This window comes from Miniopterus schreibersii (assembly GCF_964146895.1).
Source record: "Miniopterus schreibersii genome assembly, chromosome: 10".
Taxonomy (NCBI): domain Eukaryota; kingdom Metazoa; phylum Chordata; class Mammalia; order Chiroptera; family Miniopteridae; genus Miniopterus; species Miniopterus schreibersii.
This window is the reverse complement of record NC_138110.1, coordinates 48,795,933-48,908,379: the sequence shown is the minus strand read 5'-3', so window position 1 is coordinate 48,908,379 and position 112,447 is coordinate 48,795,933. Positions and strand designations below refer to the sequence as shown.

Here is a 112,447-nt window from a genome sequence, read left to right as displayed (position 1 = left end):
GAAGGGAATCAGTTGGGTGGTTCCCACTAGGGGTCTCCTGCTGCATCTGAAGGGCCGCTGGGATTGCTCATCAGGAGGCTGGCCCAGGCTGGCTTTCCCTGAGGGCTCGCTTTCACAGGGAGCCCAGTGGGCAGTGGACCTGAGTAGCCTGGGGTCCTAGGTACCTGGGGTTGACTTGCAGTGCCTGCCTGCACTTTATTCCTTACTAGTTTTCAGATTTTATTTATTTGGTTTATCCAAGGGTTAAAATCCAAAAACACCAGAGTTTTAAAAATTGAGGTGATAGTCACATAACAAAATTAATCACTTTAAAGTGTACAATGCAATGGCATTTAGTACATTGACAATGTTGAAAACACCAAAGAGTTTTACAGTGAAAGTCTCTTTCCCACCCCATCTCTCTCTAGTTCCTGTGTATCCCTCAGAGATAAGTTCATATATATATATATATATATATATATATATATATATATGTATATGTATATGTATATATATATATACATACACACACACACATATATATGTGTATATATATGTGTATATATATATATATATTTTTCTTTACATTTTATACTACATGCATTACTCTGGTCCTTGCTTTTTTGGTAGTGGCAACAATTAGCAAAATAACAATATTTTATTCTTATCTGGTGCCTATTCTGTGCCAGACACTATTCTAAGACCTTCACATGTATTATCTCATTTAATCCTCAGATGCATCTCATGAGGTGGGTACTGTTATTGTTTTTGGTGTACAGATGAGGAAACTGAGGCACAGAGGGGCTAAGTAACTTACTTAAGAACACACAAGCTAGTGAGTGGTATAGCCAGGGTTTCAACTTACCGTATTCAAACCTGTGAGATCCTCATTCTTTTAAAATATATTTTTATTGATTTCAGAGAGAGGAAGGGAGAGGGAGAGAGATAGAAACATCATTGATCGGCTGCCTCTTGCACGCCCCCCTGCTGGGGATCGAGCCCCAAACCCAAGCATCTGCCCTGGAATCAAACCTCAATCCCCTGAATCCTAGGTCAATGCTCAACCCCTTAGCCACAATGGCCGGACAGATCCTCATTCTTTTAAACAGCTTGTTCAATTTTTTAAAAAAATTAAACTGTTTATTTTGGAACACTGTGAGATTAACACGCTGTTGTTAGAAATAATACAGAGAGATCCCATGTGCCCTGTTCCCCCAGTGATAACCTCCTGCAGACTGTATAGCACAGCATCACAACCAGGATCCACTCATCTTATTCAATTCAATGTTTAAAATTGTTTTAATTGGTTGCAAACATTTGAAAGTCAGGAGATTCCACAAAAACTGTTAGATTTTTGGCTTCTCTTGAGCCATCAGATGAAGAAGCCTCCTCCAGAAGCAAAGCTCATTTGGTCAGAGAGTGGAGTGTGGGGTGGGGAAGGGAAAGCCACCAGCCAAGGGTGTTGTACTGGGGGTGGGAAGGGAGGCAACTCAGCCCAGTCCTGCTGGGAGACTGGAGACAGTGCAGAAAACTCCCCAGATTCATTACCCACCCACTTACACACCCTGAGGATTGCCAAGGGAGCTGGGAATCTACCTGGTAATCTCCCTCTCCCCTTTTCGCTAGTTGAAGGCTGCTCCCAGGGCAGCTGAGGAAGGGCTATGGCTTCTCTAGCCCTTCCAACCCACCTCTGAGCTGGCTGAACAAGCCCTAAGTCACCAGATGCAGCCCTCTAGCAGAGAGATGCAGGTGCTGGCTGCTGGCAGTCAAGCTGTGGGCTGTGCATGCCACGAGGGGTGGGGTGGGGCAGTGTCTGAAACAAGAACTGCTGCTTCTAGGAACAGCAACAATGCCTGGCACAGCAAGGTGCTCAGTCAAGAGGGAACGGATGAATGCTGGAAAGCAAACAAGCTAGTGTTTCTGCTTGCTGGCCCTTCCAAGCAGCCTCTCTGCTGGTGAGGACCCCAACAACAGCAAACTCACTGTGCCAGCCAGAGCAGGAGCAGTGGAGAAAAGGGCTACAGCCAGACTTCTGAGTTCTCAGGGTTTAAATCCTAGCTCCACCCATGACTAGCTGTGTGGCCTTGGGCAAGTCCTAGCACCTCTCCAGACCTCAGTTTCCACATCCATAAAACGGGACAGTGAAACCCACAGGCCATGAGAGTGAGAAGTGAACTGGCTCACAGGGTGTGCTCAGAAGAGCTGTTCTCACCTTTTCAGTGCAGGCTGTGTGCCCGGTGCTTACATAACCGTTTGTGACCCCTGCAGCCTGAGTGGTTAATTACCACCCACTTGCGTAGATTGGGACAAGTCCCAAGGCCACAGGGCTGGTCAGGAGCTGAGCTGGGTTCACACTAAGATGTGCTGCTTCCCTGGACCACCAGGATTCGACTGCAGTCACTTCCTGCTGCTTGAGTGAGACGGGCCTCAGTTTCCCATCCATAGTACAGGGCTAAGGAGGAGCACTTTCTCCCAGAGTTATTAATGGGATTGGGGAGGAGGGCCATTTCCAGGCAGGCCTTTCACACGGAGCTTTGAGAATGGGTGACACAGCCTGCACTGGAATGGAAGCCGAGGCGGGTACCCCTGATGGTGGGTGTGCTCCTGCCAGGTTTGTCATCCCCTCCCCCTCCCCCCCACACAGGTTGCAGGGAGAAGGGGTGTTAGGGGCACTGCCTGCTTTCTACACAGATCCCTCATTCTGAGCCAGGTTCATTATCATATGGCTTCCCATCATCAAGACACAAACCTCAACATCGCCTCTCTGGTGTGACTCCCATTGGAGCCCCACCAGCCCCCGAAGTCATATCCTAAAATCATAACCCACTCAAGCTCCACTAACACTACAGATGAACCCCCACCTAGCCGTCTCCCCTATACAAAGCCTGCCTCTTCCTAGAACACTGCCACTCCCCCCTCGAGTCAGCCTAGGGGACAGTGACTCTATGACCTACCTACATATGGCTCCTGCAGGCCCTGGGCCCAATGAGGGGTTGGAGGAGGTGGCGCTGGGGCGGAGGTTCCCTCCCAGCTGGACCTTGATTGCCCAATCTCTCCCTGGCCTCTCCACAGAGCCAGGCGGCCTCCACCTCAGTCTCAGCCAGACATGTCTAGCCTCCAGGAGCTGTGCTCTGGCCTGCCCCTGCGGCCCCTCCCAGAGAACCAGGGACGTTGGGCTGGGGTGCCCCATGCCCCAGTCAGGACCCCTGGCCTCAGCCCTGCAGAGGAGAAGGTAAGAAGTTGAGCCCCATCTCTGCTCGGACCCTTTGCCCTCTGGATGCTTCTGGGAGGGTATCCTTTTCTTACTCTCTCTGTAGAAGCTGAGGCCTGGGCTCTGCAGGAGCTCCCAGTGAGGGTGACAGTGGGGTGGGGGACCAGATTCCATAACACCCCATATCCCTCATTCTCTACCCAATGACCACCCTTGGGCACGGGATTATGCTCCCCATTTACAAGGACCCTGAGGCTCACAGTCACCCAGCCAGTAAGCGGTGGTGCTGTGGCTGCCTCCAGTCCAGGGAGGACTGGGGCCCGTGTGAAGTGCCCCAAACGCACAGCACCTGAATATGTGCCTTCCTGACCCAGACATGCACATACCTTTCAAGTTCTACTCTGCAGTGGGTCAGCTCTTGTTTTTGTTTATGGGGGGACACCCTCCCCCCAAATCTTCAGATGAGTTTTCAGCTTCCTGGCTAGAACCCTAGTGAGGGCACGCAGTAGTGGGGGGATGATTGGGGGGTAGTGTGAGAGCTAGCTGGGAGGCCAGGCACCCCTACTGGATCTCCCACAGTCCCTCCACCCAGCACCTCAGGCAAGTCACTGAGTGTCTAGGAACCCGCTTGTCTCCTCTGTAAGTCGGAGATGAAAATGATCACACCACAGGGTAGCAGAGGAGACCAGACAAAGTAAAGTACACCGGTTGTTATATCTATAGTTTTCTTCTATGTTTTCTTTACTCAAAATTACTCAAAGAATTTTAGGAACAGTGAGGGGCAAGTAGAAAATATTAAACACAAAGATTAAGAGAGGAATCCCACCGCCCCACCTTGGATAAAGACTGCTATCCTTGGGGGTCTGCTCCCTACACTTTCTGCCAAGTACCTCCCACAAAGGGGGAAACTGGGTGCTGGGGGTGCTGGGGACTGGGCGCTGTGTGCCTGGCTGGGAAGAGCAGGTGTTAGGGAAGGGTGGGGGTGGGGAGCTCTGCCCCATCCCCACCCCACCCCCATTTGTCATACTGTGGCCCAGCTCAGCTGTGTCAAAGCAAAGGGTCATGTTTTTCTCCCACTCTGTCACCTCCCTGCTGGCTGTCAATGCCTTCACCTTTGACCAAGAGGGCCGGAAGGGCTCCACCACCTGCACATCTCAGGTGACACCCTATGGTTATATGCTGGTCATCAGCCGCCATGCTCTCTTTTGTTGAGAGGAGAGCACCTGGGAGCTAAGGAACAGGGGCTACCTCAGCTTTGCCAGTGTTTGCTGTCGTTTGTTTGAAGGTCCAGAAGCCCTTGGAGTAGGGAGACTGACTGGTCTGGGGAATTCGAGCTGTTGAAGAGGCTGAATTTCCTGTCTGGGTGCCAGGGTTAGCCAGCCTTCAGCTGGTGCCTGTGAAGGAATAAGAAATATGTGTGTATTTATCTCTGCCCTCCCCTCAGCTAATATATGGTTTTAGATCCCAGTTTCTGACACAGAGCTCCTAAATCAGTTGGAATTTCCTAGGTGATAGGAGCTGGGAGCGTCTTTTGTTCTAAGGAGGCCACTCTAGGTGTACATATAAGGTGGTGTAGGCCCTTAAAAATATAAGTGGAAGCATTATATACGTGTTAGGGTTTTGGGGGTTTTTTTGAGATTGTTTGTTATTGGTTATTTAAAGTCCCCATTCTTTGAACTGTTTCATAATATTTCATTTGGAACTCAAATGTGTTCACTCTTTGCTCGTCTTTAAGCAGAACTCTCTGTTTAAATACAGAGTATGCTCTGAGTATAACATTCTAGCCACTGTATTCTCAGCATGAGCACAGGACAATTTCTACAGTACAGAGGAAAATTTAGTCATATACTGTGACCAGTTCCTTTATTTGAAATGTCTTCAGCATCTTCCCATTTGTAATTTTTCTTACTGACCTTTCCCCCCAGTTCTTCCCTACCTGAAGGGGCTCTTCTGGGAATCAGATACCAGTTCTGAAGACCTCACACACGTATCTGAGTTCCCATCACTGATACACTATCTTGAGCTTCTTGAGTGTGGGGCTCTGTTTGGCTCATTTCTGGATTTGCAGTGACAGAAGTTGTTTATTGAGTGCGTGGACAAGAGTATATGCTAAGTACCCAAACCAACATCCTACAAGAGTTCAGCAGGCAGGAGAAATACAGTAGGGCCTCTTGGAGGAGGTGGTCTTGGCAACATAGGCAAGGATAGACTGGAAAATCTGAGGAGGCCATTTGGAGACAAAGGGAGGCAGTGAATGAAGATGCAGAGACTGGCCTTATTAGAGTATTTAGGGGTAGAGGAGGCCCCATGTAAGCCTGAACTGGATGCAAAGCTTAGAGATCCAAGCCCAACCTGATTAGAGAGGACCCTGAATGCCAAGAATAGCGCTGTTTTTCTCAGATGGGGAGTAATGGGGAGCCCATGAAGGTTTCTAAGTGGGGAAATGATCTGCTGCTTAGCAATACTCTTCCAGAGAGTATAGAGGTTTCTATAAAGTTCCTAGAAGGGGTAAGGTGGGCTGGAGGAAACTATTGGCCACATGGAGGGCCATGAGTATGAGAAATGATCATTTTGATAGCTGGGACTCACATGGTGCATATGTGTGCCAGACACTGTCCTATCGTGTCAGTTCAGCCTTATAAGGTGTATTTCGCAGAGAGGGATCAGAAGCTCAGAAAGGTGATTCATGCATATGCTGTGTAGCAGACGCTCTGGTGCAGCCTGAGGCTTGGAGAGGAGCCCAGGCCTGTTACAGGACCTTGGACAACTCATACAACCTTTCTGAACAGCATTTTTTCATCTTAATGCAGAGAACTGCACCCCATCAGAAACTTGGAGTGTTGAATCCAGGCCAGCAAACAGAGCTGCTGGTTTTTAAAATTCTTCACTCAAGAAATAATGATCACATGCTTCTTATGGAACTCTAGACATAAGGGATAAAGTTATTGAACAAAAATGGAATAGAAGACAACTTTCCTAAACTAAGTACAAACATGAAATTGCAAATAAAAAGACAAAGATTATCCTTGAAAGAAAAAAAAAAATTGATATAGAATAGTTGACACGAAGACATGTCTAAGCTAAATTATGGACTAATGAAAATTCAATGGTGATACGATGGAAATCTTATACAAGAGAAAAATAGGCAAATAACTTCTGTGCTGCATTTAGGATTCGGGAAATTGCCAGAATCCTCTTTATGTTCACGGCACACATGCATGAAGACTTCATTTTAGAACAGATGGAATTTCGTACAGTCTTTAAATACATTTCATGGAATGGCTGTGTCATTTCTATTGACTGACACAATTTAAAAGTCGTTAATTTTGACAGGAGCCTTTGTTGTGTTTCTGGGTTACGTGATGATCTGAAAATGTTGCAAAAGCATCTGACACAGTCAAACTGGGCCTTCTTTACCCAGCGTCTGGGCACATATCAAGTTCAGCCCCAGTAAGGAAGCCTGCATCTCTGTGAGGACGGTCAGGACGGTGGCTTCAGAGTGCAGCTGCCACCTCTCAGCAGGTTGTGAGATCAGTTAAGGGGTCGCAATCAGTATTGATTAGAAGCTAGAATAGGATAGAACATTGTAGGACCCTGGTAGTAAGGTTAAGTCTTGCGTGGAGTCTGTGTGCATGGTGTGTGTGTGTGTGTGTGTGTGTACTTTTGAGCCACTGTCCTGACTTCTCACAGCGTAACTTAGCCACACCTGCTCCTGACCTTTGTGTCCAAGGAGTGTACATACATCCCCTTTGTGTCTGCTGCTTTCACTTATCCCGGCTGCTCCATGTTCCTGTGGATCGTTCATCCTTCTTGCTGTCTGGTTGTGGTTCCCAAAGTGGGGTCCCCAGACCGGCAGCAGCAGCATCTGGGCATTTGTCAGAAATGCAAACAGAGACGTTGGAGGTGGGCCCAGCACTCTGAGTAACTCGGGCCTGCTGGCCTAGAGAGACTCCTGTGGGGGGCGCATTCTTAGTCACTGTTCTTAAGATCTGATCAAGGTGTTTTTTTCCAAGAAAGAAGGGAATATATGGTTTTATTCCATGTGAAAATTAAATGAGGGGATGCTCTGCAAACCCATTCAAGATTCCAAAACTCCCAAAACTGGCATTTTCTCCCTCGCCTGCTCTTGCCCTCGGCTCCCTCCCTCTCCTTTTCACCCTCTCACCCCACCTGCCCCTAATGCTCCAGGGCAGCCTGTGATTCACTCCCCAGGGCGCACTGGACGTGCTGTCCTTCCTTTCCTAAGCCTCTGCCCTTGGCCTCCAGGGCATCTGTGCTCCTGGCTGGGTTCCCAGCTCCCGGTCTTCCTGGCTGGTACTTCTGCCCCTGCTCAAATGCTGGTGTCCTCAGGGCCCAGTTCTAGGCCTTTGTTTCTTCGTCTGTCACCTCTGCCTTCCAGGATCAAAGCCGCCTGTCTTCTCCAAGTCCATACCACCTCTCCCCTCAGTAGACATGCGCTGAATGAATGTGTAAATAAATTTACCACATCCAGCTCCTCAGCTCCCCTCACCCCCAAAGTGGTTTGTTCTCCATGGTCATTGGATGAATAAATGGCCTCAATGTCCAGGTTGTCACCCTAGTGACCTTCCCCACTTTGCCTGCGTCCACCCTCATCCTCCAGTGTGGGTGTTACAGGGAAGAGAGCTATGAAATGGATCTGCCAAGGACTCTGGCCCTCTTCGAGCTCAGCAAGACAGATTACAAACAAGGAAGGAAACAACCAAATCACACTGTCTGACAGTGAAAAGCTCCAGAAGGCTAAGAGTCTAGAAGGTGATGTCAGGCAGGCCTCTGAGGAGGTGGCATCTGGGCTGAAACCAGAATGAAGGGAGGGGCCCTCCAAGAGAAGGCAGAGTGGCAAAGGGGGGGTAGAAGGAGGGTAAGTGCAAAGGCCCTGAGGCAGGACCAAGAACATCAGGGATATTCCTGATGGAGAAGAGTGACAGGTTTGGTGGGAGCATGGGAGTTTGGGCTGCTTTCCCTAGTTGGATAAGGAGCCCTTAGAAGGTCTCTCCTGTCTCTGGCTTTAGGCTCTGTCCTGGGCCTCCCTGGATCTGGCAGGATCTCAGTCTCAGAGCTGCAGGTGTAGCCTGAGGCTACTTGCCAAGCTGCACTGGTGGAGAGTGTTTCTCTGCACTTGTACGAGGGGCCTGTGGGCTCCTGGCAGGTCTATTCTCACCCCCCTTGGTTCTGCATCTTCCGCTGCAGCCACAAGCCTCAGGGCAGGTCCCTGTCTGGTCCTTGCATGGAATTAAGCAGCCTGGTCTCATGAGCAAGACTCTTCTTGGGAAGGCTTCATGTAGGAGGTGACATTATAAATAGGCCAAGGGTGACAACTAGGCAGTCTCTGGGTAGGACCATAGTTTTCTGAGTGGAGCAGGGGCAAATCCAAGTGGGGAATGATGGTTCATCGTGGAAGCCTCGACATTCTTGGCCTGGAGCCCCTGCCCCTGCTGCTCTCACCACTCTCCTCTCCCAGCTGGCCCTGAGGAATGCCCTGCGCTACTTCCCCCTGGACGTCCAGAAGCTGCTGGCCCCTGAGTTTGCCCAGGAGCTGCGACTGTATGGGCACATCTATATGTACCGGTTCTGCCCCCGCATTGAAATGAAGTGAGTACTGTCGGGTGAAAGGGAAGGACCTAGGAGGGATCATGCTGGAGGTCAGGAGCCCCAGCGTCAGTAGGGAAGGGGAAATTGAGGCTGTCCACACTAGGTGGCCCAGGGATGTGGTGTGCTGAGTTGATGCACTTTGCACACAGAGAGGGGGTGGCAGTTTTGTCATCTGTGGGGTCTGCAGCCTAGAGGTGGCTGAAGCCCCCAAGACTGGCCAGAAGATGGGTCCTTTTGGTCCACTGTCCTGGGCAGTCAGTCCTGTGCAATTCTGGAGCCAAGCTATATACAAAATTCCCTTTTAAACCCCATGTTTTGTGGTCTTGCCAGAGGGCAAGGAGAGGCTTAGAAGGTGGCTCTGCCAGTGTCTTCAGATGGCTCAGGCTTCCCATCAGGGCTCTCAAGCTGAATTGTCCATGGCACAGGAGGCATTGTGAAACTACGGGGGGCTGGGCCTCACCCCGCATTGCACAGCCAGCAGTTCTGGGGTGAGGCGGGAGGATCTGCCTATCACAGTTCCCTGCCCAGGTATCACACTGAGCATTCTTGCTCTTGGATATACCAAAAGTCTAGACTTGTCTGGGACCACCCCAGGGAATGGCATGAACCCCATAAAGCAGGAAGCACATCTCTTCATTCCTGTTGTGGCCTGCTGCCTGGCACCTGCTCTAGAATGGGTGGCCAGGAGCACAGGTGGTGTGAAGGAAAGAAGGAAAGAATCAACTGTGCCCAGAGTAGAGGCTTCTGGAAAGCAGACATCAGCTTTGCTTCAAAGTTAGCGTTCTCCCAGTTGGAGCCTGCAGAGAAGGGAGGAAGGGTGGCCCAGGGTGGGATGGGGGCCAAATTCCCCATACCTGGCAGAGTGGGGCGTGCAAAGCACGAGGTGAGCACCAGAGCCGGTTGGCCTTGGTTCCTGCTGGGCGCTCCCAGGCAACTTCTGCAGCAGGACGTGGGGTCTCACTGTCCACACCTGGTGCCCTCCCACGGCCACGCCTAGCAGCTGGACTCCCCTTGCAGGGCCTACCCTCTGCAGCAGTACCCCTGCCGGACGAAAGCTGCAGCAGCTGTCATGCACATGATCATGAACAACCTGGACCCCGCCGTGGCCCAGGTAACGCCAGGGCAACCGGAGCAGGGGCGGCACTGTCCCAGGGAACTGTAACGTGAGACACGTGTGTAACGCATCGAAGCTTTTTATCTAGAAATAGTGAGAGATTTCCAGGAAGTTGTAAAAATAGTGCAGAGAGGACCACGTACCCTTCTCCCTGAGGCCCCCGCCCCCAGTGGCTCATTCTGTAACTAGAGCACAGCACCAACACTAGGACACCAACGTTGGTATAGTAGAAATGTGTAACTTTAAGGTTTGTGACAGCCACATGAAAAAGTAAAAAGAAACAGATTTAATACTATATTTTGTTTATCCTGATATACCTGAAATATTATCATTTTACATGTACTCAGCAAAAAAAATTATTGAGATATTTGACATTTTTTTCCTATTAAGTCTTTGAAATCAGGAGTGTGTTTTACACTGACTAGAGCATGTCAGACAAGCCACGATTCAAGTGCTCTCTAGCCACCTGTGGATGGGACAGCGCAGGTCTGGCCACGTGTGCCTGTCATGGGCCTCCTGGATCACCAGTCTGTGCATCATATCCCATATTTGAGAAAGGATAGCCTTCGCAGGGTGAATCTCGAAGTATTATACTTGAGGGTGATATGGTCCCAGAATTTGACCACCCTGCCTAGTGGTGAGAGCTTCCTCAGCACTGGCCCTGGCCCCAAAACTGGATCACAGGTGGACTCCTGACATTGACCCCAGGATAAGTTCCCAAAGTGACTCCAGACCCAGCTCTGTTCCTCACCCCAAGCTGTTACCCCAGCCACAGGTGGACAGATGTTCCTGCAGAGGCTGCTATCCCTGGGCTTTACCCCTTTGGCTTCTCCCCTTGCCCCCACCACTCCTTCTTAATGGGCCATCGACCTCCTTGCCCCCTAGAGCCCAGTGCAGGGTGGGGGCCCTCCCTTCCCAGGTCTCCACCTCAGATGACACCATGTCTTCTCCAGTTTCCCCAGGAGCTCGTGACCTACGGAGGAAACGGACAAGTGTTCAGCAACTGGGCTCAGGTATGCTGGACTATGAGGCCTGGCCCCTATGCCCAGGCTGCCCCCCAACCATTCCTCTGGCTTAGAAGGAAGTTACAAACCCAGGGCTCAGGACTCAGGTCTTCACCTGTCTGCTGCCTGAGATCACAGCACTGGAGACACTTGGGGATATTGAAGGTCCTAAGGGTAGGAGTGGCGTTATTGGAGGCACCAGGAGCCACTAGAGTGTAACAGAGGCCTGGAAGGCTGGGGCACTTGGCAGACTGCTGAGGCCTGGGGAGCTATCAGAGGCTGGATGGTGGCTTGGGGTCCACTGTGGGACCTCCACTTACAGAGCCCTCCATGCTGTGCTCTCTCCTGCAGTTCTGGCTGACGATGTCCTACTTGTCACAGATGACAGAGGAGCAGACCCTGGTCATGTACAGTGGGCACCCACTGGGCCTCTTCCCAAGCAGCCCTGGAGCCCCAAGGCTGGTTATCACCAATGGGATGGTGGGTCCCGGGACAGCCGGGCATGGTGCCAGCCTGGGAGCAGCAGAGAGGGCCAGGAGTCTCTGATACCCGCTTAGCTATCGCTTCCAAGGGAGCTGCGCTGCCCCTAGCCCTGGCCTCCCACCCCTCTTTTCCAGGTCATTCCCAACTACTCTTCCAGAGAGGAGTATGAGAAGCTCTTTGCCATAGGGGTTACAATGTAAGTCTCTAGTTCAGTTTATATCATATCACTCCAGTAAATATCATATATTTCCACTTTTATTATAAAGCAGTGTAGCAATATTAAATACAATTTTGAGAAATACAGTCACAGCACTGTAGCAATTTCATATTTACATATTTCCAGTAATTTTTATGAATATGCCTACAGTTTTTATATACTTATAAGCAAGTGAACATACAATTTGAATCCTGCTTTTTTTCCAACATTTTATTATGAAAGATTTCAACTATACAGAAAATTGGAAGAATTAACTGTAAACACAAAAAATTCTGTGACTAATGTACTACTAAACTCACTTTATCCTGTGTCTGTCTGTCTGTCCCTCCATCCATCTGTCCAATTGGGTTTTGATGCATTTCATAGTAAGCTGGAATTCAATATTTGTTTGTATTTTTTTTTCTTTTGAAGTGAAATTTACACGTCATGAAATACGCACATCTTACATATATCGTTCGATGAGTTTTAACAAATGCATGCATCTGAGCAGCTCAAGACCCACCAAGATGCAGAATACTACCATTTCATTTGTTAGAAACTTTTCCCTCAGGCGTTATAAAAGGAGCTACAGTGTAAAGGAAATCCCTCTGCTGCCCTGGACTTCCCAGTTTACAGTGTCCCCTGTGTCCTTTAAAACATTTCCTATACTGTGGCTACAAATTTAGATAATTAGACCATTATGACACCTCCACACTTGCCTTCTCCCTTTGACAATATAGTTCTTTCTCTTCTGTGCAGCGTTCCATTGTGTGCATGTGCTGCAGTTCATTTCTTTTTCCTCCTGTTGATGGGCATTTCAGCTATTTCTGGGTTTGGCCACTGCAAACCAAGTTGCTATGAACAATAGTGTGCATGTCTTTTCATGGGCATAAGCATGGAAAGTGGAAGTGCTGGGTCATGTTCAACTTTGGTCAAATGGCTAAGTAGTCCCCAGTGTGATTTTACCAATAATATTGCAGTTTATAAAAGGTCTGAGAGGCCAGAGGGGAGCAGAAATGGGGGACCGTAACGTTTTCTAAAATGTTTTCTTTCGTATTTTTAAGGAGAATGTACTAATGCATTTTGAAGTAATTAAAAAATAAATGTTAGGTGTTCTCCCTCACGCTATGCCTCCGCCTCCCCCTGCCCCTCCTCTTCCTCCCAGGCTCTTTACCATTACCTTTCTCACTCCCAAGCTCCAAGGGCCCTTGCTTTGCCTCTATAACTTGTTTCCATTTCTTCTACTTTCCTAAGCCCATTACTTCTGATACCTCTGTGATTTTTTAAATAAATGTTCTCCTATAAAAAACAACAACAAAAAAATCCTTGGCTGGTGTTGCTCAGTGGTTAAAGCATTGGCCTGAGCACTGAAGGGTCGCAGGTTTGATTCCTAGTCAAGGGCACGTACCTGGGTTGCAGGTGACCCCTGGCCCTTGTCTGGGGTCCGTGCAGGTGACAATCAATCAATGTGTCTCTCACATTGATGTTTCTCTCTCTCTCTCTCCCCTTCCCTCCCTTCCACTCTCTCTTAAAAAATCAATGAAAAAAATATCCTTGGGTGAGATAAACAAAAATAAAAAAAAATAATAAATAAATAAATAGAAATAAATTTTAAACCATCAAAAGTGGGTGGCTGGCGCTGGGCTCATTCCCCTGCTTGCCTTTTCTGTGGTCAGGTATGGCCAGATGACAGCAGGCAGTTATTGCTACATCGGTCCCCAGGGAATCGTTCACGGCACAGTGGTGAGAGACGGGGTCATGCCTGGTATCGGGGGATGGGAGGTGCACACGCTGGGAGTGGACAGTGAGCTTCGGACTCCTCTCCCTGCAGCTCACTGTACTGAATGCTGGGCGTCGGTACCTGGGCGTCGAGGACCTGGCTGGGAAAGTCTTCGTCACCTCTGGATTGGGCGGAATGAGTGGCGCTCAGGCCAAAGCCGCAGTCATCGTGGGGTGCATTGGTGTGATAGCAGAGGTGAGCACGCCAGGAATGCTGAGGCCCCGTCCTTGCCCCCCCTTCCCTTCTCATTGCAGAGCCACTCACACTCACACCCCTCTTTTCTCTCACCCCCTCCACAAACCTCCAAGAGTGAGTTCCCAGGGCAGTACACACCTCCTGCCTTCAAAGAGCCCATCATTTTCCATGGCCGGTGCCTGTTGATGCTGTCCCATGAATCTGACCTGTGGGCACCGCTTCCCTTACCCCACTGAATCCTAGAATATAGTGGGGAGTTAATAAATGCTTGTGAATAAATGAACATGGACTCCCCCAACTCAGACAGGTCACAGTCAGGTGGGGGAAGCAGACGAGTTGCCATCAGTAGAGGGGAGTGCCACCGCTTTTTCTCAGTGGCTGTCACAGCTTTCTTTGGTAGTGCCATGGACAGGAAGGCAAGCAGGAAGAGGAGGTGAGTGGTGATATGTACCAGTGTGATCTGCACTTAGTTGATACTAAACCTGTGACATACGTAGCCCATTTGGCTGCAGTACCAGAAAACCGAGCTACAGCAGCTCACATAAATAGGGTTTTATTTTTCTCATGTAACCAACAGTGTTGGCATTGGCTCAGCAGCTCAGGGCCAATATCTCTAGATTCTCTTAGGCTTTTGTTGTGGGTACAAAATGATTGCCACAGCCACAGCCATGCCTTCTATATTCAAGGCAGGAAGAAGGGAGAAGGGGAAGTACCAGCTATGGCTGACTCTATTTTAGCAAAAAAGATGTCTCCAAACTCTGGTCAGTGTTGGATCAAATGGATGTTTTATCTGCAAGGAAGTTGGAGACAGTGGAAAGGATATTTGTGATTAGTTTGGACATGGCTCATCTCCCAGGGCTCAGCACAGTGTCACCCTAAACATGATCTAAGTTCTGTTGATAAAGAGGACAGGAAGGAGAATGAATATTGGAAAGCATCTCATAGTGTTTGCCCTGAGACTGTTATAAAAATGGGTGATCTACATGGAAGGATAACACCTACCTAGAGAAGGGTGACACACCCTAGGATGATTTGTGACTAGGTGGCTTTGTGTTTCATGGTCACAGGTGGATAAAGCAGCCCTTATGAAACGCCACCAGCAAGGTTGGCTGATGGAAGTGACCGACAGCTTGGACCAGTGCATTGGAAGACTCAGGTACAACTCCTGACAAGTGAGCATTAAAAGTGGGAAGGGGCCCAGAGGCTGGGTTGGTCCGCCTGACATCTGGCCACAGGTGGCCACCACACCAAGTGACCACTCAGAGGCGGTATAGTGGGGTCTTCTAAATTCTGTTTCTCACTGGTCGTTATTGCTGGTGTGTAGGAAACCCCTGGGTTTGCGTACTTTGGTGGCCTGACAGCTGGTTCTAACAGATTTTCAATCATCCTCTTGCTTTTCTCCAATAGTCAGCCACAGTTTTGCAAAGAACGTGTCTGTTTCTCACTGTTGTGACCTCAGTGCTTAGCCCAGAGCCTGGCACATAGTAGATGCTCATTGAACTTATTGGGGCAACATGAACCTTTGAAAGATGGAGCTTTCCCCTCAGTGTGACTCCATCAGATGCAATATTCAATCTCCCTCCCCATTTATGCTGTGATTGCCTATGTGGAGCCGGATGGGGGGGGGCAGCATTTCTTAGTGGAAATGGGGGAGAAGACTACCTTGGGTCTGCTGATCAGATGCCATTTTGAAAGCATCCTCTCAACTGATTTACTTTGTGGAACTGAGCTTGTATGGGGAAGATGCATCTGTGCTGTGGCTCTCCACCCTGGCTATACTGTTCTCATCAAATGGAGCTTGAATGAAAATGTTCAAGTACACACAGAATTTGAGAAATATTCCCAAGATGGGATACTGTTTGGCATATATCTTTCTAAAATATTAGTTTGACCACATTGCACCCCTGTGTAAAACTCTCAGATAACTAACTCTCCATTAATTATACGAAAAATTCCAAACTCCTACTGTACCACTGAAGGCTCTTGCCTGATTTGGCTCCTATCCCTGTTAATGCTGGTTAGCATCTTGAACACACACACACACACACACACACACACACACACACTTGGAGACTTACACACACGCTCACACACACTTCCAACCACTCTGATACTCTTGTCGTCTCTAAACATTCTGCCACTCTGGTATTCTGCCTTCTCCCTCTTGTCACTCACACAAAGTTTGGGCCAGCTTAAATCCTTAATTCCTACTGCCACACACACAATAATTTCACATCAGTTTAACAAACTGCCTTAAGCAGTCTGTTTGGTCACATTTCTGCTCCCTGAGCTGCAGAAGACACAGATGGGAATGGAGTGATGGGGCTCATGGTGCCCATTCTGGCCCTTAGGCTGAGGTGCAGTCCTCCTTCTCCAGTGTCCCTTACTGCTCTGGGGCCATGTGCCCTTTTCCTGCTTTGTGATCCTTGTGCACCTGGGAGAGAGGAGCATGTCTGGCTTCCGCTGGCATCTCTCTGCCAAGCAAGGCCTTCAGGTGATCTGCATCTTTGAATGGGTGCCCCACTGCCCCACTGCCCCACTTATTGTTGCTTTTTGATACCTCTCATATCTGTGAGAGCTTTTATGTATTCAAATCTTCTGTTCCCCAAAATATACTTTCATTTTTTTTGTACTTTTTTTTTTTCCAAGTAATGTTTGGAATCAACTTTACTGACTTTTATTATCTGACGATCACCCTGAATGAATTCTAGAAAGGTCTTTATTAGAGTTCTAACAGCGATGGCCCTAATTCTAAGTATTGCCTCAGGAAGGGCTATCACTATTATCACCTCAGTTCTCCTCTGTGGGGTTCTCAAGTCTGCTGTTTCCCTTATGGTCTGGGTCCTCAAAGTACACACCTCATAGGTTCCTGTGTCTCAGGCCCTACTCTTGCACATAATACTTTTGGTGGCCTCTTGAGTCTTCTGCATTCTAGCCATCTAGGTGGCCACTGTGTGTTGGTGGGGTGGACAGCTTTGGGCAGATGTGATAGGTCCATCTGCTCTGTTCTTGTGCCCTCTAGGGAAGCAAGGAAAAAAAAGGAGGTGCTCAGCCTTGGTTACCATGGCAATGTGGTGGATCTTTGGTAAGTGCAGGCATGGGAGTCAGCAGCCTTGGGGACCCCAGGTGAACCTCTCCCTTCAACCAAGGTCCTAACAGTGACCAGGTACTCCCGGAACACAAAGCTTCAAGTGCTGGTTTGAGGCTCTGCTTGCAGCACTTAAGACCTGGATCGTGGCCTGAGCTCACAGCGGCCTTTCTGCGGTGTTCTTTGGGGGTAGAGGGGTTAGGGCAGATGTAGGATTAGCCTCAGTCCCTGACTGCTAGATGTGTGGGCTGGAAAACGTGCTATAGTTTCCTCCTGGCTGAGCCCTAAACTCAGGTCCCAGATGCTGCCTGCCCCTGACCTGGGCAGGTGCTTCTCTACACTGACTATCCGACATCTTCTCTAGGGAGCGCCTGGTCCACGAATTGGACAAGACAGGGGAGCTCTTGGTGGACCTGGGGTCAGACCAGACATCCTGCCACAACCCATTCAATGGTGGCTATTATCCTGTGCAGCTTGGTTTTGCAGAGGCCCAGAGCCTCATGGCTTCTGATCCTGGAAAATTCAAGGGCCTGGTCCAGGAAAGGTGATGCAGATCTCAGGGCTGCTCAGGGTGTGGGGCAGGGGCTGCACACTAGAAGGAGCTTTTGGACTGAGCAGCTGTGGCCTCTGCCTGGTTCTCCAGTGGCCAGCTGTATGGCCTTGGGTAAGACCCTTAACCTCTCTGAGCCTCTGTCTCCTCTTCTGTCAGATTCAGTGGAAGTCAGCAGAGCTGGCTGAGCTTCATGGGGTGAAGCTGGGGGGTGACAGTGATGGGACAGAGATGGCCCATTTTCAGAGTCTCACTGGTAGGCAGAACTGACAGCTGACTATTGGCCTGTTGCAGCTTGAGGAGGCAAGTCTCAGCCATCAACAGGCTGGCCAAGGAGAACTTCTTCTTTTGGGACTATGGCAATGCCTTCCTCTTGGAGGCCCAGAGAGCAGGTGAGAGAAGGGAGGCTTGGTGAGGGGGCCCCATTCTTCCTGGGCTGGTAGTGGGCACACTCCCTTCCCTCCAGCCAGGGGTGACCTCGTGGGCACTGGGGGAGGCAGGGGCCATGGCAAGCAGTTTTCACTGTGCCCCTGCCCTGCCTTCTGGAAGCTGATCCTGCCAGCTGCCCTTGCCCTGCCTTCTGGAAGCTGATCCTGCCAGCTTCACCTCTCTGGCTTCAGTTTCTCCATTTGCCTTAAAAATATAAAGCAGTATAAAGAGAGTGAGTACAATGCTTTGGTATGAGCTCCAGTGCAAAAAACTGCAGCTTAATTTTTTCATAAAGGAAACTCCTTTCTGTAAAACAGGTGATTCATTCATGAATTGTAAAGTTCAGAAGGTACAAAAGATATACAGTTGACGGTCTCCCTCCCAGCCCATCTTTGGCACCAGCTCTCCCCCCAACCCTGGAGTCTTCAGGCTCTGGGGTGCCCGCCTGGACATGCGCGATGCAGACATGGGGCTCCAGATGGTACTGCACTTGCTCTTTTTTTACCTGAAAAGAGACCTGGCAATGCTTCGCTATCAGGACAGAGCCTCTGCAGTCTTTCCCTGGGCTCTGTTTACATTGTCATCTGCATGGTGGTGTATGTCCTCACCTTGGGGTGGGCCTGCCAGCCCTTGGCGCCTCCAGGTGACTCTGTGAGGATGCTCTGTCCATAGGAGCTGATGTGGAGAAGAAAGGTGGCGAAAAGACCGAGTTCCGCTACCCCTCCTATGTCCAGCACATTATGGGGTAAGTGATGAGGCCTCTGCCAGTGTCTGGGTCCTGGACGTTCAGGTCAGAAAAGCCTCTCCTCTGACCACAGCTGAGGCCCCAGAGTGGCTACCACACCGGGTCATGGGTTGCCATCACAGAATGCAGGTGAAGAGAAACTGAAACCGTCAGAGACCTTGCACAGGGCCCCAGTGAGAGGACAAGCATGCTGCAGGGGCCTGGAGCCGAGGTCACTTCCTGGTAAAGCCCCCAACCTTCAGTACCCACCACCCCAGATGCTCTGTGTCCCATGGCCATGGCCAGGGGCCTAAGAGGGTGCTGATGGCTTGATCCATGGAGGGCAAGGCCTGCTGTCCTCTGAAGCCCCTGTGCCTACCTGGCTGTGCAGGGCAGGTCCGGGGGAGCCAGTGGCCCAGGACAAGTAGGGAGGAGTGGGAGGTACCCGGAGGGAGCCCGGCTGAGGGTGGAGGCTTAGAGGCCAAGGCCAGGGGCAACACAGGGACAGGAGAGGGAAGGCCACAGGATGTTTTTGGAAGATTCCTGGCCCTCAGTGTAGCACAATGGGAACAGGGAGGGAGGGAGGCAAGAAGACAGGCATCTCCTTCTCAGGTTCCCTGTGGGTGGGGGCATCTGGGGACTCTCTGGGGAGGGAAGCAGTAGTGTAGCCCATGAGGGGCTGGGTGAGTGGGAACCCAGGGAGGGCCCAGGCTGCTGCCTCTCTGGGGGTGGAGTTCACGCTGGAAGGTCAGATCACCTAAGGCAAATTTGGCCAACTCCCCACATTTACTATTTCTCCTGTTTAGCTTTCCTTGACTGATTGTCAGGTTGTCTATAACAGCAATTTAAGAAATTTCTGCTTGTCTGTGTCCCAGCTCCCTGCTCCTGCAGCTAGAGATGGCGCAGCTCTGAGAGGGCAGACAGAGAGCTGGGGGGGGGGAGAGCACTGAGGGACAAGCCGACTGAGGGTAGGGAAGAGGGTGGAGGAGGGAAAGTAGGAGAGGGAAAGGAAGGGGGCCTCAGGGAGAGGGGTGAAAGGAGAGGGGGGGCCAGAAGGGGGTTCTGAGGGGAATGCAGGTGGAGGAGAGAGGGGGCTGAGGGGAGGGGCTAAGGGGAGGAAGATGGAGTTGGAGGGAGAGGAACCAAGGAGGAGGGAGAAGGAAAGGGGGGGGGGGCTAAAGGGAAAGAGGTAGAGGAGGAGGGGGACTGAGGGGAAAGGGGACTAAAGAATAGAGGGGGGCTGGAGGAGGCAGGGCCTCTGAAACTTCCCCTCCAGTTAGTGATGTAGAGGCTTCCAGTGACAATTCTGGACATTGAAGCCGCTCCCCCACTTTACTACACATGCCCACACACAATGCCCCCAACACCGCCCCCACTCACACACAGCTCTGGAACACACGCCACTCTCCCCTCCCTGGATCCTGGTGCTCCTGGCCCGCCAGTGGGTGCAGCCCGCTTGGGAAGGCGAATTGGCATTTTGTCCCCGCAGGGATATATTCTCCCAGGGATTCGGGCCTTTCCGCTGGGTCTGCACATCAGGGGACCCCCAGGACCTGGCAGTCACAGATCAGCTGGCCACGTCTGTGCTGGAGGAGGCCATTGCTGGCGGAGGTAAGGCTGGAGATGCTGGAGGGTGGGTGGCTCCCCAAGTCCCCCACAGTAAGCCTGCCTGCCTGGCAGTGCAGGGCAGCCCTTCCCCCAACCCCCTCTCCTCATTCCCCGCCTGGCCCTTGTGGGCAGAGGGGCACAGGCTTCCAGTTTGTGCCTATTGGTCAGTGCCTCTGATTCTCTGTAGCCACCTCTGGGCCCCTCTGAGCCTCTGGCCTCCCACAGCTACCAGGCCCACTCTGCTTACTTCCAGTCAGAGTGTCCCATGGAGCTGTGGATTTTCTGCTACAGAGCTTTGGTTCGGCCTTTTCACGTGGAGTGGGGAGGTTGTTTCACCACAGTCCCTTCTTGTGCTTATTGAAGGAATGAATGTATCAGACAGTGGGCTGCACACTTCTGTGCATTAATTTGCATGACTACCAGCATTGCTGCTTCCGAAAATCAGACCGCCCAGTGTGGTGCTGAGGAGGGAGTCTCTCTGACTCAGCTTCTGGGCTCCAGCGATGGGTGAAGAACACGTGCCTGTGCCCAGCAGCCTGTGAGAGGGAGGGTCAGGGCTCCTGGCGCCTGTCACACCCTCCCCTTCTCTCCTTGCAGTGAACCCAGCTGTGAAGCTGCAATATATGGACAACATTCGCTGGATTCGGGAGGCTGCCAAGCACCGGCTGGTGAGGGCTTGACCTGGTGGCGGACCATGGGACTGCCCACCTGGCCAGTAGATGAGCTATCCGAGAGGGTGCCAACACACCCCGTGAGACTGCTTAGGTGGCAAACCCACTAGAGCCAGCAGCTACCTCACCGAGGGGGCTGCTGGACAGAGAAGCTAGAGGACTTTCAAATGGTGGCCTGGGACAGTGACCAGGGTCAGTCAAGTCGCTCTTTTCCCAGTTACTCAAATAGTTCTCTTGAGAGGTGGCCCCTACAGGGCCCAAGAGGTGGGTCTCCTGGCTCAGCCTTTCTGAGCCTCCTGTTTCATCTGTACAGTGGACTACACCTGGCTGTGGTAGTGTGCTTGGGGTGGGCTCTCCTTGGCAGTCAGTGCATGGGGCACTGATCGGTGAGGCACTGATAGGGCTATGGTTGCCTTGGCCTCATTTCTGTGACTGTGACTATGCTCAGGTGAGTGTGAAAACGAATGTGATGTGGGGTGGGGACTGCAGAACCGTTTTTACCATTCCCAAACTAAAACTCTGTGCCCATTGAAGAACAGCTCCCCATTCCTTTCTCCCCAGAGGTGCTGCATCCTGGCGGTTGAGTGTGTAGATGCTCCACCATGCCATCTACCAGCTGAATGACCACGGGCAGGTTGCTCAGCCTCCCTGGGCCCCAGTTTCTTCATCTGTAAAATAGAGCCTACAATGAGGATAATAGCATTTTCCTCATAAAACTCACAAATGAATGCCTGTGTAAAGTCCTGGAGTTGTGTCAAGCACAATAAAAAAGTGCATTAGATAGTGTTAATATTATTACTGGGAGGACTTGAGCAGAGTAATGCTCATAATAGGTGACATCCCTGGAGATGGGTGATTCAGAGTCTCAGAGGCAGAATGCAGGTGGACAAGCCAGAGGGTGGTATGGTTGCTTGGTGGGCTAGATGTGAGCTTGCCTCAGGCCCACAGACTTTAGGGCTATCACGTACCTTGGGCGTCCTCCAGAACCTTCCTGGAGGCGACCATCTGGCTGCTGGTGGGACATATCACCCAAGTGTTTCCCATGTACCACCAGGTCACTGAGGTGCCTGCTTTCACCTTTCTTTCTGCAGGTGGTGGGCTCCCAGGCAAGGATCCTGTACTCAGACCAAAAAGGCCGTGTGGCCATTGCTGTGGCCTTTAACCAAGCCATCGCCCGGGGGAAGATAAAGGTGACATTTCCTGTGCTGCTGGTGGGGGCCTCCCTTTGGCTCTTTCCTGTCAGCGCCAGCACTGCCCCAGGGCCCTGTGTATGTGTATGTGTCAGTTAAGGGTCGGATAGCTGGGCTCAGGGAGTGATGATCTGTCCTCAAACCCAGGCTCTGACACTGGTCCCTATGTGACTTTGAGCAAGTCATGTGCCCTCTCCTGAGGCTGTTTCGCTCCTCTTGAAGGAGAATCATATTAACCTCAAAGCATAGGAGTAAGGATTCAATGAATTGTTGACTTATCTTTTTCAAACCATGACAAACCTCCCCTTTTCCTCTGAGTCAGCCCGACTCCCCTTGGAGGACATGGAGCCCTGGGCACACTGTTCAGAGGGACCTCTCATCCCTCTGTTTTTAGGCTTACTTGCAGAGTTCTTGTGACAGCCCTCTGTTTAGAAGCACCAGGAATATTAATGATCAGACATGAAAAGGAAATCGAAATAGATGAAAGTGAAGGCTGTCCCTGTGGATGGTTCTGGGTGGCACTGGCAGCAAAATCAACATCCTGGCCTTTCTCAGGGAGCACCACCTGAGCGCACCACTGTTGGGCGCTTCCTGAAAGCCCACGGTGCTCAAGGTGCTCATGGGATGGCTGGCAGAGTCACACCCAGGCTGGGGTCAGAGGTCAGCACTGAGAGCTGGGTGTTTTAATCCTTCCTTCCTTCCTTCCTTCCTTCCTTCCTTCCTTCCTTCCTTCCTTCCTTCCTTCCTTCCTTCCTTCCTTCCTTCCTTCCTGTCTACTGATTGACAGCTTCCTCTGTGCCAGGTGTATTCTAAGCACTGGGGGCAATGTGGCAAAGAAGTTAATAAACAGAGTCCCCACCTTAACCTCTTTACTATTGAAGAGAATCTAACAATATACAACTAAAGGTATAAATTCAAGGAGAATTTTAGATGGCGACAAACTCTGAAGAAAATAAGGTGAGGTGACAAAGTGGGTGTGATTGGGTGGGGTGAGCGGTGACTCTAGGTGGGGTGGTCAAGACAGGCCTTTCTGAGTTGCTGGTGTAGAACTGAGGCCTGAATATCCAGAGGGTATACCTGGGTGGTCCCAGGACACAGGTGGAGAGGTAGAAGCAAATTTGGCCTGTTCAAGGAAAGGCATGGAGGTGTCCTTGATTCATAGCAGTGGGGAGTTACCCTTTTGGCAGGCTACCTCCTATTGCATGAGGAGTTTGTGAACGTACGTGCCCACTGGGGAGGGCTGGGAAAACTGACACCCAGTGGTGTCACAGACTCAGGGGCCAGTCTGCCTGAAGGGAGAGCCCGGATTCTAGTATGCTATGTGTGGCTTTAAATCCCAGCCTGCCCACTTACAATCTTTGTGATGTTGGGCAAGTTTCTTATCCTCTCTGGGCCTTAGTTTTCCTCTCTTTAAAATGGGCATGATAACAGTCGTGCCTATCTGGATAGGGTTGTTGAGAAGACTTAGTGATATATTATGCAGGGCCTTCTGGGCATATAGTAAGTGCCAGAATAAGCAGAATCCATTAGTAGCTACCCGAAGACATCAAAAACATCTGTGCTTCCTCTTGCTAAATGTCTGTTTTCCAGGGGGCGGTATTTGAATATGGCCTGATTCAACCCTGCCCTCTGCTGGGCAGCCGTAGTGGACACTGTTGGCTGACATTTCATATCCTTCCACACTGCAGGCCCCGGTGGTCCTGAGCCGAGACCACCATGATGTGAGTGGCACAGACAGTCCCTTTAGGGAGACCTCCAACATTTACGACGGCTCTGCCTTCTGTGCAGGTGAGGAAGACAAAATTTTTAAAACATTTTTTTAAAATGTTGGATTTGGATTTTATTTAAAAATCAATTGATTCATTTAGTTAGTCATGATGTTACAAAAAATGTGCTGGCATTTGAAAGGCAGGACATAGGGTGACCAATCTAGAACAGAGGGGGTTCTGGGATATGGGACCTCAGGTTTTAAAACTGGGCCAGTGGCCCTAGCCAGTTTGGCTCATTGGTTAGAGCCTTGGCCTGCGGACTGAGGGCTCCCGGATTCAGTTTGGGCGAAGGGCACATACCTTGGTTGCAGGCTTGATCCCTGGCCCTAGTGATCAGGGTGCGTGTGGAAGGCAACCAATCAATGTGTCTCTCTCACATCGATGTTTCTCTCTCTCTCTCTCCCCCTTCCACTCTCTCTGAAAAGCCATGGAAAAAAATATCCTCGAGTGAGGATTAAAAATAAATGAATGAATGAATGAATGAATAAATAAATAAATAAATAAATAAATAAATAAGTAGGGCCAGTGCTAGGCAAATTGGGACAGTTGGATACCCTAGACTTGGGTGTGCTTCTGGCCCCATCGCTTGCTGGGTGATCTTCGGCAAGGTACTTAAAGTCTCTGAACCTCACTGACCCTGTCTGTAAAATTGGAAGAGCAGTGGTATCTACTGCATAGGGTTGTTGTGAAGAATAAGCTGAATGGACACATCTCCAGCAGGGCCCCATAGCCAGTGTTTGGTGACGGTTCGCCGCCACCGCTGCTCTCACTGCTGCTGCTTCTGCAACTGCTGTAATTATCGTCTTCCTCACAGGGGCGGATGTCTACTCCTTGGGTGGCTTTCCCATTCCCGGCACCTGAGGGCTCCTCCCATTATGGACAGGGTCCCAAGGGAAGGAGGTGGGCACTCAGGAGCACCATCCTTTTTTTCAAGGAATTGGTCCGTTTCATGGAAGTTATCAGATTTATGGAGAGTGATATTCTTTTATTTGCTTTTTATTGTCTGTGGGGTCAGCTGTGATATCCTCTGTCATTTCTGATATTGGTCATTTGTGTCTTTCTTTTTTATTGGTCAGTTTGGCTAGAAGTTTATCAAGTTTATTAATCTTCTCAAAGAAGATTTTAGTTCATGTGATTTTCTTCCCATTGCTTGTCTGCTTCCAAGTTCATTGATTTATGCTCTAATCGTTGGTATGTCCATCCTCTGGCCTGCTTTGGGTTTAATTTGCCCTTCTTTCTGCAAGGTAGAAGCTGAGATTACTGATTTAAGACCTTCTTCTTTTCTAATATAAGTATTTAATGCTATAAATTTATCTCTGAACCTACTTTAGCTATATCCTACAGATTTTTATATGATGTATTTTTATTTTCACCCAGTTCAAAATATTTTTAAATTTCCTTTGAGACTTCTTTGATCCAAGGGTTATTTAGAAGTATGTTTTTTAATTTTCAAATTTGGGGGGATTTTTCAGATATCTTTTTATTACTAACTTCTAGTTTAATTCTATTATGGTGTGAGAACTTACTGTGTATTACTTCTGTTCTTTTAAATTTGTTAAGGATTCCATGGCCCAGAATGTGGTCTATCTTGGAGCACTTGAGAATGTGTATTCTGCTGTTATTTGGTGAATTTTTCGTAAAATGTCAATTAGGTCAGGTTGGTTGATAATGCTGTTCAGGTAGCCTATCTGTACTGATTTTCTGCCTATTCTATAAATTACTGAGGGAGGAGTGGTGAAGTTTCCAAATCTATTTGTGGATGTGCCTATTTCTTCTTTCAGTTCTTAACCATTTTCCCTCTTTTTTTTTTTTTTTTTTAAATTTAGGCTGTGTTGAGAGAGGCACTTTTTCTTTTTCTTTAACCCTCACCTGAGGACATGCTTAGAGAAAGAAAGGGAGGGAGGGAGGAAGAGAGAGAGAGAGAGAGAAGGAGAGATGTGAGAGAGAAACATTGATTGCTGCCCTCTGCACGCTCCCTGACTGGGGATTGAACCTGCAACCCTTTCAGTGTGCAGGACGCCGCCCAACCAACCAAGCCACTCCTCTCTGGCTTGCCTCGTATTTTAAAGCTATATTGTTAGGTGCACATTCATTTAGGTTAATTAGATCTTTTTGGAGAATTGACCTCTTTATCATTATGTAATGTCCCTCTTTATTTTTTATAATATTCCTGGTTCTGAAATTCTCTGATATTAATATAGTTTGTGTTTGTACTGTGTGGCCACTGTAATAAATCACCACAAACTTAGTGGCTTAAAACAACACAAATGTATTCTCCCACAGTTCTGAAGTCAGAAGTCAGTTTTAATAGGCCCAAGTCAAGGTGTTGGCCGGGCCATGACGTCTTAGGAGGCTCTAGGGCAGAATCTGTTTCCTGTCCTTCTCCAGCTTCTAGAGCTGCATTTCTTGGATTTCTTAGCTCATGGTGCTTCCCAATCTTCACAGCCCAGCACCAAGAAAAAAGCATACTCAGGATTCTCCCTGATCTTCTCTGTGAGCACCCAGTGGAGGTTTTGGAATCAAGAGTTTGCCAAAGGGTGCAAACCCCCTTATATCCATGTCCCAGGGGCCTCACCATCCCAGGGCTCATGCTTGTCCTTTATCAATTGTTAGACACTTGTAAGGTGACCAGGTCGGATTCTGTTTCTCTGGCCAACGCCTATCTCTCTCCAGATTTCAAATTTGTTGCCCTGGGACCTCAGTTCTCTGATGGGGTCTAGAAAAGTCATTAATTTGTGATTAGTTCCCACCTCCATTCTTTTGTTTGCTTGTTTGTTTTAAGGGTGGGAGTGATTCTCTTTGGCTTTCTACACCTCTAAACTAAAATCACTACCAGCTCCCTTTTAATTCTATTTTCTTCCTGCTTCTGGGCACTTTATCTGGCATTCAGTGCTAGAGAGCATAATTATAGGGAAGGATACTATAGTGGGTAAGTGGGAATTTGTCAATTTCTCCTGCTTTTGCTTAGCTTTGCAAATATAAATTATTGCTGTTTCTAGAGTCATCTGTGCCTAGTTCACTATCTGTCCTTCAGGCCTGACAGGGTCAGCCAGTGGAGCCTGTGAATGCCCAATTGTGTACTGGCCAGAGCCTGGCCTGGACCCGGCCCACCTCACTCAGGGAATAATTGGTGGTGGCCTTTGTTTCCACAGACATGGCCGTGCAGAACTTCGTGGGCGATGCCTTTCGAGGAGCCACCTGGGTTGCTCTTCACAATGGTGGGGGCGTGGGCTGGTAAGAAAGTTTTGGAGTACAGGGTGGTGGGGGTGCAGGCTCCCATGGAAGGCATGAGGATTTCCTTGAGGGTCCTGGGCCCTGCCTCTCCCAAGCTCCCTCTGCTGAGGGCTTTACTGTGGCATTTTCCTCCTGTGTGTTGGAAGTTGGGGGGCAGAACGTTGGGGGTGAAGCATGGGGGAGTGTCTTGCACAAACCAGTCCTCCTTTTGGGGTCTTACCTGTCACACAGGATAGGAAGGCTGTAAGAACCATGCCTGCCCCTTTTACATCAGTTTCACTTTGCTTTCACAGATATTTCCTCAGGAATTCTCACGGTGCTCTCTTTTCATTCCACCTGAGATTCCCAGGGCAGACAGGCAGGGAGGCAGGAGACCTGGGTTCTCTGTTCTCCTGGGTCCCTGGCTCAGGGCTCTGCCCTGGCCAGTCCTATTTCTAACCTTCACAATTAGGAAATTTGTGTTTCTGGGAGGGTCTCTTACTAGCTGACAGTCACAGTGTTATGGGGGAGATGGGGAGACCTTGGTTCTTGTTTTCTTGAGGGAAAGATTTCAATCAAGAGACAAAGTAGAGAAAAGCAAGCAAGAATTTATTGACCACAGCAAAAATATAAATGAGGATGGTGCATAGAAGAAGCAACAGGAGAGCCTAGGCTGGGCTGTTTTGGCTCCCTGAGAAGTGAGAGAGAAGGGGACCTTGGAGACAGGTTCAGGGGGTAAGCCCCAGGATGAGCTGTCGCTGTCCATTGCTCCCCTGGTTGCAAGTCTTCCTGGGTCCCCTTGGAGGGATGGAGATGGCGCTGGCGGGGGGCGTGCTCCCCTGGGGCAGGGTGGAGAGCAGCTGGGTTCTTTGTCCTGAGCTATTTATCTCTTTCTTGCAGGCTGGAAATCTTTGGGGAGGTCTCAGGGGAGTGTCTCAATAGAATATTCATCAGCATTCCAGCTGTGCTCTTTCAGGGTCGTGGTCCCCACTGATTGGTCGGTGCCAGGGCACTGTCATTAGTCAATGTGTCTGGTCCTGTGGGAGTCACTTGTCTCGTTTTGCTTATCAAGGCCCGGAGCTGAAATACAACTGAGGCCTAGATGTTATCTTTAGGGAGGAACACTCAGGGGTCTAAACTGCATGACCAGCAATATGCTAATGGGGGATATATTACCCTGAGGACAAAGTTTTTGTTTTCTCAGTTTCACCCCTTGCTAGGCATCTGGTGCTTCCTGCCCTGATGTGTTCCTGTATCTGGGTTTCTGTACCTGGCCCATCTAGCACAAACCATTTACTCTCAAGTGTCTTTGGTTTCGGAAAGACAGGATTTACTAGGTGGCGCAAACTGCTGTTTAACAATGTCTCAGTTTCCCTATTCCACTTGTCCTAGAATTTTCCTAGCTTTTACTATGCTATATCAACAGCTCTATCATAAAAATGTCCACTACAATTCTATTACCAACATGTATAGGTTTTCTCACACCACCCAACAATTCCCTCCAACACCTACATTTTAACTCAATTCTGACACTACCTACCTTGAGAAAGCCTCAGATCCCAGAAGACTGTTTTCACCTCACTTCAAATAGCAAGCCCAGGTTGTTGCTCCTGATTGAACTGCTAATGATTGGAGGTTCTCACAACCCCCTCGAGTTCTATTAATTTGTGAGAGTGGCTCACAAAACTCAGGAAACCCATTTAACTAACTAGATCACCAATTTATTACAAAGAAGATTTAAGGATACAAATCAACAGATGAAAAGATACGTAAGACAAGGTTTCAACAGGAATTTCTGCTTTTATGGAGTGTGGGGCCCCACACAGTGGCACATGGAAGCATTCTGGTCCCCCAACTGGAAGCTGTCTGAACCCCGTCCCTTTTGTTTTTTATGGAAGCTTCATTACATAGGCATGTTTGATGAAATCACTGACCATTAGTGACCAATTCAACCTCTAGCCCCTCCACTTTCCCTGGAGGTCCGGGGTAGGACTGAAAGTTCCAATCCTGTGTTCTGTGGTTGGTTCCCCTGGCAACCAACCTGTATCCTTGGGGAGGGGGGCAGTAGTCACCTCATTAACATAACAAAAGACATCTTTATTATTCTCAACACTTAGGAATTCCAAGGCTTTCAGTAGTTCTGTGCCAGATTAGGGATGAAGACCAAATATACAGGGTGTCCCCCAAAAATGTATATACACACTTTGAATAATTATAAAGGCAGTGTTTATTAAAATATATTTCATTTTCAAAATTGAGCTATCCGCTGTTAGAGTGTATATACATTTTTTGGGGACACCCTATATATTTCTTATTGTAATTGACAGTATCACACCTGCTGCTAAGAATAATGAATAGGTAATGCTTATTGCACATGGACCCCATGGCAAGCATTTTCTAGACTCTTTGAATCCACTCTTTCATCGAATCATAGAAGGAAAGTACATTTTACAGATGAGGAAGCTGAGGCACCAGAGGTTACGATGCTGTAGCAGCTGCACCTGCACAGGGTCTGTCTCTGTGGGGTCACGTGGGGAAGCTCTCAGGACAAGTTGAATTCTTGGCTACCCAGAGCAGCAGGGCGCAGCTTCTGAAAGGAGGACAGCTTCCTGTGCCTGGCCATCTCTGAACTGACTTCTGAGCCCGTTTTGGCCAGATCAAGCCTAGCCTTGCCCTCCAGAGCCAAGTCTTTCAGCACTTGAGCTTCCCAGGGCATTCCGATGGGCCTCTTTGACCCAAATTCCCAGCTGCAGCTCAGTCAAGTGGCTCTAATTAATGGAAAATGTAACTGGAATGCATGTCCTTTCTGATACAAAGGCTAGAGAAAACCAGGAGAAGAGCGCCTGGTTATTGGGTACCTGTCCTTTTGGTGTTGCATTTATTGAGAGTGTTCGGGAACATGAAGAGCAACCCTAAAGGGGAAATAACTTGCCCAAGGCCACGGAGCTGGTGGTAGAGCCTGGATCTGGACCCAGATCTGTTGCCTCCCAGGATCCACTCAAAATTGTCAATGGGACAACAGAGGGCAAGAAGGGAAAGAGCAAAGCAGCTGAGAGTCAACAACACGAAGGGCCTCAGGGCAGGGGACAGCTCGGCCACTGCTGCCCCCCCACCACTCGAGCTCGAAGGACAAGGAATGCAAATTCCCAAGTTGCTCCCATCCCTAAGGCTGCCCCCAGACTCTGTGGACAGGGACAGAAGCTGGCAAGATGCTGGCATCAACACCTTATATCCCGGCTGTTCTCCAGGGCTCTTTTGGGAACACCTCAAGTTCATGTTGAGCAGTGTCATGTGTGTCATTTTCTCCTTTCTCTGTTGCCTCTGTCTCCACAGAGCCCGTCCTTCTGGTTATTCACATGGTATCTGTCCCCGTGTGGTCTGTCCAGCTGCTCTTGCTGTCTGTCTACTCATTTAGAGAGGGCTGGTTGGTTCTCCTGCCCTGTAGGGATGGTGTGGTCAGTTCTGGGAGTGGGGGTGGGAGGGACAGGGCCTCACTGTTGGATGTTGAGACTTCTCCTCAATCTTTTATTCATGTTCACTCTCTCACCTTCTGATGTGCCTTCTGTCCTTACACCCAGATCCGGCCCCAGGGCCCATGTCTTTGAGGAATAAATTGATGTATTCGATCAACCATCTTTATCCAGATACATTTTTTTCCTCTTAAAAGGCATCTCAAACTTGAAAGTGCCCAGGATTCCCCAGGGAGCTTGTTAAATGGAGACCTTGCCTAGGCAGGTCTGGAGGGGGTGAGCTTCAGCATTCTAACCAGCTCCAGTGACGCTGCTTCTGCTGGACCGAGGACCCTCCGAGTAGCCAGGGCATCGAAGGCTCCCGCCATCCGTGCACGTAGATCTCCCTCACCCCTTCCCACCTCCAGTGCAGCAGGGAGCATCTTTGTATGTACAGTTTTGTTGCATAATGAACAGCACGGATTCTGAAGTCGATTTGTCTGCACAAGTTAAGCTGTTGAGCTTTGCTTCTCATTGACAAAATGGCCATAATAATAGCAACTGCTTTGTCACCTATCGGTGAAGATTAGATGAGTTAATAATAGCGAAGGCTTATATAGTGCATAACATGAGCAATGTCCTCTAAGAAATTTGTGTGCTAACTCATCTGATTGCTACAGCAGACTCATCTAAGCCATAAGCACTACCCAGCAGAGATAAATAACTTTGCCCAGGTGTCGCAGTGAGCTGGGGTTGTGGGAGGCCTGGCCTGAATGCATGTGCCAATGCACCACAAATATCTTGTAAAGGTGCCAGAACAGGGCCAGAACGTGATGTCCCTCCTGTAAATGTTAACCTCTGTCATGTGCATGCTATTTGTAATCTCAGGTTCAAAAAAGGTGGGCATTTTATTTTTTTAATATATCTTTATTGATTTCAGAGAGAGGAAAGGAGAGGGGGGAGAGAGAGATAGAAACATCAATGATGAGAGAGTCATTGATTGGCTGCAGCCCTCAACCTGGCATGTGCCCTGACCGGGAATCAAACCCGGATCGCCTGGATCCTAGGTCGACGCTCAACCGCTGAGCCACGCCCGGCAGGGCAAGGTGGACACTTTAAACTTTGATAGCTGCCACCAAATTTCCTGATATACAGATTCCTGTTTGCATAACCTCCTCAGTGCTCACTGGGTGTTAACATGGGATTTACCAGCCTGGGGTGCGAGAAGTAAGAAATTCTTGTTTTGATTTGAATTGCCTACTCTGAGTTTTTGGTTTTGTGTTGTGGGCTTTTTCTTATCGATTTGCAGGCATTCTTCATCTATTCTAGAGATAAGATGGATGTATTGGATTTGTGTCACTAGTCTTTGAACTTTGTTTAAAGCATGTGTGCTGTCTGGGTTCCCCAGGGGGCAGGTGCTGAGGTCGGGTTGGGCATGTACAGAGGGTTATTGGGGAAGACCACCTGGGAAAGGAAGGGTAGGGGGAGGTGCAGAGGAGGCAGAGTGATGGGTCAGTGCAGCCCTCAGTTTCCATGCAGACCTAGCAGCCTTGCTGCTGGCAGGGAGCCCTGGAGCCCAGGGAGCCATTGTAGGAGCCGCGTCAGGCAGAAACAGGCAGGCTCCACGCCACGGTATCGCTCAGCCTCTGCCCCAAGTAGGACCCTAAGGAGTTACTGTCAGGGACTGAGAATGAACCACCCTCCCCACACCTGGGCTTTTTGGAACGGGTACCTGGGCAGGCCCCCTCTCCTCACACACAGGGGAGTTTTACATCTCTCTCCAGTGGCTTTTCTATTCTGACTTTCCATTATTTTAAATGTTGCTTTCAAAAACCTCTCCCTTTCCGGACTTAAAAACAAAACAAAAAAACAGTGTCCTAAACTTTCTTTATTCACCTTATAATTTTAAATATTTCCTTCTTTAGTATATCTGGATTTTGTTTTTCTTTATGTGTGATATCGGGTTCTACTTTTGTTTTTCTCAAAGGGCTAGTTGTCCCAACACTGTGAGTTTATCCAAATACTGCACTGAGAACAATGCTGCCTTTAGCACCCATTTTCCTGGGCTCAGCATGCTCAGGGCTCCTTCATGGGGGTGCAAGGTTTGCAGAGGACACCTGAGCTGAGCATCTTTGGTCTCTGACCATCTGGGCTTCTGGATCCCCAAATGAAAGGTGTAGTTCTAATCTCAAAAAGACCTCTTTGGTTGAAGGACACATGGGGGTCGTCCTTTGGTGACTTTTGCTGCCTTCTGCTTTCTTCTCTAACAATCAGCCTCTGACCGGTGAATGAATGGTCATGACCTTAAATCTAGTCGGAGCATCCCACCTTAAAGGCTGGCGAGAGATGTGCTGGGAGCCTGCTCGCAGGCACAGGGCTGGCCAGGTATGGGCTGGCATCAACACCAGGCTAGCCAGGCAGGGGCAGCTTTTGTGCCCAGAGTGCGAGCACAGGTGGCTCCTGGGGCAGAGGGCTCTTTGCCTTCCTGGTGGGAACTGACTGAGGTTATCAGTAGGGTGCAGGCTGGGCAGAGAAGCAGCTAAGGCCCGCCAATCTTGAGGGATCTGAGACTAGAGAAACTAGGTGTGCCTTCCGGGCGTGGGAAGGAGAAGAGCAAATTCACTGGCGCTGGGTACTGAAAGGCTGTGTGCTGTGGTCGCCAGCGTCTGTGTTTGGCAGGAGAGCCCTGGAAGGTACTGACAAGACCCAGGGCATTTCCTGTGTGTGTCATTGAAGGGGACATGTGAAGTGCATAGTGATTCGAGCTGAGCAGGAACTTCGGCTGGGTCCAGCAGCCTTTGATAATGACATTGAAGGTGAGAACAAAAGTGTAGGGGTGCCAGGAAGGAGAGGGTCCTCACGGCTGAGGGAGGAAAACCGCGGGCAAGTGTGTGGACAGTGGAATAGCACTAACACACTCAAGTAGGTTCGAATGACATCTGTTAAGAAACAACACAGAACATATCACACCTGTGAGAGAAGGCAGTCAAAATAGAACAGAGAAATGTGTTAATTAGGAAACAAATGCTGAAAAGAAAGGAACTCAGTTTTCAAGTCAAGTAATCAGGACCCCAAAATACACCTAAAGCAAGTAGAAAGAAGAGATAAAGAAGACAAGGAGCATAAAGAGAAAATTGGGAAGAGTGACAATTGAATTGAGTGATACAAGAGAGCCCCAAGGAAGCGCTCAGAACCACAGAAGGAGGTCATGTCATGCTCAGGAGGTCAGGCTGCAAGCAAGATGTGACACACGAGTGGATCCTGAAGATGGACTCAGGGTCCATGGGGTAAAAGCACAGAGGCATGAGTGGACAGCATAGACCTGTGAGGCTTCTGCATCTGTAGGCTATCAAGAGGGCACAGGACCCAGAAGTAACCTGGAAACTCTTTTGCCTCTTGCCAGGGGTGAGGTGATGAATGGTGGGTTCGGCCTCGTGCTTGATGGGACCCAGGAGGCTGAGCAGAAGGCCAAGATGATGCTCAGTTGGGACGTCTCCAATGGAGTAAGTCACCCCTAGTCTCTCCCCTGCCTTCTCTCTCCATTGGTGACTTTGTCCCTTCCAACTGCAGACTTGAGATGGAGTTCTGCCCCTTTTACCAAAATGGTCAGGAGCCCATCCTGCCATTCCTGCTCATTTGTGTCTCTCCTTGTCAGCTGCCTGCATCTCTCTCGGGCTGTTTCCAGAGGTTCCTTTGCATCTCCCCGCCTCTGAGCTTACCCTCCAGCCCAGCCTCTGTCCACACAGGGGGCCCCTAGCATCCGACCCTGCCCTCCCAGTGAGAGCACCCCCAATGCTGGTAGGAGAGGCCTCCTTTTAAAGCCTCATCTTTCCACCATCTCTGAGGCTGGTCAGAGAGTGCAGGATCTATGCTAGAACAGCCTCTGGCTGTGCAGCTATGATTAGCTTTGCTGTGATCCAGGGTGGCCTCTGTGTGTGTGTGTGTGTGGCAGGGGCTCCTTCCTCTCTTGGACCACATCACAGGCAGCCTGAAAGGGGGAACATATGGGAAGTCAGGTGGTAATGAGGAAGGGTGTGTGCGGCTGTGATCGAAAGAGGGAGCCTGAGCACAAGAGCCCAGAGAATTGGGTGGTCCAGAGAGTAAATGTGAGAGTGGAGGTGAAGGGTTTCTTGGAGGGGCCAACTCTCTGGGATCCCCCAGCAGAGGAAAGTCTTCATCCTGAAGGCAGTGAAGCAGTGAGAGGATGGACTGGGGGAGGCATGGGAGGGCCAGGAGGTGTGGGTTGGCAAGCATGACAGCAGGGAGGCGGGCGAGGTGCCATTATAGTCACCCTGGGAGCCCTGATGATGGAGATGGGAAGGCAGTGGATGGAGACGGTTTAAGGCTGATCCAAGATGGGTGTCCTTTCTATGAGGCCAGAGAGGAGGGGTGCTGAGGATGACTCCTGAGTGCCTGGCCTGCGCCCCTGCGTGGAGCGGGGTGGCTAGGTGGAAGGAAAGCTGGTTTTAGATCAGAGAGGCAGGTAAGTAGTAATCGGGCCAAGAGAGGAGGAGGTCTGAGTCTCGGGTGGGGCCAGGACAGACTGACCCCACCCATAGCACAGAGCGTCCCCCGGGGGGTTTGAGCCCAGGCCCAGTGTGTCCAGAATGCCTTGTTGGGAACCTGGTGATGTTGGCACCCACCAGCTACAGCACAGCCCTCTCTGCACACCGTTGACAGGTGGCCCGCCGCTGTTGGTCCGGGAACCAGAAGGCCTATGAGATCATCTGCCAGACGATGCAGGAGAACAAGGGCTTGGTGGTGACACTGCCACACAAGGTGGCAGACGAGCACATGCTCCAGCAGGCCTTGCGGCCATGAGTACAAGTCTGAGAGCCTGCGATGGTCCCCACGTCCCCCTTGGTCCCTGTCCTCACCCTCACAGCCCCACCACGCCTTCCGCTGCACACCTCCCTCTCCTAGGTCAGCAGCTCCACACCCTCATTTGGCCTCACAGCACGCTACAGGGTGGGCTGTTGCCGTCCCCATTCCACAGATGAGCCAGCTGAAGCCCAGGGAGGTGGGGCCATTTCTCCATGACCATGTTGCTCCCCTAGGAACCTGGGAGGGCAGTGCAAGTCTTGTTTGGGGCTACATCCTCAAGCTTGCTATGGAGTAGACTCCAGGAGCTTTGGAGGTTGGCTTGTGTGAATACTGGCTGAGCTGGGCATCAACAAAATCAAATAATGGCATGGAAGTTAAGTTTAAAGTGAAAGGACCCCTTTTCCATCCCATTTCATAAGTAGTCACAAGTAGTGACTAGCAGTGTATTGCGTATCTTTGTAGAAACTTTCTAAGGATATGCAAGCACATGAACATATGTAGTTTTCCCTCCTACATAAACAGATCCTCCTAAAGAATGTTTTACATTGATTTTCCTAACAATATCTTTTTAGTGGAGACATACAGAACATAAAAATCCCCATTTTAAAGTCTGTGTTGTGTGTACGCATTGTGTTCTGTACTATCATCACTAATTCCAGGACATTTCCACTATCAAAAAGAAACCCTGCAGCTATTAGCAGTCAGTCCTAATTCTCCCTCTCCCCCACCCCCTGGCAACCACTATTTTCTGCCTTTATGGATTTACCTATTCTGGACATTTAAGATGAATTGAATCATACCGTGTGTGTGGTCTTTTGTGCCTGGCTTATTTACCTTAGCATGGTTTTTTTTTGTTTGTTTTTTTTTAAAGTTTTATTATTGTTTAAAGTATTACAGATGTCCCTTTTTCTCCCCAATGACCCGTTCCACCCCGTTCCTTCCCCCTCCCCAGTCCCTCTCCCCACCATTGTCCATGTCCTTGGGTTGTGTATATATGCACATAAATTCTTTGGTTACTCTCTCCCCCTCCACCCACCCACCCTCCTCCATCCCTCTGACATTCATCAGTCTCATCTATGCTTCCATGTCATTGAATCTATTCTGTTCATCAATTTATTAAGTTCTTTAGATTCCATATTCCCTTAGCATGTTTTAAAGTTCATCCATGTTGTAGCAGACATCTGTATTTCATTCCTTTTTATGGCTGACTATTATTCCATTGTGTGGACAGACAACGTTGTGTTTACCCGTTCATCTGTTGATGGACACTTGGTTGTTTCCATTTTTTATTGTGTAGCATTATGTATAATGCTGCTGTAAACACATTCACATACAAGTTTTTGTGTGAATGTATTTTCATGTCTCTTGGGTGTATGTGTAGGAGGAGTAGAATTGTTGGGTCATGTGGAAATTTTATACTTAACTTTTGGAGGAGCTGTCAAGCTTTTTTCCACAGTGGTTTCACCATTTTAAATTCCCACTAAAAATGTATGAGGATTCTAATTTATCCATATCCTCACCAACACATTCTTTGCATTTAAAAAATTTATAGCTATCTTACTGAGTGTGAAGTGGTCTCTCTCGTAGTTTTGATTTGCATTTTTCTAATGGCCAATGATGTTGAGACTCTTTTCATGTGCTTATTGACCATTTGTATTTTTTACTTGGAGAAATGTCTATTCAAATTCTCTATTTCTAAACTGGGTTGTCTTTTTGTTGAGTTGTAGTTTTAAAAATATATTCTGGATAGTAGATTTTCAAATTTCTCTCCCATTGTGAGGGTTGTCTTTTCACTTCCTTGTTGGTATTCTTTGACCCAAAAGAGTTTTTAATTTTGATGAAGCCTAATTTGTTTCTTTCATTGTTTGTACTTTTGGTTTCATATCTAAGAAACCATTGCCTGATCCAAGATCACACAGATTTACACTTATGTTTTTTTCTAATAATTTTTGCTTTTACATTGAGGTCTTTGATCCATTTTGAATTACTTTTTGTGTATGGTGTGAGGTAGGAGGTCCAAATTCATTTTTTTTTTTTAACATGTGGATATCCAGTTGTCCCAGTAGCATTTGTTGAAAAGATTTCTTTCCTCCTCTGAATGGTCTTGGAACAATATATTTTTGGCATAAACATACATATACATATAAAGATATTTCCTACTATTTTCAATATTATTGATGTACATTATTTTTAAAGCACTTTTCATAGTAAACCATTCATCTGTTCAATATGTATTTACTGAGAGTCTTTGCTGCTACCCTCTGGGCATACAGATCTGAAAGGAACTGACACAGTTCCTGTCCTCAAGGCGTCTACATTCTAGAGGAGACACAGACAATGAATTATCAGGGAAAGAGACAGAACAACAACAACAAAAACCCAAAGCACCACAATGCAACTAAGAGCTATAAGGAGAAACAAAGGGGGAGGTGGAGAATAAGGGTCTGAGTGAGGGTGTACTTTGAATCAGAAGGCAGCTAAGACTTCCCAGAAGAATCGGAGACCAGCTGTGCAAAGCCTCTGAGGCTGGAAGGAGCTTGGCCTGTTGGGGCAGTGATATTGTAGAGTGAGGGCTAACGCGTGAGAAATGAAGGCAAAGAGGTGTGTATTGGGGGGGGGGGGGAATACCAGCAAGGCCATCAGAGAAACTGGGAGCACGGAGGAGAGCTAATTAGATTTGCATTTTTGGAAGATCACAAAAGTCTGTCCTGTAGAGAATAGATTGAGTGGTGGATGGAGGCTGAGAACCTGGTACGGAGATATTTTCCTAAGAACCTAGCAGTGAAATAGGAGTTTGGATCAGGGCGGGGGTGACATGAAAAGCGGAGGGACTCCAGATTGGATTTGCAGATGCAGGCGTGTGGGGAAGGAGGCAGGGTCACGGCTGAGTTGAGGCAACAGTGAGTAACAGGGCTACGGCTGAGGCTGTGGGAAGTTTACTCGACTTGTAAGCGTCAGCGGGGGTCTGATCAGGGAGGTTCCAGGAACGGACTCTGCAAGCGAGGCCTGTGGCCAAAGGCCAGTGGAGGGTCTGCTCGCAGTTTGGCCAGCTGCCCGAGGAGGAGTTCAGGCTCAGCGCCAGGAACTAAGTGTCCCAGCCCCGGCTCTCCCAGGTCCCGGCTGTGCGATCTCTGGCAAGGGACTCGATCTCCCTGTGCCTAGGTTTTCTCACACTGCGAGCGTGAAGGTTGGCGGCTGCCACTGTTAACCCATTACCCAGATGAATGAGGACTGCTGTGAGTCAGGCTAGCCTAGGCCCCCGCAAGGAAGCCGTAGCTCCCGAGGTAGAGGACCTGCCCGGGTCCCGGGGGCGGCGCGCGAGCAGCGGACACGGCGCGGCCAGCGGGCCACACGCCCCGCCCCGCGGCTCACGCGCACGCGCGGCTCCGGGCCCGCCTCCGCGCCGGGCTTTAGCGCCGACTCGCCGTGGCCGTCGCACAGCGTCGCGCACGCCTGGGCGGGGCGGACCGCGCTTCCTCCGAGGTGCGGCTACGACGCCCCTGCTGGGCCCAAGATGGATCTCCCTGCGCTGCTCGCAGCCCCGACCCCGCGCGGAGCCCAACATGGCGGCGGCGGCGGCCCTGGCCGACTCCGCCGAGGCCCGGGACCACCACCCAGCCCCGGCTCTGCGCGCCGCCGCCTGCTGCTGCTGCGTGGTCCCGAAGATGGCGGGTCGGGGCCGCGGCGAGGGGAGGCCCGGGCTGCGGCGGCGGCAGCGGCGGGCCCCGGGCCGAGCCCGCCGCCCCTTGAGGACGGCGGCGACTCTTTCGTGGTGCTGCTAGAAGTGCCGCGCGGCGGCGCGGCCGAGGCCTCCGGGCGGCGGGAGGCTGAGTCCGGCGCCGACTCGAGTCCTGCCGGCCGGCCCCAGCAGGGCTCCAGCGGCGCTGCCGCCGCCCCCGGCGCGGCCCTCGCGAACGCCGTCACCGTAGGCAGCCAGGACTTGCTGGTGCGCTTCGACCACGGCGTCTTCACTCTGGCCGCCGCGCAGCCACCGCCCCCTGGCCCGCCGCCCCGGGGCCCGCCCGCGCAGCGGGGCGAGGAGGCCGCGAGCCGGGCCGAGGGCCGCCGCGGTCCCCCGGCCCCCGGCACGCTCGGCTACCGCTGCCCCGAGCCTCAGTGCGCGCTCTCCTTCGCCAAGAAGCACCAGCTGAAGGTGCACCTGCTGACGCACGGCAGCAGCCAGGGCCGGCGGCCCTTCAAGTGCCCCCTGGACGGCTGCGGCTGGGCCTTCACCACCTCCTATAAGCTCAAGCGGCACCTGCAGTCGCACGACAAGCTGCGGCCTTTCGGCTGCCCGGTGGGGGGCTGCGGCAAGAAGTTCACCACGGTGTACAACCTCAAGGCGCACATGAAGGGCCACGAGCAGGAGAACTTGTTCAAGTGCGAGGTGTGCGCGGAGCGCTTCCCCACGCAGGCCAAGCTCAGCTCCCACCAGCGCAGCCACTTCGAGCCGGAGAGGCCCTACAAGTGTGACTTTCCTGGTAACCCAGGGCCTGCGGGCGGGCTGCGGCGGGGTCGGGGTTCCTTGGCTCCAGGTCCAAACCCAGTCGCTCATAGTGGGTGTGGTGGCTGGGTTGGGCAGGATTTAAACTTGGTGGGCCAAGTATGAGGGGCGGGAACGGAAGCGCTCCTATGTTTGGTGTTTGCGTCTTCCCAGGGTACCTGAGCCCTGCATTACTGTGGGGATTACGACAGCGAGGTACCGCAAGTAATCACAGTTGTCCTTCCCCGTGGTGGTTGCAACAGGTCTCTCTGAAGGTTCTTCTGATTAGTGAAAGAAATAACTCATCTTCTCAGAGATTTGTTGTGAGACAGGCCTTTATTTTCCTCGGTCTCATCATTTAGAAATATTCACCCCTCAGATATTTGTTGGGCGCGCACACGGTGCTGGAGGAACACGGATGAGTGGCTAGATGTAGCACCTTTAAATGGTGTAGCACAGATTCTGTGCCTTTTATACCGTTCTTTGGACTAGACAGTTTTGTCAAGTTCTTAAAATTGTCCTCATTTTATAGATAAAGTGACTGAGGCTGAGCATTGTGGGAAAGAAATCCAGTGGTGGTTCTTTCTCCACAGTGATTGCCTACAGTGGTGGGGAGATAGCTTCATTTCAACACAATGAACTCAATGAACTCTTCACCGGGATAGGCAGGTGTAGGTGCTCTAAGATAGTGCCTCCAGGGAGGTTGAGAACATTCCTTCTTGGGAGGGAGTTGGTTTGGGGGGAATAGGGTAGGAGACATCACTGGTGGATGAAACTGTAGAGCAACGACAGGGAATGTGGGCTGTGGTGAGGGCCAAGATAGGGTGAAGGACCTTCCACCGCCAGTTCATTAAAACAAAAAGGCAAGCGTGCACCTAGCATGGGCCCCATGTGTGTACTGACATGTATATATTTAGTGCTCTCTTAATGTATACGTTATAAAATATATTCAAGTATAGGGATTTTGAAAGAGTGAAATGAAAAACAAGAGTCTCTAGAGTTTTCTTCCCACATGCTGTAGATTGTTTTGTGTGTCCCTCTTCGAGGAGAAGAATATGGCTTTAGGCCACTGATTGGAAACCTTTTTCAGTTGTACACCCTGAGAATCTGACAGTGGCTTAAAGACTGCTTCCTAGTAAAATACAAAGAGAGCATGATTCTGAGTATAATACTAGGAAAATTGGGAATCCAGCCTGCTTTATAGTGTGAGGTCTTCCTTGAAGTTTTGAGCTAGGTGATCACCAGGGTTTCGGTGTTCGAGATGGGGTAGAAGCAGGAGAGGGATCAGTGAAGCCCCAAGAAATGTTCCAGATACGAGTTTCCTTAGGGCTGGTCTAGGTAGTAATAGTGGGAATGGTGAGGAAGCTCTAGATGCAGAGGCAGAATAAAGGGCTGAGTTGTCGATTTGAGAAGGGTGGTTCATTCTTATGTAGGTAGAGATTCAGCATCTTCATATTTACCTGACCAAGTGTATGACTTCACTAAAGCCCCAAACAGGGAAAGGTGGTGTGTGTGTGTGTGTGTGTGTGTGTGTGTAGATTTATGGCAAAGAGGATGATTATAGGGCATTTAGAGAGGTTGATTTTCCCAGTTCAGTGTTGCCAGGAAGAATAGGGTTCCTCGGGCCAGTACTTTCATGTGGAGCTGTGCAGTACGTATCTGCTGGGTGGTTTACAGGCACTGTGGTAGTGTGTTAAAGGCTCTGAGAAGAGCTGCTATGAAGACATCTGATAAGCATCTTGCAGCCTGGTATTTTCCACCCTATTTGAGCACTGGATATTTTGGTCAAAGGAGAACTATTGGTGTGGAAAGTCTGGGAGTTGCTCAGGTAGGCTTCTTTGGCTGGTGGCTCAACTGGGGGCTGAAGATGGAAGTGATGGAAAAGACCATGTGAGTGAAGATGACTCCAGTAAGCTTTAACAGAACAGAGAGCCTTCAGGAAATGGGCAACAGGAAAAAAAGAAGCCAGGTGACAGAGGTGGGGGCTGCCCATTGCAGAGGATGTCAGGGAGGACATTTATAAGTGTAAAGGATGTAGCATCACCCCAAGGGGTTAAAAAGTCTCAGGTATGATGGTTTGTGGCCTTTCCAAGCTCAACAGACAAAAGTGTTGTTCCTTAGCATCTAATTTATCTCATTGAATTTTCTTGAGTCTCATACTGGCAGCATTGACATTTGAGTTCACAAAATATATGCATCATCTGTGCCACAGAACTGGAGCAGATGGCTGTGATTGGAGGACTTTCCCTTGATCAGGTCCTTCATCTCTTAAGTCACATCAAAACAGGTGGTTTGTGTGTGTTTGTTGGCTGCCCGTAGCCACCCCTGTTTTAGCTATTACAAAGCCAGATGTCAATGGTAGTAACTGTAGAGGTGCTTCTGAATCATTTCCTTGTCTGCTTCAGTACCAGTAGTTTCCTAGAAGATTGGTAGTGTAGCTGTCTTCTGTAATTTTTCTACACCAGTGAGCAGGTTTGTGTTTTCTTTGTTTAGGCTGCGAGAAGACCTTCATCACGGTTAGTGCTCTGTTTTCCCATAACCGTGCCCACTTCAGAGAACAGGAGCTCTTTTCTTGCTCCTTTCCTGGCTGCAGCAAACAGTACGACAAAGCCTGTCGCCTGAAAATACACCTGAGAAGTCATACAGGTAATGAGCTAAAGAATACAGTGTCATTTGTACCCAAGATTTGTCTTTGTGGTAGTTTGCATTTATAATTACGTGGCATAACTTTTTCTTTTCTAAGGTGAAAGACCTTTTATTTGTGACTCTGACAGTTGTGGCTGGACCTTTACCAGCATGTCTAAACTCCTGAGGCACAAAAGGTAATCTCTATATTTTGGTTAAATTTTAAGTTTTGAAACTGAATGCTTTTTATTAGCAGAAGCTTATGGGTAAATTATCTGCAGATTTTTTTTTTAAGTTATAAGGAAAGTCCAGTGTAGATATTTGGAAAATTCAGAAAGCTATAAGAAGAAAACCACTGAGAATCTGATCACCTAAAGTCAGTTTTTTCTGTGTATACTTGTTTTTAAATTTACTTTGTACCCTTTATGTACAATTCTATATTTTTAAGAAAATCAACATGTAAAATAAGCTTTCCTCATGTGAAAACAAAATTTCCATGGTGATAATGATGGCTTGGAGGGCTTAGCCTACATGAAGGTGATGCTTAGCACTTCTGTGTATCTCATTTAATCTTCACAACTCTGACTCTGATGTTCTTATTCTCTGTTTTGCAGTGTCACTCGAGGTTGGGTGGTTTGTCCATGCTTGCACAGCTGGGGTTTGAGGAGTTTAATATAAAAATGTTTCTCAGGAAAAGACATTGTTTATGCATGGGCTTGAGGTCCTTTTAGCATTGCAGATTTTCTCTGCACACTTCTCATTGCCCTCTGTAGGTTGGAAAGCTTGTTTATTATTGAGAGTACTAAACAGTGGAAGTAGCTTTATTGATCCATTGGGACTCAGCTGTTTCTAGACTGAAGCAGCACTGATTTTTATCTGTCTAACTCTGGGGTCAGCTAGGTCATTAAAGTGGAATTTCTAACTACAGGGTGGCTAAACTGCAAATCTGCCCATGTGGGCTATAGAGACAAGATTTTCTGAAATGTACTGATTTGATTTTTTTTTTTTTTTTTTTTTTTTTTTTAATGTGAAGAGTTTGTAGTGTGGTATATTCTGCAGAATTTTAAACAAAGAATTATCTCTGAGACCTGGTGCCTCCCGGTTGTGTGAGTAATCAGTGTCATGTTTTTCTGTTCTGGCAGGAAACATGATGATGATCGGAGGTTTACCTGCCCTGTTGAAGGCTGTGGGAAGTCATTCACGAGAGCAGAGCACCTGAAAGGTCACAGCATCACCCACCTGGGCACAAAGCCATTCGAGTGTCCTGTGGAAGGTAGATTTTAATACGTTACTTTGAGCTGTAAACTAGCACAACGTCCACATCGGTGTTGTAATTTTAAAGGGAAGTTTTAGTTGCTTAAAGACAAGGTGAGTGTTAAGTTGTAGTGTTAGATTTACTTGGTTTTTAGTTGATTGCTCTATCTTAGGAGCATTGTATTGGAAAGAACAGAATCGAATCACACCTGGTTTGACTGTTGGCCTTGCATTGCACTCACTAGATCTGTGGCTCTAGTTAGTTACCTGTTTAATTTGGTGGTTGTGAGGATTAGGTGAAGTAATGTGAAAAATGCCTGTTTCGGCATCTGGCACATACCATGGATTCTGTAAGTGGATGCTACTCATGCTTCAATTAGCAGTAAAGCTAGGCTGGCTTTCTAAAAAGGTAGTACTGTATTAGGGTGTTTTTTCCCTCTCTAAAACACCAAAGGTATGATTCATTCACCAAGAGTCTTCTGTGTGGCTTGGCCCTGCTGGCTTTACTCTAGTGCTTGCTGCAGAGGCACTAGGGAGTGGCAGAGTTAGGTCAGTTTACAGTTGTGAATTTGAGTCCTGGCTCTACCCTTCCCTAAGTTGGAGACCTCAGGCAAGTTTCTCTGGGTCTCAGTTTCCTTATCTGGAAAAGGGTTAATAAAGGCCCATTTGAAGCTGAGACCAGTTCCTACAAGGTAATGAATGTAACAGAGATGGTATAACCAAGACATAGTTCTCTTCATCAGAGCCCAGTTGGGGTATGGCAGGTAGATAGGTAACATGCAGGGTGCTTTGGGGGCACAAAGGAGGTCACCCAGACTGTTTCTAGGGCATGGGAATGGCCTCCTAGTCAGCTGAAGAGTGAGGAAGAGCTTGTCAGGGGTGGGAATGGCAGGTAGGCCAGCACGAGGAGGACCAGTGCTATAAGAGCAGCAGGCTCTTGAGTGTGGGGGAGGGGGGTGATGGATTCATATTTGAGTTTAGGCTCAGTCTGGTTTCCTGGAGAGACGGTCTGGTGCCTGGACTGGGGTTTGGCGGCAGGCAGGGAGAGAGGCATTGACAGAAGAGATAGGAGTTAGAATTAACAGTGCTTGGTGAGGGAATTGGAAGATGGGGTTGTGGGAGAGGCAGTAGTTGGGGTTAGTGTCTCAGTTTAGAGGGGAATACAGGTGGTCGGAGGAAGAGGAGTTCCATCTGCACATGGTGCATTTTAGGTACCCATGGGCTTCCAAACGCAGATGCTCAGAGGGCAGGGCACTGTACTGCTGGGGCTTGGTGAGTAGGTGGGCTAGAGTGAGGCAGGCAGCACACCAGGAATCATTTAAACCATGGGAATGGATGTAACTCTAAAGGAACAGTGTACATTTGCCCCTTAACAACATGGGTTTGAACTGCGCGAGTCCAGTTACATGCAGATTTTTTTCAGTTGACTGCAGTTCAGTTGACCAACGCAGTTCAAACCCATGTTGTTCAAGGGTCAACTCTGTGGGTGGGAATATGCATACTTGGAGAGCTGACTGTAGTCTTACATGGATTTTTAACTGGGTAGGAGGTCAGCTCACCTAACCCTGCATTGTTCAAGGATCATCTGTATATCGAAGAGAGGTGTAGTGATTAAGAGTGTGACTGCTAGGTTCAAACCCCAGGTCTGCCCTTAAGTGGCTCTGTGACTTTGGACAAGCTGCTCAAGCTTTCACTGCCTCTTTTTCTCATCTGCAAAGTGGTAATAAAACCTCATGGAGTTGTTGTGAGGGTTTGATTAGTTAATAAGTTTAATTAGGGCACATATAAACCGTCAGAAAAGGTCACCTACTGCTGTTGTTATGGCTGCTATTAACCAAGGAAGGCCTAGAACAAAACCCTGGGTACTGCCACAAATTCAGGTGAAAAAGTAGAAGAGGACCCTGGGAGGAGCCTACGAAGTACTGGCAAGAGTGGTAGAGTTAATGGCACTGAGACCAAGAGAGGAGGATGTTTGGGAAAGGACGGGAGTCAGTCCCGAGTGCTGAGGTGCAGTGGGTTGGTGAGGAATTTGTGGGGCTCCTCTATCTCCCTGCTTATGGAGCGAGGTTTGAAGTTCAGTGGAGTAGCTGGGGCAGAGCTCTGCTCTGGTGCCTGAGAGGTGGGCTAGGGTGAGGCTGGAGATGCTTGCGCTGTCTGTCCCTTTCTATAGGTGGTTGAAGGAAAGAAGAGAGGGCAGTTGCTGGCTATGGTATAAGTAGGGAGATGCAGATAATGGAGAGGGGAGATGGGGCTTTGGCTGGTTGAGACTGCTCTTCTCGGGGAGCGGCGGTAAAGGCAGGAGCTTGGTAGAAGGATCCCAGAGCCCACTTTCGGATTGGGTAAGAGTTGATCATTCTTGAGTCTGGATGATGATGCCATTTTCTCTGCTTTTGTAGATGTTCCATAATAAAAAGTTAAGAAACAACCACTACACGCCTTTTCCACGGCAACAGGAAGAGGGGGAGAGGATAGAGAGCCATCGGCAGCGAGCATGTATGAGGGAGGGCAGGTGGGGGAGCGAGGACAACATGGACGGGATGGGAGCTTTTCTAGGGTACATGTGATGGAGTAGGTTACCTTGTCTGATGTGGCAGAGTGTCACAGGGAGTCAAGGTTGGTAGATGTTTGTGTGATCACTATGCATGATGATGCGAGCTGAGCAGATGCCTGTGGAGTTGGGGATTTGGAGGGAAGGTTGTCATTGAGGGACTGCTTCGCCCCTCCTGTGGGTGAGGTGACTTGGTTTAAAGGTGGATGGCTGTTTATGAATATCTTTGATTTGTATAGATCTGACACAAGTCTCAGAAGATAATGTTGTAATTAGGAAAGAAAACCATTAACACATGAGAAAATAGTTACAGTCCTGGTTATCAAAGGAGATACAAATTAAAATGAAATATATTTTGTTCCTTTTTGGATTAGCAAATATTTTAAAAATGGAAACTCATGCCCTAGCCTGTTTGGCTTAGTAGTTAGAGCATTGGCCTGTGGACTGAAGGGTCTCGGGTTTGATTTCGGTCAAGGGCACACCTTGACTCAATCCCCAGCCCCCAGCACCACATGTGGGAGGCAACCAATCGATGTGTGTCTTTCATATCAATGTTTCTATCTCTCTCTCTCTCCTTTCCACTTTCTCTGAAAAGCAGTGGGAAAAATATCCTAGGGTGAGGATTAAAAAAAAAAAAGGAAACTCAGTGCTGGTGAGAGTGTAGCAGACATCCCCATTGTGGTTGACCTGTGTCCTTGGGAAAGCAGTTTGATTGAAAAGTGTATTCAGTACCTCTGCTCTGTGAACTGCCTCTAGAAATCTGTGCTGAGGCCTTCCCGCTGGAAAATGGGGTCAGGGACATGGCAGATAGAGGGTATTCCCATGCACCATGTGGAACACAGCAGGCATCAGAGACAGGGCGCCTGGGGGTGAGACCTACAGCATCTGTTTTCTGTATTGTGTTTTCCAAATGTCCTATCATGAGCCTGACTGGGAAACAAGATTGAAGCTTTGTTTGAAAATGAAATAAGTTCAAAACTCCTCTCAGAGACAGCCAAAACCCTAACTCATCTGGCCATATCCTATCGTCTTTATAGCTTCTTTTCCTATAATAGCTCGCCTTCCTGCCTGGATCCCAGCAGCTGCACCTCACCACTCAGAACGTAGCTACAGTGTAATGATGCTCATTTCCACTTTGTCAGGCACTGTGTGAGCACTCTGTAGGTCGGCATTGGCTTCTTTAGTCTCGTAACTCCTGTGAGGCTGGTGTTAGTCCTACTTACAGAAAAGAAAAGGGAGGTTCCGAAAGGATTTAAGGCCGCATGCTAGCCGGGGGCCTAGGGAGAGTTGGGATCCAGCTGGCCCGCTGCCCTTTGTGGCATCCATACAGCTTGGCAGCTCCCTTGGCCTGGTTGCCCTTTGCTTTGCTGCGGCTGCCCCTACCACTTGCTGAGGCCCAGTAACCTCATGTGCTACCTGCCTCCTGAAACCTTTTCTCTATCCTCTCAGGAGGTGTACCATTTCCTCTGCTTCACCACGCATCATGGCACTAGAGCTGGGTTTATTCTGCCCTTTATTATGACAGCTACTTGTTACATGTCCCTACCAGGTCATGAGCTGCCAGAAACCCCACTCCCCCTTCTGTCCCTGTGGTGTAGAGCTCCAGCAGTGGAAAATCAGGGCATGAAGGAAGGTGGCTGTATTTTTTAATGTCTCGTTTTTCCTCTGACCCTGTGTTGCAGGTCTGTGATCTTACTGACTAGTTAAGCAGTTGAGTAGTTAACAAGGCAGTGCCAGCTCCAGGCTTGTGTCTCCAACTTAGTGCCATTTGCTCGGTCCCTCTGACATCAATTTCTCAGTGGTAAAATGAGAGGAATTGGTCTTGGAGATCTGTTGAGATAGCTTCTAACCTTAAATGTCACAGGATTATGGTTGTTTTTATAGTAGTAGAGATGATTAATAGAGATGATTAGTATAAATTTTTAGTACTTGAATATTTAAGGAGTTGTTTAACACTTAATTTAACTTAATCTTTCCAGCAGCCCTGCATAATGGATGAAGAAACTGGCTCAGAGTTAACTTGTCCAAGGTCACACATCTTGTACACAAATGATGTGGAACTTCAAATCTCCTTTTAAAAACAGAGTTTGCTTTCAAATTTAATATAAGATGCTGCTCCAATGGGTATTGGTGTTTAGGCCCTTGCCAGCGGCCTAAACATGGACATGCATTGTCTTATGATTCTGATATGATGAGGAAATTGTCAGCATTGGTTCCTTGGTAATCTCTAGGTTTAACACACACCATTCTTTTTGTTCCAGGGTGCTGTGCCAGGTTCTCTGCTCGTAGCAGTCTGTACATTCACTCCAAGAAACACCTGCAGGATGTGGTTGCTCCAAAAAGCCGTTGCCCAGTCTCCAGCTGTAATAGACTCTTCACCTCCAAGCACAGCATGAAGGCACATGTGGTCAGGCAGCACAGCCGGCGTGCAGGTTGGCTTCATTTGTGTTTCTTTTAGGGAGCTACAAAGATGTGTAAACTCGCCCTGTGTCAGAGAAGCAAAAGGGTGTCATTCCTTCCTTAGCTCCTTTCAGAAGTTGGCTAAGTCCTAGGTTAAGCTAATCTATGTAGTAAGGTCTTACCAGCCCAGGGACCGTGGCTGCCAAGCCTGGTCGTCTCTTTTGGCCTCTCCTGCCACTTCTTGACTCTGCCTCTCTTATCCTTCCTTGTCTGAGTGCTTACCTTGAAGAACATTCAGTATGCCATGTTGTTGGGTTTTCCCAGCATATGTCTCCTAAATTTTATCCCCCTGTGACTCTGTCTTAAGTTCTGAGTCTGCTCCTCCACCATTTCTATTTTCTTCAGCTCTTTCTAAGTCCTATGGTTCTTTCTGAGCACACCATTCTGTCTCCTTTTCTTCCTGCTGCTGAGGAAAGTCCTTGAAAACAAGAACAGTTGTGTTTCAGAACGTGGATGGGGCAGGGGTGTGAGGGCTGAGAGGGAACCATGGCAGTTCTTCAGAGGGGGAGTCTGGGCACACGAGGACTTGTTCATCTGGCTACATGGTGGCGTAGAACTTTTAGAATCCTGCCTCTTGAGGCCACATGCACAGTCCTTCAGTCAGGATGTTGAGGGGTCTGGGTGACCTCCTCTAGAACTCTCACATCACCCTGCTCTCGGGCATGGTGGGGTTGCAGTGCCTGGCAGGTCCTGGCCAGTGAAATCCTGGCTAGCCAGAGTTACCTGAGTGTGTTAGCCAGGCTCTTCTAAGTGACAGCACCAACCTTGGAGTGCAGCCAACTTCCCAGCTGATCCTAGGCAGGGCACAGGTCTGCCAGCTCTGGTTTCTTCGTCTTTCAAATAAAGAATTTAAGTGATTCTCAGAATGGAATGTCCTGTTAAAGTGCCTAGAGCAGAGCTCGATGAGTAGTTTAGTTCAGTGAATGTTTGTGCCCTTCCTTTGGCTTCTTTTAATCCTGTTTTGTGTGGTCACTTATTCCCTCCTTTGGCTATAACAGTGATTGCTGTTTAGCTTTGTATTTAAAGAAGCTTCCCTTCTAGACACTGTGTCTTGAGGAGTTAGAGACTGTCCCCTCGGCTCACAGAAGCTGGTCAAGTGCCTTATGCTGGTGTTCACAGGCCCTCAGTGTCAATCAGTTTCCTGCCTCTGTCTCTAAAACTTACCTGCCCAGCTCCAAGTTGGTGTTCTGTGATACCCTGCACCCAGCCTCTCTTCTCCTTCCCCTTTCCTAGCCTGGCTCTTTCAAAAGTCAGCAACAGCACCATTCATTCTCTGGGTGCTTCAGTAATGCCTATTTTCCAGGCTTTACATTTATGATGTGACATTGACTTACTAGTGTGTCATTCTTCCCTGCCACAAGTTAGGGGTAGATGACCAGGTGTTGGCCCAGTGCTCACCTCATGAGAAATAGATGCTTGGGAACGCCTGTGTATTGTGGACTGACTTTGCCAGGGGCTCTGGTAGCCCCTGGATTAGGTGTTTGAGTTCCCCCTCATAGTAGTCCTGGGATTCTGGGCTCCTCACTACCCTCTCACTGACAAAGAGTCTGAGATGGAAACGGGAAGGATTTGCTTGAGGTAACATAGGTAAAGAAGGGCTGGAGCAAGGTCATGATTGTAACCTTAGGCTAGATGCTCTATTAATTAATGTTTATTTAGTGGGTTTTTTAAACACCTGGCTCTTGCACATAGAAGGTCTCCAGTAAGTATCTGTGGAATTAATAAAGTGCTAAATAGGGAATTTATGAACAAATTGGTATCTAATTGCACTAAGATTATTACTATTAATCTTTTCATAGGGAGCTGAATCCTCAAGATTATCAAGGGAGTTTTTTGGAAAGTTTTGAGAGAGAGTTTTTATTTTTAATTTCTTCAAAGAATCGCTGTCATTTTGTTTTAAAATGTTTCATTGTTGGTATTAAGAGATATGTAATGAAGAAACAATAACAATTCTGTTTTTAAACTTTGAAGTAATATGACAACTAAAGAAGATATATTCCAAATTTGGTTATTTTTAAATTTATTTTGAGGGGGTCTAGAGTAGATTATTGTATAGATCTGCATAGGAAATATAATACGCACTCTGACCTGATGTCTACACCGGAAAATATGAGTTTGGGATTAGCTAATGGTTGGTGTGGCAGGAATAGAGCCAGAAACTGAGAGCCTTTTTTCCTCTGGCTGGGGCCTTGGCACATTCTAGAAGCTGCAAGTAGGAATTTCTTAAGAAAGAATAACATCAGGTCCTTGTTTGGCTCCGGATTTGGGATGATTGGGTGTACTTGTGTATAAACTCCCAACTTGAATATTCATTGAAATTTTAAAAAATTATGATAATGTTCATTATTCCACCAAGTGTGTTCTGATTATTTAAGTTACTTAATTGGATAACAAATAATTAGAGTATTAGGACCAGTAAGTAAGACGAAGTGAAGAGCAATCTACTAGAATTGTTTCTACTGTAACATTAAATGCTTAAGGACCAAGCCCTGTGCCTGGTGCTGAGGGACAAAGATGGTCAGACAGACTCTGCACCCTCAAAATGATCATAGCAGGGGTGGGGTGGAGGAGTATTAGAGGTTGGGAATAAAATGGTGGTGGGAAAGGGTGTCCATCTCCAAAGTGCCTGGGGGACCTAATCTCTAAATTATATGCAGCTCCCTAGAGCTGGGACCCACAGGCCAATTTTTCTCCTCTGATCACCCCCAGATGACATACCTGTTTCAGTGTGGCAGCTAGCTTTGGAGTGAGGCATAGAACTTGATGAGACGAGCTGATATAAGCTGATACCAGAAGTATCCTCAGAACCAGGATTCACTTTGTATCTGACTCCTGATGATTGGTGTGCCATGGGAAGTTTTACAGTCTTCAGGTATAGCTATTGTGGTATAGCAGAAAGAGTACAAGATTTAAAGCCAGAAAGACATTGATTTAAGTCTTGTTACCAGTTAATGTGACCTTAGAAATGTTATTTAGACTCTTACGTCATTTCCTCCATCAGCTAGAGGATTTGATACAGCATATGTAAAATGCCTGACGTGTCATCACACTGCCTTTGTTCAGTATGTGGCCACTTTCAGTGTGCCACGGGAGGAGGAAGGCAGTAGATGTTGCCTTTAATGGGTAGCCTCATCTTGAGTACAAGTAAAACTTCTTAGTCCTCTAAGGGCATACAATAACTAGTGCGTTTATTCCTTTTTCAGATCTCTTCCCTCAGCTAGGAGCTCCGAGTTCTCTCCCACTCAGAGGTGAACTCAGCAGCCCAGGCCAAAGCGAGCTCAACAACATAGACCTGGCGGCGCTCTTCTCTGATGCACCTGCTGATGGTAGTGGTGCAGCAGGGGCCTCGGACGAGGCGCTGACCTCTGGAATCCTGACTATTGACGTGACTTCTGTGAACTCCTCTCTCAGAGGGAACCTTCCTAATAGTAGTTCCTTAGGGCCGATGGACCCGCTGGTTTTGGTGGCCCACAGTGACATTCCTCCAAGCTTGGACAGCCCTCTTGTTCTCGGGACAGCAGGCACAGTTCTTCAGCAAAGCAACTTCAGTATGGATGATGTGCAGACTGTGAGTACAGGAGCATTAGGCTGTCTGGTAGCTCTGCCTGTGAAGAACTTGAGTCAGGACCCACAGGCTTTGACCTCCAGCAGCAGTTTACCAGCAGACACCACCACACTGACCTCTTCAAGCACCCCACCGGGAAACACCAGTGCCCCAGAACTGCTGGCTTCAATCAAAGTGGAACCAGACTCGCCTCCTGGCCCCGATGCTGTCCGGCAGCAAGAACGAAACAGAGAGGTGCCCCGGCCTGTGTTTTCCAGCCTTCCAGAAAAGCACAGTCCTCAGAAAGACACAGGCCTCAGTGCAGGGACTGGCAACTTCTATTTGGTATGAAGAGCTATATTCAGTCACTACCATATAGCTTGCTTCTCTTACACTCAATTTTGAGGATGTTCTGGATGAATCATTTATGTGCAGACATTTCTTAACTCTGCCAAAGGATGGAGCCCTGGATTACAAGTTTGGAAATCTGAATTCTGATCCTGAGTCTGAACTGACTAGTTTTTACGACCTTGAGCAAATCACTTGACCTATCTGAGCCTTAAGTTCTCATTTCTAAAATGAGGGGGATTGGCTAGATGATTTCTGAGGTCTTTTTGAGTTCTGTGATTGCGTGATAATGTGTTTCTTTTTCTGAAAAAAATTGGGAGTATTTCATAATGTCGAAATATTCTGTCTTAGTGCTTTTCACGTAATAACAAGTGCTTAGACTTACTAATAACTAGAGGAAGAGGAATCGTGACATCAACTGTCTTTAAAATTTTAATGGAAGCTTTAAAATCATTCAAAACATTAAAAAAAAAAACTAGAATTAAGGGGGGAAAAGGGAACGGTTTGTGAACCTTTGTTTCTGGAGGGTTATGAGTATTCAAGTTTTGAGGCTCGACAGTTAATATACTTTAATTATATTTGTCAGTTACACATTTAATATAATTTAACTTAAAAATAATTTAAAGATTCTTAGGGGAGTCTGACTTTTTCCTCAGGCTCAGATGAGAATAATCAAATAGATTTTTTCTTTGTGGCACACGTTAAATTTGATGGTGATTTTGTTCTAAATGTTAACTCTTAATTTTACCACAATTTTTTAAAGAAGTTTAATCCTTTGAATTAGGATCAAATTTGAGGGATGTGATTAACTCATATACCATAGAGCCAGCTTTGATGTCTTTGAGTCTGAGAGAAGCGCTGTCTCTCTCCAGCCTCATTTGGTGTCTCGTTTGTTGTGGGGGCATAGCCACATGTGCTAACCTCTGCTTTGGCGGCTGCAGCAGTTGCCAGGTGTGCAGGTCCCTGGGCCAGGAAGGGAGATGGCCGAGGCTCAGAGATTTGTGGCAAGTCAGTGCCTGAGTGCAGGGTCTTGGTGCCTTGGGAAGCAGTCATTCTCTGGTGCCACTGCATCATCAGAGGCCTAACTGTGGGTGGAGATAGGAGGAGCCACCAAACCTTGTTCCTGACCCCTTGTTCATTTTCTCGCTAGCTGTGTGACGTTGGGCTGCCTCGATTCTCTGAGCACAGATGGTGTGTGGTGAATGGGTTACAGGTATGCCATGAGCTGTTTAGGGTGGTTCTTTTTCTTTTTGTAGGGATAAGAAACTTTTTCTTATAAAACATTCACAACAGTTCACAAATTTCACAAATTTACAACAGTTGAAGTCTTATTTAAGTACTGTTTGGCTCTCTCAGTAACCTTCCTGAATTCAGTAACCAATTATTGTTTTGGTCTGTAAGATACTGAGTTGAGCACCTGCTGCCAGAGTGGCCTCTGCAGTGGGTATATGAAATAGGACCTCCCCAGGTCTGCCATATAAGTACTGTGCGGCGTGCTTGAAAAATGTTGGAGTGAATTAATGCTGCAGTAAATTAATCCTGAATCACTGGGGGAAGGTTGGTTATTTGCTTCAGACAGCAGAGAAGTATGTAATTCATTTTTTAACAGTTTCTGTATAAAATATTTCAGTGTTTTAGACTTTGGAGGAATAAATTTTGCTTCTCTGGATAATAAAATTATGTATATTGTTCCAACTCTGATTTTGTGTAGCTATCACTGTAATTGGATGTAGCATTTGATTCTCGGTGAGCCTTGCTGGAGATTCTCAAGGAGTATTGGACTCCACTCTGTTCAGGAAGCAGACTTAATACATCTCAGTAGTTCTTTTGCTACCCTCGCTTTGCTGTTTGGGTCAAGTGACTGACACACATTTCTTTGATCTCAGGAAAGTGGGGGCTCAGCAAGAACTGATTTCCGAGCCATTCAACTAGCCAAGAAAAAAAAGCAGAGAGGAACTGGGAGCAATGCAGGTGAGGCTGTGTGTGCTGCAGTGCTGGGGGAGTAAGGGTTCTGAGAGTTACCTTGGGGCTTAATTAGGGACAAAAGAAACACATAGAATAGGTGTTTTTATGTTCTTTGTATTACTTTTATGTTCAAACAAAGTGCCCTTTCATCAACTCCTTAGTTTTATGTGAATTTAAGGAAAAAAGTTACCAGCAAAATTCCCAGCATCAGTGTGGACATGTTTTATTTACCCAAAAAAACCAGTGAAAGCTAGTGGTTGTAAACTTCAGTGTCTATTACCCGGTAGGCTGCAAAGTAAAGAGCAAAGCAGACCAGGTGTCAGAAAATAGAGGTAGAAATCTCATGCCAAATGGCTGCTGGCCCTTGACCTTGGCATTGAGAAGACCCTGGGGAAGGGCTGCTGCTGGCCCCAGCCCCAGCCCCTGGATGGCATGAGGCATTATGGGTATCTAGTTCAGAGTTATGTCAAAATCTTCTGATTTTAAAATGTCAGTACTTTTTTGAATTTTTAAAAAAACACTTTAAGTGGACCCAACAAGACCTGCTAGTTTGTGGCCTCATGTTCCAATTTGTCCGTCCATCCTGAAAGTGGAATAGTGGGATGTAGTGCTTAAAGGAAACTATGGTAAATTCTTTTGTAAAGGTAACAGTGAATTCTTTTTAATATTTTATATATTTCATTTGTCTTTTCTATTTATCTAAAATGTATTTATAGAATGTCAAAGGGGCATGTAGGCTTAGCAACATAATTTTATATCTTTCTGTATTTAATAATATAGGGCTTTTTCTTTAATAACAACTCCCTATTTTCTGTTGGTCAGTTCTCTTAAAAAATATTGTTCTATAAGAAATGTCGTACATGTCAGTGTTTATTGTGACTGAGGAAGGGTTACCTCCACAGTTCACATAGTGCCCAAAAAGAACTTTTAGAGATAATAATAAAAGAAAGTGTGGTGGTGATTTATAGAATGAAGGAATTCAGCACATATTAGGCACAGTTGATGAAAGAAACCAAATGATGATTTATTTAACCTGATAGGTAATCTCAGCTTGAAGAAAAAAAAATTCTATGAACATTCAGGTATAATACATGTTATATCCATTGAATTGTTTTGGTATATCACTTATAGATGTGGTTTTATATTTTTATTATTGTTTTTAAAATTATTTCAGCATTATCTTTAATATCTTTTCAGGGTCACTAAAAAACACAGCTATCTGTTAATCATGCTATCATCACTTCATTAAAAATTAACACTATCTCAATATTTAGCAAGTGTTCAACTTCTAATTGTCTCAAATCCCATAAATGTTTTTTATAACTGTTTGAATCAGAATCCAAATAAGGCTCACATGTTACTATGGATTGGCATGTTTCTTAAGTTTTTTTTTACATCTATAGGTTTCTCCTTTTATCTCTCCTGTGTATTTGTTGAAGAATCTGGCCAGTGTGGAGTTTGCTGATTGTATCGATATAGTGTAGTTTAACAGGTTCCTGTCTTCTGTGTTTCCTATAAATTAGTAATTACATTGCCCTAGCCAGTTTGGCTCCACGGTTAGAGTGTTGGCCTGTGGACTGAAGGGTCCCAGGTTTGATTCCGGCCAAGGGCATGTACCTCGGTTGCAGACTTGATCCTGGCCCGGGTTGGGGTGCCTGTGGGAGACAACCAATCGATGATCTCTCTTTCTCTCCCCCTTCCACTTTCTCTGAAAAGCAATGGAAAAAATATCCTCAAGATTAAAACAAACAAAAATTAGTAATTACATCTATAGGTTTGAGCTGATTGAAATTTGATTCTTGGGGCGAGGGTAGCAAAACTCCTTTGCAGGTGGTGGGAGGGGCTCTTCCAGTGGGTCTTGATGTTTGGTGGTCTGTCCTGTGTTGTTAGCAGCCGGTGATGACCAGTGACTGTATCTATTAGGGGTTCAGAAAGATGATATTCTGTCATTCCTTTCTCATTACTAGCTAGGATACTCCTGAAAAGAGCAACTTCTCATAAGTTTTTTTTACCCTAATACACTTCATACAGGAAAGTCAGGATAAATTTCTGAATCTTTCTCTTTTATCAGTTTTCAAAATAATGAGCTGGTTTCTTAAGCATCTTACAATAGTGGTCAAAGTATTTTTATACATGTGTTGATTTAAACATTTTATAGACTTTTATGGGAGAAATCTGGAACCTGCCAAGTATTCAGCCTTCATATATGAATGCAGTAGAAGAATTTTCTGTAAGTGCAAAGGCTCACATTTTGCCACCCACATACCATCCTTGAAAAGCCCTTTTGAAGTAATGTAAACAGCTGATAGATAGAGAAATATAAATATAGGCCCACAGTCCCTTTTCCAAAACCCTTGGGGCTAACTGTGTGTTTATCCCTTCTGACATTTTATTTTTCTAGAATTTTATTAGATTTTGCAGACAAATGCTTCCCTCATTGGCAATATTCTGTACATATTGTCACCTATTTGTGTCCTCCATTTGTGGTATCTTCACCCAGCCTCCCCCATGTTAGCCCCTCCCACAGTGATGGCGCATTTCCCTAACTCGTGATCATGGACAGCAGGCTTTATTTGGATTACACCAGTTTCCCACAAGTGTCTTTTCTGTTCCAGGATCCCATTCGGGATCCCATGTTGCATTTGGTTATCACTATTCCTTAGCCTCCTCCTGTCTGTGTCAGTTCCTCAACCCTTCCTTGACTTTCGTGATGCCTGTGAAGAGTGCTGGTCCCTTAGTCTGAAACGTCCCACCATTGGGTCTGTCTGATGCTTTCTCTTGATTTGATGAGATTATGGAACCTTTGCAGCCAAAGTTAGGTACCCTTCTTGTTGCACTGCATCAAGGTACATGTAATCAACATATTATTACAGGTTATGATAACCTTGATCACTGGATTAAGGTATTGTCTTGTCTGCCAGGTTTCCCCATTGTGAAATTACTATTTTCTTTTTGTAATTAATAACTATTTATTTTGAGGTAGATACTTTGAGATGGTATGCAAATCTCAAGGGTCTGTAAGATCACCCTCACTTCTGACACCCAACTGCAAGTTTGATGGTCTCCAATAATTTTCTAGAAGAACTCAGAACTCACAGTTATGGTTTATTGCCCTGAAAGGATATAGAATAAAGTCAGGGGCATAGATAGGGCAGGGTGCAGGAGTGTTCCTAGAGTGAAGCTTCCAGTTGGCCTTTCCCTAGAGTTGTGGACATTGCTGCTTCTACCACTGTGTGACAACACACAGTGTTTTGCCAACTGGGGCAGTTCACCTGAGTCTTACTTTCCAGCCATTCATCAGGGCCCCAAGGTCTCTGCTATAAGTCACATTGTTAGGCTATGTGGAGTGGCCCAGGACCCCCAGGTAAACAAACATACCTACCAGGCAAGACATTCTAAGGACCTTGAGCCTGGAGTAAAGACCGTACCTCACCTTGGGCAAGGTTAATCCATTCCCACATACTGTGCAGATACCTTTTTTCTCTTTCAGCCTCTCACTAATTCAACACTCAAGGGTGGATTTGCCTGTGGCATTATTACTATGGTGTTCTTAAGGTGATTTTGTTTCCTTCATTTCTTATGCATTTATTAATTAGAATTCTTCTGTAAGGAAGAACTGTCCCTTCTCTCCTATTTATTTATTTATTTATTTATTTATTTATTTATATCAGTATGGATGCAAAAGTATTTATTTTATCCTTTAGGTTATTTTAATCAATATTGTATTATAATTAATATTATCAATATTTATTTTGCTGCTCAAATTTTTCCAGCTTTGGCCATTGGGAGTTTGATTGTTGTCCCCTTTCGACATGTCTCCATCCTGGTGTTTTGAGGGCACACTTCCTTACTTTTGGCATCGCCAGATTCATCTTGTATTATCCCAGCTCACTCCTGGAGTCTGCCACTTCTCCAAGGAACCTTGTTCTTTTTATGGGAAAGTGATAACAGAAACAGGTGTGGGCTCTAGGTGTGCTTGTTGATCCTTGCTTCCAGGGTATCATTGTGTCTAGGCTCTCTTGGCAGACAATGCTAGGGAGTGTATTTATGTTTTATAGTATTATATATCAGTAGAATATGTTAACCTACAGTAGCTGAGATTTGAATACAGAATATTTCACATTTTTAGAATGGAAGTATGGTACATATGTTCTGTATTTGGTAACGTGCCTCGTTACCACATTGGCACTTTTCAGTGAAATATATTCACTTAAGTGGGATCCGCTAAGACTATAAATAGCTTCACAAGAGTTCAGGCCAGGTGTTACTGCTAAATTATTTTTGGCACCAAAATTGGGGGCAAAATGTAGGTTTTGGGATTGTGGTTAAGGGATTGTGGTATAATAAGTCCAAGAACAGTGAAGTTGCAGGACTGTTAGTGGAATTAAGTAATTTAAACACAATCTGGACTTCATTTGTCAGTCTACTAAAGTCTAAAGCGCATGTGCTGATTCTTAGAAAATGTGCAATCTGAAATGTTCTGAAAAATAAGATAGAGGGTCTGAAATCTAAGACCCTTCCCATTGGGTTGTTATTGGGTGGGGGACCTGGTCTTTGCTTCAGATGAGGTATGAGCTTGCTCCACATGTCCATGGTAGTTCCCTGTGTTGACCTTCACTTGCCCCGGGGGAGAGCACTTCAGGTTAGGATAAGCACAGTGCCTGCCTTGGAAAGCTACCCAGAGAGTGAGCCTCTTACAGTACACTCTTGGGCAAGACAGCATTCCTCTCTGGTCATCGCTCCCTTGGGCCCAAGGTTTGTTTCTGTCCCTGGACTTGAGCTGTGGTTTTGAAGGCTGGCCTAGCCGGAGATCTCCCAAGGGAAAGGTAGAAGGGTTTGGTGGCAGTGACCGTCCTGTTGTGGTGAAGAATTTTGACTCTTGCCCATGAATGGGCTGTGAGTTGAGGTGTCCTGTACCTGCACCATGAGCGGATGACAAGGATTCTCTTAGTCCTGGTTAAACAGGTCTGTTCTTTGCTGACTGAGTTGTCATTTAACTTTCATTTCTGTTAACTGTATGCCTGCCTTGTGACAGTTTCTTGTGCTGTCTCCTGCCTGAATGCACATCCTGGCTCTCTATAGATACCCATGTTCCCTCTGGTCCTCCCACTGTGCTGTCAAGTGACTGAGCATGGAAGTTTGAACCTGGCAGCCCAGTTGAAAGCCCTCTTCAGCAGTTCTCTAACTCATGTAAGGAGGAAGCTCTGTTTAACCAAAAGTGTGATTGGCTTTGCCGCACATACAAGAGCTGTGCTGTCCCTGCACGTCTGATGATGTGACTCATGATGACAGCACCAATTGGCAGTGTCTGAGGATTCAGGACACCAATCCTAGAGTCAGGAAAGGGGCTGAGATCTGCTCCTCTGGTTGCAGTGGCCTTGGGCAGGTGTCCAGCCTCTGGCTGCAGCAGCATTTTCTGAAAGAGGGACGGTATAGGAGCTGCCCTTCTAGGTGGTTGTGACAGTCACATGCAAGGATTCTTCCGAAACAGTCCAGTGGTAGGTTTAATTAAATGTATGTTTTGCTTATCACATCTCCTGTACCTTCATTTAACGTTTTCGTTGCAGCAAAACAAGGAAGACATTGTCAGGGCTTTGTGTGTATGTGCTTTCAGGTCCCCAATCTTGGGAATTCAGCTGACAGAATTATTACCGTGCCCTTGGGCAGAACCCTCATTCCATGTAGGTGTGCCCTCGCTACTCCCTGGAGCCTGTACCACCATCCTCTGCCATCGTGTACTCTGGTGGTCTTAAGCTTCTGATGGTGCCCAAACACGTACTGTGTCCTGCAGCCTGCCCCGGTTTTTCTGTCACTCTGGGAGTTCTTGTTTAGCTTTTCTATGTGAATTGTTAGATTTGCCCTTCCCAGCTGTGCCGTTTGACTCTCCTGTTCTTGAAATTTCCTTCCCAGGCTCTCAGCCAGGGTTGGCCAGTGGGAGCATTGGCAGGAGACTAGGCAGAGGGAGGAGGAAGAACCAGGCCCTCTTTTGTGCTCTGCTTTGGTAGGAGTTTTACAATAATGGCCATGTCTCCTGTGGACCCAGTTCTTGCTGGGTGGCCCCTGACGTAGTTCTGGCTCCTGTGCATTGTCCCTCTTTCTGGACTCTGGTGTGGTGGCACCTTCCTGCTGTGCCCACCTTGCTATTTGCTCCTTAGAGCACTATCACTGGTGTATCCCATTGTGTGCATGAAGTCTTTCTGGGTGCAATAATTTATAGAGTGTCTCTGGGGTTCTGATGGGACCCTAATAGGTCCCCCAACTAAAAGCAGTTTATCAAGGGCAGTGACTGCGTTACGGCACTATAGTATCCCCAAACGTTGCTCAGATCTCTTGGTAGTAACCCCCTTAGGGTTCCCAGGGTACCCTGTATTCCTTCATCATTGTATTTTCATTGTCTCTATGTCCCTGAAAAACATACATGTCTGTACTTAGAACACACCAGCCATCAGAAGCTCTAGGGTAAGACATGTCATTAGCACAATATCCAGTGTAGTGAACATTCAGTTAGTATTTATGGCAAAAATGTGAACAGATTGTTGGTAACTGGACACATTCATATAAAAACCATTCAGTTAGCACACTCCAGTGCTAAACCTGACAGTTATGACTGCTAATTAAAGCTCGTTGTACCCAGCCTTGTTATGAATTCCTTCCATCTGTTAGCACTTGTAGTCCTTAGAGCAATGACATGTAGGTACTAGTATCCCATTATCTGGATGAGGAACCTGAGGCACAGAGAGATTTAACTAGTGGCTAACTGGACCAGGAGGCAGATTGGCTCAGAGTCTTCACTGAGCCTGTCAGCTACACAGCGCACAAGGAACTGTCATCTTCAGGTGAAGTGGACGTGGAACTTCCAAGTAAATACAAGCACTTGGACTTCGGGTGTTAAGGGCTTGTCCAGGGTTCTGGGTGGGTGGGGTTAGACAGCTGTCAGAAAACCAGAGGAGAACCATATTCCCTTCCCCAGTGCCAAAGAAAAGCAGCCGATAAATCTCATCTCTGCTGATTTTTAAAAATCACAAACCTTAATCAACTAGGAACCAAAAACATTTCCCTAATAATGGAGAGCAAGTCAGACTGACTATCATTGGGGATATGTGTTCATATTACAGTCTGGAGAAGAGGCAATCAAACCAACAGTGCAATAATATTGGACACTTTTATAGATAATTTAGAGAAAAACGGAATAAATAGAAAGGAAGAAGTGATTATCAGTGACAATGATTGAATCAAATAAGTAGAAGTAAGGATAAATAGGTAGCTAATGGTATAATGAATATTTGCGTATGTCACATTAGTAACTTTCCTATTAATCAGAAAATAATAATGAAAAAGATCTCATAATGGCAATAAAAGTAATAAAGCATCTTGGGATCACCAGTGACAAATATATACTGGGCCTGGATGAAGTCCTGCTTAAGGCCTACCGTGTACTTTGGATAGAAACACTAAGTTCTTACTCATTTACATCTTTGTTCAGTTCCTTTAAAATCCCGAAGAAACTTGAAAAAAACAGCCTTGTCAGTTTTAAGTTCATCTGGAAGAATAATTTAGTGAGAATCTCCATGCAGGCTTTGAAAAAGAGAAACAGTGAGGTGGGGAGAGCACTGTGTTGTGATCTAGGCACAGTTGAGGAATGTTGGTCATGAAAGCCTGGCTGGTGCCCTGGAGGGGAGCTGCTCAGCAAGACAAATGGGGACAGCTGGAGCGTGGCATGCAAGTCATTAAGCAAAAGACTAGTGTTCGGTAAATGGTTCTGATAACATGGTTTGCTCATTGGAAAAAATAAAGGTGCACTTTTTGTGCCCTTTTTCCTGTAGCTCCACCACCCAGAGAAAATCACTTTCAGTGTTTTGATGTTAAACATTTTCCTATATGTATAAACACATCTATTAATTTTGAAGAAATGTCATGTGCATGTTTTTATCTGCTTTTTACTATTAATATGAAAATTTTTTATTGTAACTTTTTTATAGTAGATCTCCCTCCCCTTTTATTAAATTTATTGGGGTGACACTGGTTAACAAAATGATACAGGTTTCTGGTGCACAATTCTACAACACATCATCTGTACACTGTATTATGTGTTCACCACAAGTCAAGTTTCTGTTCATCACCATTAATCCCTCCTATACCCTCCTCCACCTCCTTCCACCCCCAACTCTCTCCACCCCTTGCCCGCAATCATCACACTGTTGTACATGTTCATGAGCTCTTTTTTTCTTGCTCAATCCCTTCACCTTCCCCTCACCCAGCACCCCACCCCCGACAGCTGTCAGCCTGCTCTCTGAGTCTCTGTTTTGCTTCATTTTGTTCATTAGATTCCACATGAGTGAAATCATATGATATTTATCTTTGGCTGGCTGGCTTATTTCACTTAGCATAATGCTCTCCATGTCCATCCATGCCATCACAAAGGGTAAAATTTCCTTCTTTTTATGGCCGAGTAGTATTCCATTGTGTAAATGTGCCACAGCCGTTTTATCCACTCATCTACTGACAGAGACTTGGACTGCTTCCAGATCTTGGCTTTTGTAAATAGTGCTGCAGTGAACATAGGGGTGCATATATCCTTTCGAATTAGTGTTTCTGGTTTTTCAGATATTCTCAGCAGTGGAATTGCTGGGTCATGAGGCATTTCCATTTTTAATTTTTTGAGGAAACTCCATCCTGTTTTTCATAGTGGCTGCTCCAGTCTGCATTCCCACCAACAGTGCACGAGGGTTCCCTTTTCTCCACATCCTTGCCAGTATTTTTTTGTTTGTGGATTTATTGATAATAGCCAACCTAACAGGTGTGAGGTGATATTTCATTATGGTTTTAACTTACATTTCTCTGATGATAAGTGATGTTGAGCGTCTTTTCATATGTTTATTGGCCATCTGTATGTCCTCTTAGGAGAAGTGCTACTCAGGTCCTTTGCCCCCTTTTTTTAAAAAATCTATCTTTATTGATTTCAGTGAGAACAAGGGAGAGGGGGGGAGAGAGAGAGAGAGAAACATCAATGATGAGAGAGTCATTGATCAGCTGTCTCGTGCAAGCCCCCCACTGGGGATCTAGCCTACAACCCGGGCATGTGCCCTGACTGGGAATCAAACCGTGATCTCCTGGCTCATAGGTTGGCGCCCAACCGCTGAGCCACGCCTGGCCGGACCTTTTCCCGTTTTTAATTGGATTTTGTTTCGGGTGTTGTTTTATAAGTACTTTATAAACCTTGGATATTATGGCCTTATCAGATGTATCGGCAAATATGTTCTCCCATTCATTGTATTGTATTTTCATTTTGTTGATGGTTTCCTTTGCTGAGCAAAAACTTTTTAGTTTGATGTATTCCCATTTGTTTATTTTTTCTTTTATTTCCCTTGCTCAAGGAGAAATATCAGAAAAAATAGTGCTATGAGAAATGTCTGAGATTTTACTGCCTGTGTTTTCTAGGATTTTTATGGTTTCAAGTCTAACATTTAAATCTTTAATCTATTTTGAGTTTATTCTTAATGTATGGTGTAAGAAGGTGGTCGAGGTTCATTGTTTTTTGCATGTATCTGTCCAATATTCCCAACATCATTTATCGAATAGACTATCTTCAGCCCATTGTATGTTTTTCCCTCCTTTGTCAAATACTAATTAACTGTAGCCTTGTTGGTGTGGCTCAGTGGTTGATAGTCAACCCACGAACCTGGAGATCACGGTTCAATTCCCCATTGGGGCAAATGCCTGGGTTTCGGGCTTGATCCCCAGTGGGGGGCATGCAGGAGGCAGCCCATCGATGTTTCTCTCATTGATGTTTCTCTCTTCTTGTCTCTTCCTCTCTTTCTAAAATAAAAAATAAACATAAAAAACAACCACCAACCAATAATTTTCCAGAGCACCGAACCCAGGACACTTCAGAAGGCTGGTTTTAGGGAATCATCCATCTTGTGTAGATTAATACGAGGCACTGTTGCCAGCTTGCCCTTTTCATGCAGAGATTTTTTTTTTTAAATGGTGGATGTTGAGATATTCTGAATGGAGAGATATTGTATAGGGAGTCATGGGGTTTATCACATATTTACTTGTTTAGTCCTTCTAAAACTTTAAGGCAGGGACTATTGGTCCCATTTTACAGATAGAGAACACTGAGGCTAGAGCTTAGGTTACTTGTTCAAGGTCAGGTAGCAGACTCAATTGTGGAGCCAGGCTTTGAATCTAGGACATTGGTTTCTGCCTCTGGGATTTCCTGCTGCTCACAGACTGTGTGTTAGAAAAACCTTTCTGAATGTCAGGATTTTTCTTTCTTTATACTTAATTTTTTAAAAAGCCTATATTTATGAAACCAATGAAGTGATGATTTTTGTAAAGGAAACTGGACCAAAATGGCCTGAAGGATATGGCAGCCATTTAGCATGTGCTGAAGGTGCCCAAGGGTGGGTTCGATGACCTGTTTTCTTTCCTCTTCCTTTTCCGTGATTCTGCTGCTCCAAGTGGTTGGTTTTGCTCAGTAGTCCTAGAGATACCCTGCATACCTGGAGCTATTGGAGTTGGAGGGTGAGGAAGAGTCGCCGCCTTTAAGAAGTGGGCAACTGGGGTCTGATTGTTGTCTGTCCAAGAGACATATATGATAAGTTTGTTAATCTTTCTCCTGTTTTCTTCACCTCTTACCTCGTGACAGTCCCTGTTCAGTAATTTTAATTCTGTAGGGCTGTGCAGTGACAGGTAATAAGCTGTCTCCCCCAGAGTGTGGCCTCTGTGGAGGCAGGGGCCTGAACAGCACAATGTACAGTGCATTGTTGGTTTGTTTCATTTTAGGAGCCTCAGGGTCTTCTCAGAGAAAAATGAAAGGTGGCAAAGTCAGTCCTACTCACTTGTATGCAAGCCAGAGCGGTTGGTTGTGTGGGAACCTTGTGGTGCCCGGCGGAGGTCTGCCAGGACCAGCTCCAGCAGCTGGGGTGCAGTGTGTTCAGGTCCAGTTACTGCAGGTAAGAGCCATGGAGCTGGGAGGAGACAGGCCACAGAAGTGTCTGGGTGAGAGTCCTTATGTCTCTGAGTGCTCCTTCCTCTCAGTGAACGGCCCTTCCACCACCGTTCCAAGTCCTGTTTTATATCTTAAATGATCTCTCCATGACCCTAGCTTTTCCCTTTGTTCCATCCATCAAGCTACATTTGTTCAATCCTTTATCTTCATTAGGATTGACACATCAGTGTCCAAATTCTCTTTGTGTGGCTGCCCCCCCCCCCCCCACCATTTAGTCTGTCTGCTGTACCTCACTGGGAGTCCTTTGCTCCATTCCAAGGTTCTCTGTAGCTATCTTGCAGCTGTTTGGGCTGCCTGAGGCTGGCCACAGACAGGCAGCACTACAACCCTGTGGATGTTTTGTGGCTCCTGGCTCCTCACACTGCCTGTCCCTCCCCAGACCCTACTTCTCTTTTCAGGGCTGGGATGAAGGGGCTTACTTACTCAGGCAGCATTGGTCACCCCCATCTCTGGGGACTGCTAGTAGCACACCAGAAGATGTAGCCTTTATTTATTAAAGGTGATAGCTTTTTATTTTTTTTCTTTTCCTGTTTTCTTTATCAAACTGAGCCCCTCAAGGGCAGGGCCAGCTGCCTATTAGACTGTGCCCAGGGCCCAGCAGACTCTGCAGCCGGCAGCCATTCCACGAACGCTCACTAAACACATTCACCTCTACACCTCTGTGTATACCTTTATTTCCAGTCTCACTTTTGAGCCGCCAGAATAGAGAAGTAAGGTAATTTGGGTTTTAGGATAGAAGAGATTTAAAAGCTGAGAATATACTCCTCTGACCCAACCGGATCACATGCTTCCTCTTCACTGAGCAGTGTTCTGTGTCCTGGGTACTCTAGGGCCAAAGAGCACCATGTGGCTGGGGAGGCACCATTAGAGATACCATAGAACATCCGAGTCCTGCGCTGATCTGGAAGAGGGAGGAGGGTGGTCCTGTCGTGGGGTCTGTAGTCCTGGGAGAGGCTCATGAAGGAGATAGAACCACGTTGGCTGTGGAGAGTCTGTAGGGTTTAGATAGGTGAGAGAGATGCAGAAATGGCCTGGGCAGAGCCCAGGGAGCACCTGGAAGATGGGCCCGGTGGATGGCCATGCTGTTGTAGCAAACCAGAAGCTGATGTGAGGATTTTGTGGGGGTGGGACTTGCCTGCAGAGAAATGAAAGATTTTCCCAAGATAGAGGTAGTGGAGGTTGTGGTGGGGGACTGGCCCAAGCCTTCTGAACATGATCAAAGCCAGCAGGTCAAAAGTGAAGAAGGCAGGACCCAAGGTTCTGAAGTGGAGACTGCAGGGAAGCCGGTACCACTGGCAGAACAGGAGCTAGTTGGAAAAGCAGCAGCAGCTATTTTTCTAAGGAACACCCAATTAAACATGTCTACCCTGAGGTAGAGAAACCTGATTTTAATCTCTTACTGTTCCCATACCAGTCAGTGTAGTCTTGGGCAAGTTACTTAAGCACTCCGGGCCTCCGTTTTAATCACATATAAAATGGGAATGATAGTGCTCAGTGCTTGACATGTAAGGTTCTTGAGGCTGTGGAAGGAATGAGTTGCTGATGGTGGCAGTGGCACCAGGATTTGAGTGGTGGGGGTTGTGGGTGGCCATGGGCTGGACATGCAGATGAAAGGTGAAATGTTAAACAGTGTCCCTTTTCTGAATTGGATGATTAAGGGCCTGGTAGCCCCCTCTTGGAAAGACCTTTCATCTCTCTAGTCCCATCTTGACTGAAGGCTGGGTTCAGGGCAGGGATGAGCCTGCCTGTGTGGTCTGAGAAGGCTGCTGGAGAGCAGTGAGGACTCTCAGGGAGGGATACCGGAGTCTCCGTCAGAGTTTAGGAACAACCCACACGAGAGAAATTGGCACTTGGACTGGGGGGAGGTATTTGAGTGTGGGAGAATACAGGAAAGTTCCAGAAGAAGGGCTTGGGAGGGAGGAGCAGCCAGACTGCAGGTGTTTCAGGCCCAGCTTAGCCCACTGGGCCTCAGGCTGGGATCAGGGTGAGAGAATGAGGACCAGAAGGAGGTGCAAGCAGCTCCCAGCCCCTGAAGCCACTTACTGCAGTCCAGGTGGTGCCCTGCCTGGAATACAGTGGTTGGGACCAGTTCTACTGCGTGTCGTATCACACTGACAGACCTCCTTAGGCTGAGGTAAGGAATGCTGTCGTCGGGTTAATAAAACGTGTGCTGTTGCCTCCCCAGGACGGCCCCTCAGGTGAAGGAGTCTTGCCATTGGTGCTCAGCCCACAGCCTTCCGCCTCCCACCCCCTGTTCGCCATTGGTTTGCCTGTCTATGTCCTCCAGGTCTGTCTTCACAAGTCTTTGGGTTTGTTAGTAAGACTCAGGAAGCGACCGGCTTCTGAGGCTGGTCACTGAGGTACGCCTTGGGTGGAGAGTCACTGGGTTGGTTGCCTGGATGTTTGCTGCTTTCTGGGAAAGGTGGGTAAATGGCCACGAAATAAAAGGCTAAGACTAAAGCTCAAATTTGCTGTCATTGTAGCTCCTACTTGTAAATAAGGTGAAAATACTCTTTAAAATATTTTATATATATAAATTCTAGTCACTTTCTCCTGTGGGAAGGTAGTTTTAACCTGTGGGAAAACAGACCCAGACAAATAACTTAAGTGGTTAAGCTGGGTATAGGTGGCTGTGGATAATTCAGATTTTGATAGAAAATAATGAAAGTATCTAGCTTATTAAGTTTCTAACAGGCTTAAATATATATATTTTAAAACCCATACAAATAGTAATTTTAGTTTTCTTTATTCAAATTGGGCTATTAAACATTTTCCTTAATGTCAAAGATAAATATTGACTAAAGCGCTGGTATGAGGTGGACGAGCAGGTGGGAGCTCCCAGACTGCTGGGTGGGGGTAAATTGGAGGGCGGTTTGGTGCCAAGTACCCAGAAAGCCTGACTAGTGTCTGCTACATTTGCCTGGTGATCCCACTCATGAGATCTCTCCTAAAGAATCAGGTAGGATACAAATAGCCAAAAGTTGGTCATCATGGCCTCCAATCTAATGATGTAGGAACATTTCTCTAGCAGGAAGAGGTGAATTAGATGGGTGGTGATGGTGCAGCTGGAGGCCTGGCCAGGCAGTGATAACGCAGATGGACACCTAGTAACTGGGAAAGGTGTTTCCCACATAAGGGGGGGGGGTTGAGTTACAAGTTAAATAAAGACAATTTTATTTTTGAGAAAACCTGTAACGTAGTATTCAGTTTATTTTTCCTTATTTTTGTTGTATTTAAATTTTTTTCTTCAAGGAACAAATATTTTTAATTAGGGGAAAACAAGTTCTTTTTAACTGAGAAAAGTCAGAAGCACCCAGCTGGCTGGCCCCTCAGGTTATGCTGCTAGCTGGTGCACGGCTATGAGGCTGCCTCCTGTGAGGTGGTCCTGCACCGACCGCCTCAGCCCCCGGTTCTGCCCCCCTCATTACTCTGCTTGGTTTTGCAGGAGGTGCTTCCTGCAGCTGGAGGAGCTACTGGGCCTGAGGACACACACCACACCGGCAGCACTATCAACCTACAGGACCTGCAGTGAAAGCAGCCCTCTTACCTGTGGGACGCAAGGGCGACACCTGCAGTCTGTGTCCCCGTGAGACTGTTACATGATCTTGCAGGCCTGGCTGAGAATCCACTTGGTTTCTGTTCAGAGACTTTTGGGTACACATATTGAAAATGGTTTTTCTTACATTCTATCAGGAACTAGTTAGGGGCTGTATTATATAAAACTGCCTTGTCCAAGAAACGTGCTTCAGTGAGGCAAGGATTGCCTTCCTAGCAAAGCACGCCCCTCTTCTGTACTTGTGCCTATGCGTGCACATCCCTTGTCCTATTTGATCTGAGCCATGGAGCACCAGTTGCATTTAAAAATACAGACTTGTGCAGGAAATGGAGTACAGGTCCCCTAGTCAAATACAGCTCTATCTGTAGTGAAACCAGATGGGGTCTTTCAGTTTTGGTGTTTCAGCATTTGCCCTGAGAGGGATTTAAAACCCTGTTTTCTCTTTCTGAGAGCTATTTCCCAACCCCTTGAATGGTGCGCGTAGTCGGGTTGATTTTGTCACACCATGGGGCAGAAATGGGCTTGTTGTCACAGGAAGCCAAATTCTAATCTATGTTCTGGCAGACCAGGCAGGCTGCTGGTGTGAGGAAAATACTGAAAGTGAGGTGGACACATCGGGGGCTCTGTTCACAAGACCCTCTGTGTAGACTGAATTTCGAGCTCATAGTTTGGGGATGGTAGAGTTAAAACATTCAAAATAATTTTTCTAAATTCTGTATTTGGGTACTAATGTTTAATAGTTATTTGACAATTGTTTAAAAGTAATGTTCTGAGTACTATAAAGAATGTGCAGGACTGTAATGATGGCATGTGTATGTTTTTGTTGAGGTTGAAGATGTGCATATCATATGTCACCACATATTTTACAGAGTAACTTCTGTCTTGCAAAAGGAGACGAGTTGATAACCTTGCACATATTTATTTGTTAATTGGTTAGTGGACTGGACACGGTCACTCAGAAATGCTGTTTTTGCCTTATGTCTTTTGAAGTGTGTGTTTATTAAGATGCTGTTTTGGTTCTCAGACTTGGAATCATCCAAACTCTGCCCATTCTGTGTTTCTTTGTTTCTTGAGTTTTTGGACTTGGGCTCTTGGGAGTGACCCGGCATTTAATTGTGATTCCTCTCTGTCCTGTTCTGAGGTGCCATCTGCCCCCCCCAAAGGAATGTAGGCCCCATTTATAAATGGTTCATACAGAACTCTGTGCTGCGCCACAAACTAAAGTGCTGTGCCTGTCTGGCACCTCAGCGTCCAGGTCCTCCAGAAATCCCTTCCTTTCCGAGGAGCCAGGCCTGTCTGCCAGGGTGGCCATACTGCACTGGCCTCCCGAAGGAGGACGTGTTGCTGGCCCTTTCTCCCACACGTCCCCCAATGAGTGTCCACTACAGTGATTGGTACTAGCTGTTAGTTTTCTGGGCACTGAGGTTCCCTGTTGGCAATGGACCCAACCCCTAGTGCAAATGAATAAAAGTTTTTGTATAGTTACGCACTGAAGACTTTGCTTGACTTACTTTAAGGAATTGTGTATATAGTGTTGAACTCACATTTTTCTCCAGTCAGTGGCACAAGCCCTTCCATCTGCCCAGCTTGCTGCTTGCTTTTCTTGTCTCTGTGGTGGGGCTAGCCCCACACTGTGGCCCAGCGTGGTCTCTCAAAGCAGTTGTTTTAGGTGGGATGGGCTTCTTCCCGCAAGCATTTGCTTAGGGTGAAATGATTAAAGAGGAGTGCTGGCACTTGGAAATAGGGTCTACCTCCTTCAACAGTCCTTAGACACCAAAGGGTCATGGGGTTTATTTCACATGAGTAAGGAAACTACAGCAGGAGACCATGAGGGGCGCATCGGTGGCTGCATGTGGGCCAGCGCTGCCCTGCTCACTTCCTGCGGTCCCATGCGGTCAGCCAGAGCAGCGCCCCGAAGGCTAGGTGAAGAAGAACAGCTGCTCCTCCTCCTCCTTGTCCACCAGCTCATGCTCAGACTCCTCCTTGATTTTCAGGGCCGGGGGCTCGGAGCGGCACACCAACCTTCTGCCTCTCTGTAGAGGAAGCGGGTTCAGTAACCCTCTGCCTATGACCTCAGTGCACCAGAGGCGCCACCGAGATGCTAAAAGGTCACACTCCTGCCAGGAGGCTGGGGAGCTGGGACTGGGGAGTCCTGTGGACCGTCCCAGCCTCTGATCACTCCTGGTCAGCCACAAGCTGAGAGCTGGAGTTGCTGAGCCAACTCAGAAGTGTGTCTGCCCAGCACTAAAGCCTGTGCCCTGGGGTGCAGGCCCCTGATGTGTGCGGGCTATGTGTGAGGGAATACCTGGAAACGCAGATGGGAAATACCAGGCTAAACAGAGGGAACCCATCTCTTGCTGTGGGGATACAGGGTGACCCCGCATTGTACATCATTCCCCACGGGACAGAGTGGAGAGTGCTGGTCTGTTCCAGGGAAAGCCCATCAGCCTTTTTTGTCCGTCATGGACCATGCTCAAGCTTGGGCCTGCATTAGAGACCGTGCTTTCTGTTGCCAGAAGCAAGTGGCTGCTCCTGCCCATTCACTGTGGGGTAGAGGCCTTGGGACACAGCAATCCAGGGGACCCTAGTGACAAGTGATGAGCTTGGCCTGAGGCGTAGGTTGTACAGTGGGACTTTGGGCAGCTGACTGTTCGTGCTAGCTCTCTGAGCTGAGAGCCTCACCTGGGCAGGGTTGGGAAGGCATGACCAGACCAGTCACTGTGCAGTTGGGCTGGCAGCCCCAGGGAAGGGCTTCTGGAGAAAGGGGAGGGCAGCCCTGAGGACTAGGCCCAGGACTAGGAGACCTGCTCTATTCTGGCCTTGCTGTATGACCCCAGGACCCCTGCAGTAGCATCTACAAAGGATTTGGGAACCAGACCCAGCTGCAGACCCTCTGCTTTTCCCAGCCCCACTGTGCCTGGTCGTGGGACCCTTCCCCAGCAGTAGCTCCCCAGGACCACACTTCCCACCTTCTTCTTGATCTCGGCCTGGGCCCGGATTTGGGCCCGTCTCAGACGCTCCTCTTGCTGCTGCTTCTGGATCCTGGCTTTCTCTTCCCGGAGTCTAGATGACAATGGCAACAAGAGATGGATTAAGGACTGGAGGCTGCCAAATCCCCTTCCCAGCTCCTTCCTACACAGCCCTCAGGCCATGGCCCACCCTCTTCTGAGAAAACTCCCACTCCTCTCCACCCTTCCCTTCCCAGGGCAGGGCCTTGGTCCTGCCCTGCTCCTTGCCCGGGCATCCCAGCTCTGGGCTCCTCTGGGAGACAGTCTGAGGGCCACCTTCTCATACCCTCAGGAAGCCCAGGGTCTTAGATCCTCCTCCTTGGTCACTGACCCATGTGCCTGTGGCTTCCCCATCATCCCCCTTGAAGACCAGACCCCAGCAAGATTAGTAGTGTTGTCTCCTTCCTGTTTGTACTCGTATTTCTCAAACCTTTGCCCATTGTCTGCCCTGAGCGAGGGAGGTACCAAGGACACGAGAAGAGCTGATGGGAGAGAAAGAGTGCTCTTTGCTGATGGCTGTGTCTCAGGGCTCTGCACAGAAGTGAGTGAACCAGGCAGCCCACAGGCCAGAGGAGCCATGGTCCCTGGAACTCACCTGCACCCCACTGGGCCTATGGGGAGTTCTCTGGCCTCCTCTCGGAGGACGGGCCCACACCACCTGTGTCCAGTGTTCTGACTGCCACTAAATGGGGCTCCCACCAGCTGCTACCGGAGTCTGCCCCTTCCCTCTTCTGGGCTCTGGTAGTGCCAGCCTCTTTCCCTCCAATCCAGCCAGAAAAGTGTCCCTTGTTTTTGGAGACGAGGCTGTGCTAGCCACACCTCACTTTGGCTCCTGGGCTCCCTGACTCCACGACATCTTCCTCTCCACAAGAGCGCCTTCCTTCACTGAGGCTGAGCTTGGTGTCCCTTCCGGTTGCCCCCCAGAGCCCTGGCCACTGGCTCTCCTAGCGCGAGAACTCCCCTTGATTCGGGAGTTCTTGGAGGACAAAGCAGCAGGGGCGTGGAGGACGGCCTGAGCCCTCACCTCTGGCGCCGCTCCTTCTCCTTGGCCTTCTCGGCCTGATCGATCTTGGCCTGGGGCACACGCTCCAGGTTCTCGAGCAGCTCGTCCAGCTGGTGTTCGATGATAGTCAGCATCTGCACGGTGCCCAGGTTGGACTCCTGCTGGGTGCTGATACATTGCTGGTACACGTGCAGCACCTTGTGGTTGAGGCTCTCCAGCAGCCTGTCCTGTGAGGTGGGCAGTCCACCAGCGGAGTCACTCAGGCCTGTCCCCGCCCCTGCCCCCAACTCCATGGTCTGCCCTCAGTGCAGCATGGCGGACCTCCCAGGGCCTTTCTTGGCACAGGTGAGCACTCAGGAAGCATGGGGAAAACAACTTGGGACACCTGGACTTTCCTTGGCTAGAGCTGTGACCTGTCTCCCGCCCCCTTTGCTGTTTTGTGGTCAGCCAGATCTTGGGTTTCAGTCCCCACTGGGGCTCATGTCTATTTCTTAGCCCCTCCCCCAGCTGCCTCAATATGTCCACCAATGCCCTGGGAGCCTTCCCTCTGCCACCCCTGCACTTTCCTCAGCTCCTCACAGGACCACATCCTGTGACCTTTCTGTGCGGCCATGGCCCAATGAACTCCCTTCTCTGAGTCTGTTCTAACATTCAAAAAACAGTGGTCTTATGACTAAATGAGGAACAGTGGGCAAAAAGGCTTAAGCCAGGCACAGGGCACAGCTGGTGCCCAGTGATGACCAGCAAGAGGTGGGGATACACTGGCCTGTTCATAGTGGCATCCAGTGTACCTAGCCCAGTGCCTGGCACACAGTAGGTGCTCAATAGGAATTTGGATGAATTAGGAAGCTGGGGTGCTAGCAAGAAGAGTGTGCGTCAAATCGTGGTCCCACTGCCTAGAACATCCCTGGCCTTCTATGACCCCAGAATTCTCACTCTCACACCCTGGCCTGGGGATGTGCCTGTCTGGGTACATTATACATGTTTAGGAAGCCAGATGTATTTGTCAAATGAAAGAAGGAATGGAGGTGTGTTGGGCAGCCAAACAGCCATGGAGCAGGAACACTCAGGGTACCTTGGGTTTGAAGACCAAAGGCCTTCTTCAGTCAGTGCCCCTTGGTGAGGTCCACAGAGCCTAAAGGTGGCGAGGGGCCGTGGTAGCCCCAGAGCACAGCTGAATCTTGGGCCTTACTTTCCTGCTGTCAGAGCTCCAGGCTCTGGACCTCCTCCCAGCAGATGCCTAGAGGAACCCACTCCCTGCCGCCAGCCTGTGGCCACCTGCACTCCTTCCACACCCACCACCTGCTGGCTGCCATCCGGGGGCCTACCTCCTGCGCGCCCTTGTACTGTCCGAAATGGAAGACTCGGGCCTTGAGCTCCAGCTCGGCAGCTGTCTCTTCCTCCTTGGTGATGGCCATCATCAGCGTGGTGATCCACTGCTTCAGTTGGTTGACCTCCCTATCCCTGGATGGGGGACCGGCAGGGCCCTGCTCACTCAGCGTGGCCCTGGGCACTTCACCTCTCTGAGCCTGACTGCTCCTGCTGCTGTCCTGAGGGCTAAGGGACCATGACTGCCAAGTGTCTGCATGCCCAGGGGTAAAAGGAACTGGAAGGTGCAGGGGTAAAATTTAAGATCTTAAATTTTAACAACTAACATTAAAAAAACCAACACAGTTTTTGGTACATTCACGAAGTTGCACAATGTGGCCATAATCTAATTTTAGAATATTTTCATCACCGGGAGAAACCCAGTACGAGTTAGCAGTCACTCCCTATTCTTGACTCGCCCTCTACTTTAAATCTCTTTCCTGGACATATTGTAAGCATGGACTTATGTACATGTGGCCTTTTGTGTCTGGCTTTTTCATTCAGTGCAATATTTTCAAGGTCCATCCACTTTGTGGCATGTGTTAGAACTTCATTCCTTATGATCACATAATATTCCATTGAGTGGACAGACTACACTTTGTGGCCCCACTCATCCAGTGAAGGACACGTGGTTTCTACCTTCTGGCTCATGGGAATAAAGCTGCCATGAACATTCACAGACAGGCTTTTGTGAGGACATGTTTTCAGGTCTCTTGGGTATATATTTAGGAATGGAATTGCAACAATCAACTTTTAAATATAATACCTTTTAAAAAAAATAATAATTGTCCTGCCGCCATGGCTCAGCAGTTGAGAGCATTGACCTATGATCCAGGAGATCGAGGTTTGATTGCTGGTCAGGGCACATGCCCGGGTTGCGGGCTAGGTCCCTAGTCAGAGGCGTGCAGGAGGCAGCCGATCAATGACTCATCTTTGATGTTTCTATCCCTCTCCCTCTCTCTCTGAAATCAATAAAATATATTTAAAAAAAAATAATAATCTTTCACAATCATGGCAGACACAGACCATTTTATGTTGGGGTTTTTCAAGCTGGAATCCCAGCTCTTAAGGCTGGCATGGCTTCACCTAGTGCAGGCAGCTGCATGCAAGTCCCAGTCACAATGACATGGGGCCACTCCATCGGGCCACTCCACCAGCCGTGCCTGGGAGGCCCAGACGTGGCCCGCTACCCCCGTGATGATTTTGTGGCATCTCCATTTGTTGCTAGAACCTACTGACATTTTCTGGATCTTAAGCAAAATGCCATAGGCTGCTGCTCTTTTGCCCACTAGGGGGTGCCATGGTCTGTCACGTGCACCACCACAGGGCTTCAGCCCCATAGCAGCCCCCCAGGCTGCATTCCCCCAGCTGTGGGGCCGAGGGCTGAGTCCAGAAGACTGTGAGGAGCACTGAGCTGGTCTGGCTGGTTCCCCTGGGCTGAGGCTCAGACGTGGTGTCCAGAGAGGCTACACGTAGCTCACACACCCACCCCGCCTCTCAGGGTGCTGGTGGGGTGCAAGCAGGTCACCTGGGATGACAACAGGGAGCACCTCCTGGCATCAGACCCTACTTCCCTCCAACCCCGAGCGCCCACTGCAGGATGGGTGCTTTTAGGGTCAGTGGTATGTCTCCTAAAGGATACAGGATTGCACTTGGCTTTAACCTAGTTTTTAATATTTCCTTCACTTTCAATGCCGTAACTAGTTAGTGTGCTACTCTACATGCCCTGCAGCTGGCACTGTGCTGCTCCACCTCTGCCCTCCTTTGTTGTGTGGATGTGGTGGTGGAGTTCTGGTGTTTCTATCTCTTTAGGTGATTGGGATATCATCCCCCACTAGTTCTCTTAAATATAAAATCGTTGGGTCACAATCTCTGTTTCTTAACTAGATCCCATCTCTGATGTACAGAAAATGCAGAGGCACGTGGGATGCACTGCTCATTGTTGGTCCTCAAACTGGCATTTGTGTCACCTGCATGTTTGTCAAAAATGCAGAGTCCAGGCCTCAATCAGGACCTGCCTAGTCAGAGACTTAATTTTACAAGATTCCTGGGGGGAGTCCAGTGCACATAGTCTAAGGATCACTGTGCTGCTAGAAAAGTTATCTGGTTTCTTTAACAACTGGACTTCAGGGGGACAATAAGATGGAGAGGGAACCTATAGATCAAAGGGACTTATTCATTTATTTATTAAACTAAATCTTAAAAAAAAACCAAACTTTTAAATTGATTTTTAGAGCTAGAGGAAGGGAGAGGGAGAGAGAAACATCAATGTGAAAGCGAGACACCAATCAGCTGCCTCCTGCATGGCTCCCCCCTGCATGGCTCCCACTGGGGATCACGCCTGCATGTGCCCTGACCAGGAATTGAACTGGCAACCTTTCTGTGCACAGGAAAATGCCCAAACAACTAAGCCACATCAGCCAGGGTGGCCAAAAGGGATTTAAAGACAACCAGTTGAGTGTGATCTTAATTTGGATTCTAATTCAAACTAACAGCTTAAAAAGGCAACCACGTATGGATATGGGTATTAAATATTAAGGATTGCTGGCTTTTTAAAATATATGATGGTATTGAGGTTATGTTAAAGAGCTCTATCTTTTTAGAAATATCTACTCTAATATTTATAGATAAAATGATACAATGCCAAGAATTTGCTTAAAAATAATAAGAAAGATGGTTCCAGGTGAGAGGAGTTGATTTATGAGTTGGCTATGAGTTGATCACTGTTGACGCTGGTGATGGGATTGGGGACTCATTATACTATTCGCTCTACTTTTATTATATGTTTATATGTTTGAAATTTTCTTAGAGCTATTGGGCTGAATTGGAAACTAACCTCCACATAACAAAAGCCCTATGTGAGAAACCCACCGCAAACATACTCAATGCTGAAAGACTGAAAGTTTTTCTTCTAAGATTAGGAACAGGGTAAGGATGCCCACTTTGACCACATCTATTCAACATAGCACTGGAAGTTCTAGCTAGAGCAATTAGGTAAGAAAAAAAAAGGCATCTAAATTGGAAAAGGAGAGGTAAAATTATCTCTGTTTGCCCATATGATCTGATCTTACATGTAGAAAACCCTAAAGACTCCACAACAAAGCTGTTAGAATTAATCAATGAATTCAGCAAAGTAGCAGGATACAAAGTCAACAATATCAGTTCATTGTTATACACAAATAATGAACAATCTGTAAAGGAAAACACAAAAACCGTTATATTTACAATAACATCAGAAAGAAGAAAATACTTCCCAGACTAAAAAAGCTATAAAGGAGTTCATCACCACTAAACCAGTATTATAAGAAATGTTAAATGGACTTTAAGAAGAGGAAAAAAAGATAAAATATGAATAATAAAATAGTAATGATGACTTACCTATTAATAATTACTTAAATGTAAATGGATTACATGCTCCAATCAGAAGGATAGTTGAATAGATAAGAAAACAAGAAGGGTGAAGGGGTTAAGCAAAGAAAAAAAGACAGACTCATGGACGCAGACAATGGTGTGGTGACTGCCAGAGGGAAGGGGGTGGGGGGAGGTAGGAGAGGGTAAAGGGATGAATGGTGATGGGAGGAGACTTGACTTGGGGTGCTGAACACGCAATACAATATACAGATGATGTGTTGTAGAATTGTACACCTGAAACCTATATAACTTTATTAACCAATGTCACCCCAATAAATTCAATAAAAAAAGAATTTTGTAGTTTTCCTCATATAGATCTGGTACATTTTTTGTTAGATTTATACCTAATTATTTCATTTTCTGGGGTGCTAACATAAATGGTATTTTGTTTTTAATTTCAAATCCCACTTGTTCATTGCTAATACATAGGAAAGTGATTGATTTTTGTATATTTGCAATCTTTAACCTTGCTACAGTGGCTTAGTAGTTTTAGGAGAGTTTTTTTGGTTGATTCTTTCAGATTTTCTACATAGACAATCAGGTCATCTACAAAGACAGCTTTATTTCTTCCTTCTCAATCTGAATACCTTTTATTTAACTTACTTACTGCATTAGCTAGGACTCCCAGTATTATGCTGAAAAGGAATGGAGAGAGAGGACATCCTTGCCTTGTTTCTGATCTTAGCAAGAAGCTTTAAGCATGGTGTTAACTGTAAGGTTTTTGTAGATGTCCTTAATCAGGTTCAAGTAGTTCCCCTCTATTCTTAATTTATTGAGAGTTTTTATTATGAATGATTAGATTTTATCAAATGCTTTTTCTGCATCTATTGATATGATCGTGATTTTTTTTGTTTTTTAGCTTATTGATTGTTTTTAAAATTGATTTTCAAATGCAGAATCAGCTTAGCATATCTGGGGAAAATCGTACTTAGTCATGGTATATAATTCTTTTTATATATTGCTGAATTCAGTATTTTGTTGAGGATTTTCACATCTATGTTCATGGGAGATACTGGTCTGTACTTTTCTTTCTTTTTTTTAAAATTTTTATTTTTGTTTAAAATATTACAGATGTCCCTTTTTCTCCCCAATACTTTTCTTTTCTTGTAATGTTTTTGACTGGCTTTGGTATTAGAGAATACTGGTCATATAAAGTGAGTTAGGAAGTATTCTATTATCTGCAAGAGATTGTACAGAATTGGTATAATTTCTTCCTTAAATATTTGGTAGAATTCATCTGTGAACCCATCTGGGCCTGATGCTTTCTGTTTTGGAAGGTTAATTATTGATTTAATTTCCTCAATAGATAGGCCTATTCAGATGGTTTATTTGTTGTATATTAAAAAATTTTTTTTTTCTTGAGGAAGGGTAGTTGAGTTCATGGAAGTTAAATGTGTTTGGACTGTGACTCTGGAAATAAGCTGTTGAAGTGGCTCAGCTGGCTGAAGCCCAGTTACTGGACAGTACCCCCAGGATTCTATGAGCTCTACGTGTACCTGCGTGTGTCCTCTCACTAGGTTCTTAGAATCTGGGAGCCTGCCTGCCTCTCCCCAGCTCATCTCTATGTGTGTCTCTGCTACCTTCCAGCTTTCTATGAAACACAATCTTGCCTGAAAGCTGGTCGTTTCACATAAGTCTGGAGACTCTCAGCAGGAGCTTCTCCGTGGCAGGACATGGGCCAACAAGACATGGTATTAAGGAAAATGGCTTCCCCATGGGACATTGAAGCCTTGGGCTGGCTCCCACCTCAGGGCCTTTGCACTTGCTTTCCCTCTGCCTGGCACTCTCTTCCCGGATCACCGTGTGGCTTCCCATCACTCAGGAAGTACCTGGCTCAAATGACATCTTCCCCAGGAAGCCTCCCCTGCCCTCACCAATCTGTGCCACCTTCCACTTTAGCCCCTTCTCCTATCATTCTCTTAATTTTCCTCCCAGCATGTGTCAGTATCTACAAGTCAAATCTGTGGGCCCATCTGTTGTCTGTCTGCCCCATGGAATGTCAGCTCAATGAGGAAGAGCCTTACCTTATCCTTGGAGGGCCTGGACCCAGGCCTGACCCAGAAGAGGTGTTTAGTCTGTGTCTGGCCGTGAATTCCTTGTTCCCAACAGGCCTCACCTATTGCCCCAGCCTGACCCTGCCCAGTTCTCCTGGGTCTGGCATCAGCAGAGGGGGAGAGGTCCTTAAGACATCCCCCTCTGGCTATAGACTGCTCCAGGGTGGGGATGGGCCAGTCTGATATGGCTCCACTCACATGACCTACTTCCAGGACACTCCTGGGTCCCCATGACACCCGGATTCCCTATCCAATAGGACATATTTTCTCACCAGAGCCAGGCACTGACTTCAAATGGAACTTTCCAGAAAACAGAAGTCAGGGAAGGGCCAGGGCTATGGACAAGGAGGGTGGGGATGCACACAGTCCAGCTCCCAGTGGCTGTTGAGGTCCCAGGATAGCAGCCAGTGACAGAGCCCACCCCTCACTGGCCTGGGTGGCCCCACTCGAGACTTACATGCGGACCTGAGTATTTTTCAGGGTGAACTTCAGCTCCTCTAAGGTCTCCTCCATCTCCTGTGTGTTCTGGATCAGAGAGAGGTTCTGCTCCTCCAGGTTTGTGAGGACTTCCAGGAGCTGCTGGGGATCCGTGAAGTACAGCTCCAGTTCCTGCAATCAGAGCTGTGTGTGGGGGGGAGGTAGGGAGAGCAGCAGTGCGGTGGTGGGGGGGCCCTGGCTCCTGCAGACCCTGCCGAGAGGGGCGCCACTGACCTCCTCGTCACTGTCTGGGTCCTCCTGCACGGAGAGGGCAGAAGATATGGACCTGTGGAGAAATATGGGGTTCAGGGAGCCAGGGCCCAGCCTGGGCCATCCTGCCTCACCCCAGTGGTGTAGACTCCTGCATTTCCACGGCATCTTTCCAACCCCATGTCCCTCATCCCCTTGTCCATCACACAAGTTACCCAGGTGGTGGCACCAGCTTCCTCTTGGTCCCCTAGCTGTCACATAGCAGCCAGGGGATAGTTTCAAAATTCAATTAATTCTCAAAATTCAATTAATCTCTCTCTAGTCAGAATAAATCTTGGCCTCCACCTGGGAGCTGTAGGGGCCCTGCCACCCTCCCGACTCTCACCTCCCCCACTGTCCAAGGTTACTCTGCTCCTGCCCTGCCAGCTCTCTTCCTGCTCTGTAGGCGCCGACTCTGCCTCAGGGCCTTGGCACCTGAGGCGCCTGCTAGGGCTGCCCCTCTCCATTTGTCATCCTTTTTAAAAAAGCCACTTTCAGGGCCTTTTTTGCCCATCTCTCTTATCTAGATTTGGCCTTGGCAGTTGTTCTTGATGGCCCTCATGGCTATCCTGTGACACTCACAGCCACCTTCAACTGACCCTGAGCACCCCACATGGGCAGAGACCATCCTGGGCCAGCCCTCTGGGGTGTGGGAAAGGCTGTGGGCTCGGAGCACTCAGAGGTGGGGCTCAATCTTGCTCACCATTCAGATCTCCTTTAATCACCCTCTGTGCCTGCTCCGGCCTTGGCCCCCACCCTGGATTGGCAGGTTCTGCTGGCTGAAGAATGGCCAGAGCAGACTCACAGCCAGAGGATCCTGGGCTGAGGCCTGAGAGACTCCAGGCCCTGATCTACCTGCAGCAAACAGGTGATAAATGCAGGGCCCTTACTAAGCACTCACTGGGCCTGGGCCTCAAATTGTATACACACTGATGCCCATTTGGCAAAGAAGGAAAATGGAGCCACTGGGGAGCAACCCCCATCAGGTCTCAGCCACCTTTGCAGCTCCCCCAAGCCCACTCACCCTTTGGAGTCCAGCCTGTCACTCACACTGAGGTGACTGTTCTGCTGGGGGCTGATGCTGCTGGACAGGATGTGCCCTGCCCGTATCACATGCAGAATTTTCCAGGGCTTCCTTGAGCTCTGGCCCTCTGGAGGAAGCAGAGGAATAGTTTCTATTTGCCCCAACCCAGTGTGGGGCCCCTCCAGTCTGGGGCAGCCACATACCTCTGGAGCTCATCTTGCCCTTGATGCCTGGTCCTATAGGGAGCAAGGGAGGGAGGGGTCCCTGATGGCCTTGGCTGGAACCAGGCCTGCAGCAACACTGCTTGGGGGCACAGGGTTCCCCGGGACCCCTCAGTGACAGAAGGAGGCAGGCACACGGAGGAAAGCCCCTTGAGTTTGAGTTGAGAGCCAGCCCCACTTCCTCAAGTAGGTCCCTGTGCTGAGCCACACATGGCTAAGGGGTGGCTGCTGCCCCAACTGGGGCTCTGCAGGGTATGGAAGGGGCCAAGCCCGTGGCCTGGGCACCTTCAAGGCCTCTGCTGGCTGGGCACAGGGTATAGGTGGACCCAGGGACCCGTCTTCTCTTTTCTGCTACCTTTGTCCCCTTTTAGGGAGAGCATAGCATTCTCTTTGGAGAGCTTGGCCATCTCCTTGGACTGTTTCAGAGCCAAGTGCTTCTTCTCTTGTGCTTCCAACCAGTCCTTGGGTGATAGCCTGTCCAGGAAATCCTTGTAGACCTTGTAATGTTGCAGAGTGTCTTCAAATCTGGAGATTTCGCTGAACCGAGGGAGGGGACAGGTGAGGTCAGGGTCTGGCCAATGCATCCTGGCCAAGAAGGGCAGGCACAGAAGTACCGTTGTGCCAGGGAGAGGACGCCCAACCTGCAGGGACCAATGTGGGTTATATGTCCCAGAGTGACAGCCCTCAGGGACTCTGTCTTGCCCCTCCCAGGGTGGAGCCCGGAAGCCCCAGATCCATGTGAGCCCTGTGTCCTGGTGGTGTGGCTTTGGGAAAGTCAGTGAATCTCTCCTGGCCTTAGTCACCTCATTTATAAGATGGGCAGCAGCCTGCGGGGCTTCGAAGCCCCGAGATATTTAGGGTTTGATGATGAGGTTTGTGTTGTGGAGGAGCACCTCTTGGACAGGGAGACGCGCTGGAGGAAAATGCGGGCAGGCCAGCCCAGGCCCAGCTTTCCTCTGACCTTACCTTTTGATGTTCATGATCTGGGTGGTCAGATCTCGGATTTCAGTGATCTTCTCCATCTTCACTTTGGTCTCCTTCTCTGCCCTGGAGGGAGGGGTGGGGGAATGGAGCCAATCTCAGATTGTGAAAGAGGGGTGTGCAAACTGCCCCCAGGCGGGGCTGGAGATGGGGGAGTTACCAGGGGCCTGGTTTGGGGTCAAGGGTCAGGGGCAAGAGCAGAGGCAGGGGCTGAGACTGGGTGCAGGCTAGGTTGGGTGGGTGTGCACAGGCCCAGGGACCCTTGGGGCGTCCCTAGCTGCAGGCTCACTCTTTCAGGGCCTGCACTGAGCTGCGGTCATTCTCTCTGAGGAACTCATCGAACAGGATCGAATCCTTCTCCAGGGACTTCTCGGCCTTTTCCAGCTCGGCCTCCTCCTTAGCTGCCAGTATCTCCAGGCGCTGGATCTCACTCTGCTTCATATCCAGGGCATACTGCGGGCCACCAGAGCAGGAATTAAGCTCGATGGACAGACCACCCAGGTCCCCTTCAGGGGAGATGGGCCTACCTGGATGAGGAACATTTGCCGTTTCTGGTTGATGTACTTGTTTATGTTTACAAGTTCCTCTTTCTTTTCTGCAATGAGAGAAGGGAGGCATCGGGGGTGGTGGGGGTGGTGTGGGGGCTGTGGGAAAGAGGCTCAGGTTCGTGGCTGAGGATGGGCACATAGGCAGAAGTGGGGAGCCGGTCGGCTGCTCCTGGTGCAGTGCTGTGCCGCAAGGCCCAGCTTATCACAGGGACCGTGGGAGAGCAAGCCCTGCCTCCAGCACAAGGAGAGAAGGCTCTGCTGATCTATCACATCTCCATGCCTGGAGACGGGTCCAGGTAGAAAGAACCTCTCTTGCTGTCATACTCCTGTCACTGGGAATGAGACTCTGGACACCCCTAACCCTGGAGGTTTCACCCAACTGGACTTCATAACAAAAGGCCTGTTCCCCAAGACCAGAGAGAAAAATGGAGCAGCACAATCTAAACTTGGGGTACCCTTAGTCCCCAGGGCTCAATTTGGGCAGCAGCTAAGTCTACACTGCCAGGGTTTAAACCAGGTGGGAGGAAATTAAGGTGGGCCTCTGGATGACCTTCCAGGGTACAGGCAGAGAGGCAGGATGCTGGAGCCAAGGGCCTTGGCCTTTCTGGAAAGGAAGACCTAGACACTCCCCAACTTTGCAGAACCCAGGGATGGTGGAAAGGACTGCAAAACCACATTGCTCTCTTTCTTGTCTCTCAAATCCTCCCCTTTCCAGACGAAGCTGGGTGCTGCAGGAGCCCCGTTTTAAGCCTAGATGCCTGGCAGTGAGCCCACTAAGCCCCTGTCTCCCTGGTCAACCCTGGGGAAGTCCCTGCCTCAAGGAGACCCAGCTCCTCACTGGAAGCCAAAGCTGGGAAGCTGACAAGCAGTCTTGTGTCCAAACACACTGGGTCCAGGCTTCCCCATCCAGGTGCCACCTGCCTCTCCCAGGTCTTAGGAATGGAGGGTGAAGGCAGAAAGAAAACACATGCTGTGCTGCTTCCCCCATGCAGAGCTTGGCACACAATCGTCAAAGCAAATGCAAGGCTTCCTACCCCAAAGAATAAGCCACAGGTGTCCGGGTGGACACTGGGGGTCTCCCTGTGTTTATATTCACCTGAATCCAATATACCTGTAGTCCCAGGGGTTCCAGGACTCTGATCCCAACTACTTCTCTCTAACTTAGTGATATTATACTTTATCATCTGGGTTGGTAGAATATTAATGCATTTTCAGTACTTAAGGTTTCCTACTGGGTCACAAAAATAACCACACACACACACACACAGCTCTTTCTCACTTCCTGCAGTGTCTGCCCAGGTTGAATCCCACAACCATGAGGTTGCTACTGTCATCAGCCAGGAGAGGAAACAGCAGTGTAAAGGAGTTGGCTAACTTGCCCAGGATGGTGCAGCCATTAAATGCTGAAGCTAAGATCTTGGAGTAAAGGAGTTGGCTAACTTGCCTAGGATGGGGCAGCCATTAAATGCTGAAGCTGAGATCTGAACCCAGGCAGCCTAGTTCTGCGTTGACTCTCTTTATCTCCAAGTGAAATGCCTCTATTTATACAGCCTGCATTCATTGTACATGGTCAATACCCAGAATGTATGCAATACTGGAACTCAGATCACTGGATGTGACCTTTGTGACGCTGGAGGCCGGGGTCAGACAGAGCAGATCCCCCTTCCCCACCGCACTGCAGCCCCGGCTCTCCAAGCACTTTCACAGCACTGCCCTCTCTGGGGCAGCAGGGCAGATCCCGGGTCACGGAGGGAGGAGCAGCACCTTTGGTCATGAAGAGCTTCCAGGAGGTTTGGTCGTGGAAGGAGCTCAGCTGCTCCACCTCCTCGTAAACCTCCCGATCCTCCGTCTGGTCCTCCAGCTGCAGCTGGCGCCGCAGGCTGGTGTGCTTGGCCGACACTTTGGACGAGTAGGTCATCTTCTCGTGCACACGCAGCGACCTCTTCTGCTCCCGCTCCTGGGGGCGGGCCGGGAGGGTCAGACGGGGTCCCGCAGGGCCAGCCTCCGCCCCCCGCCCCGTTTGCCTCCCCTCTGCTTTGCCCTGCGCCAGGGTCTCCTGGACTTGAGGTTGTGCGCACTCGGTCCGGGCAGGTGTGTGGGGGGTGCCCACGTGCCACTCGCGGGAGAGGCTGTGGGGCTGGGTGCATGTGGGAGCGCCCTGTGGGCCTGCGCCAGAGGGGGAGGGCAGGTGCCAGAGCCGGGCAGATGAAGGACGGGCTGCCCGCCAGTCACTGTGCATTCTAGATCAGTAGTTAAGGGACATACTCACTAAAAGATGATTCCTGGTTTATCTGCAATTCACACTTAAATTGAGTGCCTTGTACTGTGCTTTGCTGAATCTGACATCCTGAGGTTCAGAGAAACTAGATCTGAGTTTCCAAGAGAAACCTGAAAACCCGAGTTTGATCTGCAAGCTCCTCAGTGTTGGGGCTGTGCTGTCATTGGGGGTCTGGGCCTCCCCACCTATTCTCCACCCCACCCTGGCTGATGGCCCCAGCCCTTCACTTGGGAGGATCCCAGGATGGGAGTGGGGTCAGGGTTGGAGGCTCTTTTTCCCCAGGGACCTAGTTCAGATCTCTGGCTGCTGGGGTGCCCAGCCCCTTCTGCTGTTCAGACCCTGAGGGTCTTCACACCCCTCATGGGCTGGGCATCAGATAGGCCTCATGTAAACTCTTCATTTGGCCTTTCCCGGGTCGGTTCTATTTCCTGCTGGGCTTGACAGGTACAAAACCCAATTCAGCCTATGAATAGCACTGCTTAGGGAAAACCTAGCTGTAGCAGGATCCAGTGTGAGCCTGCTAGTTTGCACAACCCTGTATAATAACCAAATTGGGAAAATGTAACCCTCTAGAATCCCGGTGCAGAAGATTTGTGTTTAGAAGATGTTGGGCAGCTGCTTTTGGTCATGGTGAGGTTCGGGGGCTCTGTGGGACAGGGTGCTGAGGCTGTGTGGCCACAGCAGCTCCTAGAGCCCAACCTGACAAAGGCCCAGGCACAATGGCAATGAAACTGGGTAACAGTGGGACAGGTCAAAGACCTGAGAGCCAGGCAGAGTTTCGAGTTGATTTTGTAGGAATTGCTGACCATTCTAGAGTGAGTGACCTGAGGAACGTGCTCTTCTGACATCAGGCTGGCTGCTGTTTGTGTAAAGGAAGAAAGAGCTGGGGGCAGGCGTGGGTCCTGGATACTCACTGCGACAGACTTATTCCGCTCTTGATCTCTGAGCAGGAAGAAATCCACTTTCCCAGACATATGGAAAGGGTTAGCTGAACGGTCTGGAACAATTACAGGCACTGGGGAGGGAAATACCTCACTGGAGATACGAGGCAACTCTTCCAAGTTGAGATCTGTGCCTCTGAGGTCCCGAAGCCCTCCCAGCCCAGTACAGGGAGCTTCCATGAAAGCTTGAGCAAGTGACAAATGTTCTTTTGGGTCCAGATGTGCCTGAAGTCCACCCCTGGACCTTCCAGCTCCGTAAACTCACCTGTCTGGTTTAACCTAGTTGGAATTGGGCTTCTGTCCCTGCATCTGAAAGAGACCTCGTGAACACAGCCCCTCCTGTGTCTCAGACATCTGCTATGTCCCTGGCCCTCTGTCCTCTCTCATTTAAAGCCTCAGGAACCCCTACTCTGTAGAGAAGGGAAGCGAGAGTCTGCTGACTCCAGAGTGAGGAGCCTGCCTGCAAGTGGGAAGTGGGCACTCTAGTTGAATATGCCTTGTCTTTGCAGGAGTCTCCACCAGCCTCCCAGGGGAAGGATAGGCTTGGGGGTGGGCGAGGGCAATGTGCTTGAGGTCTGGGGAAGCAGTGCAAGAATTTGGGGAGGTGGGGACTATGAAGCACCCCAGTTCTGCTACCTTCACCCCCAGGGCTTAGGGAGACAGAGGTTCCTACAGCTTAGCTCAGAGGGTGTCAGGAAGAACAGGAGCCAAAAGGCACCAAAAGAAGGGCTTAAAAATCTGATTGCTTCCCCCAGCCTACCCTTGATTGAAAAGAAACAGGGTTCATTGGAAACAAAACAAAACAAAAAATTTTTGAAAGTGAGAGAGAATGTGATAAAATAAACCAAACTTATTTGCTTTGAATCAACTGCTGGTAACATTTTGGGGGGTATTTTCTTCTAGTACTTTTCAACACACATTTTAAATAATTTCATATATTCTTTTAAAAAGAACACTTTACCATCAGCAGTTCCTTGTGAAATTACTAATTCTTTGTGGACCGTGTAAGCAAACATTAATGGCTGCAGTGGCACACTGTGACACCAGGGTGCACTCGCCATGGTGTGTCTTGACACATAGTGCCCCGACGTCCTGAGGACATCGCTGACCACCTCTGATTGGTGCACAGCAATGCACAGTATGGCTAACAGGGAGGCAGCTGGGAGTGTGGGCTTCTCATGAAAGGTGGTAGGGGGCACCCAGCCCACCTAGGAAGGAGTCTGTGGACAAAGTGAGACGTGGATCCATCCTATCAAACATCTAGCGTCCAATTAAAAGTACGGGGAACAGAGAAACAGTTAGGATGCCAGCACTAGGAAGAAGACACATCACAAAGGACATTCTACAGGATAATTAACACCATTTCCAACAGCTCCAGGCACAGAAAATGTAAGGACGTGGGGGAGTGGCTCTGCTAGATTAAAAGAGACTGAAGATGTTCCGATCTCATTTGAATCCTGATTAAAACAAATCTTCTGGAGGCAGACATTTCTTAGATAATTGGGTAAATCTGATGACGGACTGCTTACCTTCATTGTGGGCTTATAAGAAAATGTCCTTATTTTTGAAAAATGCACATTGAGGTATATAGTGATGAAATGACATGTCTGGATTTTACTTTAAAATACAGGGTGTCCCCCCAAAATGTATACACACTTTAAGAGCTGACAGCTCAATTTTGAAAATGAAATGTATTTTGATAAACACTGCCTTTATAATTATTTAACACGTGTGTATACATTTTTAGGGGACACCCTATATTTTCGCAAAGACCAAAAAGGAAAGGAGAAAAGGGATAGATGAAGCAAATGTGGCAAAATCTTGTCTACTGCCCAATCTGGTGATAGGCATGTGAGCTCATGTAGTTCCCTGGACTTTAGTGTCTCCTTCTGGGCAGGCTGGGATTTTAGTTATTAAAAGAAAGAGGAAATGGGGGGGGGGGGGCTGAGGGGCGAGAGCTTCACCTGTGAAGGTCAGGTGCAGGGAGCATGCTCACATCTGCACACCTCCGAAGAAAGGCCAGACTTGCCTGTAAGCCCAGGAGTCTTGGGGGGTGGTGGGGGCAGAACAGAAACCAGGAGGGGGGCGGGGAAGCCAGGGCGTGGAGTGACAAAGCAAGGGGCTCAGAGGATGAGGCATATGCAGCTAGCTGTCTACCCTTCCTCTTCCTAATAGGTGACAGCCATGTGCCTAGCTGAAAAGCTATACTTCTCAGCCTCCCTTGCGGATACTGATGGCCCTGTGACCAAAAAAAAAAATGTAGTCAGAAATGGTTGGGTGGAGCTTCTGGGAAGAATCTTTTCCCAGGGAGCGCTGAGCTGGCAGGTGGGCAGTTTGCCCTTCTCTTTGGCCCTTCTACCTGTCTGGGAGGAGATGTGATAGCTGCAGCAGCAGCAGCCATTTTGTGACCGTGTGACAACACAGTGGTTGAAAGCCCTACAGATAAGAGGAGGAAGACTTAGGATATGGTCACCTGGATGATTTTGTAGAACTGCTATTGCTGGAGCCTCATGGAACCATGGACTGCTTCCCACATTTCCCATTACTGGAGGAAACATCCTACTTTGTTTATGTTCCTGCTATTTCAGGTCTCAGTAGCCCATTTCCTACTGGAAACAGAAGCATTACCTCTGCCCTTCACACTGAGGACTAGGCCTGAAGGCATCTGCAGCTGAGGGAGAGAGTGTGCCCCCCACTACCTGGGACTTCAGCTCCCTGCTCCAGAGGTACCTTTGTTGTTTTTCCTATGTTTCTTTTTTTCTTCAGTGATTGAAGGAGGATTGTTGTTTGTGGATTCCAGGTTGTCCTCTGGGGAGACACAAAAGTGAGGGCCACAGCAAATGGCATATTTTGTGATAGCTGTGAACACAGCATGAGGCTGGGGAAAGACTCAGACATACTGTAGGGCTCTAGCCCCAGCACCCTCACCTGCTTGCAAAGTGGGCTTGGCAAGTCTCTCAGCTTCTTGGAGCCTCAGTTTCCACATCTGAGATAATCATGCTCATTTTGCTGGGAAATTGTAAGGATTGTGCAAGAAAATAGCCACAAATTTTCCTAGCACATGTGCCTGGCACACAGAAGCTGCCTTCCCTTTCACATCCTTCAATTTGTTCCTGAAGAGCAGTGCAGGATTATACAAGGAGGTCATGGATCTAAGCATCTTCCTCTTGCCCTGCCAGCGCTTTTGCTGGGAGCTGCCCAGGTTGTTCCATCAGGGTTGGGCCGTCAGAGACTCCCATTTCCTTGTTCTCCCTTCAGCTGATACCCACAGGGAAGGAGGCTTTGGACCCATACTTCCTCCAACCCTAACTCAGGAATCTTTTGTAGCTTGGAGGTTCCAGTCTATGCCAGCCTGGGAGAGCAGCCAGCTGAGAGGGCAATGGGGTGGGGACTGCTGGAGAGCACAGAGATGTGCTCTGGTGGAAAGCTCAGGGAGCCGGTCCTCTTGGACCAGTGTGGGAGAGGGTGACCTGGGATGATGAAGGGGAAGTGAGGGCCTGGGAGATGGGTGGTATACTACCAAGGGCAAGGTCCTGAGCAGATGGGTCATGGGTGTAGGAAGACTGAGGAAGAGCAGAGTCCTGTGGGACTGGCATGAAGGTCAGGACCTAGGGCTGAAAACTTAAATGCCTTCGAGGCCAGGCAGCACATATAATGGTAAAGGGGAAGGAGGCTGAGGCTGTAGGGAGCGGTGAGGCCTGTGGAGAACTCAGGGGTACAGGTTGCTGAATCTTCATTGTTTTCTAACTTTCTTTCTTAGTGATTATATGATTAAATTTCCAGGTAGTAAACTTTAATTAACCATATTATAAACATCAGAAGATACCACTGTAATTTAAATAAACCAAATCCAAAAACAAGACAAAACCCTAACGAAATTTAATTTTTTCTGAATTGAAAAAGCAATGCACGTACATAGCAAATCTTTCTGACAATGCAGGTTTGATGTGTTGATATGGTGACGATTGATGTGATGTGTTTCTATGATGATAGATCCTTACCTGAAGCCTTCACTGCCAGACAGATTTTTGTATATCTACTCAGAGGTATTTTATACGTAAACATACTTAGATGCCACTTGCCTTTTCACTAAAAATGCCTCTGCCTATGTGCTAAGACATAGATAAACCTTGAGGACATCATACTAAGTAAAAGAAATCAGTCACAAAAGGGCACATACTGTATGATTCCACTTATATGAGATCCTTAGAGGAGTAAAATTCATAGAGAGAGAAAGTAGAATAGTGGGTTCCAGGGGCTAGGGGAAGGAAAATAGGGAGTTAATGTTTAATGGCTGCAGAGTCAAGATGAAGACTGTTCTGGAGATGGATGGTGGTGATGGTTACACAACAGTGTGAATGTACTTAATATCACTGAACTGGACGCATGAAAATGCTTTAAATACTTAAAAATAAAAATGCTAAATTTTATGTGTATTTTACCACATTTACCAATTTTAAAAATTGTGCCTAATTCAGTATGACACCTGCCCTTAATAAAAAGGGGAAATTTGTAACACGTACACATAAAGGCAGAACACTATGTGAAGATGAAGGCAGAGACTGAAGTCTACCAGCCAAGGCACATCAAAGATTGCTGGCAAACTAACAGAAGCAAGGAGAGAGGCATGGAATAGATTCCCCCGCATGGCCCTCAGAAGGAACCAACCCTTGATCTTGGACTTCCATCCCCCAAACCATGAGACAATTGTGTTGTTTAAGACACAAGTCTGCCCGGCCGGTGTGACTCAGTGGTTGGGCATCGACCTATGATCCAGGAGATGAAGGTTCGACTCCCAGTCAGGGCACATGCCCAGGTTGCGGGTTCAATCCCCAGTGGGGGCTGTGCGGGAGGCAGCTGCTCAATGACTCTCATCATTGATGTTTCTATCTCTCTCTCTTCCTCTTCTTTCCTCTTTCTGAAATCAATAAAGGCAGATTAAAAAAAAAAAAAAAAAAAAGACACCAGTCTGGGGTGGTACTTTGTTCTAGCAACCTTAGGACTCTAGTACATGGGTTTTCTAGGGAACCTGGCAAACTGTGATTTCTGCCCTACGGCTTGATTTAGAATCACCTGAACCCTGGATTAAATCTAGACCTCACTGTCCCAGGCTCCCAACACCATCTTTGATCTTTGAGAGAGCCCACCCCAGCTGGGTACTTACTGTTGTTGGACGTCATGTTCTTGGAGACCATAGTAGCCAGGACCTTGGACATCCCTGCAGAGCACCAAGGGCTTGCTGCAAAACTTGACCTTGGCTAAAGGAGGTTCCAACCTGGGGAGTGACACAGTGCTTGAGCCAGATGGTCTCCAGGCCCACAGCCTCCCTCCTCCTGGGTGGCTGAGATCAGCTGGTATTTACTGAGGGCTCACCATGTGGCCAACACCTGCAGCTCCTTCTCTTCCCTGTCCAGCACCCCATCTTCTCTCCCCTCCCTGACTTGGTTCTGTCTGTTGCTAGAACACATCAACCATGGTCTACCTCAGGGTCTTTGCATCTGCTGCCTCCTCAGTCAAAAAATGTCCTCCCATACCCAGCTCCCACACTCTCTTCAGATCTGAACTCAAAGTTCGCCCCTTCCCTCATCACCCCATCTAAAGTGGGTTCTTTACAGCAACCTCATATGACTTCACTTTATTTTCTCCTTTGCAATTAGTCTGATTATCACTTTAAAAAAAAATCGGTTTATTGCCTATTTCCCTCTAGAATGTAAGCTCCATGAGAACCAGGGCTCTTTTCTGATCTGTAGCTCATGCGCTCATAAAAGCGCCTGGCACGTCCTTAACATCGAATGTCTTTTCATTTTGCAAAAGAAGAAACAAAGTAGAGGTTCGGAGAGGCGTCCAAAGTCACTCAGCCAGGAAGGGTGGAAGCTGGGATTGCAGCCTAAGATTCCTCGACGCCAACGCCTGCGCCCTGCCACCGAGCTCCCGCTACACTGTCGGGAACAGGAATCCAGGTCCCGGAGAGGCGGGTTAGCAGGGCCTGTCTCCCCACCCCCAGCTCGGCGGGGAAATGCTGTCCGGCCCTGGGACAGAGGGATGGCTAGGCGGGTGATAAAACAAGTGTAGTGACAAGGAAGGAAGGGCGGGAAGCCTTGCAAAGGGGTCTTGCACTTGGGCCCAGAGAGCACCCCGACGCGAGTGCGCCCCACGACAGCCCCGCGCGCACTCACCAGCCTCGCTCACCCGGGCTTGATCCGAAGCTTGCGGGCCGGGGTTCCAGGTTCTTCGCTCCTGGGCCTTTGGTTTACGTCGCCATGGCAACCATTCTCCTGGCCACTGGGGTCGTGACGTCACAAAGCCCCAGAGGTCGGCCGGATTGGGGTGGGGCCCGTGGGCCGCGGGTGGGGTGCGGGGAGGCCCAGGGTCGCACTGTTTCAATTCCCGGGGCGCGGCCAGCACGGCGCCCGCGCGCGGCGGGGTCTGGTTTCCCACTCATCGCTCCCCCTCGGCCTTCTTCAGTCCCTGACTCACCGATTCAAAGCCGCCTTCCTGTGCGCGCGGCCCTCTCGGCGGAGCGCACCTCGCTTTCTCCAGGGGCGGTTCTGAAAGCGTAGCCCCGGTACCGAGCTTTGGAAATGCTGGCAACTCGTCAGTAAAGCAAATGTTCCGCCGGCCCCTGCAGCAGAAGCTCTGGGGTGGAGCCAGCTCTCAGGGGTGCAGCGAGCCCCCCCTGTGATTCCCAAGCTGGCGAAGGCCCGAGAACACTGCCCCAGAGGGTGTATGAGACAGACAATAAAGACACAGAGTAACAAGTTCTATCAAGAAACAGAGGGGAGGGATGAGGGGATCAAGAGCTGGGATCCAGTTTATACCGCCCAGGTTCCCCAGCTGTTGTGGTCACAGGCACTAGGATCTCCCTTCGTTCCCCCAAACTCTGGGTCCAAGTCCCTAAAAAGCAGCAGGAGACCTCTCTTTGAGTTCTGACCATGGTCACCAGATTTCCCCATGCATCTAGGGGATTTATGGATAAAGTCTGTTTGGAGTTGAGGACACAGTCAGGGCTCTGTCTTTTCAAGGACATTTAGGGGTCTCTGGAGCAGTCTGCAGGGTAGGTAGGTGGTGCCAGTGAAAATGCTAGCAGCTCCATGCCCAAGGCGATTCCTGGGTGGGGAGACCAATCCCATTGCAGGAACTCTGGTAGAGCCAGGGGTGGGAGTGTGCAGGGGCTCCCCGAGGTGGAAGGAGTGGGGATGCTTGTATCACCGCTGGAGGACAGCCTCCCACTGGCAGCGACAGCATTCCGCAGGCAGCATCAAGGAACCTTGCACAAGGAGGAGGGAAGTTTTATTGTGTTAAGCCACAGATGTGATTTGTGGGTGTGCACACGTGCGAGTGCGTGCAGAAGTGTTTATTACAGCAGCTAGTGTTAAATACCCTAAACAGACAAGTGTTTTCCCTAAGCCCCAGGATAGAGGCTCCTTACATTGTCACTCAAAGTCTTAGGGGATCGAGACCCCCCTGTCTCTGCAGTCTTACCTCCCTACTCACTGTCACAGACTAGCAGAACAGAAAACTGTGCACTAGAGTTAGGTTTCAGCAAGTACTTTGTTAACTAGTGACTGAGGTAGGAAAGCAAACAGTTTTGAAATGATTTATCTCAAGCACCAGAAATTCTAATGAGACTTTTAGGAATCTAGAAAAGAGGTGGTCCAAAGAAAGAAAAGCTACTGGGCATACTTCCAATTTCATTGTTATCATCAGGAAGTTTATGGACCATTGTGAATTTTCCATGAACTCTTACATAGTGTTTCTGTGTGCCAGGCACTGTTCTCTGTGCTGGAGCCCATTTAACACAGACCACCCAGGGAAGCAGGTCCTGTTATTACCATCGCCTTCACACGAAGGAGGAGACTGAGTGACTGTGAGGTTGACAAATGTGCCCAGCAGAGCCAGGGGCGCCAGAGACAGGATTCGCTTGTAGGGGAGCTCATCTTTGATCTTAACCAGACACACACTGCCTCTCACCAATAATTGTTCTATAATTTTATCCAATTATTTAAAACAATTATGCATATACTTTGAAGAAGAGCCCAAGAAGTCCAAAGGTATAGTTCATAATAAGACAAGTTCTCTGGTCAATGTGTGTTTTTGTCTTTGGTTTGGCTATCAGTTACTTAGGAGGTTAGAAAGAAAACCATCTAGAACTTCTCAACAATAGTCCCTGACATCATTTAGGTTGCATTTTGATGCAAGAAAGAGAAAGCTCCACAAGAAATGACTGAAATGATAAGGTAATATTGCCTCATATAATGAGAAGCTCCTCAGAGCACTTCTTGTCATGTCTGCCTAGCAAAAATATTTTTATGCATGCCTCAACCAATGCAGGCATGGGGATGGGAACTCTGTGGCAGACCTCGTCTTCGAGCATATGCCCCAGGGACAAGGGCAGGTGACTGGACACCATCGGTTGTGTTAACAAGGAGATGGGTGATTGGAATGGACAATGGATTGGTCCCCAGTGGCGTCTGCTATACCCATAGCTCTTCTTTTCAAGACATCTTCACAGTGGGGCATCTGTGAAACCTTGAGGCAGGGGCTGTGGCCTTGCTCACTGTCACCCTACCATCTAGCACTGAGGAGCATGGCTCAGGCAGCCTTACGGATGTACAGGAGATCTCCATATTTGCTAGCTCTGCGTGGTAAGATTATGGGTTATTATTTTTTCCCTACTGGTCTCTATTTGGTACAATGAAGTTGTAGAAATGTATTATTTCTGTAAAAACAAAAATAATTCCGAAGTAGAAGAAACTTCTGCAGCACAGGTACCCGGGGTGGCATCCAAGCCCTCTGAGGGGCTGACAAGGCCTTGCCGGTCTGGCTTCTCTTGCCTTGGCTCCTCCACACCCTCTGCTCAGAGTCCACTCTGAGAGGGGACTGGCCTTTGGCATCCTCCCTCCTCTTTGCCTGGCTCATCCCAGCCACTTTTGAATCTCAGCTTAGAAATTGTTTGCTCACTTAGCCGTCCTTGGCCCCCAAGTCTGGGCCGATACATCCTCACAGTGCTCTGTGAGCACTGTGGCCATTTCACAAGGGCCTCTGTGGGCGTGTCTCCTCTGCTGCCCTACAGGTCTGATAAGGACAGGAACTGTCCTGTGACCCTTGACCCCAGTGCTTTGGGGGGGTCCTAGCACATAGAAGGTGCTCCATAGATATTTTGTCAGATGAGTCAACGGATAGTGGATGGTGAATGGATAGTGACTGGAAAGATAAATATTTACATGAAAGGATGAAAATTTCAGCGGAGGGATGTGGATGGGTGAATGGGTGGAGAGAAGGTGTGTGTGGCTGTTATATGTGGTGAATGGATGTGTGGGCCTGCAATGGGCGGGTGGGTGGGTGCTATGCACAGACCATGCCTGGTGAGCAGATCATAGGCGTGGGTAGGGATTGGGGGAAGGAGTGAATGGGGGAAGGAATGAATGGGGGAAGGAGTGAATGGGGGAAGGAGTGAATGGGGGAAGGGGTGAATGGGGGAAGGAGTGAGCGGGTGGGTGTGCACTGTCTGCATCCACCACGGGGTGTCGCCCTGCACCAGTTTGAGTACTGGGCTCTGGTGAATGCCCTTTCTGACTAAAGCGGACTTAAAAAGGAGGAACCTTTTGTCCTAGGCAGCGGTGAAAGGTTCCCGGGTGACGCAGGCTTGTAAACAAGTTGAAAAGACGCTGCGCAGTGAGCCCACGTCAAAGCGAGACACACAAACGGCGATGCCGCGACCTTGGCTCTGGTCGCGGGCTCCAGGGGGGGCGAGGGGAGACGCGATAAGCGCAGGGTCAGGAGTCCTACTCGCTGCTCCTGCAGAGGCAGCCAGATTTCCTGGCCACAGCGTCCCGGTTGGACGCTCCGAAGTCACCTATAATCTGCCCACCGTCCATCATCTGTGCATAGCATCCATCCACTCATCCGTTTCAGGGAGATGTTGGGGTGGTGGGGTTGAGGATGTGGATCTCAAAGCCCATGCAGTTCCTTCGGCCAGAGGCTCACCCCCACACATTCTAACCTGCCTGATTTCAAACTCAATTGGGAAATCTACATCCTACCTCCAACTCCAACCCCGCCCCAGCCCTTCCTAGCCTTGGCTCCATAGGAATCTGAATTTATTTTGAATCTTGATTCAGGCTCACATTTTGAACCCCATCCTCCCCAAACTGACTAATCCAAGGAGTCTTTACGCCTACTCGGTTGGGCTTTTGGGTGCAAATGCCGTTCCTAACCCCAAACCCAATCTTCTAACTCTAATCACAACACCTCTTAAACCAATAGCAATAAAACCCAACTCAACCCCTATATGACCAACCCCTATAAACCAACTCCACACCCAACCATGGACTCATAGACATTTCAAAATACAATTTTGAAAAATAGGACGTGCACTAATACTTTGTGGATGTAAAAATTCCAATGATACAAATGAGGGTGGTCAAACTTGGGTGTCCTCCTGCCCACAACCTCTTCAGAACTCTCGGATTTGCAGCTGGACTGGCATCCTTTCATTAATGGATCATCCTAGCCATACTTTCCTGTGATCTGCTTTTTAGACAATGCTGTGTCATAAAACTTTTCTCAGGTGGCCTTTGGGAGGTTATGACAATAGTCACGGAGAGACAATTGTGATGGTGAAGCAGGGAGATAGCAGTGTAGGTAGTGAAAAGTGGCCTAGTCCTAGGTAGATTGTGAGCGACTCGCTGGGTGTAGGCCATGAAGCAGAGGAGCCTATAAGGGCCTCAGAGATGACTGTGGCCTGAGCACCTGGGAGGGACCCGAGCACGTGGTAAGAGAGCTCTGGGCTCTGAAAGTGTTCTCATTCCCAGGCCCCTGGGGCCTGCTTGTCACTCAGCAGGACTCCAGCTCACCCATGCATTCCCATGCTGAGGACTCAGATTTAGATAATTTGTTCAGTCATTTGTTCACTCAGCAAATGCTCATTCAGCTCCTGCTATGTGCCAGGCTTATGGCAGGAGTTAGGGATGTGAGATGGTCTCTGTCCCCATGGAGCTACAGCTCAAAGGGAGAGGGAGGATAATCCTATGAAGGAATGAAACACAGTGAGTGCCTTGACTGTGTTGAAAATGGGAGGCACTAGAGGGAAGTCCCTCCGCTCACCACTTACAGTCCAGTTTGGGACCGGACAAGGCAAGGATGGGAGGAAGAAGGTAAGAGGTGTGAGTAATGACAGGGGGGATGAGGCTACAAAGGAACAGAATGGGCGAGGAGAGGACCAACAGGCCTTCTTACAGAGAAGTGTGAAGGCTGAGATGGAGCTGGGCTGGCGTGATGAGGCTGAGGCTGGACCTCGGTGGGCAAAACCCGTGTGAAGGCCCAGAGATTGGGAAGGCCTTGGCCAGCTTGAGGAAATACACACAGTGTTAGACAGCTTTTGCTCTGTAAGAGTCCACCCCAAAATGGAGTGCTTAAAACAGTGACCACTGGCCTTGCTCACAATTCTGTGGATCAGCAATTTGGGCTTTGTTCTGCCAAGTGATTCTCTGGCTGGGCCCCACTGAGTGCACTGGCATGTCTGAGGTCTATTGGCAGGTGGGCCGGAGCTGGGACCCCTGAAGGTCTTGGGTGAGAGAGCTGTCTCTGCTCCCCCAGAGCGAGCCTGAGCCTGTCCTACGGCAGCTGAGCTGGGGTGTGATAGGAAGCGGCAAGGCCTGGTGAGCCCCAGGCTCAGAGCCACACAATGTCACTGCTGCCACTGTCTGTGGACCAAGGTGAGTCACAGGCCGGCCCACACTTAAGGGAGGAAGGAACAGTCTCCACATCTAGACAGGAGGAGCTGTGGGGAGGTGGCCGTGCTGCATCCACCATGACCAGTGAGCTGGAGCTGAGAGCAGGGTTGTAGTGTGGCCACAGGGGTTGGAGTCTTCATGTGGTTCCAAGTGCAAGGGGAAATTGCTTAAGTGGGAAGAACTTAATCTAACTAAAAACTTCCAAAACCGGATGGGTTGACGTGGACAGGAGTAGGTGTGGGAAGAGGTGCTGCTCTGTCCTAGGATGAGAGTGGTGACTTGGGCTGAGCCCCAGGAACTGGTAAAGGGAGAGGCAGAGAGAGAATCTGTTGAACTAGGTGACAGGTCTCTAGGCCACTGCCCGGCCAAGAAGAGGGAATGTTGGGGGTGACTTCTCTGGCTTCTGGACCTCAGAGTCCCCTGCCCAGAAAACTGGGAGCCTGTCCTCAGGCCTGACCCTCCCAAGGGGGTCCTGTGCCATGGGTGTGTGCCTCCTTAGGCCCGGGAGAGGCAAGAGGTGCTGCTTGCAGGGGCAGATGCCGGTGTGTACACAGCTTGTGCTCTGCCCTGGGTGTCATGCACTTTGCAGCGAGGCCCTACAGCTCTGGATGGAGCTGGGGTGGGACAAGAAAAGGAGCCTGGGTTCCACAAGTATCAGGGGCGAGAGTGCTGTGGTTGGTGAGGGACCAATAACTGAGGTTTGGTTGTGTCTGAGAGGCATCCATGTGGAGACAGCAGATAGGTGGCTGAATGCGGAAAGATTGGGATTCAGAGAACAATCCTAGCAGGAGATAGAAATTTGGAAGTCACTGGCAAAACCATGGAATCAAAGCCACAAACACTAATGAAGTCACTTGGAAAAGGCCTGTCCCAGGGCAGAATACAGTACCAGCACACGAGTGTTTGTTGAATAAATGATTCAGTGACATCAAGGGAAAGAAATTCTCCCCTTCAAATATATATGCTACTTGAAACCGAAGTAAATATCAGAAAATGGCTGATTTCATCACAATGAAATTTTTAAAAAGCCCTCAAATTCATAACACATGGGCAGGGAGATCAAAGCTGAGCTATAATATTGGAATAATGATTGGACCTGTGAAAATGGGAGATAAATTTGACAAACATCCAGAATGCAGAAGAGAAGGGTCCACAGAGTGAAAAGCTGGGCGACCGAGCCACCTCTAACACAGGTTCCTCTTTAGGGCAAAGCAAATGGTTGCAATTTATAAGCCAAGGTCCCAGTAGGGGGAGGGGGGGTAGGAATGAAAACCAGCATGGATTAGAATATACCTATTGATGATCTAGGTAAAATAAACATGAACACTCAGCCCCGGCATATAACTGGGCATTTTTCTATATTTCAAAATAAATAACAACCCCCAAAAGCTTCTGGCAGATATCGAAATTACTTTCAAAGGCTTGAGCTTCTGATTTATCCTTAAGAAACAACCTCAGAGTGAGCGAAACCCTTGGGAGTGGGGGCAGAATAAGACGGGATTTCACAACCAGCTGAATGAGCTGCTCAGATTTATAGCTGTGGGCAGTGTGTCAGCCAAGAGGGTTTCTTGTGGAGCTGGCATTTCTCTTCTCTGTTTTACAGTGAAGAAACTGAGGCCTAGAGACGTCAAACATGTCACGGGCACACTCCTGGTGAGCCTCTGAGCTGGGTCTGTATGTGTGGGCATCATACCCTGCCTCACTCTGGTCAACATCCCTTAGAGGTCCTTAAAGCAGCCCACCCCAGTCACCGAGCATCCCTCTTTTGTCCACTACCAAAGGCTGCTCCCGGGTCCTGTTGCCAGGCTCGCCCTGCCTGTAGTCCCGTCCCTAGCCTGCCCTGCCCACTCGGTTAGGCAATCTTTGCAATCCCTTGGGGATTTCAATGCGACACCCCTTAATGCCTAGGGTGCTTGAACCTCTGCAGCACCCTGGCAGATACTATTGTTCGGCCCCCACTTCCCACAGGATGAAATGGAAATTTGGGGCATTTGAGGGGCTTGCCTGATCTCTGCCTGGTGGTCAGACTGGAGCTTGACCTTTTGTTTCACTGCAGGCCCATCTAATAACGAGGGCCCAGTGTTCTATTTTCTTTACAAACATCTTCTTCCCTCAGGGTGGGGGTTGTGAATTTTCTGTCTAAAAGTGTGCTCTTCAAGAGCCTGGGCTTTGGCTTTAGATGACCTGGGATCAAATTTGGGCTCTGCCACCTTAGAGCTGTGTGGCCTGGGATAAGTTGCTTCACCTCTCTGTACCTCAATATCCTCTCTAGACAACAGGACTGTAAGAGTACCTGCTCTGCAGGGCTGTGGGAGCATTAATGGGTTAATACCGGCAAAGCACTTGGAACAGAGCTTAACCTGGGTTAAGCTCTTGGTTTCACTGAGGGTCCTGGTAAGGGTTCACCGGGCAACTGCCACTCTGCCTTAGACACCCTCCGCTAGATTGCTGACCGAGTCTTCAACTGCTCTCCTGGCTTCTAGCTTACCCACCCCTGTCCTTTGACGCCCCCTGTGCTGCTGCAGCCACCCTGGCCTCCTTGACTTCTCAGCTGTGCCAGGCTAGCTGTCAGGACCTTTGCACTGCCCATTTGCTCTTCCCTTCACCTTCGAGAGGCTGCTACCTTCTCGATGAGGCCTGTGCCTCGCCTCTTGCCTGGGACTCCTGAGTGCCATCACCATGCTCCATTTCCCACTTCTCTACAGCATATCTCTCTTCTGACTTTCCCTGTCATTTGCTGTCTGAGTCTGTCTATTGCTTGTTTTCTACCTTCCCCGATAGACTATAAGACCTCAAGGACAGATGTCTTTGCCTGTATATTCTCTGCTGGGACCCAGATGCCTAAATGGTCCCTAGCATATAGCAGTGACTCTGAGTAATGCTGACTGAACTGTGGATTTCATAATCAGCTGTGTGCCTCCTGAAAATGCAGATTCCCGGGCCCCCAAATCAGCTGTTCTGGAGGTGGAGCTCCAGATCCTGTGTTGGCCCCCTTTCTCCCCCCACTCCCTCACCCCGAGCTAGATCTGCTGCAGGCATATGTTGGAGAGTCACTGCATGGAAGCAGGAGGCCTGCACCCCAGACCCTGAGCTGGCTGACTGCCGCATGCCCCAGGGCCCAGGGCCCAGGGCCCAGGGCCCAGACCACAAACCACATCTGATTCCTGGGGCCCTAGCTGCTCAAGCCTCTGAATTTTCCTGGCCTCTCCAAGAGTGGCACTATGCCCAATGCTGTATGAGAAACATTTGCTTCTGCCAGAGGCATGGATAAAAGTCCCAGCTGGGACTGGGACGAGATGAAGGCCCATTTCCAGGAGGCTAAAGAGGTCTTAGCTTTGAGGAAGGAGGATGGCCAGAGGCTGGGAGAGAGGAAGATGCAGGGGGAACCTCAGAACTGGGCAGGCCCAGAGGATAGGGGTGAGCCTGGCCCCAGAGTGGGCATCCAGTTACTCCAAGCACAGAGGGGGGCCTTCAGGGGTTAGACAGTGACGCCCCGTCCCCTGCTCCCACACACAGGAGGAGTGGCCGGGGCAGGGCTGGGGTATGCCGGGCACACGGGGACAAAGCGGCTAGGAGCCTGTTACCCAACTCTGCCTCTGTGATCCTCACATCCAATCCAACTTTAAAAATGCAAATAACCTTGACCTAACTAATCGCCCCCCACCCCCATGCTACAGACATACTACCCTGGTGGGCAAAGGGGGAAAGCTCTGCAGTGTGGCAGCAGAAGGGATGCTCTTCAGGACAGCAGGGATGACAAGTGTTCTGCACAACGGAACCGCCTGGGGGGTGAGGGGATGTCTCCAGGACCCATACGGCTTTCTCAGGGAGACTAAGAGTGGGTGCGCACGTTAGATCCATTTTGGGTTTTAAGAATGCTTGTTTTCGCCCGGCCAGGCATGGTTCAGTGGTTAAGCGTCGACCTAGGACCGAGGCGATCAAGGTTCAATTCCCGGTCAGGGCACATGCCCAGGTTGTGGGCTGCAGCTGATCAATGACTCTCTCATCATTGATGTTTCTATCCCTCTCTCTCCCTCTCCTTTCCTCTCTCTGAAATCAATAAAGATATATTAAAAAAAAAAAAAAAAAAAAAGAATGCTTGTTTTCTTAGCATATTCATGGAAATGGCCCCAGGGAATGGGTGCTGCCAAAAGTGGTGCCCAGTAGGAGGGACACTGGCTCTTCACTGAATGCCCTTTCCTACCATTTGACTTATTTGCTATGTGCACAAATTACATAGAAAAACCTGCTACACTGCAAAAAAAACCTCCCATGTGGTCACTGCTCCAGCAGTGGGCATGCTGGCAAGGTGCTCACACTACCCAGCAGACTCTCATTCTCTTAGTGCCCCCCTTCCTGCCCAGGGGTGCCGTATGGGGCTGGCATACACAGTGCAGTCTGTTTTGAACTGGATAGAGGTGACTCGTGAGAGTCATTGGGAAGCAGAATATGAGAGAATGTGGCTGTCCTGGACCATGGTGGGCCCAGGACCATGGATCGGGGCTGATGGCAAAGTAGCAAAGAGCCTTGCACAACTTCCCCTTGGCTGGAAGCAAGCCCCCCGCCCCCAGTTGCTGACCTCCCCTGCACCACCTGCATGGGCCCCTTTGCAGACTATGCTCTGGCCACACTGACCTTCTCTTTGTCTCACCTCAGGGCCTTTGCACATGCCCGGTTCTCAGCCAGGAATGCTCTCCTGTGACTCTCAGCCTGGCTAGGCCCTATCATCCTTCTGGCCTCCACTCAAATGCCCTCCTGAAAGATGCTTGTCTTGACATTCCAGTCTAACTATGCCTCCCACTTCCCCTTCTTATCTTTGACTGATTTTCTTCATTTACTTTACAAGAAGTCCCCTTCCTGACCGCTTTGTCAATGTCAGGGAGCAGGGACTGTGTTGCTTTTGCTCGCTGCCCTCTACCCAGCACCCAGAATAAAGCCTTGGTAGTACTTGGTGTCTCCTTGATGTCCTTCCTCCCCTTTTACTCTGATCCTCATGGTCCCAAAGCCCAAGGAGTTGGATATGTCCTCTCCAGGCTCTGATCCACTCTCACTCCCCCAAGAGTATGCCTCCCTTCCTAATGCTCCTCCCTCCCACCAACTCTGTCCCACTGAGGCGTCCGTGGGTACCTTGCCTGTGTACTCAGGCAACACAGATGACTTTGAGGTCCTATTAGGTGGTCCTGGATGGGCCATTCTCCATTCCTAGACTTCAGTGTCCTTATCAGTAAAGTGGAGACAAAAACAGTCAAAGATGATGCGTTAAGCCAGAGGAGGGGAAAAGGCAGAGAGGGGGAGAGTTTGCCCAGGTCCCAGGGGATGGGGACCAGACAGCCTGGGGAGCTGGCCATCTGGGGTGTGATATGCAGGTGGAGAAGAGAAGGGAGGTCACTTGGCTGCAAATGCAGTGACTCCCCAATTCTCTTGTCTGTAACCTAAATTAAGTAATCCATTGTCTAGCTCAAGTCTGAAAGGAAGATTTCACAGAACAGTACTTATCTTGCCATCTACTATGAACTCTGATAGTTTCTTTCCTCTCCTTTTCTTTAATTTTTGTTTTTATCAACTTATTGCACTTCACTAAGTGGATTCCAGGACCCACTACGGGGTTACAACTTGCAGTTGGCAATAGCAATAAAGAGATCTGGCAAATGACTGCCGGGAAAGCGCATCATCCAGGCCTGGCTGTGCCCCTGCCCCACATCCCTCTCCTGAGCATACTGGAGTGGGGGAGGTGACAAGTGTCACATGTCTTCCTCCATCCTACCCCAGGGTGCACTCTGCTTCTGTTTTCTTCTTTTGTCCTCAGAATATTCCAACATAATCCCAAATAGCACACCTGGAAGGTGACACACCCAGGATGTCCTGGCACAGATGGACCAGCTAAGAAAATATTCAAGTCTGGGTAACGAGCCCTGCTCCAGCCCCGCCAAGGGTCCCTATTCCCAGGCCCTGGAATCCAGTGATGGAAGGGGGCACCTCACACCACCAGCTCTGCCCCGTTGATCTGACTGGTGGGGGCCTGCGCCCTTCCAACGTGTCGGTGTTTTGAATGCCATCCCTGCCCATGCATCTGTGCTGGAGCATGGGTTGGCTCCAGGCCTTGGTGCCTCGGAACCTGTTATCTCCGCTCCACCCCATCTTGTTTCTTTCTTCACCACAGCTTTGCATCTTTTTTTTTTTTCCCAAAGAGCCACTGTGGAGGAAACAAAACCTTTTTACTCACCCAGCCACTGGCTCGTTTCAAGCTTCTGCCATCCATAGTATCAAGGCCACTTACACCTCCACTTGCCACCCCTTTCTCTGCCCTCAGCTGTGTCTTGGGGGCCCCTTGGTCTCACTCTGGGTGTCTGATTTGGTTTGACCGATAGGAGGCTCTGGCAGGCAGTGGGCAGTGGGAGTGATGTCGGGAAGGACAAATCTGCATGTAAACTTGTCTGCAGATCTGATCATTTCTTTGTGATCAATTTCTAAAAGCAGACTTACCAACTCAAAAGCAAGGAAATGTACCAATTTAACCACTTTCCAACAATGTCAAAACATTAAAATATTTTTGTTAACTGGATGAAAAGGATATCTTGTTTTAATTTGTATGTCTTTGATCCTTGGTGAGGGTAAGAATTTCCCTGTGCATGCAGTGGCCATATGCATGCTTTGGTTGTGTCTTTTTTCTGCTTGGGACCATGTTTTCCTTACTGTGTTTTGAAGCAATAAGGAGTTCCTCCCTGAATCTGGCAAGTGGCTAGTGTCAGGATGGGGTCCAGTGCTCTTGATGTCTTCACTTAAGTCTAGGACTCCTGCACGGACCACTGCTGTGTGTGAAGCCTGCCCTGTGTGCGGGATCAGCAGTGATTTACCACCCACCCTGGTTCCTTGTGGTTTGCTCAGAGCCAAGTGACAGCCAGCGATCCCCTAACTCACAGGATAGGCACCCTGGGGAAAGGGGATGGAAACTTTAGGCTCCAGGTGGGCCTGAAAAACACATGTTAAACTTTGAAGACTTTAACCAGGCAGCAGTGACTCATTAACTCCCTGTCACCCATGAACTCCCATCTGCCCAGGCTTAGGAAGGGCAGATTTCACTTTCACTGGAAAGTGATTTTGATCTATCTCCATTTTGAATGTGAATTTGATTCCTGCCAGTAGGCATTGTGGAATTTTTCTCTTATGATTTCCATTTGTCATTTTGATTTGGTTCTCAGGTGTGTCCACTCTGCTATTCAATCTTGGTTGGGTTTTCATGAACATTATTGAGTATTAAAATCTCAGGAACTCTTTCTTGTTTTCTGAGTTCTCCTTTTTCATAGTGGTTGTTTCTTGTTTTATAGATTCACTATCCCCATGGTGATCACAAAAGTGCCTACATCGCAGAGAAATTGTGTAGTTTAAGGACATGAAAGTTATAAAGCACCTAAATAGTGCCTGGCATATAGTAAACACATAAATGTTAGCCCTTAGCTCAATGTTTTGAATGGAGCTAAGCACTTAATATAGTTACCTACTGTGTTAGCCAGCAGTTCACAGAAACTTTTCCAAGAAAGCTTGGAAGCTCTGGGGCTGTGCCAATGACCAGGGGTGCATTACTTGCCTCAGCCTCACTGCACATTTGAGGGAGCTGCACATAGCCTGATTTCACCTTTCTTTCCCCAAGGCTGTGTCTCAGCCACCTCTGAAGCCCTGTGGTTCAGAGTCCTCCACTAGGACCTCTAAGGGGCTGTTTTGGTCACACTTTTGGTGCAGAGGAGAAAACAGACCCATGGAATGTGGGGATTTGCTCTGATCTGTGCAGCCAGTTAGAGATGGGACTGGGTTCCAGGTGTCTGGGTCCCAGATCCCCTGGCCAGACACAAACCTGGCTATGAACCTCACGCCCAGACTTGTTTTCTCACAGTAATGATGGCTCCTACTGTGTGGTGACCTTCAAGGGACATGTGGAAGGGGGCAGTGGCCAGCAGTGCAGGAGCCTGGGCCCCTGGCATTGGGACGCACCATGCCAGCCTGAGAGTCAGCAGCTCGGACTGGTAGGAAGGTATGAGGCAGGCTCCTCTCTTATTTATGACACTGTTATTCTGAGTCTCTGAGCCAGCATTAGCATCTTTGTCTTACCTCCCCACACTGGGCTGGCATGCTTGGCTCAACCCCAGGCCTGTCCCCACCAGGCCACTGGTAGCTGCTTGGACCTCCAGAGCAGTGACATTTGTTCCTTGCTATCTCCAGGCCAGGGTACAGCAGGCCCTTCCAGAGGTGTGGGTGTAAAAAAGTAAGGACCGAGGGACAGAAGACACTGGCCAGGTGAATGCCAGGCATCCCTGCCTGAGCTGTGCTTCATCCGTTTCCTGTCCTGGGAATTGCTTGGTGCCCACATGTCCCCCCTTTCCTTAAAAGTTTCCTCCTCCACCTTGTGGGGGGCCTTTCTCTAGATCCTTCCCTTACCCCTCCTCCCAGGCGCTCACAGCCTTGTCAGGGAAGCAGACACCTCCCGAATTCCTACTACCTTGTTATTTTCTGGACTGTAACCACCTCCTGCCGGCTGAGTGATCCTGAACAGGAGACTTCTCCATGCCTCTGTTCCCCCATCTGTGAAATGGACCCAATAGGAGAGGAGTTAAAAAGATTAAATAGAATTATCTGTTTAAAGAGCTTAACAAAGCACAGGGCCCACTTCCCTGCCTTCCTCTCGCCCACTTAACCTTTGCTCAGGGGGCTCCTGCCCGTGCTAATAGGAAAAACAAAACGGAAATGCTGGGCGGGGCCGGGATTGAATTGCTTTTCATTTCACGTCTTTCTGTAGTGTCTGAACGTTACAACAATGTGCAGGTGTTGTTCTAAAAAGAACTATGCAACTGAATGGTCTGGATGTCACTCCAAGAGGCTTGGGCTTGAACCTAGAGGGGCCGGAGATACCCTTGGTCCCATGGAGGACAAGGTAGCTGCAGTTTCCTGGGCTTCTTGCCTTTTCCCACACGTTGCCCCGAGTTGTTACTCGCCCCCGGCACTGCCACTGTCCTGCTGCCCTGGGCCGTGTGCGGGCTACCTGTTCCCAGCACTGCCAGCGCCAGGCCAGGCCAGGCCAGGGTGGGGGTCAAGGAAAGCTGACCCCCTGGAAGGAATGATAACAGCTTCTCCTCAGTCTCTGTACTTTCCAGTGCCTTCTCCCATCCATTGCTTTATCTGATCCTCAAACAGCCCTGTGAGGCAAGTAGGACAGGGGTCTTGGCACTCGTTTTACAGATGAGGGAACTGAGGCTCTGGCAGACAAGCTGACTTGCCCAATGTTACTCAGCTGGCTAAAGGGACCCAGGGCTGGAGTCCAGGCTGCCATATACACAGCCCCATGGGGCTGAGAATCAGACTGCCCTTGGTGTGGAAATTTTGGCAGGTGCCAGAGAGAGCACCATTCATGGCAGAGATGAAGAAGGGCAAAGCTGAGGGCCCTCTGCCCCAGGCCCACGTCTGTGCGCATAGCCCCGAACCAGGGGTGCTGGAGTTCTTGCCCAGAGCTTAGCCACACTTGTCTCTGGGGCCTTTGTCACTAGTCAGGGCTGGGAAGGCAGGCTCCTGGGACTCAGGACCTCTTCTGGTTTCTCCTTGACAGCCATGTCCCCAGGTCCCTGGTCTGATCTCCCTCAGAGCTACGTGTGCCCAGGGCTGGGGGCCTGGGGCCTAGGTGTTAGCTGCTCGCCCCAGAGCAAGGAAAAAACAGGCCTCTTGCCTATACATAAACTCCAGGGCCTTGCTTGATGGGGGAAGGGTCCAGGCCTCTGACTGTGCAGCCTGCTGCAGTGTATTTTTTACCCAGCCTGACCACCTCCATGGCCTTCTCATGCCTGCCCACTCCTAGCTCAGACCTCAAAACTACTTCCTGAGCCCACAACAGATGGGGTCTCCTCAATATCCCGGCCCTTCACTGATCAGGATGATGGACACTGGCCAGCAACCCCTGAGGCTCAGCTGAGGGACACAGGAACTGAGAGTAGGAGAATTTGTTGCTTCCCACCTGAGAAGGGGGAAGAGAAGTCAGTTGATACAATAGGTCACAGAGCTCGATGGCCTCAAGTGGTCCCTTTGTGCCCAGACCACTGAGCCACTGAATGGGAGGGACCCTGAGTGCAGGCTGGGCTCAGAGCTCGGGGCAAGTGTTAGCTGAAGGAAAAGCTTAAGGTTATGGGGGCCAGTGTGGAAGGTGTGGGCATGGGATGGGATACGATGAGGCCAAGATTGCTGACTACAGTGCTATGGGTCAATGCCAGCCCTCCAGGAACTTCTTCTTTTTTAAGATTTTTAATTGATTTTTAGAGAGAGTGGAAGGGAGAGGGAGAGAAACATCAATGTGAGAGTGAGATATCAATTGGCTGCCTCCTGCATGCTGTCTCCCGGGCTTGGGGCCTGAAATCCGGGCATGTGCCCTGACTGGGAATTGAACTGGAAACCTTACTTACTGTGCATGGGACAACGCATAACCAATGACAGCCAGAGCCCCAGGAACTTCTTTAAAGGCTCACTATAAATCTATTAGAAACTTTAGCAGGAGAGAGCAGAAACTCTTTGTTCACTTGACAGATATTTCTGGAGTGTCTTAGATTCTGAGGATATAGCAGTGAAGAAAAAATCCAAGTCCATGTTCTTAAGGAGCTTGTCAGCTAATAGGAGACATAGACAATAAACAAACAAGTGAAGAATATAAAATCAAGAACACAGAATAAAATAAATGAAGGCCAGGGAACAGAGAGCAGTGGAATTGCTCTTTCGATAGGGTCTAGGAAGGCATCTATGGAAAGGTGGTGTTTGAGCAGAGGCCTGATTAAGTGAGTGAGCAATCTATAAAGATATCGAGGGGCAAAGGAGAAGAAATGATAGAAGAAAATTTCCCTGAAGAAATACTTGAGTTTTCAGATTAAAAGGAAACACCAAGCATAAAGCAGGAATAAGAAAGAGACAAGAGTCCAGAGTTAGAAGCATCATGGCAAAATTTGGGAAATCTAATGGTAGAGGAAAGATCAACTCCCTCCCCCCCAAAAAACCCCCAACAGACACAAATTGTCTTATAGGGAAGGTCATAAAATATTTAAACGACAAAGGCTCCTTTCTTTCTTTTCTTTTAAATAATTTTTTACTTTTCAATTGCAGTTGACATTCAATATTATATTAGTTTCAGGTGTACAACATAGTGATTAGACATTTATATAACTTACGAAGCGATCACCTGGTAAGTCTAGTACCCACCTGGCACCATACAAGGCTATTACCATATTGTCGACTATATTCCCGATGCCGTACTTTACATCTCCCCAGCTGCTTTTATAACTGCCAACTTGCACACCTTAATCCTTTATCCCTCTTCACCCATCCCCAACCCCCTCCCACCTGGCAACTATCAAAATGCTCTCTGTATCTATGAGTCTGTTTCTGTTTTGTTTGTTTGTTTTTAGATTCCACATATAAGTAAATCATATGGTATTTGTGCTTCTTACATAATACCGTCTAGGCCCATTCATGTTGCTGCAGATGGCAAGATTCCACTCTTTTTTATGGCCAAGTAATATTCCATTGTATATACGTACCGCATATTCTTTATCCACTGACCTATTGATGGGCACTTAGTTGCCTCCGTATCTTGGCTACTGTAAATAATGCTGCAACGAACATAGGGGTGCACATGTCTTCAAATTAGTGTTTTGTGTTTCTTCGGATAATTACCCAGAAGTGGAATTGTTGGGCTCTTCTTTGTCTCTTGTTATAGCCTTTATTTTAAAGTCTATTTCATCTGATATAAGCATTGCTACCCCAGCTTTTTTTGGTTTTCATTTGCATGAAATAATCTTTTTCCATCTTTTTGTTTTCATCTGTGTGTCTTTCGATCTGAAGTGGGTCTCTTGTAGGCAGCATAAGTATGGGTCATGTTTTCTTACCATTCAGCCACCTTGTCTTTTGATTGGAGCATGTAATCTATTTACATTTAAAGTAATTGTCGATAGGTATCACCATTTTATTATTCATACTATGACTTCTCCTCCTCCAAGAAGTTCCTTTATCATTTTTTGTAACACTGTTTTGGCGGTGATGAACTCCTTTAGTGTTCTTGGCTGGGACTTTAAGGCTTTTTTTCTATGCATGATGATATAGAGGTAAGAAAGGAATTAATTCAGAGGGAAAGTATGTTAGAAGTTTTCACCAATGAAGAGAAATGTTTCTTTCTTGTCGTCTCTGTTTTGAAGCACCACCTGGCTTCTTTTCCTTCTTGGCAAAGAATTCCAGTAACATGCTCCCCACTGCACTGGAGAAGTTTTCTCTCTTTAGATATAGCCTGGGTAAATGCTGTGTCTCAACGCTCAGGTGGACCTTCATCTACTTAGGCTGCCAGTGTCCCCGTTCACTCATTTATTCATTTATTTACTCAGCATAAGTTTACAGAGTCCCTACTATATTTCAGGTACTATGCATGAGACCTGATCTGTCTAGCCTGGAGGTGGGAGATAAGGTTGGTGTGAGACTATGTCCCCAAGAAAGTTAAGTATGAGATGATTTCTGAAGGATGAATGGAGTTAACCAGGCCAAGGTGGGTGCTGGAGGGAATCAGGTAGGAGGCACCCTGTACAAAGGCATCCCTGGAAACTAGCTTGGGGGTGTTCTGGGTCTTTTGGGAAAATTGCTCTTCTAATTTCTCCACTGACCAACTCCCATACCTGTTTGGGGTAGGTTCCTCAGCCCTATTTAATTTCTCTCAAGTGGACCCTGTGTGCTTTTAAGACTTTTCGAAATTCATTAGCTTAACAATTGAGCACTCACTGTGTGCTTGGTACTGGAGGTAGAAGGGAACAAATGGTTAGAAATCACTGCTTTGGTGGAGCTTACATTCTATCCGATAAGACAAAAAGCAAATGAAATAAAATGTGAAATATATAATACATTGGCAGGGAATAAGCACAAAGAAGGAAAGTTAAACAGGATAGGGAAATCGGAAATAATAGTGAGAGTGTTGACATTTCTATTGGGTGGTTAAAGCAGGGCTCCCTGAGAAGGTAATAAAAGAACAAACAGATCATGACTAAAACATACTTGTTTCCATGGGGCGGGGGAAGCTGTATGAAATATATTTATCAGATCTTTAATGGTCCATTAGGCAATTTGACATGTCTGAGAGCCATGCAAATAGACTTTCCTGGGTCATACTTCGGACAAGTAAGGCAGGTGCTTTTCATGGCCTTATTAATATCTCTCCACCATTATGGGTTCATGAATGTTATCATTTTGTCAGTGGGCCAATAGTTTAACACATGTACAATAGTTAGGTGTAGACACTGTAGTCTCAGGACTGGTTTGTTATTTGGCCTCTTTTTATCAAACCAACAATTATTGGATTTCCAACTTTGCTTTTCTTTTTCTGAAGCCAATTGTTGGGCTTCTCTGACTCGTTTTTCTAAGTTATCAGATGGTGAAATATCCCCTTGGTCCATGACAGAGGTTTGGCTGCTGCTGGTTCCTTTAAGGGCAGCATTCCTTGTAGAAATGTCATCAGGGTGACAGTCTTTCCCTTCCAGAGAATCACGTTTAGAATGCCCTGGAGTCTTAATAATCGCTAAAGCAGCAGGTGAAAGTATAGCACGCAGTATTCCTGAATGTGCAGGACATTCAATCTTATATCCACTGGATGTAAGAAAGCCATGTTCTTTCCATAACATTCCAAAGTCATGAGCTACTGCGAAGGCATACCTACTGTCATTATGAATGATGACAGTTTTGCCCTTGGCTAAATACAAACCTGACTTGAGAGCATATGATTCAGCCCGCTGGGCTGAAGTAGCCAAAGGTAGAGATGCTGCTTGATGATTTCAAAAGGGGTTACAAAAGCGCAACCAGCACAGTACTTCCTATTTTAATTTTTAAATAGGAACAATCTGTAAATCATGAGAAATCTGCTTTACCCAGGAGAGTCTCTTACAGATCATCAGAAGGGGTCAGGAGGTGATCCATCAGTATTCAAGCAGTCGGGGGGGGCTTTGTCAGTATTACAGGGGAGAAGAACAGCTGGAATCAGGTTATTAAGCATGAACGAGTGTTGTGAGGAGCAGTTAACAGAAGAACTTTATAGAAAGCCAGGGAACTAACTGAAGATCCTGGTGTGATGAAGCTTCAGGAGGGCTTCTACTGCATGGGGTACAAAGACGGTTAAAGGGATCCTACAGCAATTTCCTTTATGGCCTTAACCAGAAGGACAGTGGTGGTCATGGCTCTATGGCAAGGGGAGTATCCCCATGCCACAGGGTCCAG

The 112,447-nt window shown here is 48.4% G+C and overlaps 3 protein-coding genes across 11 annotated transcripts; 2 read left to right on the top strand and 1 right to left on the bottom strand.

Moving 5' to 3' along the window:
- Window positions 1–3,043: 3,043 nt before the first annotated feature.
- On the top strand, window positions 3,044–35,886 carry UROC1 (urocanate hydratase 1). Its single transcript, XM_081149940.1, has 20 exons — window positions 3,044–3,211; window positions 8,670–8,800; window positions 9,818–9,911; window positions 10,868–10,927; window positions 11,270–11,398; window positions 11,536–11,597; window positions 13,274–13,340; window positions 13,429–13,572; window positions 14,640–14,728; window positions 16,595–16,657; window positions 17,025–17,204; window positions 17,505–17,602; window positions 18,312–18,384; window positions 19,853–19,974; window positions 20,569–20,639; window positions 21,734–21,832; window positions 23,521–23,620; window positions 26,754–26,835; window positions 33,667–33,766; window positions 34,944–35,886. Exons 1-20 carry the CDS (start codon window positions 3,086–3,088, stop codon window positions 35,082–35,084), a joined length of 2,031 nt encoding a protein of 676 aa, XP_081006066.1. The 5' UTR covers window positions 3,044–3,085; the 3' UTR covers window positions 35,085–35,886.
- Window positions 35,887–38,533: 2,647 nt separating this feature from the next.
- On the top strand, window positions 38,534–70,372 carry ZXDC (ZXD family zinc finger C). Of its 6 annotated transcripts, XM_081149934.1 has the most exons (11): window positions 38,534–39,568; window positions 42,064–42,216; window positions 42,314–42,392; window positions 43,338–43,468; window positions 48,259–48,429; window positions 51,661–52,346; window positions 53,500–53,562; window positions 54,236–54,320; window positions 65,103–65,272; window positions 67,514–67,615; window positions 68,774–70,372. In XM_081149934.1, exons 1-11 carry the CDS (start codon window positions 38,602–38,604, stop codon window positions 68,858–68,860), a joined length of 2,694 nt encoding a protein of 897 aa, XP_081006060.1. In that variant the 5' UTR covers window positions 38,534–38,601; the 3' UTR covers window positions 68,861–70,372. The 6 variants fall into 6 exon arrangements, with proteins under 6 accessions (XP_081006060.1, XP_081006061.1, XP_081006062.1 ...); XM_081149935.1 differs by lacking the exon at window positions 53,500–53,562; XM_081149936.1 differs by lacking the exon at window positions 67,514–67,615 and having other exon boundaries at window positions 68,774–70,366.
- On the bottom strand, window positions 70,365–93,076 carry CFAP100 (cilia and flagella associated protein 100). Of its 4 annotated transcripts, none has more exons than XM_081149942.1 (17): window positions 92,637–93,003; window positions 91,612–91,722; window positions 89,178–89,255; window positions 86,421–86,521; window positions 84,993–85,185; window positions 83,208–83,275; window positions 82,970–83,133; window positions 82,666–82,746; window positions 82,055–82,236; window positions 81,682–81,714; window positions 81,479–81,605; window positions 80,440–80,491; window positions 80,186–80,337; window positions 74,224–74,359; window positions 72,917–73,122; window positions 71,854–71,947; window positions 70,365–70,917 (listed from the first exon to the last, which is right to left on the bottom strand). In XM_081149942.1, the coding sequence occupies exons 2-17, from the start codon at window positions 91,661–91,663 to the stop codon at window positions 70,804–70,806; spliced, it is 1,833 nt and encodes a 610-aa protein (XP_081006068.1). In that variant the 5' UTR covers window positions 91,664–91,722; window positions 92,637–93,003; the 3' UTR covers window positions 70,365–70,803. The 4 variants fall into 4 exon arrangements, with proteins under 4 accessions (XP_081006068.1, XP_081006067.1, XP_081006069.1 ...); XM_081149941.1 differs by having other exon boundaries at window positions 92,624–92,983; XM_081149943.1 differs by lacking the exon at window positions 89,178–89,255 and having other exon boundaries at window positions 92,624–93,076.
- Window positions 93,077–112,447: the final 19,371 nt, after the last annotated feature.

What these genes read in the sequence shown, in the direction of transcription:
- UROC1 (XM_081149940.1), top strand. Translation starts at nt 3,086, where the DNA reads ATGTCTAGCCTCCAGGAGCTGTGCTCTGGCCTGCCCCTGCGGCCCCTC. An exon ending in TGTTCAGCAACTGGGCTCAG is followed by an intron (nt 10,928 to 11,269) that starts GTATGCTGGACT and finishes TCTCTCCTGCAG; the next exon opens with TTCTGGCTGACGATGTCCTA. An exon ending in TTTGCCATAGGGGTTACAAT is followed by an intron (nt 11,598 to 13,273) that starts GTAAGTCTCTAG and finishes TTCTGTGGTCAG; the next exon opens with GTATGGCCAGATGACAGCAG.
- ZXDC (XM_081149934.1), top strand. Translation starts at nt 38,602, where the DNA reads ATGGATCTCCCTGCGCTGCTCGCAGCCCCGACCCCGCGCGGAGCCCAA. An exon ending in ATTCGAGTGTCCTGTGGAAG is followed by an intron (nt 43,469 to 48,258) that starts GTAGATTTTAAT and finishes TTTTTGTTCCAG; the next exon opens with GGTGCTGTGCCAGGTTCTCT. An exon ending in TGCCTGTCTATGTCCTCCAG is followed by an intron (nt 67,616 to 68,773) that starts GTCTGTCTTCAC and finishes TTGGTTTTGCAG; the next exon opens with GAGGTGCTTCCTGCAGCTGG.
- CFAP100 (XM_081149942.1), bottom strand. Translation starts at nt 91,663, where the DNA reads ATGTCCAAGGTCCTGGCTACTATGGTCTCCAAGAACATGACGTCCAAC. An exon ending in GAACATGACGTCCAACAACA is followed by an intron (nt 89,256 to 91,611) that starts GTAAGTACCCAG and finishes GTGTCTCCCCAG; the next exon opens with AGGACAACCTGGAATCCACA. An exon ending in GGCAAATGTTCCTCATCCAG is followed by an intron (nt 83,134 to 83,207) that starts GTAGGCCCATCT and finishes GGTGGCCCGCAG; the next exon opens with TATGCCCTGGATATGAAGCA.